This window comes from Lactuca sativa, chromosome 1 (genome assembly GCF_002870075.4).
Source record: "Lactuca sativa cultivar Salinas chromosome 1, Lsat_Salinas_v11, whole genome shotgun sequence".
NCBI classification, from domain to species: Eukaryota; Viridiplantae; Streptophyta; class Magnoliopsida; order Asterales; family Asteraceae; genus Lactuca; species Lactuca sativa.
In genome coordinates this window covers 44,252,703-44,396,881 of record NC_056623.2, presented here as the reverse complement: position 1 = coordinate 44,396,881, position 144,179 = coordinate 44,252,703, and the positions used below count along the sequence as shown (strand labels likewise).

Below are 144,179 nucleotides of genomic sequence, written 5' to 3'. Positions count from 1 at the left end.
TCGGGTTGAGTGCCAGCGGTAGAGGTTCCTTCATCAATCGACTCTTGAATCTCTTCAAGCTCGATCTGCCTCCCATTGTCTCCTTGGCTTATGAGTTCTCGCTCTCGGAAAACCCCTCTCCTCGCAACGAAGACAACATTGTCACTCGGTCTATAGAAGAGATATCCAAAGGATTTATGCGGTTAGCCGATGAAAATACATCTCTCACTACGAGGTTCGAGCTTGTCGTGAGTATCTCGTCTTACGAAAACCTCACAACCCCAAACCTTGATATGTGCTAACGAGGGAGCTTTCCCTGTCCACATCTCGTGAGGTGTTTTGGCAACCTTCTTAGTAGGGACTCGGTTAAAGATATGGGCAACAGTCTCTAAGGCATACCCCTAGAATGAGATAGGTAGTGAAGCACGACTCATCATAGAATGAACCATGTCCAACAAGGTTCGATTACGCCTTTCTGCCACACCATTCAACCGTGGTTTCCTAGGCGGCGTCAATTGCGGAACGATTTCACATTCTTTAAGATAGTCGTGGAATTCAAGACTTAGGTACTCTCCTCCTCGATCGGATCGAATCATCTTAATTTTCCTGCCCAATTGATTCTCCACTTCATTTTTGAATTCTTTGAACTTTTCAAACGTTTCTAACTTGTGCTTGATTAAGTAAATATACCCATATCTACTATAATCATCGGTAAAAGTCACATAGAAGCGGTTCCCATCCTTTGTGGTTGATCTAAAGGGTCTACATACATCGGTATGTATGAGGTCCAATAAACCGTCACCCCTTTCACATGTGCTAGTGAAGGGTGACTTGGTCATCTTTCCAAGTAAACAAGATTCGCATGTGTTATCTTCCCTAAGGTCGAATGACTCCAACACTCCATCCTTTTGGAGTTGGGCTATGCGCTTCTTGTTGACATGTCCAAGACGACAATGCCACAAGGATGCTCTATCCATACTATTGGAAGAATCCATGCATAAAACATCATTTCCTAGGTTATCTACAATCATAACAGTTTCATAAATTCCATTACATGGCATTGCTTCAAAATATAAGACACCATTTAGATAAGCATAAATTGAACCATTCTCATTATTAAAAGGAAATCTAAATCCTTGTCTAAACAAACCATGAAACGAAATGATGTTTCTTGCCATTTCTGGCGAGTAGCAACAATTATTCAAATCTAAACATAATCCATTACTAAGCACTAGAGAATACACTCCAATCTTGGTCACAGGCGACGATCTTCTATTCCCCCTGATTAGATTTATTCTTCCAAGCTCCACATCCCTATTTCTTCTTAGCCCCTGCAATTCAGAACAAATGTGGTAACCACACCCGGTATCGAGGACCCAAGAAATAGCATGAGATGAATCATTAGATTTAATTGTGTAAATACATGCGAAAGACGGCTTAATCTTTCCTTCCCTGATGGCTTGCAGGTATTCTGGGCAGCTTCTCTTCCAATGCCCTATTTTGTGGCAATGGTGGCACTCTGCCTCCTTTGGGTTAGGATTGGGTCTAGCAGGATCAACCTTGGTCCCACTAGAAGAGGAACCATCTCGGGACTTTCCCTTGCGGTGGTTCTTAGACGGAGCCTTCCTCTTCCTGCCCCTTCCTTGCCTAATTGCCAAAACAGGAGAAGCCGGTGGATTGGGAGTTGGTGCAACAGACTTGTCCTTGAGGTTGCTCTCAGCAACCCTTAGGAGAGCTTGGAGCTTACTTAGGGTGACCTCTTCCTTGTTCATGTGGTAGGTCATCCTAAATTGGTTGTAACACGGAGGCAAAGAATGAAGCACCATGTCGATAGCCAAATCTTCCCCAAAGTCGACATTCAACGTGCGAAGACGATCGACATACCTTTGCATCTTTTGCAAGTGTACGGTTAGAGATTCTCCATGTCCCATTTTAGCGGAGATCATGTTAGTGAAGATCTCGTAACGTTCCTGCCTCGCGTTTTGATGGTATCTCTCCAATAAGTCTTGATGCATTTCGTACGGATACATGTCCTCATAGGACTTTTGGAATTCGGCGTTTATTGTGGCTATCATGATGCAATGAACCTTCGTCGCATCACGTTCATGAGTCTCAACAGCAGTCATTTCAGTCGGAGTAGCGATTTCGGGATTGATCTTCTCGAGCTTCTTGTCGAGGACATACTCCTTGTCCTCGTAGCGAGCAATCGTGCGAATGTATCTTATCCATTCGCTAAAGTTCGTTCCATCGAAAGTCACCTTTTGGCAAAGGCTCATCAATGTGAATGAACTAGCAGCAACGTTGTTCGCGTTCAACATCTACAAATAGGAAGGAAAAAGATTGATTAGAATTTAAATCCCTAATAATTACCCAATAAGAAAAATTAGGTCTAGGATCCAACAACAATATTTACATATTAGAAAAGGGATGCCGTAATCCAACATGCAAACAATTTGAAGGTAAGTGAATGACGATTCACTAATTCTCAATCACAAAACATAACCTTAAGTTCTAAATGTATTGAGAATTCCTAGGTTTCGATGAGATTCATTGAACTTTTCAATGGCATGTTTAAATCTCGATATGCCCCTCTCGTTTGTGACTGGGATACCGAGGATCACAAAGTGGGTGTGAATAACCATGCAAATCTACACGGTGCCTTCATTGTAACAATCACCTATTCGATGTGCCGGTAAACCACACACGCTCCATCGAACTATGATAAACGATGAATCACCCTTTGCCACCCATGCTTAGAACCAATTAGTGTGCCGGTAAACCACACACGCTCCACTAACTTCTAGGCAAGGGTGCAAAGTGTAATTTCATGGGATTGCATCAATTCACTTTTCCTAAAGTAACTAGGATTGGGAATTTTAGAAAATAGTTTAGTTACTTTATGTGTTCATTATACTTATTAATGAGGAGAGAGAGGTTTCCCTATCCTACCCGTTCGGCTAACGACCCTCCACCGATCAAGCAAGCGGTGGGTATGAGTGTACACCCATTAAGCGCCATTTTATAGGCAGCAACCTTATACCCACCTTATAAACCGGCTTCATGAATGAGGCCTACGAACGGTAAGACTAGCATTTTAATTATACATATATATATATATATATATATATATATATATATATATATATATATATATATATATATTAAGCTTGTAATCATATAGAGTATAGGGTTGAATTTTAAACTTGTAAAATTCTAGGGTTTGAAATTTAAATTGTCTAAATTAAACTTTTAATCACAAACATAAATTTCAAAAACTTGAGGACAAGTTTTAAACTTTTCAAAACATAAGGGATCAAATAACAAATAATTCAAATTAACCATTTAATCTCATAATTATCTATATTTGATTTATTTAAATGTTTCTTGCAAAACAATTTACCAATTCAATTAATAATCAATCAATTATCACATAAGGAAAATATTATTCAATTAATTGATAAATATATTTAATTAGGTCAAGGATATACTCAAATATATGTTAAAATCGGATTTATATTGACCCATTAAGATAAAGGCAAGTTTCCATAAGATAAACAACAAGAAAACCCGAAAATAGCTCCTTCTGACGCTCGAACTCGCCGAGTACCACCATGGACTCGCCGAGTTGAGGCCTACTCGCCGAGTCCACTATGGTACTCGCCGAGTTCATCAGGCAGATGGACAAAAAACGAATTTTTCAATCAACAATCAAGCAACCAATGCATCCATTCAATAGAAACCAATCAAGGCTCTGATACCACTAATGGGTTTGAGCCATAAGAACATTCCTATGTGCACATGCAAACCCTAATGCTTGGATCTAGGTTTCTCTAATTGAACATGCAATATATCCAAGACTTTGATTGATAGATCTAATGAAGAACATTCAAATCATATATGAAAAACAGATCTAGAAGATTACCTTGAGTTGCTTGCTTGAATCTTCTTGTCCTTGGAGCTTAGAGTCACAATTGTCACTCCTCTAATGGATTACAAACACCAACTAGCAAGAGGATGATTAGAGAGAGAGAGAGGAGGAGGGTAAGAAAAGTCGGCCAGGGTTTCTTCAATCACAAGAATGCCGATTTTCTTAGCCTTAAGGATCTATTTATACTAGTGAGCCTCCTAGGGTTTCACCCTTAAACCCTAATTGGATAACTTAGGCCCTAAGCAATCCAATATCCTTATTGATAAGCCTTGGACGATTTCTAGGTCCTTCTAAACCCCAAAACCATCCACCCCTTATCTATAAGGGATCATAGCCCAAAGTACAACTATCATACAATTGACAGTTTATATCCCTTTATTCAATTAATCACTTTAAGTCACCAAATTAATTCCTAATTAATTTATAACTTATATTAATCAAATAACAATATAATTATTCCTTATATTATTCTCATAATATATTAATAATATTTCTTCTCTCATTATAAATCATCCTGTCAAGTTGTTATGGTGAAGGCAACCCAAAAGGACCATGCACAATCGGGTCAAATACTTGCCAAATATAGTTGCAGCCTTAGACACTATTCCAACAGCTCTATGGTCTCCATATAATGTAAGAAGGTGATACGTTTATCAGTGATCAAACATTGGTAAATTTGGACGAGCTAACTAACTACAAGGAAGCAATGGAAAGTCCTGAGGCAGCCAAATGGAAAGAGGCAATGGACAGCAAGATCAAGTCTATGTATGACAACCAAGTTCGGAATTTGGTTGATCAAGAACCTGGTCGAAAGACAGTTGGTTGCAAATGGATCGTCAAGAATAAGACCAACATGGATGGAAATGTACACACAGTCAATGAAAGACTGGTTGTGAAGGGATTTATTCAAACCTTAGGGATTGACTATGATGAGACCTTCTCACTAGTGGCTAAGATTAAATATGTTAGGATAATGCTCGTCATAGTTGCCTTTCATGATTATGAAATTTGGCAGATGGATGTCAGAACCACTTTCCTTATGTAACACCCTGTTATGAATTGATTCCTAGCATGAGGCTGTGGGATGAATATCGGTCATCATAAGGGTTAGGGCATTTGAAAAGGTAGGATATGGGCCCATTTGGGTGCGGGTGATGTATTAGAAGTGATTTGGGTGTTCGGTTCGTGTTTTGGAACCTAGGGGTATTTTGGTAAAGTGGCAGTTCAGGCTTTTGGTGGAAAATGGATTTTTGTTCGGAAGGTCTTAAGAAAGGTTTAATTTTTTAAAAGCATAGAGCTTCTCCTCACCTTTCCTTGGATATAAGGATCATCGGAATCGGACTTGTAACGAAGAAGTTATGGCATTCGGAAGTTTCGTGGTTTTCAGGCTTAGCTGAGTACGCGGGGCGTACACAAAGAGTGCGCGGGGCGTACTAGGGAAAAAGGGATTACGCTGGACGTACCTAGGATTACGTTGGGCGTAATGACCAGGAGTGGTCACGAAGGTTATCTGGAGTACGTTGGGCGTACCAGAATTACGCTGGACGTAATTCCGTCAGATCAAAACCCTATTTTAAGGTCTTGGACCCTATTTAAACTCCTTATATTATAACCAAACCCTAATATCTTCAGCCTCCACCCCTCTAAACACTAGAAATCATCATATAGCAACCATGGTGGCATTTTGGAGCTTATGGAGTCCATTTTTGGGATATTTTGCCCACTTTCAAGAAGATGGGACTTGTTGCAAGGAAGGGAATCAGAAGGAGTTTATGGATCTGGCTTTTAGGACTCATTTTCAGCTTGATGAAGGTATAAAGCTTTGAACTTGATCATTCATCTCTTAGATCTACCATTTTTTGGGTTTTGGTTTCTTTTTGGTCCCAAGGTTGAAGCTTTATGGTTCCAAATCCATTTTTAGGCTTGGGGTTGCCACCCTTGATGCTATTTGAGTCCCTAAGGCAGAAAGTTGCCATCTTGATGGTCTTAATGGGTTCATGCTTGAGTTTGGGTCACTTTTATGGAAGTAGAATGCCATTTTTTGGAGTTTGGGTTTGTTTGGGCCATGCAAAGTCACCAAGTCAGTGACTTTATGGGTTTAGACGTTAAGTATAGCTCAGATTTGTGATTTGGACTTATTGGATCAAGTATTAAGCACTTAATGGATGTTGTGCATGAGCTGTTTGTACGTTGGGCGTACTATGTATTACACAGCGCGTATAGTCCATTTGCTCAGTACGCTAAGAGTACAGAAGAGGTACGTTGGGAGTACGCTCTCAGGAGGACTTGGGCGTTTGTGGACTTTGAACCTCGAGGCCCTAATGGTTTTGGGCCTGGATTTGCTGATAGTTGGGCCTGAATGCATCTTTGGGCCAATAAATGGAATAGTTGGGCCTATTGGGCCTTATGGCCCAATATATAAATGAACTTCGCACAATGGGCCTCGGGTTGGGCCAATTCTTGGACTAGGTTGTTGTGGGCCTTCGTGGGCCAATTGGGTCAGGATTATTAACTAAGGAGAATATTGGGCTTTAGTATAAGGTCCATTAGAAAGGTCTGGGCCCAATTTGAAAATTGGGCCAATGATGGATTTATGGACATTATAGTGTTGGGCTTTTGGTTTGGGTTTGGGCCTTAGTTTTGAATCATACAGGGCCATGGGTAGAATGGTCATTTCACCCAACGCATGGATTAAGGATTATGTAATGGACCCAATTGCTAATTGGGTATATTGATTGGTAGTGACAGCTCGGGAAGCTGGCAAGGCAACAACTAATGAATTCATGCGGGAAGCTTCTGTAGTGCGAGGTGAGTCTCCTCACCATACCAATGGGTCTAAGGCACCAAGGCCGACCCATTATGTGTTACGATACATGTGTTGGCCATTATGTGAATTTATATGCTTTGTGATTGTGCTTGCATGAAAGACCTCAGGGGGTTCCCGAGGCACTTAGCTGTAAGACCTTGGAGAGTTTCCTTGACATCCTATATCAAAGACCTCAGGGGGGGGGGGGGGGGTTCCCGAGGCACTTAGGTATAAGACCTTGGAGGGTTTCCTTGGCATCCTTAGGTCGAAGACCTCGGGGGTTCCCGAGGCATTAGGCTAAGACCATGTGGGGGTTCCCATGGCACCCGGTGTAAGACCCTGGAGGGTTTCCAGGGCTTCCCTATGTGTTGGCTTGCATGGTTTATGCGTTCTATATAACTGATTAGCTAGTATGATATGTTATACATGATTGTGTGTGGGTATGCTCTGGGGAACTCACTAAGCTTTGTGCTTACAGTTTTGTTTATTGTTTCAGGAATCATCGATTTGGAAAAGAAGGGCTCGGATTGATCGCAGCGCACACACCCATGATTTCCGCAATGATAGATTTTGGGAGGAACTCTGATAAATGTTTTTAATTAACGATGTTTTGGAATGATTGAAATAAATGATATAAATGTTTGGCTATAATAAAAATGAAATTTTTACCTTTGATTTTTGGGTTGTTACAAGTTGGTATCAGAGCTTGAGTTTGAGGGATTCGGACATAATTTCGGGTGTGTCTGAACTCAAACCGAGGATCTGTCAAATTTTCAAAAGGAAAATGTTTTAACTAAAGAATTTCTAAGACAAGAACGGGTGTGGTGCATGCAATCAGTCGAGCTCAAGTAAGTTTCCCAGGATACTCACAATTGTTATCTGTTATGATTTGACTTATGAATCTGAGAATCGCATGCTAGTTAGGGCTAGGGGAGATGCTTGTATATGTTGTATGAATTGGTAGACTTGCATGCTAGTGCTGAGAAGTCAGCGATAGATTGGCCTGATATATGATGCTTGTAGCTTTGGAGATACTGGATGCCATGCTAGAATGAGAATGATTATTTATATTGGTAACTGCTAAGTGTATGTTTTAAAAATTGTATATGGTTAGGACTCGTTTCCTGTTCTGTGTACAATTTGCATGCATAAAGGCAACCGATAGTGAGGGTGGAAGTGGACATCATGGGTTGCGGTATGTGGGCCGAATGTTCTATGATATCTTGTGGGTCGGAGATTACCCTAGGGTGAGCCTAGGATGAGATTCATGATAGGAGTCACCCGATTGAGAGTTATATGTATAGCTAGAATTGTCTAATTGTAATATGTTGGTTATTTTTCCCATTGTACGAATGCTGCTTGCTTTGTGATTTGTGGGACTTTTAGCAATGTGAGCTAGCTACTAAGTGAATATGCTAGGTCACATGTGTACAGGCCGGATAATCTTAGAGTGATGGATTTGGCCCTATTGCGCAACTCTTGTTTGAGTCCAACCGTTATAGGGATGAGTCTTTTACTTGAAGGATTATATGATCTCTGCTACATGTGGCTATATTCATAAGGTAGCTAGTTGACATTACTGGGAATCTTTCAGCAGCTGAGGACTGGGTGGGTTGGGAACCTAGGGGAGCCTAGGAGGTGCTTCGGTGGATATTGTGTTGTTGTTTAGCAAACATTTAGTAAATCATTGGAGTATGTGACTTAGAGGATTCAGGATGATTATGGAGGAAAGTATGGATAGGTGTGGAAGGTAGTATTGGGCCCGTACTACTGAAAGCACAGGATCCATACTCGAATCGGGGAAAGTCTCAGAGAATCTAAGAAGCTTGGGAATGAGAATTCTTGGTTACGATTGGACCGTGGGGATATCTATTGTGCTAAATGCGGAGGCGCATGCAAGGGGAAGGACCAGGGTTTGGTCCCGGTTCCGGTGGTGAGCCAGTTAGGGGAAGGACTGCCAGGATTTGGAGTTCGCCTTGTATCTCTTGTATCAGAAGGCCAAGATTGATCGTGCGATCTATTGTGCTTTTGGGATTAGAGACTATGTTTTGGGGGTAGTTAATAGCCCGGTTTGGAACAGAGATTGCAAGCTATTGCAGTGTAGCCGTGACGATTGAGCTAGTAAGTGGGTCAGGGTGAGAGACCCTGAACATTGTGGATCCCAGAGCCCGAGGGCGGAAAATCGGTTGGAAGTATCTCGAGAGGATTGGTTCAGGCTATGTGCAGTTAGTGGGAGTCTCTGTAAGAGATCCAAGAGTTCAAATCAGCATTTGAGAGGCCAGTAGATTTGGGATTCAGTGTAATGATTGCGGAAACTGCACAAGGGAGTTTTGTTCCAAGGATTTGGATTGTCATTGGGATTGGAAAGAAATATTGCATCATGTTCCTAGAGTGGTCGAGGTAACTCAGGAGGAGGTGGTCAGGATTCCTCCAGATGTTAGCGGATATGCTATATTCGGCTATTTCCGGTGGGTATAAAAATTTATACTGCTTGGTGAGCATGATAAGTTGGATCTCGGGTTGGTTTTTCTGCTATCTTCTGGGCTAGCAAGGGTTGTCAGATGCCTTTCAGCATGTCGAGGAATCTTTGAGAGATCTTCAGACGGATGTATCTTGCGGAGCGGAGTCTGCGTGTACCGTGATTGCTCCGAGTCATTGTCGGAATCTGTTCAGTGATCTGGGTTGCTACGGGTGTAGCAGGTTTGGCCACGTATTTAGGGATTGCCCATAGGGAGCAAGCCCGTTATAATTTTGTTGGGTTAAGGTAGACGACAAGGAGGTCGACTACCTGAAGACCAGGGAGGAGCAGTGAGGGCACCGACTTCAGTTATCTCAGGGTCGGTCCAAGGGCTAGCACGAGGGTGTTGTGACTAGTCTTCAGTAGCCTGAATAAGTGTGTTTGGAAGAACAATCGAGATTACCGAGGGAAGAGAGAATTGTTGCTGAAGTTTTGGTTAGAACATCTGTTCTTTGGTCAGCGAGAACTGAGTATGTTATTATTTTAAGCATCTGAATCCATTGATATGGTTGGGATTCAGAGATGCTAGCGGATTTTCGGAAGTTGTGTTGTTTTGGGAAGGGTTATTCATGGTGTTCTAGCTTTGTTAGGCACCGCCCCTCAGCAGATTGATGATTGGAAAGAGAGAGGATTTGGGAATCCTTCAATTTTCATGTGCCAAGCGGACCTAGTCGAATCTAAGTGGGGGAGAATCATTCAGTTATCCAGGATAAAAGAGAGGGTGAGACGAGGATGCGTCTCACATTCTCCTTTTGGGGAGGAAAGGCAACCTTAGGGTCCGACTGAGTATCGGATGTCGTGGGATGGGAGTTCGGGAAACTCCCTAGCATTTGGATCACGTTGTTATGACATCATATTGCAAGCTTCGGGGGAGGGAACCAGGTAGTCTTCCAGTCAGTATTTGAGTTCGGTTTAGGAGGATAAACTGCATGGGTGCTCAACATTGAGATGTGTTTGGACGGTCAGGGTGAAAGTGTTGTAAGACTATGGGATAGTTGTAGCATTCACGAATTCTTTCGGGAGATTGAGGCTAGGGTAGGCTAGTTCGCAAGGTTGTGGGAAAGCCACACCTTAGGTATAATCAGGATCGGAGGGATTATTCGATCGATTATCCGTGGGCAAACACGGTTGGTTATGGGAATTCGGAATGGAAATGGTAGAGACCGTTGAGTCAAGGGTTTGGATCTCGAGTTGCAGGATCTTGTGGACAAGTGGTATGTGGCGCAGTATGGCTACGGCTGGGTAGTCCTGATTTTTGATCTCTTGCGAACCTGGTGATTGGACCGGGTGTGAGACCAGTTGTCTCGGGGATCGGCTAAGGGTAATTACTTATCTGTCAGAAAAGGGACATCGGGAGTTATGGTGTATTATGGATCTTGAGGTAGTAGCGGGGTATCGACTCATTTCAGAAAGGATTCTAAATCGGGTTTCGTGCAGGTTCAGTACTGGATTTTGTTTCAGTGAGATGAGATTTGGGAGCATAAGGATGCCAAGGGCATCAAATGCAACATACCAGGGTAACAAATGGGTTGGTTTGATGGTAGCTCAAGCCATCACGATGTGACTCGAGTCGATTCTATCAATAATGGGACCGCGACATGTTGAACTAGGAAAAGACAGGTCAAGGGAGGTCGGGTATGATGTAAGACCACAGTTGTTCTTGTGGCATTCATTTTTGTGTCGGATCCAGTGGCGACGGGTTGTCATCCTGTCGTGATTGAATGGATTAAAGGATGGAAAAGAGTCGAGAGAAGAGGTATCGCCAGGGCAATGATTGTCAGACGAGGTGACCTTCGGAGGTCATGTGGGATTGCGGTGTGACATCCCCATTTTCACGGTCAGAAAAGACCGATTTTGTTTATGCTTTATAAAAATCAAAGTACTTCTTTAATAAAAATGTTGTGGAATTTGTCCCCAGAAAAACATGATAAATACGTTATTAAAACATTTTCGAAGAAACGTATTTTATTCATTTTAAAACGTTTGGGATGTCATCGTCAATACAGGAACATAAGCATAAATGAAACTTACATTTATTTACACTAGTGATCTACATCTCTTTAATCTCTCAGTGTAATGTCACTTCATATCGACACCTGTGATATAAATAAACTGAGTGGGTCAGGTTGGGAAACCTGGTAAGTACATAGGGTTTTCAACCCATAATAATATAATTATTATGTTTAAACAAGCAAGCAATTAAACCCCATTACCCATCCCCATTATATTTTCTATTCTTAAGGACTTACCCTAAGAATCAGATATTCCTCATTCATTCATTCCTAAGGATCATCCTAAGGAATCGGCATGAAGTCCATCGTTGCCATGGTCTACACAACAGGCACTAAGTCTGCATAGTCGCCAGGGTTTAGGCACTAAGTCTGCATAGTTACCAGGGTTTTGGCATCAAGTCTGCATGATCACCAAGGTTTTGGCACCAAGTCTGCATGGTCACCAAGGTTTAGAGTACACAGGGTGAACACATCGTTCACAACACCTATAGGTTGCGAGCCTACTAGTGTTCCACTGGACTGTCTAGAATAGTCCGTGGTTGTCATCCATACTCTGCTGAATGACGGGGACATCGTTTGGGAAAAAGGCTTCTCACATCGTCCACCTCTTACCCTCACCTCGTGGTCTATAACACCTCTCAACTCATCATCCAACTCATATTCCATCTATTACATCTACCCAAGTTTTACCCCAACATTATCGTAGATATAAAATATATATACAGTTTAAATAATTTAAAACATGTATAAAATTGTTCATCCAACATAGACAACAAGTATTCAGATAATATGCACGCATAGCACGTAATTTATATAAAATACTTCATATCTATGTGTAAGATGAAAGTAACTATGCACTCACCTGGGAAGGTGGTGACTCGTCACTCGGACAACACTTCGTTACTCTTAAAACGGTTTCCTCGACAAACAACTGGTTTTCTCGAAAACCGGGCTTCGCTGAAGCAACGTTCCCGAGCCGAAAGGCTCTTTTTTTGGGACTCTGGGAGCCTCGGGGCTTCCTTCGGGTGCTAGGGGGTTTACCTAGGCTTTAGGGGGGTTAGGATAGGCTAGAGAGAGAGAGTATAGAGAGAGAAAGAAGTGGGGAAAGGTGTGAGAAATGAGAGAATCCGACACTTCTATTTATAGGGTGAAATCCTGACGGACTCGCCGAGTCAGTGCCACGTGTCATCACCTGATGGCTTTCCTTGGGGAGAAAGCCTTGGCCCATATTCAGCCACGTCACCCTTTTTGCAGCAGCACCCTGCTGACTTCTAAACCCTGTAACTTTCGCATACGAGCTCCGTTTTTGACGTTCTTTTTTTCCACGCCTAGGTAAAAACAAGATCTACAACTTTCATTTAGACCGCATCGGCTAATTCTCGACCGATCTCAAATTTAACAGTAGGAGGCGTTTAGACTGTTAAATGACCGCGAAGAATTCGTAACTCCTTTATACGGACTCCGTTTTCGTATATATTTTTACCTTTGAGTTCCTATTAATCAGATCTTCAACTCTCATTTAGGTCGCGTAAGCCAAAAACCGCTTTAACTAAAATTCGAGTTTCGGGTTGTGCACTGCTAAGCCGAATGTTAGAAAAATCATAACTTCCTCATACGAAGTCAGATTTGGGCGTTCTTTTTATGGATTTTCTCGGTTTAACATATTCTACAACTTTTGTTTAGATCACTAAGGCTAAATCGCGCTCTATCGTAAATTCACTTTTTACGCTTCCCGGTGTCGTGCTGGTTTTGCCGTAAAACTTCGACGGGCCATAACTTCTTCGTTATAACTCGGATTTCGGCGTTCTTTATATGTACGGAAAATCGATCAAAAATTGAAAAACGCAAAATATGGATTAGATCTAAAAAAATTGATTGGATCAACAATGGGTTTGAAACGGATTAGATCCAATGAGGAAAATCGATCAAAAATTGAAAAACGCAAAATACGAATCGAAATCATGGACGTTTTGGAATCCATTTGAGAATTTGAGTTACCTTTTTCACGAATCGAGATCCATTTTCAACGAACGAATCAAATTTGGAAGATCTTGGTTCTTTTGTCGAAATGAGAAAATCTCCAAATCGAACATTGTACCACCCACCATGCGAGATGTACAACTCGTTCTTCGTGTTCTTCAACGATCCAAGAACATCTTCAAAAGAACCACCAACACTTTTGGTTTTGACTTCAAATTCAATGCAACACTTGGAAATTGTTGCTTTGGAACCCAAATTTGTTTCACGGATTTCGGCTTCACAACATTTGACGATTTTTGTGAGTAAACCCGCTTGTTCTTCCGATTCATCTTCTTCTTCTTTTTATTTCTCATCTTTTTGCATCTTGAAGACTTGATTTCATGAACAAACCCACTTTCAACAACATGAACATTTTGAGTTTGAATCAAATCTTTTGGAGTTTGATACTTGTGATTTTCTTGGATCACCGGCTTCCGATAAAGAATCATTCCTTCAAACGAATCACAAGAGAACACAAAATATCATCGGTTTGAACTCCAATCAAGAAAAAAACTTTTTCATCATGAGAATCAACCTGAACTCCTTTTTCTTGAACATCAAGAACATCACATTGAACTCCATTGTCAAGAACTTCAAGAAATTTAAGAGCACGAAGATCATTTGGGTTTTCGATTAGAGAAATGTATTTCTTATTGAACAAATCTCTTTCTTCTCCTTCCTTTTGATTTCTACTATGGACTAATATGGACAAGGCAATTTTATTCAACCAAACAATCTTACAAAGTGGTTGAAATATCAATCTTCCATGATCATCCTTCAAATCTTCATAAGAAACCATATTACCCCATGAAATCAATTTGCTTAACACCAACCCATAAAATTGATCTTCATTGACTTTGTATTTCACATCTTTAACGATCACAATCCAAGAATCATATGGCAAATCCACCATGATCACAAAAACTTGAAGATTTCTAGAGAGACAGTGATTTTGAATGGGTTTTCTAGAGAGAGAAAGTGATACAAACAAGTATTCTAAAGAGAGAAAGTCGAATTATGGATCAAATCAAGGAAAAATCCGACTTCTAGAACACAAAAACACTCTCTAAACACAAAGATCAATGAACAATAAGAATCACCAAATCAAAATAGCCATCAAGGATCAATTCTTGATGAAAATCAAGAACACCCGCTCTGATACCAATTTTAGTTGTGTTGATTATGATGGCATGTGCGGAATTAGAAAGATCTAGTGAATCATCATGTAAAATCAATAACACAAGGAGTAAATAAATCTTTATAAGCTCTTATTAGATCTAGAAAGAATATACAAATGGGTTTGTACAAAGTTTCTCTCTCTAGTCTAACACTCCAAATAGATTCACTTACATAATGGGAGTCACTCACTTCCTATTTATAAGAAAGACTCAACCCATTTACACATACAAGAGGGTAAGCCTAAAACACTACATCCAAGAGTGACTTTTCACCCTAACATCGGGCTTTTGGTGGAAAATGGATTTTTGTTCGGAAGGTCTTAAGAAAAGTTTGATTTTTTAGAAGCGTAGAGCTTCTCGTCACCTTTCCGTGGATATAAGGATCATCGGAATCAGACTTGTAATGAAGAAGTTATGGCGTTCGGAAGTTTTTGGTGGTTTTCAGGCTTAGTCGAGTACGCGGGGCGTACACAAAGAGTACGCGGGGTGTACTAGGGGAAAAGGGATTATGCTGGGCGTAATGAACAGGAGTGGTCACGAAGGTTCTCTGGAGTACGCTGGGCGTACCATAATTACGTTGGGCATAATTCCGTCAGATCAAAACCCTATTTTAGGGTCTTGGACCCTATTTAAACTCCTTATATCATAACCAAACCCTAATATCTTCAGTCTCCACCCCTCTAAACACTAGAAATCATCATATAGCAACCATGGTGGCATTTTGGAGCTTATGGAGTCCATTTTTGGGATATTTGGCCCACTCTCAAAAAGATGGAACTTGTTGCAAGGAAGGGAATAAGAAGGAGCTTATAGATCTGGCTTTTAGGACTCATTTTCAGCTTGATGAAGGTATAAAGCTTTGAACTTGATCATTAATCTCTTAGGTCTACCATTTTTTGGGTTTTGGTTTCTTTTTGGTCCCAAGGTTGAAGCTTTATGGTTCCAAATCCATTTTTAGGCTTGGGGTTGCCACCCTTGATGCTATTTGAGTCCCTAAGGCAGAAAGTTGCCATCTTGATGGTCTTAATGGGTTCATGCTTGAGTTAGGGTCACTTTTATGGAAGTAGAATGCCATTTTTTGGAGTTTGGGTTTGTTTGGGCCATGCAAAGTCACCAAGTCAATGACTTTATGGGTTTAGACGTTAAGTATAGCTTAGATTTGTGATTTGGACTTATTGGATCAAGTATTAAGCACTTAATGGATGTTGTGCATGAGTTGTTTGTACGTTGGGCGTACTATGTAGTACACAGCACGTACAGTCTATTTGCTTAGTACGCTAAGCGTAAAGAAGAGGTACGTTGGGCGTACGCTCTCAGGAGGACTTGGGCCTTTGTGGACTTTGGACCTTTAGGCCCTAATGGTTTTGGGCCTGGATTTGCTGATAGTTGGGTCTGAATGCATCTTTTTGCCAATAATGGAATAGTTGGGCTTATTGGGCCTTATGGCCCAATATAGAAATAAACTTTGCATAATGGGCCTCGGGTTGGACCAATTCTTGGACTAGGTTGTTGTGGGCCTTCGTGGGCCAAATGGGTCGGGATTAATAACTAAGGAGAATATTGGGCTTTAGTATAAGGTCCATTAGAAAGGTCTGGGCCCAATTTGGAAAATTGGGCCAATGATAGATTTATGGACATTATAGTGTTGGGCTTTTGGTTTGCGTTTGGGCCTTAGTTTTGAATCACACAGGGCCATGGGTAGAATGGTCATTTCACCCAACGCATGGATTAAGGATTATGTAATGGACCTAATTGCTAATTGGGTATATTGATTGGTAGTGACAGCTCAGGAAGCTGGCGAGGCAACAACTAATGAATTCATGCGGGAAGCTTCTGTAGTGCGAGGTGAGTCTCCTCACCATACCAATGGGTCTAAGGCACCAAGGCCGGCCCATTATGTGTTACGATATATGTGTTGGCCATTATGTGAATTTATATGCTTTTTGATTGTGCTTGCATGAAAGACCTCGGGGGGTTCCCGAGGCACTTAGCTGTACGACCTTGGAGAGTTTCCTTGACATCCTATGTCAAAGACCTCGGGGGGGGGGGGGGGGGGTGTTTCCCGAGGCACTTAGGTTTAAGACCTTGGAGGGTTTCCTTGGCATCCTTAGGTCGAAGACCTCGGGGGGTTCCCAAGGCATTGGGCTAAGACCATGTGGGGGTTCCCATGGCACCCGGAGTAAGACCCTGGAGGGTTTCCAGGGCTTCCCTATGTGTTGGCTTGCATGGTTTATGCGTTATGTATAGCTGATCAGCTATTATGATATGTTATACATGATTGTGCGTGGGTATGCTCTGGGGAACACACTAAGCTTCGTGCTTACAGTTTTGTTTATTGTTTCAGGAATCATCGATTTGGAAAAGAAGGGATCAGATTGATCGCAGCGCACACACCCATGATTTCCGCAATGATAGATTTTGGGAGGAACTCTGATAAATGTTTTTAATTAACGATGTTTTGGAATGATTGAAATAAATGATATAAATGTTTGGCTATAATAAAAATGAAATTTTTACCTTTGATTTTTGGGTTGTTACACCTTAATGGGAAGTTGGCTGAATATGTTTACATGAGTCAACCTGAGGATTTTGTTGATGCAAAGTTTCCCAATAGAGTGTGTAAGCTTAAGAAATCCATTTATGGATTGAAACAGGTGTCTCGCATCTGGAATCTTTGCTTTCATGAAAGAGTCATAGGATTTGGTTTTTATAGAAGTAAGGATGAGTCATTTGTGTATGTCAAAGCTAGTTGGAATGTAATGAATTTTTTAGTATTGTATGTCGATGACATACTATTCATGGGAAACGACATTCCAACTTTGCAATAAGTGAAATCTTGTCTTGGAAAATGTTTCGCTATGAAGGATCTAGGAAAGGCAACCTATATTCTCGGGATAAGAATATTGAGAGATAGAAAGTACAGACTATTTGGACTTAGTCAAAGTACATACTTGGACAAGGTACTAAAACGGTTTAGTATGGAAAATTCCAAGAAATGAGAGCTACCTATTTAGAGCAATGTCAAATTGAGTAATACTTAAAGCCCTAGTAGAAATGAAGATATAGTTGATATGAATCAAGTCCCTTATGCTTCGGCTATAGGATTGATCATGTACACTATGACATGTATCTCGCCATGATGTGTCCTTTGCTTTAAGCATGGTCAGTCGCTATCAAAGAAATCCTGGCAGAGCTCATTGAACAACAGTTAAGAGCATTCTCAAGTATTTGCAGAGGATAAAAGATATGATGCTAGTCTTTGGAGGCAGTGGTACGTTGAGAGTAATTGGGTATAGTGACGCCAACTTTTAGCAAACAATGACAACTTTCGTTCACAGTCGGGGTTGGGTGTTTCTATTGAATGATGGAGCAATTACTTGGAAAAAGTTCCAAGCAAGACACAGTGGCTGATTCTACTTGTGAATCAGAGTACATAGAGGCAAGTGAAGCATCAAAGGAAGCAACTTGGTTAAAGAACTTCATCGGAGATCTTGGAGTAGTCCCAACCGTTCAGGAACCAATGGAACTTTTTTGCGATAATGGAGGTGCGGTCGCTTTTACTAAAGAACCGAGAGATCATGGCAAATCAAGACATATCGAAAAAAGTACCATTATATCAGACATAGAGTAGAATAAGGTCACCTCATTTTGAAGAGGGTATCATCAGAAGAGAATTATGCATATCCATTGACAAAGGCTCTGAGTAAAGTTAAGCACAATCAACATGCTAGGAGCATTAGATTAAGAGATGATATTAGTTTTAGTAGTAAGATGATTAGTTTGAAACTTGTATCAAAATAAATGTACTTGATTTTTGGTGATTAAATAATAGAGATTATTTAAGAGGTCTTTATTGCTTTTGTCGATTACTTATTCTTTTGTTTCGTTTTGCATGTTTTACTTCCTGAATAATTTTAATTATTCAAACTCCACAATCACTCATACTTTAGGAAGTAAGTAGTGAATTAAGACTGTCATAAATTGGATTTTAGATTGTTGAAGGGAGTTATATATAACAATTGTATTGCTACAACATTCATGAGTACTTAGAAATGGAGATTTACGTATTGGATAAGCCCACGCTCATAACATAACTTCATGGATTATATCACGAGTAATTTTTAGATGATAATATCCTATGATTATATTCTTAAAACAAATATATATATATATATATATATATATATATATATATATATATATATATATATATATATATATATATATACATGAGTTGTAATTTACAAGTCGTTTGTGCATTGGTACTGTGAAAATGCATCAGTAACATGATGTTATAAAACGCAGTGTCATGTATGATTTGGTGAGTAAATGATACAAGCATATAAGTCAAAGTTTTTTTGTTCCTTTTGCCCTAATAGGAAAAGCGATATCGTTGGTCCCCTCGATGATTTGGTGCTGACTTATAGTGTTGGGCCCAACCAGGACTCAATCGATGTGTTCAATTTGAAGGTCTTATGTCGTCATCACAAATCAAAAATCGAGAGAAAAAAAACTTGGACAATGAGATTGATTATAATCCAAGTCTCATGCGTGTATGATATCTAGCAGAACGGATGAATATTTGATCACTTATCTAAGGACCAAATTTTGTTTAGATTATAGTTCAGTGGTTGCTTCGGAAAGCACACTTTGCTGTTTAATTTGGAAGTTGTAGTTTAGTTAAGGGTATAAGCCAACAAACTTTGGATGGTTGGGTTGAGGTGTAACACTCCAAATAAGTTTTCCTTCGCGAGTGTGATTTTGGAGCATAGAAGGATGGTGCGACCTTGTTCCTGCTCTGAGTAGATTTCGGCAACAATTCTTGAGTTGCTCCTACAAGATCACAGAGAAAAGAGGTCGTCAGCTGTTTCCCGGGAGAGTGCTCCCAGAAAGACACTCTGACGGTCAAGTCATCAGGTTTTAGAGAGTGTGTATGAGTATATCTCGGAGAAGGCTACTTACTTGTCGGGGCCATGAGCCTTTCCTTTTATACCCAGCGATCCTGCTCGTCTGTACGAGATAAGATCTCCTGATCCGATAGGATTCGGGGCGCTAATTGGGGGATCGTGCTCCTCTATTTGTCAGAGCGCTGTCATTGGTCCTGTCGGTAATGCTCTGGAGCCTTGCTTTGTTGTCTAACCATATCTTTTGTCGTGGAGCTTTGGGGCGCCCTTGGCGGGCGCGAGCCTCTTGCGAGGGTGCCTTTGGCGGGTGCTTCCTTTTGCTAGAACGGCCTGCCCTCAAGGGCACTAGCGGGCGCTGAGCCCGTCGGGTCTGGTCTGCCGGGCGCACCAGCCTTCGAGCTGGGCGCGACCATTTCGTGTTGGCTAGGGCACGTTATCAAGTCCCCCAGTCCGGTAGACATAGCGTTGTTGCGCTAGCTACGGCGTTATGGACTTAATCACTCTCATACGACCCTTTCATGCTGCCTGGGGCACGTTATCAAGTCATCCAGTCCGGTAGACATAGCGTTGTTGCGCTAGCTATGATGTTCTAGACTTAATCGCTCTCATACATGCCTATTTTCTATTCGCCCGCCATTTCGGTTTTTAATGACGACGTGACCGCTCATCATGGCTAGCAGCTACGTCACGTGTTAGGGATTTTGAATATCTCGCTTTTCCTTTTCTCATATAAGAATACTTATAGTCATGTGTCAGGGATTTTGAATATCCTACTTTTCCTTTTCTCATATAAGAATACTAATGGACTCTACTGTTAGCCTCCATTTCATGAACCAAGAGTTTGCCAAACTTGAGCAATCTGATGGTCAAAACTATACCCGTTGGCTGAAAAGGTCAAGTTCATGCTTTAAGTTTTGAAGCTCCCCTTTGTGTGTGGACCCAGATTTGGCACCAATTCCTGCTAATCCAATTCCTGAGGAAGGGAAAATTATGGATCCAACGGTCATCACAGAACTCTAAAAGCAAAGGAATCTGTGTAGAGAGTCTGAGGAACTGTGTGTGGGTCACATCAAGAACTTTTTATCTGATTAGCTCTATGATATTTGTGCGCCAGTCAAAGATCCAAGAGAGCTATGGCTTGCGTTGGAACTTAAGTACAAGGAGCACGTGGAAGGTACTAACAAATACCTTGTGTCTAAGTACTTATAGTTTCAAATGGCTAATGATAAATCAATCATGGAGCAAGTGCATGAACTCCAAGTCATGGTCAACAAGTTGAACGCACTCTCCATCTCTATTCCAGAACTCTTTCAGGTTGGTGCGATCATCGCAAAACTGCCACCCTTGTGGAAAGATCTTTCTAAGAGAATGATGCATAAATATGAGGACTACTCCTTGGATGATCTGATGAAACACCTCCACATTGAGGAGGAAACTCGCATCAGGGACAAGCATGGTAAAGTCGGATCGAGTGTGCATCACGTGTCAGTTGGGGGTTCTAGTCACAAACGTAAGTCTGGGAGACATAACAAGAACTTTGGAACCAATAAACAAATCTTCAAAAAACCAAGTCATCATAATCCTAACTCAAATCCAAAGAGGACCGGACCTTGCCACGCCTACGTAGAGATTGGTCATTATGCGAGAGAATGAAAAGATCGCAAATCAGGACCGGTTGCACATGCAGTCGAGAAGGTTACTGACATGGTGGCAAGTGTGAACCTTGGAGAGATTTTCATGATCTCCTCCCTTACCCAAGCAAACTATGCTCGAGGATGGTTTGTGGACACTGGTGCCACTGTGCATGTACGTGGCAATGAGAGAGCTTCCACACTTACCCCCCAATGCCACATGGGACGGTCGTCATCTATGCTGATGGCCACAGAACTAAAGTTCAAGGAAGAGGTGATGTTCATTTGAAGTTCACACGTGGTGAATGGTAACCATTCGAGATGTTCTTCATGTTCCTACTATCTCAAAGGGGTTAGTTTCTGCGGACAAGTTTGACAAGGGTGGCTTCAAGATGGTGCTTGAGAAAGGCAAGATTGTAATCACTAAAGGCAGAAGATATGTTGGGAGGGTAGACAATTGTTCGGGGATGTATAGTTTGTGCCTTAGTGATGAGGGTAGTGTGAGTGGTCCTAGTGTTGAGAGTAATGGTGCTAATGTTGCAAGTGTGTCTAATGTTGCTAGTAATGATGTATTTGGTGGATTGGTTGCAAATGTGAATGAATTGAACTTTTCTGGTTATTTTGTTTGTTCAATTTCTTTATGGCATAAACGTTTAGCACACATTAATGTTAAAAATATTGAAAAAAATGCAAACTAAAGGAATGTTAAAATATGACACAAAAGATAATAAGGATAGATTATATGAATAATTTAATTGTTTTAAAATTTGATCTAGAAGTTTTAAATAGTTTCAAAACTTGCCCTTAAGTTTTGGAATTTAAAATTTGATTAAAAGTTTTAATGTTGAAATATTAAATTCTAAAACCCAAGTGTTTTAAAAAGTTTAAAATACAACCCTTATACTATTATAATATTAAAAATTTAATATATATGTATAAGATAAGTCAGTCTTACTGTTAGTAGGCCTCATTCACGAAGCTGATCTCTAAGGGGGTATAAGGAAACTGTCTATAATGACGATTGAATGGGTGTCCACTCTCGCCCACCGCTTCCTTAATTGGTGGAGGGTCGTTAGCCGAACAGGTAAGATAGGACATTAATTCCTCATTAATAAGTATAATGAATATTATAAAGTAACTAAATGTTTTATAAATTCTCAATCTTAGTTACTTTAGGAAAATGTGAAAATGATGATAGTCCATGAAATTACCCTTTGCACCTTGTCAAGTCGTTAGTGGAGCGTGTGTGGTTAACCAACACACTAACTTGGACTAACAAGGGTGACAAAGGGTAGCTCGAGAGTTATCATATATCAATGGAGCGTGTGTGGTTAACCGACACATTTATTAGGTGGTAAATGACTCGAGAGTGCCAAGTTAATTTGCATGGCTATTCACACCATGTTGTGATCCTCGGTATCCCAGTCACAAACTTGAAAGGCATAATCTAGATTCAACATGCCATTGAAAAGTTAAATGAATCTCAAAATAATCTAGGAATTTCATTTCATTTAAAACCTAATTGTTCGTTTTGTTTTTCGTGGTGGAATTGGTAAATCGCCATTTACCTACCTTCATATAATTTGCAATTGGATTACAACATCCTCTTCCGAATTGTGAATTATAGTGTGGGGTCCTAGCCTTAATATTTCATTTGGGTGTTATATTAAGGAATTCTTATCTAATCTAAACTTGGTTCCTTTTCTTTTTCAGATGTCTGGATCAAACAACGCTTATAGCTCGAACTCCTCAAGCTCCTTTTCTCTTATGAACATTCGTGGGAGGGTCACCTTCGATGGGTCCAATTTCAATGATTAGATCCACAACATTCTCATGGCCCTTCGATACGAGGAGAAAGAATACGTCCTCGACGAAAAGCTCAAAGAGATAGATGAAACCAAAGCTTCTGCTGAAGAGATAGCTGAGTATAGGGCTCACGAAAAACACGCGACAAAGGTGTCGTGTATAATGGTAGCCACTATGACTCCTGATCTCCAGCGACTCTACGAGGTCTACTGGCATTACGAGATGTGCCAAGATTTGATGGAAAAGTACCATCAAAGTGCGCATCAAGAAACGTACGAGATTGTCGCCTCGTTGATAACGTCTACAATGAAAGATGGAGAGTCTGTCACGATGCACTTGCAAATGATGCAAAGGTATGTGGATCGTCTGCTCAAGTTGAATGTCAACTTTGACGAAGAGTTGGCGATTGATATCATTATCCACTCTTTGCCTCCTTGTTATGATCAGTTCAAGACGACTTATCATATGAAAAAGGAGGAAGTCACCTTGAGCAGACTTCAAGGTCTGTTAAGAACTGCTAAAAGTGGACTGAAAGGCAAAGTCGTCGAGTCTACCCCTACTGCTGCTGCCCCCGTCCTCATTATAGGACATGGAATAGGGAAGAAGAGGAAAGCTCCCTCTAAGAGTCACAAGGGAAATTCCCATGATGGGTCCTTCGGATCCAAAGGTAAAGCCGGTTCTGCTACTCCTTCATCTAATCCTAAAGAAGAAACATGCTTCTACTGTCATGAGAATGGGCATTGGAAACGAAGTTGCCCAAAATACTTGCAGGACAACAAGGATGGGAAGATAAAGCCCTCGTTCACAAATATTTATACTATTCAATCTAATAACTCATCACATGCTAGTTCTTGGGTCCTTGATAATTGCCAAATAATCTTAAATAGTCCATATTTATCATATAAATAATCAATATTCAAAAGATTTGAAATTATCTATTGTTATGTCAAGGATAATCATTAAATTAGGTTAAAATTCGGATTTTAACATAATAAAACGATTTAGGTATCAATCCAAGACAAAACAACAACAAAATCCCGAATTATCCTTTGTCTGACGCTCGGAATCGCCGAGTCAAGCTTTGGACTCGCCGAGTAGGGCCAACTCGCCGAGTCCAAACACTGACTCGCCGAGTTAGGTCGGACAGAGGTGAAGAAAAACGATTTTCAGCAAGCAAAACAGTTAAGCATCACATTCAATTGAAACCAATCAAGGCTCTAATACCACTGATGGGTTTGAGCAATAAGAACTTTCCTATGTGCACATGAAAACCCTATAGCTTGGATCTAGGTTTCTCTAATTGAACATGCAATATATCCAAGACTTTCATGGCTAGATCTAATGTAACCTAACAATCAAAACATATGAAAACAGATCTAGAATAATACCTTTAGTTACTTGCTTGAAAACCTTCTTCTTATTGGAGCTTAGAGCCACAAATGTCACTCCTCTAATGGCTTACAAACACCAACTAGCAAGAAGATGATTTGAGAGAAGGAGAGGGGTGAGAAATCGGCTCCAGGGTTTCTTCAAACATATAGTAGCCGATTTCTCCAACCCTATGGGTCTATTTATAATGTGAGCTCCTAGGGTTTCACCTTAAACCCTAATGGGATAACTTAGCCTCAAAGCAATCCAAAGATCATTCTAGATAAGCCTTTGGATGATTTCTAGGTGATCCATATCCCTAAAATCGTCCACCCCATATCCATAAGGATTCTTAGCTCAAAATACAACTATCACACATTTGACAGTTTATGCCTCTTTATTCAATTAATCTCTTTAAGTCACCAAATTAATTCTTAATTAATTTATGAATTATATTAATCAAATAATAATATTATTACTTTAACATATTATTCTTATAATATATTAATAATATCTCTTCTCTCTATATATAAATCACCCTGTCAAGTTGCTATGGTGAAGGCAACCTAAAAGGACCATGCACAATCGAGTCAAGTACTTACCAAATATAGTCACAGCCTTAGACACTAATCCAATAGTCTCCCATTTGGATAAGTCTAGTAACTATAAATGCAAACACAATCTGATTATCAATCGTAGCTCTCAAAGACGCTATCAACTCTGATCTTATCAATATCCTGTCCTTTAGATAAGGGATCGTACAGTCCTCTGTTTTTGATATCGTGCAGACAATTTCATGAAACATTGTCATTCTTATTGTCCAGCAACTATTTTCTCGATCTCAGATTTATTTAACATAGAACTTAATTGAACACATCAATTTAATCTTGACCGATATAAGTCAAATCAAATCATCGAGCGGCCGTGATATCACTTTTACCCTCTTAGGATAAAATTAACAGATAAACTTCGACTTATATGCATTTACTTATCGATTAATCAATTATACACCACAATGCGTTTTATGACATCAATTTACTGATGCGGTTTCGCATTATCAATGTACAACTAATTAATAAATAATAAACCATATATCTAGGTTTTAAAACCATATGATATTATCGTCTTGCTATCACTTTAAAGTGATTCCAGCAAGCGCGGGTTTATTCCAATGCTCAAAACTTGTTCATAAGCACTCATGAACGTTGCAGCAAACCTTTGCTATGTATAATACCATTTAGACAATCTACACACCAATTCATGACAATCTTCATTCATATCTACTTCCAACATATGAACGATTGTGGACTGTTTGAATAATTCGATCCCATGAGTAGTATGTCATCGACATACAAAACGAGGAAGCTAACGAGGAAGTATGTCATCGACATACAAAACGAGGAAGCTAACTATACTCCCACTGGCTTTGACATATACACATGATTCATCTTCGCTTCGTACACATCCAAACTCTTTGACTTTCTCATCAAAGCAAAGATTCCATCTGCGAGATGCTTGCTTAAGTCCATAAATGGACTTCTCAAGCTTGCACACTCTATTAGGATGCTTGGCATCGACAAAACCCTCTGACTGAGCCATGTAAACATCCTCAACCAACTTCCCATTTAGGAAAGCGGTCTTGACATCCATTTGCCATATCTCATAATCATGAAATGCGGCAATAGCTAGCATCACCCTTATAGACTTTATTTTCGCAACTGGTGAGAAGGTCTCATCATAGTCAACTCCGGGAGTTTGGGTAAAGACCTTCGCAACCAATCGCGCCTTATAAGTGTGTACATTCCCATCCACGTCGGTATTCTTCTTGAAGATCCATTCGCACCCAACTGTCTTACGTCCGGGCACATTGTCAACCAGATTCCAAACTTGGTTGTCATACATGGACTGAATCTCGCTGTCCATCGCCTCTTTCCATTTCACAGACTCTGGGCCTGCCATAGCTTCCTTATAGCTATTAGGTTCATCTAGATTTATTAGTGTACCATCACTAATATACGTGTCCCCTTCAGTAGTAATATGAAAACCATAAAACTGGGGTTGAACTCTAACTCTTTCGGATCGTCTAAGAGATAATGACTCGTCAATTGGTTCAACCGGAGTTTCCTCCTCGGGTTGAGCGCCAGCGGTAGAGGTTCCTTCATCACTCGACTCTTGAATCTCTTCAAGATCGATTTGCCTCCCACTGTCTCCTTGGTTTATGAGTTCTCGCTCTCGGAAAACCCCTATTCTCGCAACGAAGACAACATTGTCACTCGGTCTATAAAAGAGATATCCAAAGGATTTCTGCCGGTAGCCGATGAAAATACATCGCTCACTATGAGTTTCGAGCTTGTCGTGAGTCTCTCGTCTTACGAAAACTTCACAACCCCAAACCTTGATATGTGCCAACGAGGGAGCTTTCCCTGTCCACATCTCGTGAGATGTTTTGGCAACCTTCTTTGTAGGGACTCATTTAAGGATATGGGCGGCAGTCTCTAAGGCATACCCCCAAAATGAGATAGGTAGTGAAGCACGACTCATCATAGAACGAACCATGTCTAACAAGGTTCGATTGCGCCTTTCTGCCACACCATTTAACTGCGGTGTCCTAGGTGGCGTCAATTGCGAAACTATTCCGCATTCCTTGAGATAGTCATGGAATTCAAGACTTATGTACTCCTCCTCGATCGGATCGAAGCATCTTGATTATCCTGCCCAATTGATTCTCCACTTCATTCTTGAACTCTTTGAACTTTTCAAATGTTTCAGACTTGTGCTTGATTAAGTAAATATACCCATATCTACTATAATCATTGGTAAAAGTCACGTAGAAGCGGTTTCCATCCTTTGTGGTGGATCTAAAGGGCCCACATACATCGGTATGTATGAGATCCAATAAACCCTCACCCCTCTCACATGTACCAGTGAAGGGTGACTTGGTCATCTTTCCAAGTAAACAAGATTCACACGTGTCATCTTCCCTAAGGTCGAATGACTCCAACACTCCATCCTTTTGGAGTTGGGCTATGTGTTTCTTGTTGACATGTCCAAGACGACAATGCCACAAACATGCTTTATCCATACTATTGGAAGAATCTATACACAACACATCATTTCCTAGGTTATCTACAACCATAACAATTTCATAAATTCCATCACAAGGTATTGCTTCAAAGTATAAAACACCATTTAGATAAGCATAAATAGAACCATTCATATTATTAAACGAATATCTAAATCCTTGTCTAAACAAACCATGAAATGAAATGATGTTTCTTGCCATATCTGGCGAGTAGCGACAATTGTTTAAATCTAAACCTAATCCATTACTAAGCACTAAAGAATAGACTCCATTCTTGGTGACATGTGACGATCTTCTGTTTCCCATGATTAGATTTATTCTTCCTTGCTCCACATCCCTATTTCTTCTTAGTCCCTGCAAATAAGAACAAATGTGGTAACCACATCCTGTATCAAGAACCCAAGAAATAACATGAGATGAATCATTAGATTTAATTGTGTATATACCTACAAAAGATGGCTTGATCTTTCCATCCTTGATGGCTTGCAGATATTCCGGGCAGCTTCTCTTCCAATGCCCTATCTTGTGGCAATGATGACACTCTGCCTCCTTCGGGTTAGGGTTGGGCTTAGCGGGATCAACCTTGGTCCCACTATAAGAGGAACCATCTTGGGACTTTCCTTTGCGGTGGCTCTTTGACGGAGCCTTCCTCTTCTTGCCCCTTCCCTGCCCTATAGCCAAAACAGTAATAGCGGACGGATTGGGAGTTGGTGCAACAGACTTGTCCTTTAGGTTGCTCTCAGTAGTCCTTAGGAGTCCTTGGAGTTTGCTTAGGGTGACCTCTTCCTTGTTCATGTGGTAGGTCATCCTAAATTGGTTGTAGCATGAAGGCAAGGAGTGAAGAGCAATGTCGATGAACAAATCCTCCCCAAAGTTAACATTTAACTTGCGAAGACGATCAACATATCTTTGCATCTTTTGCAATTGCACGGTTAATGATTCTCCATTTCCCATCTTAGCGGTGATCATGTTGGTGATGATCTCGTAGCGCTCTTGCCTCATGCTTTGGTGGTACCTCTCCATCAAGTCTTGATGCATTTCATAGGGATACATGTCCTCATACGACTTTTGGAATTCTTGGTTCATGGTGGCTATCATGATGCAATGGACTTTCGTTGCATCACGTTCGTGGGTCTCAAAGACAACCATCTCTTCGGGAGTAGTAATTTCCGGGTTGACCTTCTCGAGCTTTTCGTCGAGGACATACTCTTTGTCCTCGTAGCGTGCAATGGTGTGAATGTATCTTATCCATTCGCTAAAGTTCGTACCATCGAAGGTCACCTTTTGGCAAAGACTCATTAACGTGAATGAGTTAGCAGCAGCGTTGTTTGCGTTCGACATCTACAAATAGAAAGGACAAAGTTTGATTAGAATTGAATCCCTAATTAAACACCCAAAATGAAAAATTAGGGCTAAGATCCAACAACATTATTTACATATTAGAAAAGGGATGCCGTAATCCAATCATGCAAATAATTTGGAGGTAAGTGAATGACGATTCACTAATTCTTCACCTTGAAAACATAACTTTAAGTTTTAAACGCATTCAGAATTCCTAGATTTTCTTTGAGATTCATTGAACCTTTCAATGGCATGTTTAAATCTCGATATGCCCCTCTCTTTTGTGACTGGGATGCCGAGGATCACAAAGTGGGTGTGAATAACCATGCAAATCTACATGGTGCCTTCATTGTTACAATCACCCATTCGATGTGCCGGTAAACAACACACGCTCCATCGGACTATGATAAACAATGAATCACCCTTTGCCACCTTTGCTTAGAACCAATTAGTGTGCCGGTAAACCACACACACTCCACTAACTTCTTAGCAAGGGTGCAAAGTGCAATTTCATGGGATTGCATCAATTCACTTTTGCCTAAAGTAACTAGGATTGGGAATTTGTAAAAAGTTTAGTTACTTTATAAATTCATTATACTTATTAATGAGGAGAGGACTGCCTTATCCTACCCGTTCGGCTAACGACCCTCCACCAGTCAAGCAAACGGTGGGTGTGAGTGTACACCCATTAAGCGCCATTTTATAGGCAGCAACCTTATACCCACCTTATAGACCGGCTTCGTGAATGAGGCCTACTAACGGTAAGACTAGAAATTTAATTTTACTTATATATTTATTAAGCTTTTAATAATATAATAGTATAGGGTTGAATTTTAAACTTGTAAAACTCTAGGGGTTGAAATTTAAATACTTCTAAATTAAACTATTAATCACAAAATTCAAATTTCAAAACTTCGGGATAAATTTGAACTTTTTCAAAACAATAGGGATCAAATAACAAATAATTCAAATTAAACAATTAATTTCATAATTATCTATATTTGACCTAATCCAATTTTAGTCACTAGATAATTACCAAATAATCTTAAATAGTCCATATTTATCATAAAAATAATCAATATTCAAAAGATTTGAAATTATCTATTGTTATGTCAAGGATAATCATTAAATTAGGTTAAAATTCGGATTTTTACATAATAAAACGATTTAGGTATCAATCCAAGACAAAACAGCAACAAAATCCAGAATTATCCTCTGTCTGACGCTCGGACTCACCGAGTCAAGCTTTGGACTCGCCGAGTAGGGCCAACTCGCCGAGTCCAAACACTGACTTGCCGAGTTAGGTCGGACAGAGGTGAAGAAAAACGATTTTCAGCAAGCAAAACAGTTAAGCATCACATTCAATTGAAACCAATCAAGGATCTAATACCACTGATGGGTTTGAGCAATAAGAACTTTCCTATGTGCACATGAAAACCCTATAGCTTGGATCTAGGTTTCTCTAATTGAACATGCAATATATCCAAGACTTTCATGGCTAGATCTAATGTAACCTAACAATCAAAACATATGAAAACAGATCTAGAATAATACCTTGAGTTACTTGCTTGAAAACCTTCTTCTTCTTGGAGCTTAGAGTCACAAATGTCACTCCTCTAATGGCTTACAAACACCAACTAGCAAGAAGATGATTTGAGAGAAGGAGAGGGGTGAGAAATCGGCTCCAGGGTATCTTCAAACATACAATAGCCGATTTCTCCAACCCTATGGGTCTATTTATAGTGTGAGCTCCTAGGGTTTCACCTTAAACCCTAATTGGATAACTTAGCCTCAAAGCAATCCAAAGATCATTCTAGATAAGCCTTTGGACAATTTCTAGGTGATCTATATCCCTAAAATTGTCCACCCCATATCCATAAGGATTCTTAGCTCAAAATACAACTATCACACATTTGACAGTTTATGCCCCTTTATTCAATTAATCTCTTTAAGTCACCAAATTAATTTTTAATTAATTTATGACTTATATTAATCAAATAATATTATTATTCCTTTAACATATTATTCTTATAATATATTAATAATATCTCTTCTCTCTGTATAAATCACCATGTCAAGTTGCTATGGTGAAGGCAACCCAAAAGGACCATGCACAATCGGGTCAAGTACTTACCAGATATAGTTACAACCTTAGACACTAATCCAACAGAAAGTGCATATGTTCAAGGCACGATTGGTTGCGAAGGGCTTTACTCAAACCCCGGGGGTTGACTATGATGAGACTTTCTCACCAGTGGCCAAGATCAAGTCTATTAGGGTTATGTTAGCTATCGATGCATTTCATGATTATGAAATTTGGCAAATGGATGTCAAAACTGCTTTCCTTAACGGGAAGTTGGCTGAAGATGTTTACATATGTCAGCCAGAAGGTTTTGTAAATGCTAAATACCCCAATAGAGCATGCAAGCTTGAGAAATCCATTTATGGATTAAAACAAGCGTCTCGTAGATGGAATCTTTGTTTCGATGAGAAAGTCAAAGAGTTTGGATTTTCTAGAAGCGAAGATGAGTCTTGTGTGTATGTCAAGGCTAGTGAGAGTATAGTTAGCTTTCTAGTTTTGTATGTTGATGACATACTGCTCATAGGAAACGACATTCCGACCTTGCAGGAGGTTAAGTCTTGGCCTGGGAAGTGTTTCGCCTTGAAGGATCTTGGGGAAGTTGCTTATATTTTGGGGATAAGGATATTAAGTAACAAAAGTAGGAGACTAATAGGACTTAGTCAAAGTACTTACTTGGACAAGGTGCTGAAACGTTTTAGCATGGAGAATTCCAAGAAAGGGGAACTTCCAATCCAAAGCAATACCAAGTTGAGTAAGACTTAGAGTCCGAGTACTGATGTCGAGATAGAGGAAATGAGTCGAGTACCATATGCTTCCGCCGTTGGCTCGATCATGTACGCTATTATGTGTACTCGCCCTGATGTGGCTTTTGCTTGAGCATGGTTAGCCGATATCAAGGGAACCCGGGTAGGGCACATTGGACAACAGTTAAGAACATTCTTAAGTACCTGCAAAGGACTAAGGACTGGGTCCTTACACTTGGCGTGAGTGATGAATTGAGAGTTACATGGTACAGTGACGCCAACTTTCAGACCGATAGAGATAGCTTCCGCTCTCAGTCGGGCTGGGTATTTACCATAAATGGAGGAGCGATTACTTGGAAAAGTTCCAAGCAGGACCCCGTGGCTGATTCAACATGCGAATCAGAGTACATAGCAACGAGCGAAGCATCGAAGGAGGCAATATGGTTGAAGAACTTCATTGGAGACCTTAGAGTTGTACCAACCATAAAGGAGCCTATGGAGATTTTATGTGATAACGAAGTAGTGGTTGTCTTAACCAAGGAACCAAGGGATCATGGTAGATCCATACATATCGACAGAAAATACCACTTCATCAGACATCGGGTAGAAGAGGGACTCCTCGTAGTCATGAGGGTATCATCAGAGGAGAACGCAACAGATCCCCTCACAAAGGGTCTGAGCAGGGTTAAGCACTTACAACATGCGAGGACCATTGGTCTGAAGGACAATATTAGTTTTAGTGATTAGATTAGTGTTTAGAAACTTGCAATAGATAAATGTAATTGACATTTGATGATTAAGTAATGGAGATTTATTTATGAGTAAAGTTTACTATCTTGTGTCAATTGTTTACTATTGTTTCACTTTTGCATGTTTTACTTCCAGAAAAATTAGATTATTCAAATTATCTACAGTCAATTATACTTTGGGAGTAAGTTATGAGGTTAGACTGTCAAGAATTGGTTTGTACATTGTTTAAGTGTTTAGACATAGCAAAAGTTTGCTGCAACGTTCATGAGTGCTCTTGAAATAAGATTTGAGTATTGGATTAAACCCACGCTCATTTGAATCACATTATGGAATCTATCACGAGTGATTGTGAGACGATAATATCGTATAATCTTTAAACCGAGATATATGAGTTGTTTTGTACGAGTTGGTTGTGCATTGATAATGCGTAAACGCATCAGTAACTTGATGTTATAAAACGTGTTGTTGTGTGCAATTTAACGAGTAAATAGTACAAACATAAGTCAAAGTTTATCTGTTCCTTTTATCCTAAGAGGGTAAAAGCGATATCTTGGGCCCATCGATGACTTTTTGTTGACTTATGTGTCGGGCCCGGTCAGGACTGAATTGATGTGTTCAATTAAGTTCTATGTCAAACAAATCAGAAGTTGGGAAACAAACTGTTGGACATTGAGAATGATTATGTTCCATGTCTTTTTCCACATGATATCTTGCAGAAAGGAGGATTATATGATCCCTTATCTAAACGACGTGTCATTGACTAGGTCAGAGTTCGACAACGGTTTTTGAGAGCTATGATTGTTAATCGGATTTTGAAGTCGTACTTGCAGTTATAGTTATTAGACTTATCCAAGTGGGAGACTGTTGAATTAGGTGTCTAAGCCCATAAATATAATTGGTATATACTTGACTCGATAGTAACATGGTCCTTTTGGGCTGCCTTCACCATAGCAACTTGACAGGATGAATTATGAGAAAGAGGTTGATAAATGATTTATTAATATATTAACTAGAAATCATATTATTTAATTAGTATTGATCAGAAATTAATTTGGAATTAATTTAGTGATCAAAAGAGTCTGATTAAAAGAACGGGGACTGACATTGCAAATCACTGATAGTTACAGTTGGGCCGATGGATCACCTTGGAATAAGGTTGGACGAATTCTATGGGAAGCCCATAGAGAATTCGTCCAAGGAGTATTCTAGAAGGTGTCCATGGGTTGCTTAAGGCTTAAGCAGTCAAATTAGGATTTCCACCAAAAACCCTAGCAACCACAAGTATAAATAGACCCATGGCTTATAGAATTCGGCTCCCTATGCTTCTAAGAGATCCCTAGCCAATTTCAATAAGCCTTCATCCTCACTCTCGTGTTCATCCATTGCTTGTGGTGTTTGTGACTCCATTAGAGGTGCAACAATCGAGGCACTGAGCTCTTGAATGTCAAGATCAACCAATCAACAAAGAAAAGGTATTATTCTAACTTTGGTTTAGTTATTGATTTTGAAAATATGTATGCTAGATTAGGGTTTTGCTTTGGAAAATTATTATGCATGTATAACTTGAGAAAAACCTAGATCCAAATCAATTAGAGTTTTGCTCTTGAATGTCCGATCCTTGCAGTTATTTCAAGTTCAAGATCAGCCATCGACATGTCGGTTTTACTTTTCTGTCTTGCGTTTAATTTCATCCCACAACATGAGAGTCTTCTTCTACCTTTCTTATAATCAGATCTAATCGAGAAGGATAGACCTGGTTTATGGACGAAACTTGGTAAACATATTAATAATAATTGGATCTATTATTCGCAACTAATTGACATATAATTCTCAATATTATTTGTCGGTTTCCTTACGCGTTTATTAGTTTGATTTTCAACAGTTTGTCACTTGTAATTTGGTGATACTATATAATTTAGGGAGAATTTCATATATGCCCCTCTTAAACTTCAAAATATCATATTTGTCCGGTTTAATTTCTTAATATCATATTTACCCTTCATAAACCTTCAAAATATCATATTTGCCCAAAAAAAAAATTATAATGTTTTTAATATTTTATAATCATTTTTTATACCTTTGAATTAGTATAATAATTAAGAAATTAAACAATATTATCCTTACGTCTATGATAATTGAATGTGAACTTCCAAATTGTTGGAATGTCGGCCTCTTGATAGATAAAAAGATTCATCTTCAACCATTTCTATGGAATGTATGTTTTGATTGTTTAGTTTCTGTTGTTGTTGATTATTAACATGTTGTAGATATTAGATATTAACATTAATGTTTTGATGTTTAAAAAGTGCATATAAGATATTTTGATATTTAAGAAGGGCATATATGATATTTTGATGTTTAAAAAGGACATATATGATATTTTAAAATTATATGAAGGGTAAATATGATATTTAGAAATTTTATGATGGGTAAATATGATATTTAAAAATTAAGTTGGGTAAATATGATATTTTGATGTTTAAGAAGGGCATATATGAAATTCTCCCTATAATTTAATAATTGATTCATTCGCTTTTAGACTAGTACATAACAATTAGAGAGTGATTTCCATATATCTCATGGACTAGCTACATTATAAGTAGTAAATATCTTGTAGACTACCAATAGTTCTATACACCTGAATGAATAACTAACAGAGAGAAATGACACCTCCTTACCACAACCCTTTTGTCTAAATCACATTATTTGGTTGGAGTACTTAGTAATGACTCCAAAAACTTCACGTTCACGATGCATGTTTCAATCCATCAAAACCGTTGTACAAATTAAGCCGATTCCTTGCAAAGTGGCCAACAAAAAGGGAAGAGATACGCCTCAAAGTCCAATTTGACAGTAATCAATTCATCACTCCCAATCCCATGTCCCATCATCCTTTTCAAAAAGAACCATAACTTGTTGACTAACATTTCAAGCCCATGACATCAGGATGAGGTGATTACTCTTTGTATGGTGCTACTTTGTATAATGCTTTTATAAAACACTTCATTTAATTAACTATATAAATAGTGTTTCCTCCTTTTTAATCATGTAATTATTATTTAAAAAAAAAAAAAAAACTAAACTCTCGGAAGGTTTTCTACTTCTACACCTCCTCCTTGTTCTTGGAGCTTTCTACTGAAATTTGTAGACAAATTTCCATAAAGAATAACTAACCATAGCCCTTTTTGACTTTTGAAACCCAATCGGAACTACACTTTTAACAACAGAAAGAACAAAAATAAAGATTAAATCTTATCAAAGTAACTCTTTTGCCCATATCACATTACATTGTTTGGAGTACTCTTTACTGACACCAATTTACTTTAGATTCAATATGCATGCTTACGAAAGGTCCAGAACACGATACAAGGCCCATTCCTTCCAAAGTGGCCAACAAAAAGGGAAGAGACTTTTGTCCTTTTCAAAAACAACCATAACTTGTTCTGGTCGAGTGTTGACCAACTTTTCACAACCCATAAGCGGTGAATCTTTCATATTGTGTGCTAGTCATTTTGCTAAAACTTGTATAATGCTTTTATAAGGCTTGTAACTATTGCCATATGCATCCTTTTTTTCTCCTAAACTTTTGGGGCTTAATCAAAACAAAATCAAGTTTTCTGATCAAACAAAATACACGTGTTCATAAGAACATAAACATAAACATGTGTGCTTTGTGGTTTACTCAAATAATCTGGTTCTTTTTTAACCACACTTTGTCGCAAAAAGCCTAAAATTATTTTGTTTAGCATACACATACACATTTGTATATATGGTAAGTGAATCACATTGACTACAAAAACACTGCACTTGTAAAAGTCAACACATGTAGACATTGACCATTTTCCACTGTCTACAAAACAACCCATCTACATACAAATGCCACTATACTTTCTCCATATATCAAGAATGAATAAAAAAACCAGTAATTCCCCAAAAACAACAAATGATGAACAAAGAAACCCTACACATAATTATAAACATTTTCAAGAAACCTCACCCCAAAAACCCAAAAAAAAAAAAAAAGAAGATTGATTACTCCCTTGTAGCTGCCAAAGCAACCCGAGGACTCAACACAGACGATTTCTTCTGCAACATTTGTCTCAAATGTCTAATCTTTGCATCCACTCTAGCCGAAAACCCGATCTTTGTTTCTTGTCTAGCTTTGGATCTTTCCCTAGTCCACATATGTCGATCTTCAACGTCTTTTTTATAATATTTAATCTCTTGAATCACATGATGATCCATCGGATTAAACGATCTTTGAAACGAAATGTGAGCCAAATACGGAAGATTACACGCAACTGTCACCAACAATGTACTCAACCAAAATATCGGGGCGGGTGCAAGCGCTTCCACAAAGATCTTATACGCGTTTCCAGAAAGTTCCGGAGACATCATCCCGTATAGAATCAAGAACACATACCACGCGATGATACTGAAACCGATTAGGAAATGTTGTATCCAAGTGAAGTGTGACATTGTGAGGGCGATCTGGCAGTTGACCGCATAGATCACGCACGTGAACATGGCGGTCCCCACCACGGTCATGTCGGCTGTCTGCCCGCCTGCCCGGAAAGCTTGGTCATAGAAGATGATGATGTTGAGGAAGAAGACGATTAAGGAACAGTAAAGCCCATTTCCCATCCACCCGAAGATTCTGTACCAGTCGAAAAACAGGTTTCGTGGTCCTTGTTGATACAATGCTGGAAACTGCAATGCCAATGAGTTGTGTGTAAATGTAAATAAAAACGAAAAAGGGTATTTTAGTCATTTTGATGCGTTACCTGTAAGCAGATTTCGGAAGAAACGTCTTGTTCGAAAACACCGAGGGCGATTACGGGAAGTGATGTGAGGACGACATTGAAGAGTAGCATGTACCAATCATCATAAACCGATTGCCCTGAGAAACCGGTGAATGCCTCGAAGTAGAAAAGCGTGAGTCCAAACGCGATGTTTTTGTAGAAAAAATAGCAAATCTGTTTTTTAAAAAGAATTTTGTTAAAAATATGTCGTATTTATACGGGATTAAAAAAGTAGGTTACCATTTGTGCGATTCTTTTATAGCACCAGTGACCGTGTACTACTAGAAGCCTTTCAAGAAACCGAAACTGTGCAATGGAAAAGTCGCTAGCCATCACAGCCTGCATATACAAACAAAAAAAAGGTTTATAAAACTGTGATTCTCTTTCATAAGATTCATATTTAATTAAAAAGAAGCTTGTTTGTGTATTGCGGACCTGCATTCCCTCGACCCCACTGATTCCGACTCCGATGTCCGCTTCTTGAATCATTCCGACGTCATTTGCACCGTCTCCAATTGCTAACGTCGTTTTCCCGGTCCCTTCTTTGACCAATCTTGTAACCTGGTCAACATAAATGCAGTACAACCTGTTCTGTCATGTCATGTCTTTCTAGTACTATTTTTGATAATAAGGACAAAAAGGGAATTTTCGTCTTTTTGCATAGACAAAAGCAAGTACCTACCACACCTTATATCACCTTTTTGGGTTTGTCAAAATGTAAAACTTTTTTGTCCCATTACAAGTCAGATGCAGTACAACCTGTTCTGTCATGTCATGTCTTGTACTGTGTAACAAAGAGAGCGAAAAAAATTTACCATTGCTTTTTGCTTAGGGGAGACGCGACAACATATAACAGAAGCACAATCAACGGCTAAATTCAAAAACTGATGCTTTATATCATCCTCCAAAGCATAAGTTAGTGTCTTTCCATCGATAATCAACGCAAATGCAGCGTGTGGATCTATTTCAAGCTTGATCATTTGAGAAGCTTTTGTGATTTGTGTTGCAATGTTATCCTTCACAGCCTATGTAATTTTAAGTAAAAATGTTTCATTATTTGTCAAAATCAAAATGTCTAAAATACCCTTCAATATTATAACACGTACCTTCTTGGAATCTTGGCTAAACATGTCGACATTCATCGATATGCATATCTGCCTCATCCCCTGCCGAAGCAAACTGCATGCAAACCTGCAAGCATTTGAGAGATGTTAATATTTAACCAGTTGTTTGAAGTCAGGGACAGGTAAGTAATTTTACAAATTCTTATAACAAATTCTTACCCTATGTTGATTGCAGTTTCCATTTTATCGCCTGTTAGAACCCACAGCTTAAGTCCTGCTTGTGCCAATTTATCGATACATTGAGGCACCTACACAATAGAAAAGACAAAGTAAACTAAAAGAACAATAGAAAGATAGCGATAATAGAAGAAAGTAGTTTTCATGAAAAGACAATAATACCCCTGGCTGCAGTTTATCCTCCACAGCAGTTGCACCAACAAGAATTAAATCTTTTTCCATCATGTCAGACACAAGTTCAAGCATCGCATCCCTATCACCTCCAATTGAAGTTTTTGCTTTCATAAATTCATCATTCCATGCTAAATATTCAGATTTTTCAATTGTTTTGTAGGCAAGTGCTAGTGTTCTTAATCCCGCTTCTCCATAATCATTTAAATGCTTTGTGGTTGCCTCCTCAAATGTTCTTCCATTTTTCGATAATCGATCAAATATAATACTGCAAAAATCAACCTATAAGACACCACACACACATACATACATACATATACATATACATATACATATACATATACATAACGTACTGATTACTGACCTATCTGCGCCTTTACATAGTAAAAAAATCTCTCCAGTCTCATCCTGAACAATAACCGACATCCGTTTTCTTTTGCTTGTAAAATCCAAAAGATTCAAAAGTTTGAACTCTCTGTAAAAAATTACAATCAGGAAAGATGGTTAAACTAAATTACAAATACTATACTGTTAAAATAGTAATAATCTAATTCATATTTCATACCTTTCAATAGGTTCTTGAGAAGATTGATACCTCTCACGAACAAATATACTAGACTGAGTTCTTTTACAAAATTCAAATCCAAACTCTCTTGCAGCAACAAGAAAAGCCCCTTCATCCGGTGATTCCGCTTCATAGCTATAACTCCCAGTTTCCTCATTCAACTCCGGAATCGCAGTGTGACAAAGAGCAAGAATCCGGAAAAACAACAAAAGAACTTCGGAATTGGGTTCTCTCAACCAATTCCCATTCATGAGACGACTATCCTCAAAGCTAAACCCTTTTATACACATTTGAGAGCTTTGTTCTTTAGGTGTAGTAGTAGTTTCCATCTCGATTTCCGACCCGTTTTGACCTCCGGTTTGACCGTTTCCTTCAAGATCCATCGCCATCTGGCTAGCAGCCGCCAGCTCAACTTCACTAGACCTCATCCCATAACCGGTCCCACCAATCGAACACTTCAAAAAATCCATTTGATTACACGTCAGCGTCCCGGTTTTATCCGATAAAATCGTGTCCACCATTCCCAACTCCTCATTCAAATTCGATGTTCTTGCTTGAGCAGGGGTCCCGGTTTCTTCATCATACATGTGTATATCTTGATTGATAAACAAAGCTTGCAAAACCTTCACAAGCTCTATGGAAACATAAAGTGAAATTGGAATCAAATACCCGTATAGAATCAATGCTGTGACAAGATGATAGAAACCCGAAGCAGCTGCATGATTCGGATCGAATAACCCTTCTTCATCGGGTGCTTGTAAGTACCACCAGCTTGGCATTTGTGTTTTTGTTTTGATAGCAAAACCCGTTGAACTTATTAAAGAAATCAAAACAAGAAGGGTAAAAAGGACATATATAATCTTGTCCATTTGTTTTTCGATTGTGCTTCTTTTCGAGGGCGATTTCGTCGCGTTTTGCATAACTTTGCTATCGTGTCCTGAAAATATCACAACCCCGTATACATGACCCGTGTTACGAAGCTTTGAGTCACGGAGTAAAATCTGACTAGGATCGAGAGGGTAAATTTGTCTTTCGTATTCAAGATTCCCAACAAAAGTGTAAAGATTTGGATTTGGGTCTTCACATTTGATTGTCCCCCTGAAATCTTTGAAACTTGCATCATCATCTAGACTTAATGTCACTTCTAAAGATCTTTTAACTTTCAAATTCGTCTCCCCATCTAAATTCATAGTTTCAACGTAACAAATCCCATCCTCATAACTAGAAGATAGTAAAAGTAAATCCGAAGGAAAAAACTGATCTTTTTCAACTTTTACAACATCTCCAACACGAATGTTCATCCATGGTTTTAAAGCAAAGACACCCTCACCACTATGAACGTTGACTTTCCTCATATTGACCTTCATGTCCTGCATGAACCTATGCCAATTTTCAACAGCTTCTTTAGCCATACTTAGCCCGATTACAAATGCTAATGGTGCAATCATGCTGTAGGGTGAGAATGGTGACACGGGTGTGAGTGATAGAGCTGCAGCTAGAAGAAAGTATACGTTGGCTACACGACGAAATTGTTCAAATAGGGCTTTTGGTAAGAAGGTGATGACATTGTATTTTGTGGTTGAGATGTAATTTGAGCAGTATTTGAGGGGTTTCTTTTGGTGTATTTGAGGCTGGTTACAACATACTTGTCTAGAAAAACCGGGCCCACGAAACTGGTGAGGCTCATCTGGTGCTTCTTGAGGGGGGCGTAGGCATCCGAATGTGTATAGACTGCTTCTTTTTATCTTTGCGCGTATTCTACCATGAGCCATTTTGTAAGGTTTTTTACAACAGTTGGAGAAAGTACATCCAGAAAGAGCCTTGGGGTTTTAGATATGTGAACCAGAAGTATAATTCAAAGGACAGAGTTGTGAGTAAGTGTGTGTTAGAGTTAGAAGAACGCCAAGATCAAGAGACAAATCCTGCAAAAATAAGGTTCCATTGATCAAACTGAAAACGAACGATTGGTGATTTGAGTAATGGTAGTCGGAATAATAGAATATGAATTATACAAGAAGGGTTTTCTGGTTTTGGGTCTACATATGGATAAACAGGAAGCATTGATCGGAAACAAAGTTCTTTTGCATTACTACAGTTTGAATTTAACAAAAACATAGTAATTCAGTAGTGATAGAGAAATATGATAACATGAATTTGGGGGAAAGGATCGGGTTCAAAACCTCATCACATAACTGAATTAATAGTAACAATTAATGTAACTAAAAGCAAATTTCGAACTGGAAGATCATAGTCGGTAACATATAAAAAAATTGAAGAGAAAAAAAAAGTTTCAGCTAAAGAAAAGAAAGAATCAGGAAAGGAATATGCATTATTCATGTAATAATTAAACAAAACCCACTCATTAATTGAACATAATTTCCAATACCCATTTGCGTGAAAACGAATTAAAGAAGCCCCAAATCGTTAATCACAGGAACACGAGGTGGAAACCAAAAGCGTACCTTAAAATCACGAGATTTCTACACGAAATCAAAAATGGAAGCAAACCCAGATGCGAAATCGACGAGATCAAAGAATGCCAGCTAGTAATTCGAGTGAGATCTTAGCGATTATAACAAGGGTTCAAGCGAAGGAGAAAACAAACCCCTTTCCTTTTTTCTGTGTTGTTCTGAAATCAAATCAATCAAGAACACGCTTTAGACAGTATATTACGGAGCGACCCTTTTCTCTACTCTTCCCCTAAATTCTTGTTTCATAAAACTAATTAAACAAATAGGTCTTCCGAATTAACGCCAAATGGAGCACAATTTTAAATTTGAGAATTTTTGTATTGAAATTTATTATTTAATTTTATATTTAAACAGACATAATCTTTTTCTTTTACGTAAGTTTTGGGTAGGAATTGGGTCAGTCAAACTCACCTCCACCTTCATCTCCACATCCACCAGGCGCGAGGTGGGTTTAACAAGTCAACGTGGCAGTTTCAAATTCATTTCCATGTGCGTCTTGTTGGGTTTCAATTATATGAAGATTCATGTTAATCTTTGAATAAAAATAACGTTTTAAATTATATACTTTCTATAATAACCTACAAAATTAAAATTAGGTTTACGTTCATTTATTCTAAAATTGATCGAGACTTGACTTAATCATATCTTATTTTTATCATAAAGTTAAATGAAAAAATTAGGTAAAAAATTCAATTTTCTAAATATTTTTATATAAAGTTTTGATAAACCAATGTCTATAGTATTCAGAAGATTGGAATATGTCAATTTTGTCTCAACAAACGAAAAAAATATATAGTAATATAAATTTTATTTTGATTTTCCTTTATAAGTGTATCTCTTTACCAAGTATCCATTATCTTTTTTCTTTAGAGAGATATGATTTACTTCAAAGCAATGCATAAAAAGAACTTATTTTATACAATGATTCATATACAAGTACAGCAAATACAGTAATTTTTTTAATCTAATTTTAACCATATTTTTTCTTTTAAAACACTTTCTTCTCCGCATTAACTTTGTGAAGTCCAATATTTTTGTCCTAAATGGAAGGAATAATTCTATTTCCTTGCAAAAACTGAAAACGACAATCTATGGCATCGAATAGAAATAGAACCCACAATATTTAATTGGTGTAGTGTAGTAATTACTTTTCTGAAAACCAACTATTTTTTTTCACTTTAATTGAATCTTGGTGAAAGGGGAGAGGGTATGGGTCCCACAACGAGGCCTCCACTCTTCTTCAATAAGTAAATGAAGGTTCTTTGTAATATGATATTTGCCAACTGGTGATTGTTATTGGGTCACAAATACAATACATGGTCATGTTGTCCACATCCAACATTTGTTCCTTTTTTCCAAGTCAATGGAATACCGAATACCATTACTTGCTTGGAAATTAAGAGTTGCACAATATCATGTATCCAATCGAAAAAAATTGACTTAGTATACACAATAATAATACTGTATTTTTATCTATATTTTATTTTAATCAATATTGTTATTATGTAAAGTAGCATTGTTCTTTAAATTTTGCAAATTTAAATTATGTATTTTATTTCAAGCCAAAATATTCATTTCAATCTACGCGTGAGATAATACGTATTTGTTTATTACTATTAGATTAGATGCATTAGTCTCAATTTTTTCAATAATATTATTTCAAAAGATTATATTATAAAATGAGTTCTATATTTTTTTCAAGATTATTATTATAATTTTTATTCTAAATTGTATGCTGATTGGAGAATGTCATTTAATATTCTTTCAAAAATACTATTACAAGAATAGTATATACATGAATATCATGTCAAAAACATAAGAATCATTCCATAAATTAACTAGAAAAGGCGTCCCACGTTCAGAGGCGGACTCACGGTGGTGGAAATGGGGGCGGCTGGCCGGCTGCCCCCACAAAAAAATAATATTTTTTTATTAAAAACTAGTTTATAACCCGTGGGAACCACGGTTATAAAATTAATCAAATTTTTATATTAAAAACTCAAAATTATTAATAAGTTATTTTAAATAAATTATTAATTTAAGAGATATTTTTATTAGTTATGTGAAATTATAATCATTGATTCAAATAAATATATAAAATTAATTTTTAATATATATTAGATATTTTTATTTGTGAATTAATAAAAACAATAATTTAAAATTTAAAATAGAATTACATTAATGAGGAGGTCTAATAAATTTAAAATGGAAAACTAATAAATTGACAAGTGGGAACACATTAATTAAAATGTCTAATATGATGACACATGGTAAAATAGCTACTCTTTTATTAGTATAGGGATATATCTTTGAAATTAAAAAAAAAAAAAAGAAAAGAAAACATTGGAAATTAAGGAGGGTTAAATGTTTTAGTATTGGCGGCTTTATTCACACAGTCAAAAGATAAGAAAGGTAAATAAAAGGGAGCTGATCCGTACACAACAATTTTTCTCCATACACAACAATTGGTGCTTTAAATTGTTGTATTGTACAACTATATAATGCATGAATTGTTGTGTATGGCAAAAAACTGTTGTGTACGAATCACTTCCCTAAATAAAAACAAGAAAGCAGGCCTCCTTTAGTCTTCACGACAACAAATTGATTATGCTTCCTCCTTTCATTTACAGTTTTGAGTTTTGTGTTTGATTTGATTTTCCAATTTCCATTGATTCATCCTTCATGGCACGGACACATGACACATATTCATATACTTTCTTTTTTATTATTTTTCAAATAATCCTCCTTAATAAATGAAAGTTTTTTTTGCTACATGCCAATCTCTCATTAGTTTTTATATTTGTCTTTTTGTGGTATTTTTGAATAAATATTTTTTCCATTTGTCATTTTGTCATTTTTTTTATCTTTCTTAATTAACAGATCATATTTACACCTTAATAATAATTGTCTTAATTGAAAATAACCAATAAATTATAATATTACAACTCATATAGTATTTAATATATTTCCTTTTAAATTCAAACTTTAAATTTCAAATTTAAACAAATTTTTATTTAAACCTTCATATTTAATTTTTTTATTATTTTATTCAACCTGTATAACATACGGGTCTCACAATTAGTTGGGTATTATGTCCTAGAATCTTATTATGTTGAATTGTTAATTGATTTCACTTTCTATACCCAATACACACATCCACCTCCATAGTTTTTAAATAATTTACCTTTGATTGATCTTCTTTATATATATATATATATATATATATATATATATATATATATATATATATATATATATTCTGAATTTCTGATACAATTGTTATTCACTTATTTGGGTGTTATTTTTAATTAGGGTTTATACTTTGTAATTATAAATACAGGGGAAATGGATAAGTTTATTATTAGAACTTCCACAAACATTGGACAGAGCTCAAAAATAAGGCCAATTTCGGAACGAACTACAAAAATGGGGAAAAGTTCAAAAAGAAAGCCAAATTTGGAATAAACTACGAACATGGGACAAAGTTCAAAAAGAAATTGTGAAGAAATTAATTTGAATGAACTTCTTGCCGACCCTGGGACTCGAAGAAGAGTGTCTAAATATAATCCTAACGATCGTGAGAAAATCCGAAGAGCCTACTTACAAATAGGTCCTCATCAGCCACGTGGTCATAAGTTCCGTCAAACAGCTTTTGGTAAGATGAAAAGGAGATTTATTCGTGGTTGGTTCGATTTGGATTTATACAAACCTTGGTTAGAGTACAATGTGACAGAAGATGCTGCATTCTGCTTATATTGCTATTTATGTGATGATGATGTCAAAGCAAGTGATGTCAAAACTTTCATAACCAAAGGATTCAATAATTGGAAAAAGTCAGAAAGATTTAAAATTCATATGGGTGGTCCAGGGAATGCTCACAATCAAGCCCAACAAAAATGTGAAGACTTGATGAATCAAAATCAACACATTGCGCATTCGTTTGTTAAGCAATCTGATTAAATCAAAATTGAGTATAAGACTCGATTACTCTCTTCTGTTGATTGTGTTCGATACCTTCTACATCAAGGTTTAGCATTTCGGGGTCATGACGAGTCGGAACTTTCAAGTAATCAGGGGAACTTTAGAGAGTTGTTAAAGTTTTTGGCAGACCACAATGAAGAAACAAGAAAATTCATCTTGCAAAATGCTCCAAAAAACAACAAGTTGTACTCTCATAAAATCCAAATAGATATAGCATCGTCTTGTGCAATTGAAAATAGTAAGCTTATAACTGAAGATATTGGGTATGACTACTTTTCTATTTTGGTTGATGAATGTCGTGATGTCTCTACAAAAGAACAAATGGCACTTGCACTTCGATATGTAAACAAAAAAGGTTACGTAATTGAACGATTTCTTGGGATTGTATATGTACCAAATACTAACTCTTTGTCCTTGAAAGCAGCCATTGATTCATTACTTGCAACATACAAGCTTATTGTGTCGCGAATTCGTGGGCAAGGCTACGATGGAGCTAGCAATATGCGAGGTGAGTTTAATGGTCTCAAGAGTCTGATTTTGAGGGATAACAACTCTGCATTTTATGTACATTGTTTCACACATCAACTCCAACTGGTCCTTGTTGCTATAGTTAAGAATCATGTTGATATTGCTTTGCTTTTCACTATGATTAGTAAGTTAGTGAATGTTGTTGGAGCCTCTTGTAAGCGTAAATATATGCTTCATGAGAAACAAGTCGAGAAGATCCTGGAAGCAATATATGTTGGAGAAATTGAAACTGATAAAGGGTTAAATCAAGAATATACTCTTCAAAGGGCAACTGATACACAATGGGGATCTCATTACGTAACATTGTTGAACATCGGTATCTTATTTTCTTCTATAATTGAGGTACTTGAGTATGTTGTTGAGGATTGTGGGAGCTCTGAGCAAAAGGCAGAAGTGGTCATATTATTGGATTGGACACAATCTTTTGATTTTGTTTTTGCGTTGATCTTGATGAAAAGTATACTTGGAATTACAAATGAGTTATCATCGACATTACAGAGGAAATATCAAGATATAGTGAATGCTATGGAACTAGTTGGTATTTCAAAACAAAGGTTAATGACACTCGGAAACGAAGGGTGGGAATCATTGGTCAAAGAAGTTTATTTATTTTGTGAAAAGGTTAATGACACTCGGAAACAAAGGTTAATGACACTCGGAAACAAAGGTTAATGACACTCGAGGTAGGGCTCGTCGTGTAGCTCAGCAAGTGACGAACCTTCATCATTATGAAAATGATTTATTTAAAAATGTGATAGATTGGGTGCTTCAAGAACTTAGAAGTAGATTTAATGAAACCACTACTGAATTGCTACTTTGTATGGCTTGCTTGAACCTCGATGATTCTTTCTCATCTTTCAAGAAGGAGAAATTGGTTACCTCAGACTTTTCTGAAACAGACATACTTGTTCTTGAGAACCAGCTTGACATGTTTTTGACATGAAATCTAGTGTTCATTTTTCTGGATTAAAGGGAGTTGGGTACCTTGCAATGAAGTTAGTCGAGACAAAGAAAATTTTCATTTACCACTTGGTTTATCAACTGATCAAACTAGTTTTGGTTTTACCCATCTCAACGGCTTCAGTTGAAAGATCATTTTCAGCAATGAAGATTGTGAAAACTCGATTACGCAACAAAATTGGGACCAGTGGTTGAATGATTGTTTGGTTACATACATCAAGAAATAGATTTTTCAAACGATTCCAAATGACAGCATTTTGAAAAGATTTCAAACTATGAGATCCTGTCGTTCAATTACCGAGTACATGATAGGTTATTGTTTATTAGATGGTCATTGTTTAATGGAACTACTTTATTTGTATTTCCCTAGTTTATGTTTCTTTTGATCTCTTGGAAAAGACAAGTGGTTGTCCATTATCTAATTATAATATTAAAAAAATGCCTATGTTTTGTTTACTATAATAAATGTGGTTTAATTGTTGCTATAAGATACTTGTTTGCAAGATAATTTGATTTGTCTTATTTCAATCAATAAGTTGCAACCATAAATTCCATCAATTATCAAATTCTCATTTTTTTTTGTGTACATCTTCAAACCGCTTCAAGTTGAATTTTTTGCCCCCTATTTAAAAAAAATTTGGGTTCGCCTCTACCCGCGTTGCGGGGTTGGATGATATTCGTTTGTAATACGGAATCGAATACAGTCAGTGTAACGCCCTAATTTTCAGGTATTGATTTTATTATAAGATTTTTCTTGATTTCAAGGTCTACTCGACGAGTTGGTTGCCCTACTCGTCGAGTAGTACCGGGTTGGTCCACGTGTTTTAGTGACCTACTCGACGAGTAGGAGCTGGCAGATGAAACCCTAAATTCTGGGGTTTTACACCCTATTTAAAGGATCATTGGTCTCCCCCAGCCTCCCCTTTACAACCCATTGACACTCTAAAACCCTAATTTGTGTGTGTGTGCCTTATTGGTGTGTTTAAGCTTGGAAGAAGGATCTTGGTGAGGAAAAACTTGGGGAAACAAGTAAATTGAAGCAAGGAACTCGTGGGAATCAAAGATCTACTTCAGTTGATACCCTCTTGAAGGTAGTAGGCTGTCACTTTGGCTCATTTCATCGTAAATCTCTTTTGGTTGGGTTTTAGTAAAGTTTTCTTGTGTTTGAGCCAAGATCTGAAGTAGCAACTTCAGATCTGAGCTCTCTTTGGCCTCTAAATCCATAAAGTTGCTAGCTTTGACAAGCATGAACCTTCCCTCAAGTGTGAGATTTCTTTACAAGCTTAGTTTTGTCATTTTAAGACTTTAGGGCCTTGCATGCACGTAAAGTTTGCAACTATACATGATAAACATGCCTTGGGGAGTTGGATCTACAATTTGGAGCCTTAACATGGCTTAAAAAGCCTCTGTATGGATGAAGGACTGAAGGGACTCGGCGAGTCGCATGGTCGACTCGGCGAGTCCGATGAAGATTGTCGTGGGATCGGCGAGTCAGATGAGTGACTCGGCGAGTTGGCTAGGGTTTTCCCAACCTTTGGACACGTATGAACTCGACGAGTTGTAAGGGAAACTCGACGAACTGGCCAAGGAGTTTACGACCACTGACACTAGGAACTCGATGATTCACTCAAGTGACTCGGCGAGTTATGCAAGGAACTCGAAGAGTGGCTGGTTGTATTCGTCGAATTGAGGTCGACATGGACTGTTGACTTTGACAGTTGACTGTGACTTTGACTAAGGTTTTACTATTGGACTTCTGGGACATTTTGGGAAATTGGGAATTTACAAGCATGGTTCTATGGTGCATTAGGTGGTGGAGTTTGTACCAACAATCCGAGAGCTTGAGTTTATCTTCGAGTCGACAGTGTGAGGTGAGTTATCCTCACTATACTCAAGGGTCTACAGTACCAAGGTCGGCCCTTTGGATTGTTATCTGGTTATGTTATGCAAGTATGATCTGTTAGATCGGTATCCTAGAGGGTATGATGATATTATGTGATATGTGGTATGGCCTGTTAATTCGGTATCCTAGAGGGTAGGATAATATTATGCAGTATGTGGTATGATCTGTTAGTTTAATTGTTGTCTATAGACTGTTATGTGATTACTTGTTATATGTGCACATGTTTGTTGGGCGGTTGAGGCTTATCTGCTTTGTGCGAAAGCCAATAGACCTGGGCACCTGTTGGTTGGGGACCGTGAGTATTCCATCCCGAGGGGGGAGGATGACTGGACTCATAGTATGTGGGCATTCCAACCTGTTGATTGTGGGCATGGGGTATTCCATCCCGATGATGATTGGACTCATAGTATATTTGCATTCCAACCAGATGGTTGAGGGTCTGGGGTATTCCAACCCGATGGTTGACTGGACCCATAGTATGTTGTTTATGATTCTCTATGTATTGTTGTGGGAATGAGTATTTTGGGGGAACTCATTAAGCTTTCGGGCTTACAATTCAATTTATGTTTCAGGTACATCGGGGGATCGTGACAAGGCGAAGGCATGATCGTGCAACTCCTCATGTTTTGTTTATGTTTCTGGGAAAACTCTGATATTATACATTTTGAAAACAAAGTTGTAATGATTTTTAATGGTTTGAAATATTTTTAAAAGTTTAAATTTGGCATGATTTTTATGGGTGTTATAGTAAGTTGTAGAAAGTATATTAGTATGGGTAAAAGAGTAAAGTACATTGTTATTTTGTGCAATCTAGCCTATATTTAACCAAGTCCTTGGGGGCTTTATCTAGACAATCCTAGAAAAAAATAGTCCTTCGATGATGGGCTATAGAGGCATAATGATTTAGAAGTTTTTCCTAGGTTGATTTGATTTAAAACTTTAAACCCATAATATCAATGAACATAACATGGCATATAGAAAATGGCTACTCAAAATGCAACACCTCAAATACAATTAAGAAAAAAAAACTTTTTGTGTGTTTTTACTTAATTGAAATTTGTTGATAACTCCACAAATATTATATCTTGGGCACCTACTTATTTTGTAGCTATCTGAATTCTCAGGTCAGGGTAAAACATATGTGCGAATAAGCTTTTGATGCTCTCATACACGACTCATCCATCAATAGCAAGCACCTGCAACAAACCAACATATAATCCATCAACTCAATCATATGGTTACTTTTTAAGATATAGTATAAAACTGTACATTAAAGAAATGGAAGTATGTTGCTGTTATGGGTTAAAAATAAAGTATATTGCCCATTTTAGTAACAACTGGATGAAACTTTTTAAGAAAATATAGAATAAATAAATAGACCTTATAATGCTTTCCTAACAACCTAACAGGAGAAATAAGGAAATGTTGAGTAGTGTCATGTCTTGAAGGGAAGTAGTTGATCTGGAAGAGTAAAAGATCGTAAAATCAATAATTTTTAGGGGTTTACTGTTTTGATATGTTTCCAAGCTTATTTAATTTCTACTACAAGAGTCTATCAGACAGTAAATTGCTATTATTAGTAAAAAATAGATTGTTTATATTGATTAAAAGAGTAAAATTCACAATTTCACCAAAATATTTATTATTTTTGCCCCTGCTTTGGATGGAGTGTAGCAGAAACTTACCCGACATGCACTGAGGGATATGAAATCATCTTTAACTTGAATTTAAAAGTAACTTATATGATAGTAAAAGCCTACACATAATCATGTTATAACATAAATCTAAGATCATCAATATGATAAAGTTAATAATTGTGTTAATCTAATAAAAGGCTTGTAAAATTTGTTTGCATTTAACACCAAATCGACAGTTAATCGTAGAAAACACAAAATAATTTGTAATTCTGCAAATTAAAAACAAAATGGTCATTTATGTAATATTTACATTTTGCCAACTTAAGGACCATTTATGTGATATTAGGATTACACAAACCATTTCTGTAATTTTTTTTCTTTACAATATTACACAAGGGCTTTTTTGTATATTTATTTACTATTAAATAGAGAATATCTACTTAATTTTTACTTCCTACTATTACTTAGGGACTTTTTTAGTAATTCGGTATTACAGACGGACCATTTTTTTAAATAAAAAATGCAGTATTTTTGTTGAGGGGGTCTCAATTAAAACCAATTTAGCATTAGGAAAATGAAATTTTAAGTTGAGAGTGATTTTAAGAAAAAAATGATGTGACAATGACGATATCTAATATTGTTTAAAGAAAGCCTAAAATTATTTGAATACAGGGATATTTCCGTCATATCTAAAAATAACGAGTGATAAGCCTGGTCCATAACCTCAATTTTAAACTCTTCTAAACCTTGTCTAGAATGGTTTGACAACGTCTTTACTGAAATTTCTTAACCTTTGGGAAGGTTACACTGCTAAGATTCTCAAGTTACATCACCTATAGGTGAATTAACTCAACTTTGACTGAACTTAACATTAGCACCAAAAAGACAAAAACATCACATAAGCCAACTTTCCACATGAAAGGAAGTTTATAATGTTAAGTCAACACCAAATAAAAATTATAGCTTCATCTATAAAGAAAATTGAAATTTTACCATATATATTTCTTTCTTAAAAAAATAAACACAAAGTTGAAGGAAAATATGTATTTTGGAAGGTGTATTGCTATATTTATAAGAATGCTTTTGGGAGGCTGACAGTCTTGTGTTGGATTCACTGGAATGTAGATCTAACCATTTGACTGCATAGGAATTAGGATGATTATATTTAACAAATTACTTTGATAGCCTTTCCCAATTGTGACACAACCATGTGGTATAATCATTTACAAACAACCTGGAAAGAATAGAAAAACAAAAAACAAACTATAACCACAAAACACATGAGGCCACTTCTGAGATGTTGCAAGTGTCTTGTCTAATCTAATCCAAGAAACAAAAAGGGAAGGCCTTTCAAAACCATTTTCATAGATTCCCGAAAGAAGTTTTTTTTAGAAATTTAGTAATATTGTACCCGAGATACTTCTTGGCCAACATTTGGAGGGAGAGCATGTAAGTGCAAGTGATGTCCCTAACTAAACTGCCACTGTATTATGTAATATTGTAACATTACACTAAAATTTGGTCAAATTACTAAAATGCCCACAACCGTATTATGTAACATTAGACTAAAACATTACCTGATTAGTAAAATTGAACTGAAAATTTTCCAATTTACTAAATATCTGTAATCATATTTTGTGAATGTAGAATGCATTTTGAAGAAATAACAGTAATGCCCCTGACCGTTAAAATGATGAAGTTTGATTATTTCACCATATGCAGTGATGTACAAAACAATAGAAATGTTTAAAAAAAATGAGTAAGTTTGTTGCATTCAAAAAAATCAGTTCATATTTTAATATAAGGTAACCATTATAGACCTTGAAACAATTAAAAAACCACATAACTAATACACTGTAGATAGAAATTAGATCCATACATAAAAGTTGGAATCTCAAATGAAATGGAAATTAATGTGTTACTTCAATGCTTCACATCTCTAATATATAATATGATTGCTGAACAAAAGAACATGTTATGTAAATGTGAAATTCGAATCACCAGACAAAATTTTACATGAATGTAAAAAATGTAATTTCGGAGCAAAGCCAAATTTATTGGATATCAAACATTTCATAAAAACGAATTCAAATAAATTAAGAGATGGACCTAGATATGGAATCTAATTGTGTTTGTTGTTTAAGTTGAGCTTCACCAACCTTGTAGGAACATATGTAATGCATACAAAATGATTTTTTTAGTACTAAAATAATCGACATGACACAAAACAATATTGGTCATTTTTGTGATAATTCCAATTTTTAAATTGAAAATATGTAAAGGAAGTAGAACCCACTTACCAAAACAATCTGCAAAAACAAAATCGGACAGAAGTGTAACTCCCATGTTGTTAAAGAACAAAAAACCAATGACACTTTGTGGCCATTCCAAAAGCTATGAGGGAGGAGAAAAGGCGTTGGTTTCTTGGGTGAACAGATGTGTTAATCATAATAACCCTTCAATAAAGCCCCAAAATTTGTAGAGCCCGCCTATAATCCATCAGGAATAACGTGATTAAGTGATAATCAACCACTAAAACCGAAAAGAACCCATTAAAATCACTAAAACAAACCTATATTTTCATAAAACGTTTGTAAGTTTGTAGTGCTTGCCTCCTGTTTCTGCAATAGAGATAGATGGTTGGAGACCCGTTACCACCAAAACATCAGATAAATATGTGCATAGGGCTTAAAAAACTAAGAGATCACATTATATGTTCTATAATGTAAAGATAAAGAAAAAAAAGTTGATAACGTCACAATTATATTGCGGTCTTCGTAGCTGACTGGTTCACCTGGTCAAAATAAAATATAAAGGCGCAACATCCAGCTTGGTAAGTAACAACCAAAGTGCAAATAAGCAATTAAAATTGAAGACACAATCGATGAATGCATTTTCCTGTGTATGATAAGGAAAGGTAATAAAGAACCAAGTTCAAACCTTAAAATTTAATAAGAATCTATGGAGATTAAAAGGAAAGAGCATCTGACTAAATAAGAACACAAATCTTCTAACCATTACAGAAGAAACTAAGTACAAGAAAAACTAAAGATAAATTTTTTATCAAAAACATAATCGGAAAAATTCAAGAAAACATGTAACACCCATAAAATCATGCCAATTTAAAACTTTTTAAGTCATTCAAAAACCAATAATTATTACAAATTTATTTTAAAAATGGCTTTATGTTAGAGTATCCCATAATCAAATCATAAAATATAAGGAGGTGCACGATCACGCATTCGCCTTCCTACGATCATCAGAAGTACCTAAAACATAATCAACAACTGTAAGCCCGAAGCTTAATGAATTTCCCTAAAATACCAACGTCATACAAACCATATCAATATCATATAAACAAACAACATGCATAATGAGCCATCAGTCTGACTGGACCGCCTCGCAGGGCCATTAGTCTATCTGGATCGCTCTCCGAGCCATCGACACGTCTGGACCGCCTCTTAGGGCCTTTAGCATATCTGGACCGCTCGTCGAGCCTTCGACCTGACTAGTATGCCCTCCCGGGCCTGCAGTCTATTCGGTCCACCCTGGGTATGTTGGCCTTCAGCACAAAGCAGGTCTGCCTCAACCCAGTCTCCAAATCAAAAAAATCATGTGCACATAAATATCATACGCTAGCATGTATAACAGTCAAACCGATCTAACAGATCACTAATCATAGTATCATCCTATATACCAGAATACCGACCTAACCGGTCACTAACATAACATTATCCTATATACCAGGATACCGACCTACCAGGTCACTAAACATATCACCATCCTAACTACCATGATGCAAATCAATAAGCATATCATGCAATAAACCCGAATACAAATCCGAAAAGGGGTTGCATTGGTGCCTTCGACCCTGTTAGTATAATGAGGACAACTCACCTCACACTTCTGAAGTCCTGCGGATAAACTCTAGCTGCTGGATGACAGATTCCCGAACTGTCAAGATCAAAACGACACTGAATTAATAATTGGGTTCCAACACACAACCATAAGTCCATGCTTGGGGTAAAAGACTACTTTACCCCCAACCTAGCTTGATTCAAGCCCAAGGCCCAAGTTAACACTCCAAAGGCCCAAAAGTCAAACAATGGACAAAAGCCCAACATATGGCCTAATTTTCCAAATTGGGCCCAAACCCCTCACATGGTCTTACCTTAAGGCACAACCATTTATTATAGTCCAAACACTTGGCATTCCAATGGTCCAATATCTCATAATCATCAAGACCCAATTATGGCCTACCTATGGCCCAATTTTCCAAATTGGGCCCCAAACCTTCCTAATGGGCCTTATCCTAAAGTCCAATCCAAACATTCTAGTCCATATACTTGTTCTTGGATGGACCATCAATGGCCCAATCACCAAAGCCCAACCAAAAGGGCCAACTTAAGGCCCAAGCAAAATTAGGGTTTTCACATAAAATGACGATTAGGGTTAAGTGTTCTTACTTAACCCATTAAGGAATTAATCCATTAAGTCCATCATCTTACTAGGTAAATCATACGGTGTGATCGGATGTAATTCATAATTCAATTCCAATGGCCCAAAATGCGGGTCCCAATAAGTCCAAACCAAGAAATCCAAAATTAGGGTTTTCTAAACCCTAATTAGGGGTTCCAACCCAACCGCGTGCCCACTAGTCAAATGGTTAGTGTAACGCCCGGGTTTCAGGGCTAAGCATTTTTAACAATGTAATAGTCTAGGTCAACTATTGTAACTCTTTTTGAAGTAATATTTGAGTATTTTGTGAATTATGTGAATTTATATGCTTATTATTTAATTATAAAGATATAATTAATAAAGAATAAAAATAAGCGTCAAAATTAAATTGTGATATAAGTCTGATATATTTACATAAAGTTGTAGAGTACGTTCCTGCCTACGCGTGGATATAAAGAACGTCGAAAACGGAGTTCGTATGCAAAAGATACGACAGTTTTAAGAAAATCAGACAGTAAAACACTACTTTTCTTTAATCGCGTAAAACCGAAACGATCCTTTGAGGTACTTATACTTTGCCGACGGGATTTACGAGAGCGTTTTTGGACTAAGGATATGTTCTAGTATTTGATTTCATACTCGAAATATTTTTAACGAAAATATTTTGAAAAGTTGCGAAAACGGACACCGCGTGCTGTTTAGACGCAAAACTTTAAGTGCGATTTCCCGGAGTTCCGTAACTCCAAAAATTAATCCGTTCGGGTTTCTGGAATCGTTGAATTACCCTCTTTCATAAGAAATTTTTGAAAATGCAATCCAACGTCGGGATCTCGATTCATCAATTTATAAGTGTTTTAGACAAGTTAAAGGATTAAACTACCTTGTGGGACCCACTAATTATGAGCACCTATTTCCAGCTCATTCTTTGCCCACGTGACAGCAACCCTCTCCATTCCTTTCTTTTTTATCTTGAGTGCAAGCTTCCCCAATCAAGTACAAGCATGGTGATTGAAGCATGGGGTTTCTCTTCCATTAGTGTATCCCCTTACATTATAAATAGAGCTTCATATCATCTCCAAAAAAAAAATCACACCTCAATCTTTAGCTTCTCTCTCTCAATCTTGATCTCTATCTCCCTCTATATTACCTTGAAGATCATCACCATAAACCACCATTCCACCACCCCCTATTGTCGCTGCTTTGTGAGTACTCCACCATCACAATTTATTTATTTTTGTATGTTACATTCGTTAGCAAATGGCCAAGAATAGTTTATTTATTTATTTTGCTTTGTTGTGCTTAATCGAAGAAGAAATAGGAGGAAGTGATTACCTTTCATTCAAATATCTGTAACTCACGATGTATCAATGAAAGAGATGCACTGTGCAAACTTTGATTTGTTTTATTTAAATAAAACCCATGACCTTTTTTGAATTTACGAGATTGACCCCTCTTTTTTTAAATGGATTACAAATCATGCCTCCACTATTCAAACTTCATTACGAAATTAATTTTAAACCCCCTGTCATGGAAATTATTTACAAATTTAGTCCTAAACACCTAAACTAGGATGTATATGTTCCATATTGGTCCCTCATTTGGAAATTATATTTATAATTTAGTCCAACTAAATTATTTAATTAACATAACGGACACTATACCTTGGTTAATTACCAAACTACCCTCCAAATATTAATTATATTAATATTTCCTTAGGAAACTAAATTTTCTCGGAGATTCGTATTCACAGAAAACTACTCGACCTTTTCGCATCCATTCCAGAACGTTATTCGTCTATCGAACGTTAAAGTGAGTGCATAGTTACTTTCAGCTTACACATAGATATGAAGTATCTTTTATAAATTACGTGCTATGTGTGCATATTATCTGAATACTTGCTATCTATGCTGGATGAACGTTTTATACATGTTTTCAATGATTTAAACTGTATATGTATTTTATATCTACAAAATGTGTTGGGTAAAACATGGGTAGATGTAATAGTTGTCGTGTGACAAAATAAAATAATGAGAGGCCTCGTTATAGATGTTATTGATGATCCAGTCATTTAGCGGAGTATAGATGACGACCACAGACTATTCTAGACAGTCCAGTGGAACACTAGCAGGCTCGCAACTTGTAGGTGTTTATTCGAACTGTGTGTTTATTTGAACTGTGTGCTTACCAGATGTACTCCATCCCCCACATGGTTGCCTTAAGGACATTTGTTGCTGAGGAATCCCCTTAGCAGTAGTGTCCGTCCCGATGATAATCCTTAGGATATGTCCCCTATGATAGATGCTTAGGGACGTAATGTGAGGATAACGAGAACGGGTAATCGGGTTTGTTTAATTTAATGAAGTTAATAAACTTATTTATTGTGGGTTGAAAACCCTATGTGCTCACCAGACTCCCAAGCCTGACCCACTCAGTTTCTTGTATTACAGGTAGTGGCGCATGAGCATAGATGTGATGTTTTGGACGAGGGATTACGGATATAGGCCTGTCGATATGAAATAATGTAGTAAGGCTTATATTGTACTGTTTATGCTTTTGATCTGTACGAACATGACATCCCGAGTCTTTTAATGAAATACATTTCTATGGAAATGCTTTTGATAAATCTTTATCATATTTTGTTTTGGGACAAATTCCGCAATGCTTTTATTTAAAATGTTACTCTGATTTTTAAACAAAGCATAAACAAACCGGTCTTTTCTGGCCGTGATTTTGGGGATGTCACAGTTGGTATCAGAGCATTAGTTTAAGCGAACTAGGAATTTGTACGATTTCTAGACTTAAACTTAGAATGCTAAGTGATGATTGTGAGGTGTGAGCACTAGCTTATTTTAGGAATTATGCCTAAAATGCTTTTATGTGCTAAATGCTATTATTTGTTCGGATCTATGGTCTGTTGCCGATCGGATCTGGAAACCTTATGTGTTTAGGATTCTAAACGTACGACTACGATATTAGAACTAGCATGTAAACGTTTCAGAGTGATAAGGATGATTTAACTGTCTATCCTAAATAAAGATCTAAATTCACCTTATTCGGTGTATAGATCAAGATGGCAAGGACCCGTAGCGGAAACATGAATGCAAATGGAAACAGAAACCAACTCCCAGTGATTGAAAAAATACCGGTTGTGGAAGCCGCTGCTGAGCCAATAATGATGGCCGGAGTGCAAGCAATGATCCAGACGATGTTAGATCGTCAAATGGAGGAAACCAGACGTTTGATCCAACAAAATCGAGAGGAAGCGACTATTCAGATCGAACAGCCTGAGTTGAACGAAGGGCAAACTGAGGAAGGAGACTACAGTGGAACTGTTGGTCAAGTCAACCCACCAATAGTTCAACAAAACAACCAAGATGACGGAGTCGAGAGAAATGGATGCAAGTACAAGGACTTTCTGACTTGCAAGCCATCGACTTTCACGGGAAAGGACGATCCGATCGGAGTCATGGATTGGATCTCGGAGATGGAGTTAGCTTTCATGACGTGCGGTTGCAGAGGAAAGCTACAGACCACGTTTGCAGTGCGTCAGTTTCGAGGAGGCGCTATACGTTGGTGGAATACCTTGGGAAAGACTTTAAGCCCCAACAAGCCCCTGCAACTGACATGGGCAGAATTTCTGGTGCAATTCAAACGAAAGTACTGCTCAGCTCAAAACCTGCTCGAGTTAGAGAACTAGTTTCTAACCCTGAAGAAGGGAAACATGTCAATCGATGAATACACGAACAACTTTACAGAAAAGATGGAGTTTGCCTTGCGTCTTGTTCCGGATGAGCTGACGAAAATTGACAAGTACGCTAAGGGACTCCCATGGGAGTACGCGGTGCCAGTGCGTCAAGCACCTACTCTGGAGGCAACTATCTGGGCTGCCAAGTCTGTGGAGGACATGATTAAGGGAAGAGCTGCCAGCAAAGTCGAGGTTGGCGAGAAGAGGAAATTTGAAGGGTCTGCTAAAGCTAACAAAAAGAAGAGCAAGTTCGGTTCAAAGAAGTTCGGGGGAGGAAATGAATTTAAATGGTGCGAGAAGTGCAAGAAGAAGCACTCGGGAAAATGTGGCGAGGAAGTAACCTGCTACAAGTGTGGAAAAACGGGGCACTATGCCAATGAGTGCACCACCAACAAGAGGGTGTGCTACGAGTGCCATGAAGAAAGGCATATTGCTAAGGATTGCCCAAAGAAGAAAGATGCTTGAAGGCCGAACATTCCACCGAAGCCGAAGGCAAGAGCCTTCTAGATGACGCTCGAGGCTGCAAGGGAGGCAGCAGACGTCGCTTCAGGTACCTTTCTTGTAAATGATTTTCCTGCAAATATACTATTTGATTCCGGAGCCAACTACTCTTTTGTGTCGCATAAATTTAGTGGGAAATTAGCATTGCCTGTAGAAAAACTTGATAATGCCCTGATTGTAGAAGTTGCCAGTGGCAAGTTCATACCTGTTAGTAACCGTATTAAGAACGTAGTCATCGACCTAAACGGAAACGAATTCCATGAGGAGCTATTACCCATAGAGTTAAACGGTTTCGACATCGTTTTGGGTATGGATTGGCTTAGCGCCAACGATGCCGAGATATTATGCCGAAAGAAGATAGTTAGAATAAACCCACCCAGAAAGGAATCATTTATGGTGTATGGGGACAAACGCAGAGTGAATTCTGGAATCATCTCCCTGATGAAAGCCAGGAAATGTTTGTCCAAAGGATGTGCATCATACTTGGCATTCGTAATCAATGCTAAGAAGGAGAAGAAAGAGGTGCAAAATATACCGGTTGTGTGTGATTATCCGGAAGTCTTTCCCGAAGATCTTCCTGGATTACCACCTGATAGACAAGTGGAGTTTCGTATAGACTTGTTACCAGGAACAACACCGATAGCAAAGGCACCTTACCGATTAGCATCGACGGAGATGAAGGAGCTCATGACGCAACTTCAGGAGCTGTTGGACAGCGGTTTCATTCGACCTAGTTCATCACCCTGGGGAGCTCCGGTGTTATTCGTGAAGAAGAAGGACGGAAGCATGAGAATGTGTATAGACTACCGAGAGCTGAACAAGGCAACGGTGAAGAACAAGTATCCATTGTCGAGGATTGACGACCTATTCGATCAGCTGCAAGGTGCGAGCTACTTCTCAAAGATCAATCTTAGGTCGGGATATCATCAGCTGAAAGTGAGAGATCAAGATATCGAGAAGACTGCATTCAGAACGAGATATGGACATTATGAGTTCTTGGTTATGTCGTTTGGACTAACCAATGCTCCAGCAACATTCATGGATTTGATGAATAGGGTTTGTAAACCATTCCTCAATAAATCTGTGATAGTGTTCATCGACGACATTCTGATCTACTCGAAAAGCCAAGAGGAGCATGGCAAGCATCTACGGGAAGTGTTGGAAGTGTTAAAGAAAGAGAAGCTTTATGCCAAGTTCTCTAAGTGTGATTTTTGGATCCGAGAAGTCCAATTCTTGGGTCATGTGGTTAACCAAGAAGGGATAATGGTTGACCCAGCAAAAATCGAAGCTGTAATGAAGTGGGAACGTCCGAAAAGTCCCACGGAGATTCGGAGCTTTCTAAGATTAGTTGGATATTACCGACGATTTATCCAAGGCTTTTCTTCGATAGCTGCTCCGTTAACAGCTTTAACCCATAAATGAGCTACATATACGTGGAGTGAGAAGCACGATGAGGCATTCGAGAAGCTAAAGAAGAAGTTATGTGAAGCACCGATACTTTCTCTACCCGATGGAGTCGAAGATTTCGCGGTTTATAGTGACGCTTCTGGAGTCGGGTTGGGTTGTGTTCTGACCCAAAGAGAAAAGGTGATAGCATATGCATCTCGACAATTGAAAGAGCACGAAAAGAACTACCCCACTCACGACTAGGAGTTGGCAGCGGTAGTTTTCGCTCTAAAGATATGGAGGCATTATCTCTACGGCACGAAGTGCAAGTTGTTCACTGATCATAAGAGTCTCCAGTATCTCTTTAATCAAAAGGAGTTAAACATGAGGCAACGACGCTGGCTAGAACTACTCAAGGACTACGACTGTGAGATACTTTACCACCCAGGTAAAGCAAATGTTGTTGTTGATGATCTCAGTCGGAAAGTCAACCTTGAAAGGAAAAGGCCAAGAGCGTTGAGAATCGAAGTCGTCTCGACAATTGTGGAAAGTATCAGGAAAGCCCAAGAAAAAGCTTTAGAGAAGAATGACCGAAAGGAAGAACGTTTGGGCAAAACGTTAGTGTTCGGTGCAAACAGTCAAGGACTGAAGGTATTCCAAGATCGGATTTGGGTACCTAAGACGGGAGGAATAGAAGATCTTCTGATGGAAGAAGCACACAAGACCATGTACTCGAGTCATCCCGGTAGCACTAAAATGTATAGGGACCTAAAACCCTACTACTGGTGGCCGACAATGAAGCTCGATGTTGTGAAGTATGTGGCCGAGTGTGCGACATGTGCGAGAGTTAAGGCACAACATCTGAAACCGTATGGGAGTTTAGAACCTTTACATAAAGTTGTAGAGTACGTTCCCGCCTACGCGTGGATATAAAGAACGTCGAAAACGGAGTTCGTATGCAAAAGATACGACAGTTTTAAGAAAATCACACAGTAAAACACTACTTTTCTTAAATCGCGTAAAACCGAAACGATCCTTTGAGGTACTTATACTTTGCCGACGGGATTTACGAGAGCTTTTTGGACTAAGGATATGGTCTAGTATTTGATTTCATACTCGAAATATTTTTAACGAAAATATTTACAAAAGTTGCGAAAACGGACACCGCGTGCCGTTTAGACGCAAAACTTTAAGTGCGATTTCCCGGAGTTTCGTAACTCCAAAAATTAATCCGTTCAGGTTTCTGGAATCGTTGAATTACCCTCTTTCATAAGAAATTTTTGAAAATGCAATCCAACGCCGGGATCTCGATTCATCAATTTATAAGTGTTTTAGACAAGTTAAAGGATTAAACTACCTTGTGGGACCCACTAATTATGAGCACCTATTTCCAGCTCATTCTTTGCCCATGTGACAGCAACCCTCTCCATTCCTTTCTTTTTTATCTTGAGTGCAAGCTTCCCCAATCAAGTACAAGCATGGTGATTGAAGCATGGGGCTTCTCTTCCATTAGTGTATCCCCTTACATTATAAATAGAGCTTCATATCATCTCCAAAAAAAATCACACCTCAATCTTTAGCTTCTCTCTCTCTCAATCTTGATCTTTATCTCCCTCTATATTACCTTGAAGATCATCACCATAAACCACCATTCCACCACCCCCTGTTGTCGCTGCTTTGTGAGTACTCCACCATCACAATTTATTTATTTTTGTATGTTACATTCGTTAGCAAATGGCCAAGAATAGTTTATTTATTTATTTTGCTTTGTTGTGCTTAATCGAAGAAGAAATAGGAGGAAGTGATTACCTTTCATTCAAATATCTGTAACTCATGATCTATCAATGAAAGAGATGCACTGTGCAAACTTTGATTTGTTTTATTTAAATAAAACCCATGACCTTTTTTGAATTTACGAGATTGACCCCTCTTTTTTTAAATGGATTACAAATCATGCCTCCATTATTCAAACTTCATTACGAAATTAATTTTAAACCCCCTGCCATGGAAATTATTTACAAATTTAGTCCTAAACACCTAAACTAGGATGTATATGTTCCATATTGGTCCCTCATTTGGAAATTATATTTATAATTTAGTCCAACTAAATTATCTAATTAACATAACGGACACTATACCTTGGTTAATTACCAAACTACCCTCCAAATATTAATTATATTAATATTTCCTTAGGAAACTAAATTTTCTCGGAGATTCGTATTCACGAAAAACTACTCGACCTTCTCGCATCCATTCCAGAACGTTATTCGTCTATCGAACGTTAAAGTGAGTGCATAGTTACTTTCAGCTTACACATAGATATGAAGTATCTTATATAAATTACGTGCTATGTGTGCATATTATCTGAATACTTGCTATCTATGCTGGATGAACGTTTTATACATGTTTTCAATGATTTAAACTGTATATGTATTTTATATCTACAAAATGTGTTGGGTAAAACATGGGTAGATGTAATAGTTGCTGTGTGACAAAATAAAATAATGAGAGGCCTCGTTATAGATGTTATTGATGATCCAGTCATTTAGCGGAGTATAGATGACGACCACAGACTATTCTAGACAGTCCAGTGGAACACTAGCAGACTCGCAACTTGTAGGTGTTTATTCGAACTGTGTGTTTATTTGAACTGTGTGCTCACCAGATGTACTCCATCCCCCACATGGTTGCCTTAAGGACATTTGTTGCTGAGGAATCCCCTTAGCAGTAGTGTCCGTCCCGATGATAATCCTTAGGATAGGTCCCTTATGATAGATGCTTAGGGACGTAATGTGAGGATTACGGGAACGGGTAATCGGGTTTGTTTAATTTAATGAAGTTAATAAACTTATTTATTGTGGGTTGAAAACCCTATGTGCTCACCAAGCTCCCAAGCCCGACCCACTCAGTTTCTTGTATTACAGGTAGTGGCGCATGAGCATAGATGTGATGTTTTGGACGAGGGATTACGGATATAGGCCTATAGATATGAAATAATGTAGTAAGGCTTATATTGTACTATTTATGCGTTTGATCTGTACGAACATGACATCCTGAGTCTTTTAATGAAATACATTTCTATGGAAATTCTTTTGATACATCTTTATCATATTTTGTTTTGGGACAAATTCCGCAATGCTTTTATTTAAAATGTTACTCTGATTTTTAAACAAAGCATAAACAAACCGGTCTTTTCTGGCCGTGATTTTGGGGATGTCACAGTTAGGTTTCTAGGCCAATTAGGGATTCATTAGGTCAATTAGGGTTAAATAAGTCGGGCACCACCCACTACCACCTCGAGTAGTGCTGGTCAATGGCGGCACATGGCGGCGGCCACCACCTCGTGGTGGTGCTTATGATTTTTGGCTAAAAATGTCCAAGCATCCCAAAATAACAATCACACACGCAAAAGCATACAACCACCCAAAGTGGCGGCTAGTAGCGGCAAAATGGCAGCGTGAGGAGGCAACCACCACCTCACGGCGGCGACGGGTTGTTTTCCTTGAATAATTCGGCCATAAAATGTACATACAACAAAATGTCCAAAATAAATCACACACAATAAAACATACACACACTAAGCCACCATCGTGGCGGCAGGCGGTGGTAGAGGGTGACAGCCACCACCTCACGGTGGTGGTGGTGGCTTCATTTTTTACATTTCCGGTCAAACAAAACACACCCACACGCCTTTTTGCTCGTAAAATGAACCCAACCACCCAACTGGTGGCGTACGGAAACGACAACGACACGGAAAGCGGGCAGCAACGGTGTTGACGGCAGCAGCCACCATGGTTGGCCGCCATGGTGGTTCTTCAAGGGATTTTTCTGGCCAAACGAGCATCCATAACCGTACAACAACCACAACACGCACACACGCATGATCAGAACACAAACCGAGCTACTGCAATTGATTCGTGGAGGTAGGCGACGGCGGAGTAACGTCAAATGGCGGGCTGTAGCGGCGGCTATCGACGACAGAAGGCATTGGGACACAGCAACAGGAGAGACGGGGGAAGTGAACGAGCGGAAACCATGGCGAACAACAACGTCATTTGCAACCTTGAACCTCCGATCTTCTCGGCTGACTCACGTCGGTGGTACAACAACGTCAACAACCTTCGTCGGCAACAATGGTTCATCGTGGTTTGGTTGACCGGAACAGCAAGGGGGGGGGGGTCGGGTGGACGCTAGCTGGTCGGAAGACGAACTAAGCGAATGGTGGTGGCGGCCGGTGGTTAGGAGTTATAAGGTGGCAACTGGAGGTAGAGATTAGGTTTAGGGTTAGGGCGCATGGTGACGGGTTATATACATCCATCCCTTCTCAACATTTGGCCATATTGACACAATCGGTCCCTCCTTTCCATATATTTTTCAAACTAAGCCCCAAAATTTACCATTTAGCCCCTACCCCTAAAAATCCTTTCATAACAAGCCCAATATTTTACCAAATAGCCCCTCCTCTACAAATTATTTTCAATTGAAGTCCATATATTACCATTCAGCCCCTTAGCCTCCAAAATCTTTAAGTTTTGGTCCAATATATACCAAACACTCCCTGACCTCTGAAAATCTTTGCAAAATAAATCCAGGAATTGCACTTATAACCCCAACATCCAAATCAAATCATTTAACCCCCGAATAATCCAAATTATAACATTTGGCTCCCCAAAACCAACACCCTACTAAATATTATGGATTTTTGGGCTACTATATTTATTTATTTAATAAACAGGATGTTACAAAACAGTTGTAGACTGATTATAGTAATAGTAATACAATTTGTGCATTATAAACCCCACAAACCTTAATGTACGAAACAAAGAAACCCAATTGAGCAATGATCCCTCTATCTCTTCCTTTCAACAATCACCTGCCAAAAATCAACACCCAAACCATCTGATTTCACAAAAACCCAATAAATCTAAAGCAAATCCACAACATGAAAAAAAAAGATATTATACATACTTTAGAAGTGAGGAAGCTTCCTAGAATCAGAAACTTTTCTGAGTTTCTACAACAACTGTAAGTTGTCATTCTCAATTTGTTTGATGAGCTTCTTATAATCAGAAAGGAGACGTGAGGGATGAGTAACCAAAAAAAATTAGGAAGTACCTCATTACATGAGTTGAAATCACTTACCCTACCAAGAAACGTAATGAACAATTAGAGGTTTGTTGGACAAAAACGAAATTCCTAGAAGTATAAGTAATAAAAGAAAATCAATAATCGAGTTGAGAAGCGTCTATTTGAAAAAAAATCAAATATCGAATTGCTTGCTACTTGAAGGAGGAACCTCCGTTCTTGTTGTTTCTCTTTTCCGTCTGTCGGACGGAAGCAAAGACGTCGGTCGAGAGGGATAGAAAAAGCAGAATATCGACAGGTAAAACAAAGTCAAATCGAAGCTACCGAAATCGAGTATTCATAGGGTTTTCCAGAACACAGATTCCTTGATACCCACCTATACTTTCTAGGGTTCCAAAGTGAAGAATGGTTTGATCCGATGGAACTTCAATCGGTAGCCAACGGTGGCCGATTAAACCGACGGTAGAAGAAGGAGGTGGTAGAAGGAGAACGAAGAAAACGATGAGCTTCTCCGGTAGGAATCCTAATCTCATTCGCGGTGGAATCCAAGAATAAGCAGTTCGACTACTTTGATAGTAAGGCGGTGGACTTAACGTGACTATCCCAAAAGGAACAATCAAGATAATATGAGAGGGTGAAGAAGAATCGAGAATCTGGTCAAAGCGGTGGAGTTAGAAACCCCTGTGGTAACCTGAGGAACAGTACCCTGGTCAGCTAATGTTCCTAAGAGTAGTCTTTTTTCAATATATATATATATATATATATATATATATATATATATATATATATATATATGATTGTGGTTTTGCCCAAAATAAAAAAGGATTAATCTGGATATTGACTTGAATTGCCTAATTCGCCTAAATTAACAGAATCTTTAATATATATTAAAACAGAAACCTCATAATATCATCTTAAAAAATTTGGACCATTGATTGTATTTCATTCCTATCTTTTCCATCCTTTGATCAAATTGCTGACATCATCTTCCCCAAATGGAATTTATTTAATTCCAATGAAAGCTTTTCAATTGTGAAACAAAATTAAGTTACATCCGTTGAAATGAAATGTATTTAATTACAATAAAAGTTTCTCATGTTTTAAATCTTGAATTTCCGGTTATAAAGGTTTTAATATGGTCAACTTTAAAAACATATTATTAAAAATCATTTCAATTCCCAACGGTATCTGGTATTGCCCTCCCTCCTTGAGGTTGAGGGTTCAAGTCCCGTTGTGGACATAGGTGGATTTAAGGAGTAGTTTAGGAGTAGGTTAGATTTGTCGTTTCAAAAAAAAACTTAAGGCATTAAATATCAACCATTAATATAAATCTGCTGATATTTATAAATCATTAATATAGAATCCATTTTTATTAAGAAACCATTAATACCAAAACATAAGATTCAAATTATCACATACATATACAATTCATCCTTTGAATCCGCGGCTCACACTTATTTTCAATCGTTTCTTTTCTTCAAACCTTCTACAATAGCATTCTTATTGCTTATAACTTCCATCACCATGCTCTGCTTCAAACATGGACTTATGGTTATGTATTGGAACCCAATTATTAATTTGGTGTTGTTCTGATGTTGAAAGTTCGGGAATCTGACATCCAACAGCTAGAGTTTTATCCGCGGGACTTCAGCAGTGCGAGGTGAGTTACCTTCCTATATGAGTGGGTCGAAGGCACCAATGTCGGCCTACTACTAGTTGTGTATAGTAGAGATGATTGTCTTTGTGATAATTGTCTGGTATGCCACTATCTGTAGAGATTTATGTGCTTGTATGCTATGTTATTATATGGTAGTGGTAGGAGGGGTGAAGTAACCGGTTGAAATAAACCGGAGGGTAGGTCGAGGACCCAGATACGATTGACAGTATGTTTAAGATATGATATTATGTGGTAGTGGTAGGGGTGAAATAGACCCCGTAAACGGTTGAAATAAACCGAAGGGTAGGTCGGGCACCCAGATATGCCTAACATGGGTAGGTTGAGCACCCAGGTATGCTCAGCAAGGTAGGTCGGACACCCAAATATGCTTTACAGTATGTTTACTGTATGGTATGTGGTATGATGAGGGAACTTACTAAGCTTCGTGCTTACGGTTTGTAGTTTTGTTTTCAGGTACTTCTTCTTCAAAAGGAAAGGAGCCGGCATGAGCGCAACGCATCACACTATGATTTCCGCATTATGAGATCTTTGGGAGTTGTACTCTAATATTACTTTTCTATGACATGTTTTGGGTTATTTGAAATACCAGTTTTTGATTATGGAATGAGTTGACACTATTAATGTTTCATATTACTAGTTTTTACAATTACTTATTTAAAAATGAATTTTTTGGCTCTAAATTTTGGGATGTTACAAGTTGGTATCAGAGCCCTGGTTTGAGGGATTCAGACAAACTCTCGGGTATGTCTGGACTCAAATCGAGGGTTTGAGAGATTTTTACAAGAAAAATAATTTTTTTTCTAAAATTAAAATTAAGGGTTTTTAATAAAGAACAAGGAGTGTGATGCGTGCAATCGGCCGAGCTCAAGTAAGTTTTCCCCAAGATACTCATACATATTATAGTATTATATGAATTGTGAATATGTAAACTGCATGCTAGATTAGGGCTAAGGATCTAGGAAGGATGCCTTGTATGCCAACTATATGAGCTTGTAGAACTGTAGCACTTGGTTCCTGGTATGTAAATCTTATTGAGTATTTTTCCTTCTTTTTAGCCTTGGACTTGGCGAGTCATAGGTCCGACTCGCCGAGTAAGGACGGGACCCGGGACATGTTTAAGTTGGCGACTCGGCGAGTCCATATTCCGGACTCGACGAGTCACCGTTGTTGGATGAAACCCTAAGTTTTAGGGGTTGCACCCTATTTAAATGACGTTTTGTGCCTCATATCAGCCCCCATTGCGTCCAGAACACTCCCTCTCGAAGCTCTAACTCCTCTTTTGGTAATTTGGGTGATTTTGGTGCATTTCTTTGAAGTTTTGGAGAGAAGAAGAAGGTAGATCAAGAGGAGAGGAAGAAGATCCAGAATCTTTGTGCCATTTCAGAACTTCTAGAGGTATTGGACTCGAAACCCTCTCTGTCCCTTCATTATTATCTCGTTGAGAGCTTGTGATAGCCATTTCAAGGCTTCTTCTATTCTTGACCTTTGTGTAAGTAGCTTATAGTGTTGAGGGACTTCGGATCTAGGCATGTTTGGGCTCTAAGGGCTCGGATCTGTAGCCTTAATGGACCCTCATTGCTTGAAGACCTTGGATCTACCATTTTAAGTACATTTTGAACCCTAAAATCCGTATTGGTGAATATCTACACGTAAAGTTGGAAACTTTACGTGTGATTCGTGTTCTAGGAATCCAGATCTGTGAATGGCATGGACTGGAATCGAGCAAATCTGTGTATTTAGTGGGTGCATGGCAACGACTCGACGAGTCGTTCATGTGACTCGGCGAGTCTGTTCGCGAGTCTCCGAGTTTGTCCCCTTTTCGTAGTGTTGAGTGAGCAGTGAGTCACGAGGTGTGACTCAGTGATTCGGAAGCTGAACTCATCTATGGAAGAACTCGGCGAGTCAATGCCCTGACTCGGCGAGTTCAAGGCAATCTCCTTAGATCAAGAACAGACTCGACGAGTTGTTCATACAACTCGGCGAGTCGCAGCATAAGTGTTCTTCGGATGAAGATGAACTCGGCGAGTTGTTCATACAACTCAGCGAGTCTTAGCATAAGTGTTCATCGGATGAAGATGAACTCGACGAGTTGTTCATATAACTCGGCGAGTAGGATGAAGGACTTGAATATCAGTTTAGAAGGAGAACTCGTCGAGTTGTCGCCTAACTCGACGAGTAGAAACGGGATTCAGGACAATCGTTTGGGTAGGGACTCGGCGAGTTGGAAAGCCAACTCGGCGAGTCAGGTCAACTGAAAGTTGACTCTGACTTTGACTTAGGGCATGATCAGGGGTAAAATGGTCATTTTACCCAAAGGACAGTTAGCAGTGTTTGATTGAGTATGTTGTGGGAATTGCAGCCGGAGGATTCCCGGAGCAGCAGCAGCAGCAGTAGACAGTCAGTTCCCGATCAGATCGGCAACTACTTCGAGGTGAGTTACCTTCCAGTAGCGGTGGGCCTACGGCCACAATGCCGGCCCACCAGTAGGAGTTGTATGTAGATGATTGTCTCCGTGATATTCATCTAGGGATTACTACTACCTGTGTTATGTTTATGTGCTAGTATGATATGATGCTATGTGCTAGTGACAGTAGGGGGAGATAGTCCCCGAGGTATCCGGTCGGTAAGGCCGAAGGGGTAGTTATACCCATCCATGTTAGATAGATCTGATATTGTGATACATGTTATGTGGTAGTAGTGGAGGGGAGGAATAGTTCCCCAGTATCCGGTCGAGAGGACCGAAGGGGAGGCCAGCACCCAGATATGCTAGGCAATACCCGGTCGAGAGGGCCGAAGGGGTAGGTCGGGCACCCAGATATGCTTGACAATATATGTATGCTATGAGATTATATGGTATGTGGTACAGTGGGGGAACTCACTAAGCTTCGTGCTTACGGTTTTCAGTTTTGGTTTCAAGTACCTCCTCAGCTAGGGGAAAGGAGCTGGCGTGGTAGCAGCATGTCACACACACACACACACTCTCTTGTTTCCGCAATTACGAGTTTATTCTGGGATTGATACTCTGACATTTGATTGATCGAATGTTGTGGTTTTCAATTTGGTTTTCGATGTGAAATGGTTTAATCAAACAATGTTTTAACTATTAATGCTTTCATGTAATGTTTTATAACGAAATTTTTGGACGTGAAAATTGGGTCGTTACAAGAACTGCATGCTATTATGGTTTTCAGATCAGTGGATAGAATGACTTGATTAGTGTATGCTTTAAAATTGTACACGGTTAGGATCTTATAGCCCTAGAATGATTGATTTGGCCTTATTTCCTGTTCCTAGTTTGGTTGTGGTCCTAGGGTAGCGTCTTTTATTCGACAGTTTATTCGATCATGTATTGTGTATAATTTGCATGCATAAGGTAATCGGAAGTAAAAGTGGAAGTTCTAGCATGAGTTGTGGTATACGAGTTGAATATTCTTTGATTACGCTATGAATGGGAGTGATACTACATGAATGCTACTTGCTTTGGGCTTTGTGGAACTCCTAGGTGATAGGAGTCAGCTACCAAGTGAATATGTCAAGTCACATGTGATGAAGGTTGGATAATCTCAAAGTGACGGATTTGACTCTATTGCACAGCTCTTATTTGAGTCTAACTGTTGTAGGGATGACTCTGTTACTCAAAGGATTATCTAAGCTTTGTTGCATGTGATTATATTCATAAGGTGGGTGATTGGAATTATAAGGAGTTCTTCAGCAGCTGATGGCAGGGTGAGGTCGGGAACCTAGGAAAGCCTAGGAAATGCTTTAGTGGATCTGGTTGTGCTGTTAGCGAGCATTTAGAGTATCAGGTTGAGAGGGTGACTTGGAGGATTCACGATGATTTTCAAGAAAAGTATGGATAAGTGTCGAAGGTAGTATTGGGCCCGTACTATTGAAAGAATAAGATCCATAATCGAATCGGGGAGAGTCTTGGCAAATTTAAAAAGCCTGTAGAATGAGGATTCTTGGGTAAATTGGGATCCATTGATTGTCATTGCGGTATGGTGTTGAACACTCATGAATGGGATTCTAATTCTGGTTCCGGCTCAGGAGTAGGACCTGGGCCAATCGATATGTAATCGTCGGAGTTCATATCATCGAAGATTACTTGCAGAGTTTTGGAATGGACCTCGGTGGTCTTTCGTTTAGCCAAGGAAGGGATTTTGCAGCTCTCGATAGTTGTTACGAGGCCTTTCGGGCCGATATTGTAGAAGGGCAGTTGGGGGCTCATTTGGAGCCCAAAGCTTGTGGATCCCTATAATCCTTCAGGAAGGAGGATCCTATTGTTAGTTCCTGTCATCGGAATCGGAAAGGAGTTTTGCACCATGTCCTCAGGATGGTCGAGGTATCCCAGGAGGAGGTGATCAGGATTCCTTCAGATATTTGTGGGTATGTTATTTTCTATCACTTTAAGGTGGATATTGGGAAATTGTATCACTTAGGAATTTTGATTGAGTTTGAACAAGTTAGATCTCGGGTCGGTTCTCTGCTATTGTTTGGGTTATAAAAGATTGTTATATGCCATTATGCATGCCAATAAGTCATTTGATGAACCTATACAATATAGATGTATGTATCTTACAGAGTGGGTTCTGCATGTACCATTATCGTTACGGGTCTTTGTCGGGATCCGTTCAGGACTATTGCTTGGAGGATCTTTGGTCTGGAATTTGCGGGGTAGTTCTCCAGTGAAGCTAGTGTTCAGTGGTTCTATCATCTGTTCGGGTACGAACGACATTTTCCTATGGAAGAAATTTGGAGTTCCAGGCACTACCGTTGCTAGGAAAGGAATGACAACATGAAGATGGTGGTGTTAGTTGCGTGGGTTTTTGATCATTGGATGGGTCAAGGGAATTGTATCTCCGCATGGGCTAAAGTCGGTTAGAGTACAATGATTCCTTGAGGATATGAATTAGAGTAGAGGTTCGTCAGTGCATGGTAAGGGTTATGGTTCTTAGCCGCAATCATAAGAACTCAAGGAATTGGTATGGTATAATGGGAGGTGATATGGGTCATCAGACTAGTTAAGGCCTCAAGAGTATTCTTCCGGATTCAAGGAGTTGGGAAATTGTTGAGATTGGCTAGTAATGAAACACTAGTTTTGGTAAGCGTAGGGCATAGACAGTTCACGATATATGGGGTTTGATGGTTTGGGAATCCATCAGACTTATGGAATGAGAGAGAGAGTTTGTCAAATCCAAGTGGGGGAGAATCAATCAAAATTTCAGAGAGTTGTATCGGGTGTGGAATTAGGGCAAGTTTCACATCTTGGTCAGGAATAGAGGCAACCCAAATGGCCGTTTAGGTTGAGGTGGTGTAAGTGGGAGTTTAGGGAACTCCCAACAGCTGGTCGACATCTTCTTGTTCTGCATAGCATGTTTGTGGATGCATCCAGAACGATGAGCATGATAAAGCCTCACTTCCTCTTCTTGTTTGATGAGGGTTTCAGAGTTTGGAGTATGACTCGAACACCTATTGGATGTGGGTTTCGAATAAGGTGCGTGGGATTGTGATGGTTAAGGTGTGGTAAGGACATGAATGGTAGCTATGGTCGATTTGAAGTATTGTAACGCTGTGATGGGATTGTAGCATTCACCAGACTAAAATAGTCGAACGTAACGATGGATATAAGGGTATAAAGAAATCAGTTGTGCCTTTGGCACACCGTCTAGGTCTGCTAAGGAGTATTCCTCTGTTTAGGATTGAGGACCATTGGGGTTCGAGGTGAAGTCGGGCTTATGTAGCCCTAGTTGGGTGGGGCCCATGGGCGAGGCCAGTGTGATTTTGTCAGATATAAGTGAGACCTAGTCGAGACTGTTGGGTCAAGGGTTTGGATCTTAAATTGCTGAATATGGTGGGTGGTTAGTGTGTGTTGCAGATAAGTTTATATGATGCATAGCCTTGTTATTTGGACTATTGAGGACCTGGTGGTTGGGCCGGGTGCAAGACTAGTAGTCTCAGCATCGGTTTGGAAACCGTTATATCTCGGTCTAGCAAGGACTGTCATTTATCAGAAGGTATTGGGTGAGATGCAAGCGCAGATCTGTGAATCTCGGTTCATGAGTTGAGTATTAGTATGGTTTATGGGTAAGATCTCGAGTCGGGTATTGTGAGAGTTTAGTGTAGAATTTTCATTTTCGTGGGTTGAGGATTGGGGTATTTATATGCCAAAGGGCATCAATCGAAGGGTTCAATGGTAATGAATGAGTTCAGTTTTTATGATAGATCAAGCTCTTGTGATTGTGACTTGGATTGGTTCTATTTGTGGAAGGCATCAAGATAAGTCACGACAATACTTTTGATTTGGAACTTAACTGTGGGATAGCTTGTTATTCGGAGTAGACATCAGGTCTCTTGCAATTGGGTTTGGATAATATTAAGAACAGACGATTGGATCCTGTTGCGCAACTCTCTTCTGAGCCTAACCATTACAGGGACGAGACTCCTACTTGAATGATTATCTGAACCTTGGCCAAGTATAAGTGTTCTGCAGGGATATTTGGCTTGTGATTCTGTTTCTAGTAGGAACTACATGTATTAGAAGTTGAGTAATTAGTTGGGAAATAAGTGGGTGGGATTCAACAACAATAATTTAATATGGACTGTATGACAGGGAGTCAGACCATCTCAAGACTTCAGGGTTCAGACTGAATAAATGTGATTGTTGCAAGGAATTCGTTTATCTGCGGATTGTAGGGCCCTGCGAAGGTTGGTTTCGGTTGCCCTGGGAAGGCTGGGGTATGCTCGGGATTGTGGCCATGTCACTTGAGTGGTTTAGCGTGACAGGAATGGTAAGGAATGATTTCGAGGACGAAATCTAAATTAAGTGGGGGAGAATTGTAACACCCCGTTTATTAAATAAATAAATAGATAAAATTAATAAACGAATAGTAGCCTTAAAACCCCGAGATGTATTTTATATTTACTTTATTTTTTAGTCATGAATCCAAATTAATTGATCAATGTTAGCCAAGGGAGTTAAATGATAGAATTCTAGAAATTTTGGGTCTACATTGTAACATTAGGGTCTAGAATGTGAAACATTTTTTAAATGAGGGGTTGTTGGGTAATTATTGGATTTAATTTGAAAGGAAAAGAGAGGGAGGGGATGAAAGTGTTAATATGGCCAAACGTTTGAAATTAGACGAAACTTATAAACCGTCAACTTATCCTTCATAACTTTAACCCTACTTCTAATACATCAGCCACCACCCACATTTCTACGATTTCCAACACCGCCAACCCTTTTGTTGCTGTCACCGTCGGGCATCACATCTGCTACCTCCTCCAACGAGAGCAGGTTGACGTCGTGGGTGTTGGGTGTGCCTGCTTCCACCATTCTGCCACCTTTGTTTCCCTAACCTTCAACCGTCGCTGCCAGTCTGCTTGTCATTTCCTTGCACCATCGAACAACCACCGCTGCATTCACTTCCGTTGAAGACGAAGGTTGCCTTGGACGTTGGGGAAATGGATGATTAGAAGAATCAGAGTAGTGATCTGTCGCTTTTGTTGTTTTTAAGTCGGAGTCGCGACCTCCTCTTCTTCTACGTTCTTCGGTGCTACGTCTCAGCTACCACCGTCGCCGCCGCAACTCCGAGTGGCTGCCTTTGGTGCTCTGGTTGCCGTCTGCCACCCAAAGTGGCTGAGGTGGGTGTGTGATTCTCGATGAAATCGTATTTGTGTGGGTTTCCGCTTCACCGTGAAGTGTATGTGGGTGCTCGTTTGGCTAGAAAACCCGAGAAAAACCACCATGGTGCTGCCGCCACTTTTCTTTTCTGCCACCATCAGCCACCATGTGTGGATGGCTGTGTGTGTGTGTTTCTAGTGTAACTTGTGTGAGATTTGTGGTGTTATGTTGCATGTACATTGTATGGCTGGAAAATCCAAAGAAACCCACCACCACCACCGTGAGGTGGTGGCTGCCACCTTCTGCCGACACCAGCCGCCGTGTTGGGTGGCGGTGTGAATTTTTGTGTGATTTCTATTTGAGATGCTTGGACATGTTTTGGTCTAGAATCATAACCACCACCACGAGGTGGTGGTGCTGCCTCCGTGAGCCACCGTTGACCACCACTACCCAAGGTAGTAATGGGTGGTGCCCGACGTATTTAACATTAATTAACCTAAAAACTTAACTAATGGACTAATTGGCACGCGATTGGGTTGGAAACCCTAACGAATACGGTGAGATACGATTTAGAATCTCTTGTAGTTAGGCAAGTGGAGGACAGTGATCTTCCAAATGATCACTGGCCGAAACGATCTATGATAGCTATTAACTAGTCCCATGGAGTCAGTTAGTCTAAACTCTATAGCTCAACAGTCTAGTGCAACTAATGTACAAAGGAAGCAAGAAGTCAGGTAAAAGTATGAGAATATCCATTGTTCAATCAACAACAGGGAGGGATGCCCCCGAGGGCATCCCGATCGATTCAATCAACAAAGCAAGTGTTGTGAGCCCACCGACGAGTGAGGGCTAAACGGTATTTATAGATTGAAACTAGAAAACCTTATGTTAGTTTGGAATTGTCGGGACTCGCATTTTGGACCATTGGATTGGAATTATGAATTTAGCCCGACCACATTGTGTGATTGACCTAGTAGAAGGATGGACTTAATGGATTAAGTCCTTAATGGGTGAAGTATTTTTTAATTAGCCCTAATCGTCATTTTATGTGAAAACCCTAATTGTGTTGGGTTTTGAGTTGGGACTTTCTGTTGGCATTAGATGTTTGGATTCTTGTTGGGCCATCTAATAACACGTATATGGACTAGGAAATTTGGATGGGCTTTAGGGTAAGGCCCATGTGAGGGGTTTGGGCATATTTTGGAAGATTGGGCCATATGTTGGGCCATGGTTCATTGTTTGGCTTTTGGGCATTCGGAGTGTGAGTTTGGGCCTTGGTCTTGAATCAAGTTAGGTTGGGGGTAAAGTAGTCTTTTACCCCAAGCATGGACTTATGGTTATGTATTGGAACCCAATTATTATTTGGGTGTTGTTTTGATGTTGGTAGTTCGAGAATCTGTCATCCAACAACTAGAGTTTTATCTGCGGGACTTCACCAGTGCGATGTGAGACACCTTCCTTGTATGAGTGGGTCAAAGGCACTAATGTCGACCCACTACTAGTTGTTTATAGTAGAGATGATTGTCTTTGTGATAATTGTTTGGTATGCCACTATCTGTAGGGATTTATGTGCTTGTATGCTATGTTATTATGTGGTAGTGGTAGGAGGGGTAAAGTAGGCCCCGTAACCGGTTGAAATAAACCGGAGGGTAGGTCGGGCACCCAGATATGCCTGACAGTATGTTTATGATATGATATCATGTGGTAGTGGTAGGGGTGAAATAGACCTCGTAACCATTTGAAATAAACCAGAGGGTAGATCAGACACCTAGATATACCTGACATGGGTAGGTCGGGTACCTAGGTATGCCTGACAGGGGTAGGTCGGGCACCCTGGTATGATTGACATGGGTAGGTTGAGCACCCAGGTATGCTTAACAGGGTACGGGCACCCATATATGCCTGACAGTATGTTTATTGTATCGTATGTGATATGATGAGGGAACTCATTAAGTTTCGTGCTTACGGTTTGCAATTTTGGTTTCAAGTACTTCTTCTTCAAAAGGAAAGGAGTCAACATGATCACAACACATCACACTATGATTTCCGCATTATAAGATCTTTAGGAGTTGTACTATAATATTACTTTTTTATGACATGTTTTGGTTTTTGATTATGAAATGAGTTGACACTATTGATGTTTCATACTATTGGTTTTTATAATTACTTATTTAAAAATGAAATATTTGGCTTTAAATTTTGGGATGTTACATATTGTTTTTGATTGTATATAATATCTTAAATTGATGGATGATTTACAATGATTACAATCTTGATATAGAGCTTAAATAATCAAATAAGATAAATATATGGTAATTGATATAGAACTCAAATAATCGGTTAAGATAAATATATGGTAATAGTAAAATGGAGGATAAAGGTATAATAGGATTAAAAATATATTTTTTTAGTGTTTGAATGTAAATTAGTATCCTAATATGATGGTTGAATTACAAGAGTTATAACTTTAAATTCAATTCATAACTAAAGGGTATTGATATTATTTAATAGATTTTTTTTAAATGTTAAGTATGATTTTAAGGTTTAGAGGCAAAAATGTAAACATTGGTTATTGTTTCATACTACTGCTACCATTTATGTTTGTTTGATTATCTCAACTTGGTTACTGTTTCTGGCCTTATTGTTGATTATAATAACTTCATATTTATAACACCCACAGATTCAGACTGGTCAATTTAGAGATAATAAACGTTAAAAATGACTTTTTGATAGATAACTATTTAGGATAAATAATTTTAACCAAAGTTATACTATATGTCACAAGGATTCCGTACATATAAAGAACACTAAAATCCGACTTATAACTAAGAAGTTATGACCAGTCGAAGTTTCAAAATTAAACCGGTATGGCTCCGCGGATTGTAAAAAATAAAATTTTGATAAATTACTTTTTAGCCTTAGTGGTGTAAACGAAATTTGTATTATTCGTTAAACCAAGAGCGTGCATATAGAAAATGTCAAAATTTGACTTCATTAGAGGAAGTTATGATTTTTCTAAGATTCAACGTAATAGTGTGCAACTCGGAAATCGAATTTTAGATCGGTCAATTTTTAGCCGAAACAATCTTAATGACAATTGAATATCTCGTTAATAGGAGCTCAACGATATAAATACAATCGAAAATGAACGTCGGACGACAAAGTTATGAATTTTTAACAGACTTTAACTGTGGAAGAATGTTAAAATATAACTTTAAAAATAAATTCAAAATTAGGCAAAGGAGTCTAAAAGAAATTTGTAGATCTTGTCTATAGCTACGCATGATTATAAAGAACGTCAAAAACAGAACTCGTATGCGAAAGTTATGAATTTTACAAGATAATTAATTTTTGGATTAACAAGAGGGTGACACGTGTCGCGATCTGGCACCCACCTTTCTCCCTACGACTTGCCACCAGATGCTGACACGTGGCCCCTAGTACGCCCATTGTAATTTGCATACGCCCATCGTAAATTTGTGAACACCCAACGCTCGGGGCACTTGGCAGCTTATAAATAGAGGCCGAATTTTACTCTTTTCTTCACACATTTCCATTCTATTCTCTCCCAAACCCTCCCAAGGTCCCAAGTTTTCTCTAGAACTTCCTAAGTGTTAGTAGCGAAGCTCCGGAGCACCAGAAACCCCGAGAAATAAAGCTTCCGGTTTAGAAGTTATGCACGCGTAGAGTCCGATTTCTCGCTAAACCAACTGTAAGTTGAATTATGTTTACCGTGCTTTAAGTATAACTTATGTTTAAGTTCAATATCGTTATTATTAACCTATAAAAAAGATTTATCAGTGATTCCAAGTCGTTATACTGATTGATCTACTTACGGAGATGACGTTTACGTTTTGACGTAATTTTTTTTTCTTTTTTTAAACATTTTTGTGCGTAGTTTTATGTACATTCATGCATATCATTTGAATCATATATAAAAACTTTTATTAGTTGACTTAAAAAATTGTATTACAATTGAGATTGTCTACGTTTCACGAAACGTATTTTTTAATGTTTTCGTGTTTAATTTTATGTACGTTTCATATGTATGACTCGGGTCATATATAATACATTTTTGATTATTTAAGCTTTCATTCGTTAACTTAAAAAAAATCTTAATTATTTATTTTTATGCACATGTCGATATAAATTTGAGGGTTTTTTTTTAAATGTTTTCGTGTAATTTTTTTTGTATGTTTTGGTGCTTATTTTATGTATGTTCCTACGTATGGATTTGTTCACATATAATAGATAAAAACGTAATTATAGCCATTGAATTTTGTAAGTTAAATTTTGACGATTGTATTAATAAAAGTTACATTTTGACGTAAAAAAACATGTACATAAAAATAAGCACAAAACATAAAAAAATTACATTGAAATGTAGACAAACTTGAATCTCTACTGATACGTAAAATAACGTAAAAAAAAATCTACGTCGAAATGTTGACAAACTAAACTACAATACATTTTTTTTAAATAACGAACGAAAGTTATTATATGTGATCTGAATGATACATAGAATTGTACATAAAATTAAGCACTAAAATGTAAAAAGAAAACGTCGAAATGTAGATAAACTCAAATATAATATGTTTTTTAAAATTAACAAATGAAAGTTATTATATGTGACCCGCCTCATACGTAGGAAATGTACATAAAATTAAACACAAAAACGAAAATCTACGTTGAAATGTAGACAAACTCGAATTTAAATCAATAAGTTTATAAAAAAACCATATAACTTTTTTTAAAAAAAATTGACGAAAGAATGTTCTAAATTAAAGTCGAAACGTTGATCACTTTGAATTATACAGACAAATATATAAAAATAAACAAGTAAAAATAGTTTTTTTTCAGGTTAACGAACAGTAGTTATTAAAAAAAATCAAATTATATATAATACGTTAAACACGAAAATTTAAAAAGTAAAAGGGTGAAAGTAACATCTTTCAAAGTCAAAGTGATATTAAGGGGCGGAAAACAAACTCATAAACATAAAATATAGAAAAATTACATAAATGTTCTGTATGGTTTATTTATGGTTACAAATTCAGTCGCTGCTAGTTGAAAAGACCAAAATACCGTCACACTAACGACATGAGCAGAAAGAGACATTCATGCAAGTTTTGGAAACCATAAAGACCGTGTCCGTCAAAAAGAATTAACAGAAACTAAGTTTGTGACATTTGTTAAAGCACGGAAACTATATTATTTTGTCTATAATTAATATTATCGATGAAAATCAGATGTTTTTCTTAAATTAAATATTTATTATTTTTCAATTTGGGATAGGGATCGCATGATTTTAATCTGGTATATGAACAATAAAAACATGCAAGATCTAATTCTGATTCTTGAGATGATTCCGGCATAAACGCGTTGGCTGAGACGATGTCGTGATGCCAACAATGTATCGTCTATTTCCCAACAAACAAATTATCTTCTTTGTCCAACAACATTTCCCCTTTATTCATTTTTTAAAGGTATACCAACATAACCATATATATTTTGAAAGATTGACGTGTTCAGCAGCTAAGTATTTAAGAATTTTTTAAGAGCTTTTTATTTTTCACTTTTTTTAAACACAAATAAAAGAAAAGGCTTCGCTCATTGGCATGAGATTAAAGTTTTTATTTTAAACAAAATTTTTTAATTCAAAAATTATTTCAAGTAACCTTTAACAAAAATTGCATATCTATTATAACAAAATTACTATATCGCCCTTAAATAATATAACCTACGTCAGGTCAATTTCTTCTCACCCTAGTCACGTCATATATCTCTTTGTTTAAAACTCATGAATCATGTCTCTTTGCTATTCATTTTCTTTATTCTAATTAACTTTGTTCTTCTGTATTCCACAAGTATAAAGAACTACAAAGTCAATTGTCCTCAAATGTGTTTTGCATTGGTTTACTATACATACATGCTATTGGTGCATGACAATTCGATCCACATATATGGTCAATGTTTTTTTTTTCTACCTTAATGAATGGCTACTACTCATTCCTCATCATTTATTTTCCACGCTTATATATGGATTCCAACAACACAACATAAATGCAATGTACACTCCATACTACCCTTAATTGTAAACAAATATTAATTATTGGGGTCTATACCTCTGTCAACAAAGATTTGATATGCTTAAAATTTTACATCAATTTGCTGCTCTTTATGGTAAAACACTAAAACATGCATAGAGGAATGAGTTGTTTCGTCACATCTTGATGTCATGCTTCTAGTATAATACCATGTACGTTGGACACACAAAGTGCAACCTGCAACGTATTCCTCAAATTAGTTTTTCAATAAACTTTGTAATTCTAGACCTTTTATGTTGCCATTTTTGTATGGTATTTATCTTCAAATTCCATATTTTGTTCCAAACATGACTTGAACCTTAGACCTTTGATCCATTTTTTTTTTTTTTTTTTTTTTTTTTTTTTTTTTTTTTTTTTTTTTTAAAGAAACATAGTATCTAATTTGGAAAGTATAGTTTAGACAATGAATTTTTCATCATTATGTTCCAATTTTAGTTTTTACATAGATGCCTTTTATATAATTTTGAAAAATTCAAAAGTTTTCAACTATCTTTGTCAAAAACTCGAATAAAAACAAAAATTATAACTTCTAACTTCCACCTAAAAATGACCAACCACCGATTTCCAAGTATTTTTGTCAAACATGTCAGATACTTTTTGGTAGTTTCTTAAAACCAAATTGTTCAAACGATAATTTGGATTGGACAATATGTCAAGTATTTAAAATTTTGTATTATTTTTTTACAAAAATAAATAAAAATTATTGATCAAATTGATGTTGTTGTTGTTGATGATGATTCTATTATTGTTGTTGTTGTTGCAATTGTTGATGATGATACTAAGTTGTTGTTGTTCTATTATTATTACTTCATTTATAGAAAAATTCAAAAGAAACAAAAACTAGTATATTTTTAGAAAACACCAACTCTACTCTATTCCTGTTTCCTTCCAAAGTCCAAACCATAAAAATATATAGAAGTCGTTACTTGTTATTGTTAATTTTTCTTTTTTGGTTATTGTTAACTAACTTCATTGGACCATTCATTTTTCCTCATCTAATATCATTTTTTAATTCAACAGATTTTTCTAATTCTTAATTTATCAACCGTAAGTTTTTATCTTTTATAACTTAAAAGTTGAGGATCAATATCATAAAATTATAACCAAGTTCACCTAAATAGCTCAAAATTTTTAAAAAGGTTTAGCACCTAGATTTCATTTCGTTTTAATTAAAGTAGCTCAATCTTAAATATTGCTTTGCTTTTATGTAATAAAATTATATTTAACCCGACTTAGGCTAAATTTTGTAAAAACAATTGTTTTTTTTCTTTATGATGATCTTCATCTTCTTTTTCCCAACCCGCACATACATGCAATGATGCTATATTACTTTCTAGAAAATTACTTTAATTTGATATCATGTAAAACGCGTTTTTTATTAAGTAATTAATTTCTTTTCACCGGATGAGGTATTCCTATTAATCTATTATTACGTCACCACCATAAACCCGGATTAGTTTTTTAATTGTTTAATTTATTTTCTTCAATATTCAACCATCAAACTTTATCCACAAAAGTATGCACACGTAATACGCTTGTTAATTACATAATGGTTTATAATATATTAAAATTAAAATAAGACTAAAAACATATAAAATAAAACATATTTAATGTCAACTATATATATATATATATATATATATATATATATATATAGAGTTAGGTTATTTTGTTTTTACTATCTATTGTGTGCATGTATGACTGATTCTGGACTAATCATTTTAATTATTTTAAGAAAGCTTTTAATGCATATTACATGTTGAAGATATAATAGATATTAATTACATCTTCAGCATTTAATATGCATTAATTACTTTCTTAAAATAACTAAAATGATTGGTCCATAATTAATGATACATGCACACAATAGATAGTGAAAACATTTAAAACTAACTCTCTCTCTCCCTCTCTCTCTCTCTCTCTATATATATATATATATATATATATATATATATATATATATATATATTACTTTAGAAATTTTCAACATGAACTATTTTCGACAAAGTTTTAATCGTCTTAAAAACATATTTCAAGTCTTAGTTTCTTTTAAACAGTGAAAGAAACTATAAAACTTCATTGATTTATATGATTTTATAAATCAATAAATTTAAGTTTGTATTATTAATTTCAATAATTATATATAATTTCATTTTTGTTGATATCTGTAACCATTATAAAATTGTTAATTTTACTAGTTTAGTTGTTAAACTCAATAAAAAAGTGGAAGTTAGTTAAGCTGAAAAAACCAAAGTTGGTTAGTATTTAATATTATTAGTTTACATGTTAAATCAATAGTCAAGCAACTCAGCAAATTGCAACAAGTTAACATGTTGCTTTTATATTTTTTTAATATAAACGGAATAAAAAGAAAACTTGAATTTTAAAATCACTTAAAAAGTTTGAGGTATAAGTGATGCAAATTTGAAATTTGATTACTATCTAATGGTGTCAGCCCTAAATCTTATTATTTACAAGACATTTAGTTGTAAATATCAGAAATTTCATCCATCTATATAAAATTTTTAACACTGTACAAACTATAAACTTTTTTTCAGATATATCGTCATCAACAAAGAGTGCATAGTACATGATAATTGTTTATTTTTTCAAGAAAATAATACATCCATTTAGGGATGTTATTCAGGTCGGAACCGAACCGAACCGACCCGAACCCGAATAAACTGAAAACCGAATAAGGGTAATTGTATGAACCGAAAACCGAACCAAATAAGCAATACGGGTTCGGTTCGGTTCGGGTATTATTCGGTTCGGTTCGGTTCCGACCCGAATAACCCAAATAACATGTACAAGATGATTAAGAAGCCGAATAACCCGAATAACCCAAATAACATTTACAATGTGATTATAAATATTGTATTTTGTATGAATTTTGTAGCTTATGATAAACACGAATAACACGGATTAACTATTCTTGATATATAAAATGTAAAATCCAACCACCACAATCTTAAGATATAGTTATTAAGCAACATATTAAATACTAAACATTAAACATCCAAAACACCTAAAAAACTATCTATAAGTATATAAGTTAAACATTAAACATTACGTTGGTATTTTGGGTAATGATTGATAGAACACAAGACCGAATAAACAATCGTACAGGTAGAAAAAAAAATATATGACTTTTCATATTCGATTCGGTCCATTTGGACCGAATAAGCCCTTATTCGGGTAACCCGGACCGAATAACCCGAAAATCGAATAAGACTTATTTAATTACCCGAAAACCGAATCGAATTGCTTATTCGGGTCTAATTCGGTTCGGTTCGATTCGGTTTTCAGTTCGGTTCGGATTTTCGGGCCAAATTCTCATCCCTACATCCATTCATTTATGTTCGTTCTTTAATATTAAATTATACTAATTTATGTTTGTTTAACATCTCAACCAATGAACAAAATAGTTTTTTACACGAACAAACAAAAAATAATTTTTTATTTTCAATTCGTTTATGTTTTATGTGTTCATGTTCTTGTTCATTCGTTTGTTCGGTTAATTTTAAAAGAATGAACATGAACACGCCATTACTCATTTTCGTTTGATACGTTTCTAGTCCTAAGATAAACTATACAAATATAAATACAAAAGGTAACATTTTTTTACTTGTATCAAAACCTTATATTCTTGCAATATCCAATCTCTTTTTACGGTTTTGTAACATGAAGTTTCTTTGTAATAAAAAAAAATTATAGGTAGAAAACTTCGATCAGATTATTAAAAAAATAAAAATAAGATAATTTAGGTTTTGTATTAGACATTCAATCGGTTGAATGAGTAATAACAAATATAACACGGTTACGTTCAAATGAGTTAAAGGCCATTCAAAGTGTAATAATAAAAAAGCGATGTCGATGTCTCACAAAGAAGGGGCCAAACCTCATATTCTTATCATGTATAATACATATAATATACTGTTTTCTTTTATACTTTGTAATGTACTGTAACTGTTTATACTCAAAACCCGAATATTAAAAAATTATATTAATTTATATATAATTGGTCAAATGTGTAAGTTGTTATCAAAAGTAAGTGTATTTAACATTAACAACCACTTATTAAAAAATTAAATAAATATTTCAAAAAATATGATATCATTTAAAAAGTGAAGTAGACATGTCGACAAAGAAGGGGCCAATGTGTATGATGAAATTGGAGAATTTGAAGGAGTATTGTACTGGTGGCAGAAATGGATGGTTGAGCATCTTCAATAATACTAAATCATTTGTAGTAATCAGTTTAAAATTTAAACGTTACCTTCAATTTGGTTTTATTTGGATAACGACAATACAGCAGGCATTACACAATGCTATTATTTTAAACTTTTTTTTATTTATTTAAATTGAAGTTTCATTTTTTGCCCAAATGTTGCACGCTTGATGTTACCTGTACGATATTATTGTAAAAGATATATGAAACGTTTATGATTTGTGTGTGGGGTCTTTTTCTAATTTCTATATGGCATGTGTTGTGTTTTTACGTATTGAAATATACCTGTGGATAGAAAACGTATTAACTGAGAAGTGATCTTGCGAAATGTTCACGAGCGGCTACCAAGGCTTGAGTAATTGTCTGTAACCATTTGGAACAAACTTTTCATTAGGAGATCAAAAGGAATATATAATTTTTTTTAAAAAAAATTTATTTTCTTTTTTATGGATAGCAACAAAACTTGCTTTTAATTAAATATGAAATTTATTGATTCTATAAAATATTTCTTATTGAAAAATATGAAATATGTTAATTGTGGAGAATATTTAATATAATTAATATATTTAACTATGATAATGTTTTTCATATTTAATATAATTAATATATTTAATTATGATAATATTTTTCATATTTAATATTTCTTATACATATCCTTATGATACATATTAGAAAATCTCTTAATCAGGTTAATTATGATTTTTATAGCCGTGATAACTATTTTGGAAAACATACGTTCCAAACACCATAATTATGCAAACTATTAAAAAAATAGAAATATACACTAAAATCCTTAACTTCAAATAAATAAAAAAGCCGGTTCTACCGATATGACATTAACATTGGTAGCTGACCAATCTTAAAAAAGATAACGTATGAGCTTTAGTTTAAAAGTAAATTACATGGATGGTCCTTATAGTTTATGGTAATTTTCATATTTGGTCCTTAACTTATTTTTTAATTTAGAAAGTCTTTACAGTTTGTTTTTGTTGCACGTTTGGTCACTGTCTTATTAAAAAAACTATTTTGTCATTGATTTTTTAATTTATTTAAATAAAGTGGAGTATGTAAGGTAAGGTGAGGTGAAAATGGGATTGATGGTGTATTTAAATAAATTAAAAAATCAAAGACAAAATAGTCTTTTTAGGTAAGATAGAGACCAAACATGCAACAAAAACAAACTGTAAAGACTTTCTGAGTTAAAAAATAAGTTAAAGACCAAACATGCAAATTACCCCAAACCATAGAGACTATTCGCATAATTTACTTTTAGTTTTAAAGTAAATTACAACTTAGTCGTTATGCTTAAATGAAAATTATGATTAGGTCCATGAAAGAAATGGTTTTCATTTTTGATCCTCATAGTTTCAGTTTTTTTAATCAAGTTCTTCCCATTAACACCGTCAAAGTAAAACGATTAAATATGAGTAAAATTACCGTGTTGCCCGTTATTTTGATATTTTTTTAATAATCTTTATTTTTATTGGGCCACGTCATCCCTTCTCATCAAAGGATTTTGACAAAATTACATAAATGGTACCTATGTTTTTACAAATTTTCATATTTTGTCCCTAATATTTTTTTGTAAAGATGGATGGTCCGTGGTTTCAATTTTTGTGTTGTTATCTATAACCCAAATAAAAGGAATTTTATACACATTTTAATTTCTTTTATCTTTAACTTTTGTTAGTAAAGGCCAAAGGGAAAAATTAAGTCCCAACAATATAGAAATTTAATTAATTTTTATCTGATAATAATATAAAAAATCAATTGTGCTTGTGACAAATGCTCTTTGAGTTTGATATATGTTGTATATTATTTATTTTTAGTGAGATATGTAACAAAACTCTAATTTCTAGTTGTGTTTGATCCTTATTTCTTTGTGTTTGATATTTTGTGTAATATTTGTATGTTTTTTTGTCTTTTACGTGTTCAACTTTTTGATCCGAAAGATGAAAATTTTGGAAAACATATGATTAAAATGGAAGGTGGGCGGTAAAAATGATGTTGGTGGAAGGTGGAGGTGACGGTGAAGAGGACGGGAACTAAAGAGAAGAAAGGATGAGGTCGGTATAAGTGTAATGAAACTATAAAATAAAATAAAAAGGATGTAAAAGTCATTGTATATGGGTCATAGACCAACTACGCAAGAAAATAAAATCATAGGGTCATTTGTGTAACGAAAAAAAAAGTTAACGATGAAATTTGGGAATTTGGGAAACCGTAGGGACTATTTATGTAATTTTTGGCAAGGAACTTTTTGTCGAGAGCTGCCAAATAGAGACGACGAAAGGAAATTTAGAGCAACTTTCCAAGTGTTGTACCCATGTTCCACGATTATAAAGTGGAGATGAGATTGAAAAAAGAAAAAAAAACATATATGCATTTTAAGAGTAAACTTGTACCCATGTTCCAATTACAACCACATGGAGCCACCAAAGACTTATTGAGCTATGTAACTCAAGGAAAGGTATATAGGATGTGACCCAGAAAGCTGAAAAACTGCACAATCAACCAAAAGACCTTACCAAAGGCCTTAACTTGTGAGGGATCAAAAAAAAAAAAAAAAAAATCTTTCAAGGACCCAATCGATAATTTTCATATGAGCATAGAGACGATGTAGGTAATTTAACTCTTTAGTTTATAAAAGAGAAAAAGACAAATATGTAGTTACTTTGATTCAAGATTTACTGAATAACCCAAAATTTTCCTTATGCGTCCAAATAGCCACCAATTTGGTAATAACTGATTGTGAAATGCACTAGTAGTTGCGAGATCAGTCACCCTATTTAAAGCATTTTTTTAGACTTCTTACTTTTACACCATTTTTTTTTTTTGAAAATCTCTCTCAAAGTAAAACTTTATTTCGTATTATAAAGCTTCTTTTTGCAGTGAAAATGGCTTTTGAAGATCACTATAGCAAAAGAACTTCAAACAAAATGCTTTTTTTGATTAAAAAATTATGACTTTCGTAATAATATGAATGATTCGCATTACAAAGAACAATTTCCTAGTAAAGGATTTTTTACATTTTAAATTTTTGGTGTGAGCCATAAAAAGGCAATTTCACGGCAAAACATAAATTTTGCAACGGCTGATTGTGAAATTGGTGGGAATTTTGAGTTATAACTTATAAGACAATTTCTGGGATATTTTGTAACAAATCTTTATGTCAACGTGGCTAAATTTGTCTTTTTTCTCGTAACATAATTGATATATTTTGATTAGCATAATTAAAGATACAATATTGGAATTAATTTGTATGTACCTGTTCAGACAAGGGAGTCTCATCATCCATGATGTTTGTAACTACTTTTCTGGCAATTGTATTTCCATCCGTTTCAAGAATCATTCTGTCACACAGTTTTTAGCAAGTCATCAAACATTTCATTATTTTGATACATATAAACGCATACACACATGCGTGTGAAGTTATGAATGAAATTGAAGATAAGATTAACATGCACAAAACTATGATGATTATAAAGAATGCAAAAAACTATCATGACAACATATTTATTTCTATTTGTGCTTATTTAGTTTTATTGGGCATCATGAATATGCTGTATGCATGCTGTCATTGTCCGCTTATCACTATCCTAAGCCTGCCTTAGAAATAACAACATAAAAAGAGGAATTAAATATGCATAGTATAAGCCCATGCTACCCTAAAAAAGAAAAGAATTATGCCCATAATCTCATGCTACCCCAAACGATATGAGACTCCATAAATGGCTAAAATAGACAGCCGTACTCTTCAAAAGTTTAGTACAAAGTCCTAAATGGAAATTTTTTATGGATAATGAGAAATTATTTAATCATATACTCAAGTCAACAAGTGGTATTTAATTACCAATAATACATGCTTCAGCATTTTCGAATAATTCATTGTCAAAAGGTCTTGTTTTTTAAGGTTGTGTTTGTTATACAAGACAGAACTGGACACACTTTCTCTGGCCATTTACGATTTTAATGTTGAGAAGGGTATTAATGTCCCATCTTATTCTGCACACAGGCATGTAAAAACTAAGGCCTAAGCTAATTTGAGGGCACTCTTTTTCTTATTAAGAACCAGGGTTGACTAGAACATGAACAAAAAAGCAAGAAAATGAAACTAGAGTGACTGATTCAAATGCAAAATGTAGTTACCTACCCTCCATCAACAATCTCATCAAGGCATAAAAACATCATATCTAAGTTTTCAAATGCCTCCCTTTGGTCAATGTTACCCCTGCATCAAGAACTTAAGGAGATTACACCAGGAGATAGCAACCATTGATTATTGAATATCTGTAACAATGCAGAAACCTGAGTAGAAGAATAACTGCTTCAGAGAAACCCTGCAGGACAGTGGCCAAAGCCAATTCATTTTCATCATCACCACTAGTTACATAAAACTGCAAGTCTTGTATGAACTTATACACCACAACATTATTCTCAAACATCAATATCTCCGCTGCTTATAAACAGATAAAAAGGAGAAAAAGGTCATTTTGATTTAATGTCGCTGAAAGAAAGCATCTTAATAGACAAGAATTGTGAAAGATAAAAAGTTAAAAACCATACGTTCAGTTCGTGCATTAGTTTTCTGTGTTTTACTGAAGATGGACCTTTCAAAAGCTAACTTTTCACTGTTGGTTTCCCATTCATCTGTATAATACTTAACTGCTACACGCCTTCCTTCAGAGTCCAGAAGAAGGACACTCTTAATGATAGGACATGCATCCTATAATACAACTCGATCAGAAACATTACATATATATATATATATATATATATATATATATATATATATATATATATATATATATATATATATATATATATATATATATATATATATATATATATGTCAATCAGTAGATGAAAATATGAAATAGTTCCAAAAATATTACACTACAGAGACCAATAAGTCAATAACACCAATTTTAGTGGCATTGACAAGTATCAGGAGCTAATTTTCACCCCAAACTTCATTTCCTGAGGATCTAATTGGGATAAAAGCTGAGCCAGATTACTCTCACTGTGAACATTCAGACTAAAACTGATCAATGCAGCTAATTTTAGCCACATTTAACACTGTTACTACTATAAATTACAGCTTTAACTGTTACATTATGAATAAAAATTGTTTGAAAGCCAACGGATGACTATAGATGCTCTAGAAACATTACATAAATATGTCAAGCTAGGGATGCAATAATTTAGAGAATAATACAGCACAGAAACCAATATGTAGATGCCATTTCCACCTAAGCTTCGTATGAGTGAGGATGTAATAGGGATAAAAAGTGAGCTGAATCCGAATCACCTCTCACTTTGAACATTCAAACAGAAACAGATCAAACTTAAATAATTGGTGCGACATCAACTCTAAATTACAACTTCAATTGCTACATTGTGAATTATAATTGTTAAAAACCACCATACGACTATAGATGCTGTGTATTGAACCTCCTAACACTGAAAGAAAGTCTATACATGTTCTAAGAAACATTGCATAAATACGCTTAATACACGCAATCAAATAACAGAAGAAGTTGAGGACAGACAGAAGAAGTTGAGGACAGTTGATCTGTGCAATGTACGAGAAAAAAGGAGTGAGTAACTACATAATGCATATCGTAGACACGTAAAGAACCGATCTAATGCGAACAATCATATCTCTAAAAGACCACGAAACAATCTCGTGTATGATTACATAGGAATTACAAGGACAAACTAGTCGGAAATTCATAGTAAAGATCACATGTAACTTCAATAGATACAGAGAAAGAAATATACTCTACGTGAGAAGATCGCCATTGATGAATAGATTCGGTTAGCGGAGCACTGAAATGCAAAAGGCAAATGACGTTTTGCTACCAAGAAAAAAGACTTTATATAGGTTGGCTTTTGGGCTACCACGTTGTTTTTCGTCGTTTAGTATAAATGGGCCTGGGCTTACAAAAACAGCTTTGGATAGAGCTGCACATTAGCGGTTTCAGTTCGGTTTTGTAATGTCCTGGTCTTTTTGGGTCGGTCTCGGAACGATCTAGTTTTTTCGGACCGGTCCCGAACGGTCTCGAGCTGGTTGTTTCCGAGTCCGGTCTTTTTACGGATCGGTCTTTTTTGGGTTTTCCTTGCACATTTTTTGGTTGGATTTACAAGTTTTTTTTGTTCGGTTTCGAAGATTTTCAATTCTTTGGTATTGGTTTTGAGTTGTTTCCGTTAACAAATATGTGATTAACAACAAATAATAGATTAAAATTTATTAAAATTGATAATTTAAGTTTAATAAAAGAAAAAAACTGAAATAAATTACATAATATGAAATTAAAATTTATGTAATTAACACAAAAATGATATATTTATAAAGTTTGGCTACCGGTTTTTTTTTTGAGACCGCTCTTGGACGTCTTCAGTCGGTCTTGTCTTGTGTTGATCTCGGAACGATTTGTTTTTTTTTGGGACCGGTTTCGAAAATGTTCGGTCTTTTTCGGACCGGTCCTCGACGATCTCAGATTGGTCTTTTTTTGGTCCGGTCTTGTTAGACATGTCTGGTCTCGGTCTTTTTTTGGGTCCGATCTTTTTATGCAGGTCTACTTTCGGACAGAAAGTTACACTTCACATATATAAAACTCCTTAGTGGTGTGGTGCCTTATTGAGTCCTTGATTGTGGGCTCCATGACCTTGTTATTGATTTTATTTTTTGTTTTATGAAATAGAGGCAACATTTTTCAAGTCTGAAATGTTATAGAAATTTAGACTAAGATTGGAGCGGTGACTCGATCATTTATTTTCAGGTATCCATTGTTTTTTTTTATCGATCTTGGGTTGGTCCTGAATCGGTATCGAGTCATGCCTAAACCGATCTTGTGAAAACGAGTCTTGGTTCAAGTTTTGTCTAGTTCGAGTTTTGTCTTGGGTTTTCAACGACTAGTTTTGCTTCCAACGGCTAGTTAACGGTCTAAAATGCTCTTGCATCCATTCCAACGACTCTTTAACATTAAAAAAATCCCACAATCCCGCACCCTGTAAATACCTCACTCTTTCCAACTATCTTTCCACCCAAAATTTTATTTATTTCTTCTATTCTTCCATTTTAAGTTTAATCTACTTACATTGTCGGTAGAAGAAGGTAGTATCTATATCGGCCGGTCTGATTTAGATCCAAAGAGGAATGCAACAAAGGAAACTGTATCATAGCGATTTAAAATAATTTCAAGAAAAACAAGCAAAACAACAATTATTTGATAGATATGATTTGATGTACAAAGAATTGTGATTTTTTCTGCTAAAAGTTTTTATTCATCCACATAAAAAAATTGTTTATAGACATTTATACATCTCCATTTAGTTGAAAAAACGTATATCAACTGAATTTCCCAGTTTTATTGTAACGCATGTGTTTCTGACCTTGTCATTAAGGTTGATATAATAGTCTAGGTTAATCTTTGTAACCCGTTTTGAAATAATAGAAGTGTATTATTTGAATATTATGTGTTTTGTGCTTAATTGTGTGTCTTAATTTAATTAAGAATAAAAAATAAGCGTCAAAATGAAATGTTAGATAAAGCCGATATCTATGGATAATGTTGTAGTAGTTGAAACGAGGTTTCCGAATATATAAAGAATGCCGAAATCCGAGTTATAACGAAGAAGTTATGACTTGTCGAAGTTTCGCGACAGAACCGACACGACTGAATGACGTAAAATACAAAATTTAGATAGAGAGATATTTAGCCCTAGTAATCTAAACTAAATTCGTAGAGTTCGTTAAACTGAGAGCGTGCATGAAAAGAATGCCCAAATCTGACTTCGTATCAGGAAGTTATGATTTTTCCGAAGTTTCGACTTAGCAGTATGCAGCCTGAATCCTCGATTTGAGATCGATTGATTTTTAGCCGAAACAATCTAAACGAGAATCGAAGATCTCGTTAATAGTAGTGAAACGATAAAAAGATAGGCGAAAACGGACGTCAGATGAAGAAGTTATGAATTTATAACGGAGTTTTCCTGTCCCGGCCTACTAAAAATAATATAAAAGTAATATATTAATAATATATTAAATTTAAAGTCAAAATTAGCCAACGGAGTCTAAACGAGAGTTTTAGAGCATAGTCTCACCTACGCGTGCATATAAATAACGTCGAAAATGGAGTTCGTATATGAAAGTTATGAATTTCTGAAGTTCGGGGCGCGAAACCCCAAAACTATCAGCCACCACGACGTGGTAAAAGTGCCACGACGTGGCACGTGCTCTAGAGTCTGTCAGACCCACTTGCAATGACAAACGCAGTGACGACCATCCACCACGACGTGGTAAACCGTACCACGACGTGGCAAAGGCTAATTTTGCCCTATAAATAGATTTGAAAGGCTAGCCGAGTTAGGTTGCTCAAATTCTCTCCTCTCACTCATATTACCTCGATTTACGTGCAAAGAAGTACCCCCGAAGCCCCGATATCATCCCGAGACCCGAAGCAAGTCCCGAAGCTCGAAGATCCCGCGAAGAAAAGAGTTTCCGAGCCGAAGCTCTGCCCATAAGAAGCCCGGTGAGTAAAGTGAACCTAGTTTCACCGAAGAATACTACTTCTACAAGCCGTAGTGTTGTCCGATCATCTTCTGATCAAGTGAGTATGTAGTTACTTTCTTCTAACGCATAATTACGAAGTATTTTATACGAAATATGTGTTATGTGTATATTTTGTTGTTATATGTGTGAATGTATATTCACTTTCTTCTATCTCATAGATATGATTTATTCTCTATGAAATACGTGTTATGTGTATGTGTCTCATCTGTTGTTTGAAATATGTATTGAATGAGAATGCTATACAGGTTTTAAACTATGTATAAAAATATATATTTTTATTTACTAATATGTTGGGTAGAACATGGGTAGATAGTTGATGTGTGATAAATAGATGAGAGACCTCGATGTTGTTGTTGTTGATCTAGTTATTCAGCGGAGAATGGATAACGACCACATACTCTTTCTAGGCAGTCCTGTGGAACGCTAGCAGGTTCATAACATGTAAGTGTTGTGAACGATGTGTTCACCAGTGTACTCTATCCCCCTCATGGTTGCCTTTAGGACATCTACTGTTGAGGAAACCCCTTTGCAGTAATGTCCTTCCTGATGAAAATCCTAGATTAGGTCCCTTGAGATAGATGTTGTTTTAGGGACGTAAAGTGAGGATAGCGGGAATGGGTAATCGAGTTATTGTTGGTTGGTGAAATTAAATATAATTATTTATTGTGGGTTGAAAACCCTATATGCTCACCAGGCTCCCAAGCCTGACCCACTCAGTTTTGTTGTATTACAGGTAGTGGTGCGAGAGCATAAGTTGGATGACTTATCAAGATCTTTTGATATTAGACCAGTTGTTATATGTAACTATTGTATGGTCTATCTTTTGTTGTTTATGCTTTTGGTTTGTTTATAGGAACATGACATCCCGAGTATTGTTATATAATGAAAATGCATATCTTGATGAAATGATTTGATAAACTTTATTTTATCATATTTTGTTTTGGGAACAAATTCCGCAACTCTTTTAAATCAATGGATTTACTCTGAAATTATTTTAAAAGCATAAATTAAAACGGTCTTTTCTGGTCGTGATTTTTGGGGATGTCACATTTATAGACTTAATTTATTTTTCTTCTTCGTACCCTGGTTTGCGTCCCTCTCACTGCATATGTGATAATTGCAACAATCGTCACCGACCACCGATTGTAAAAGAACTCGGAAAATGATAAGTATCTAAGCACAAGACTTAGAGTCTCAATATATAAGAGAAAATCGTCCAAATTATGTGTAAATCGCATAATCCCGTGCGCTAAAAGTTGCGTTAATTAGTGTGAAAAAATAACATATTAGGAAAGTATGTTATAAGACGATTTCAAGGATGTAAATTTCGAAAAAATCTAACTTTGATTGAGATTTTTGTAGGAAATAAAATCAAGCGCGTACATAAATTTTTGTAGGAAATAAAATCAAGCGCGTACATAAATTTTTGTAGGAAATAAAATCATGCGCGTATGTTATAATGAGTTAAGATTTTTTTAGGAAATAAAATCAAGCGCGTACATAAATTTTACAACGTCAAAATAATACTAAGACATTGGTTAAATTTTGGCTAATGTCATCAAAAGGAAAGTCGTAATATTTCTCAAGTGGAGAACAATAGTACAACAAACGCTGAAAACGGAGAAGAATATAAGATTTTTACCTCGTTAGGCAAAAAGGTGAAAGTCAAAATTAGCTTAAACAACCCAAAGGTAAGTTGTAGTACTAATTGAGACCATTTTGTAGATATAAAGAATGTAAAGATTAGAACTTGTGTAACACCCCAATTCTGGTATGATATTTATATTTATTATTTTTCAAGCTTCTGAAGGGACCCGACAAGTCGGTAGCCAGACTCATCGAGTTGGGTCGGGATTTCGAGCACGTTTAAGTTGGCGACTCGACGAGTCCATATTCCGGAATCGGCGAGTCCGCCAGTCTGGATGAAACCCTAAATTCAAGGGTTTGCACCCTATTTAAACAACTTTTGGGGCCTCAAGTCAGCCCCCATCACCCCTCAGAGCACCATCCTCAAAACCCTAGAACCCTCTTAGCATTTTGTGTGATTTGGTGTGTTTCTTTGAAGATTTTGAGAGAAGAAGGAAGGTAGACCAAGAGGAAAAGAAGGAGATCCTAGATCCTTATGGAATTACAGAGTTTAGTAAGGTATATCTTGGCTCTTTTCTGTTTCCATGCTTAAATCCCCTTTTTAAAGACATTAAAGCTATTCTTGAACCATTTCTTGGTTTGGTAGTAGCATAGAGGACTCATTGAGATGTTTAGCCTTTGGATCTAGCTAGGTTTGAGTTCCAGAAGCTTAGATCTAGTACCTTTATGGAGCCATTTTGCATGAAAGCTCTAGATCTACTCTTATAGTGTGCTTTGAACCCTAAAACCTTAATTTGATGTTATTTACACGTAAAGTTGGAAACTTTACGTGTTAATCAAGGCCCTAGAACCCAGATCTATGAAGGGAACGGACTGGTTTCAAGCAGAATCGAGTATATAGTGTTTGCATGCATACGACTCGGCGAGTCGTTCTTCAGACTTGGCGAGTCGAGTCGTGAGTCCCCTGTTTTCCCCGTTTCGAGTTATGCCGAGTGGAACCAGTGAGTGAGAGAAGGACTCGGTGAGCTAGAGGGTTAAACTCATTCGTAGAAGAACTCGGCAAGTCAATGCCCTGACTTGGGGAGTCCAAGGCACTCTTCATGCCTCAAGAACTGACTCGACGAGTTGTTCATACAACTCGACGAGTCACAACTAGAGTGTTCATCTGTTGAAGGAGAACTCGACGAGTTGTTCATACAACTCGGCGAGTTGGATGCAGATTGTCTGAGTGTTAATATCAAAGAGGAACTCGTCGAGTTTGTGCCAAAACTCGGCGAGTAGTAGCGAGTAGAAGCAAGAAAGTGAGAGTAAGGACTCGACGAGTTGGTGACCCAACTCGACGAGTCAGGTCAACTGAAAGTTGACTTTGACCGATAGGTTGACTGTGGCCAGGGGTAAGATAGTCATTTTACCCTCAGTGTTATTATCAGTGTTTGATTGATGGTACTTATGCAAATTGTAGCCGGGGTGAAACCGGGGCAACAACAGACAGTTTCCGGAGCAGTTCTTTTAGCAGCTAGGCTACGAGGTGAGTTCCCTTTTCAGTAGGAACGGGTCTAAGGCCACAATGCCGACTCATTTAGCTAGCAATAGTTTCCGGACTTCGGTCCGATGCAGTAGATAGTATGTTTGATGCCTTCGTGGCACAGACATGATTTATGTGTTAGGTGTTCCGGGCTACGGTCCGATGCAGTATGCAGTTATGTGTTCATGCTAGATGATATGTTTATGCTATGCTATGTTATGCTCAGTCAGTTTCCGGACTTTGGTCCGATGCAGAGGGCAAGGCCCTGGTTAGTTCCAGACTTCGGTCCGATACAGGGGACGAGGTCCCAGTCAGTTCCGGACTTCGATCCGATGCAGTTTTTGGGCTTCGGTCCGATGCAGAGGGCAAGGCCCTGGATAGTTCCGGACTTCGGTCCGATGCAGTGGGCAAGGGCCCAGTATGTGTTATATGTTATTGTATGGTATGTGATAGTTTGGGGGAGCTCACTAAGCTTTGTGCTTACAGATTCATTTTGGTTTCAGGTACTTCCGCAAGTAAAGGGAAGAGCTCAGGATTATGGAATTGCACACACCACAACTTCAGTCTTATTCCTGGGAGTTTGTTGATTCATAGTTTGATTTGATACAACTTTGGTCCGATGCAGAGGGAAAGGCCCTGGTTAGTTCCGGACTTCGGTCCGATGCAGTTAGTTCCGGACTTCGGTCCGATGCAGGGGACGAGGTCCCAGTCAGTTCCGGACTTCGATCCGATGCAGTTTCTGGGCTTCGGTCCGATGCAGAGGGCAAGGCCCTGGATAGTTTCGAACTTCGGTCCGATGCAGTGGGCAAGGGCCCAGTATGTGTTATATGTTATTGTATGGTATGTGGTAGTTTGGGGGAGCTCACTAAGCTTTGTGCTTACAGATTCATTTTGGTTTCAGGTACTTCCGCAAGCAAAGGGAAGAGCTCGGGATTATGGCATTGCACACACCACAACTTCAGTCTTATTCCTGGGAGTTTGTTGATTCATAGTTTGATTTGATACAAATGTTCATGACATTTTATTATGAGTTGAGATATTTGACACATGGTTTTATGATGTGACAATCAGTACATGATTTTTATTATTATTAAAACGAAAATTTTTGGGTCATATTTTTGGTTGTTACAAGTTGGTATCAGAGCCTTGGTTTGAGATATTTAGGCACACTCTCGGGTGTGACTGGACTCAAACTGAGGAAATGGTAGAAGGATTTTCAAAAGTGTTTTTTTTAAAGAATTTTGAGAAAATAAAACAATTTCAGAAAAAGTATAAGGAAAGAGTTTTAGAAAAAGCGAAAAGAATTTCGAAAAGAGCAAAGGGTGTGGTGCATGCAATCAGCCGAGCTCAAGTAAGTACTCCCAAATTACCCATACAAGTTTATGATCATCAGTTACAGTTTCAGTTTTAGTTCCAGTTTCAGTTTTAGTTTCAGTAGAACAACATGCTAGTATAGGACTAAGGATCTAGGAGGATGCCTTATGTGCCTGCTTTATGTGTTTCAGCTTGATAAGAATTTAATGCTAGTATTGAGTGGACAGTAGTAGGATAGCATGTGTAGGCTATGCCTGATAGTATGAGCTTAGCATTGTATGCTAGTACAGTTTCTTGTTATGAGAATAGTTTTGCATGAGTATGTTTCCTTTATCCGAATGTTGCTTGCTTTGTGCTTTGTGGGACTCTGAGTGATGGGAGTTAACCATTAGGTGAATACGTCACCTCACATGTGATCAGGGTTGAATAATCTTAGAGTGTTGGATTTGGCCTTACTGCGCAACTCTCGTTTGAGTCTAACCGTTGTAGGGACGAGTCTTTTACTCGAAGGATTATCCGAGCCTCACTGCATGTGATGGTATTCAGGTGGTGGCTAATTGGCATTACAAGGAGGCCTTCAGTAGCTGAGGATTGGTTGGGGTGGAGTCAGAAGTTCCATAGGGCAAGCCTAGGATGAGAGTAGCAAAGATCAGTAGTAGTATAAGTGACTTGGTGGAGTTGAGGCAGTACTTGAGGAAAGTACGGATATATGTGGAAGGTAGTATGGGCCCGTACTACTGAAAGCAGAGGATCCGTACTCGAATTAAGGAAAACTGAGATGAGACCAGGAAACATGTGATAATAGTGATCCCTCGAAATATATTTATGATCCTGAAGTTTATTATGATGTGTTTTCAGAATGGTGGTATTGCGCCCTCGACCAGTAGTTGGCAGTTTAGGTGCCGAAGGGGGATCAGGACCAGACCCGGAGGCCGGGCAGATGGATGAGCAGACTAGGGAGTTTCTCTCTTCAGAGATTACTCGCACCATACTTGAGCAGACTCCTGTGATCTTCGGTTCGATCAAGGAGGGCATCTTAGAGTTGATGGACGAGAGGTTGAGCACTTTCCGTGCTGAGGTAGCGGCCATGATGGGGTCGCGCACACTTACTTTTAGGGAGTTCCGGGCATGTGGAGCTCCAGATTACCATGGGGCGCGGGACCCCATTGCGAGTACCAGATGGTTGGCGGATGTGGCCAACGCTTTCCGCACTAGTAGATGTCCCGAGGGGGACAAGGTCAGATTGGCGTCCTGTCTTCTAAAGAACAGGGCACGGGATTGGTGGGAGGAGGTTGGTCATGCCATTGGGGATGACGCAGCTTTGGATGCTATGACCTGGGCTGACTTTACTACCAGGTTCAGGGCAGAGTTTGAACCGGTCATTGAGGTGCAGCAGTTGGCCAGAGAGTTTCAGGATCTTACCCAGACTACAGAGACAGTGGCGGAAATTACCGCCAAGTTCAGGGAGAGGGCACTTCTCGTTCCTCAGTACGCGGCTGATGAGGAAATGAAGAATGCTCGTTATCATAAGATGCTGCAGAGTGATACACACCGGTTCGTGAGCCGATCCAGCTATAAGACGCTGGATGACATGATTTCTAGGGCTCAAGAGAGAGAGATTGACCTTGAGATGGAGAGGAAGAGGAAGCCAGAGGTGGCTCCAAGTTCAAGGAGTTCGGGCAAAAAGCCCAAGGGTTCAGATCACAGAGCTAGGAGTCAGCAGAGCCACGGTCGGTGTGGCAAGTGTGGGAGATTGCACGATGGGGCATGCAAGGCAGGGAGTGTCAGCTGCTACAAGTGCGGCCGGACTGGGCATATGAGCAGAGATTGTACAGCCACTACTACCACCGTTGCGCCATCAGATCTGATTTGCTTCCAGTGCAATCAGAGGGGACATAAAAAGTCCCAGTGCCCGAGTTTAGCTGCTGCGGGGAAGGTGTCAGCACCTGCTCCTGCTATTTTGAGGATTACAGATGGCCGTCAGGGCCGAGTCGAGACGTCGGTGGCGAAGAGTAGGGCTTTTCAGCTGACGGCAGAGGAGGCATGAGCGACTCCTGATGTGGTGACAGGTATGTATATTTCCTTTATCTCTACATTTATTATTGATTGTTTCTTATGGTTATATGTTTTTTATAGGGTCGTTCTCAGTGAACGACATTTCAACTACAATGTTGTTTGATTCGGGGGCTACCCGATCATTCGTCTCCCTTGCGCTTAGCAAGAGGTTTAACAGAGCTCCAGGGGAGCTAGATTGTCCACTTGAGGTTGAGATAGCAGCTGATAGGACCGTTAGGGTTGCAAGGGTACACAGAGGGTGTTCCCTACAGTTATTCGATGAGCAGTTTCCGGTGGACTTGGTCCCTATTCCCCTGCGAGGGAATAAGGTTATAGTAGGCATGGATTGGCTGAGCCCCAATGGGGCGGTGATAGATTGTGAGCTTCATTTGGTGAGGGTTCGCACTCCCAGTGGGGGAGAGTTAGTGATTCAGGGTGAGAAGCCACAGCGTGGACCAGTTCTGTGTTCAGCAGCGAGAGCGAGGCGCTATGTCCAGCAGGGTTGCGCTGGTTATATTGCCTATGTTTTAGATGCCCGGGAGAAGGGCAAGACAACAGTTGATGATGTTCCGGTGGTGCGAGACTACCCAGATGTATTTCTAGAGGATTTGCCGGGGATACCTCCTGAGAGACAGGTTGAGTTCGGGATTAATCTAACCTTTGGTGCGGCTCCGATAGCCAAGACACCGTATCGGTTGGCTCCCCCGGAGATGCAGGAGTTGTCTACACAGCTACAAGAGCTTCTAGACAAGGGATTTATCAGGCCGAGCAGTTCGCCCTGGGGTGCACCGATTTTATTCGTGAAGAAAAAGGACGGGTCGCACCGTATGTGTATAGATTACCGGGAGCTGAATAAGGTAACAGTGAAGAACCGTCACCCACTTCCGAGGATAAATGATTTGTTTGATCAGCTTCAGGGAGCGTCTTGGTTCTCCAAGATTGATTTACGCTCCGGATATCACCAGATGCGAGTCAGAGGCGAGGATGTGCAGAAGACTGCCTCCAGGACCCGGTATGGTCATTATGAGTTTGTGGTGATGCCGTTTGGGCTCACCAACGCTCCAGCCGCGTTCATGGACCTCATGAACCGCGTGTGTAGGCCGATGTTGGATTGGTCTGTGCTAGTATTCATAGACGATATCTTGGTGTATTCCAAGAATCAGGAGCAGCATTAGGAGCACCTGAGAGAGGTGCTAGAGGTCTTGAGGAGGGAGAGACTTTTCGCGAAGTTCTCCAAGTGCGAGTTCTGGTTGCGCGAGGTGCAGTTCCTTGGTCACCTCGTCAACCAGAAGGGTATTTTGGTAGATCCGGCCAAGATTGAGGCCATGATGCAGTGGGAGGTCCCGAAGTCTCCATCCGAGATTCGGAGTTTCCTAGGTTTGGCAGGGTATTACAGAAGATTCATTCAGGATTTCTCTAAGATAGCAGTACCACTCACCCGACTGACCAAGAAGTCGGTAGCGTTTCGTTGGGGGCCTGAGCAGCAGATAGCGTTTGAAACCCTCAAGTAGAGATTATGCGAGGCACCGATTCTCACCCTGCCAGAGGGAGTAGAGGATTTTGTAGTCTACTGTGATTCCTCGATCACAGGTATGGGAGCAGTGTTGATGCAGCGAGGCCGTGTGATAGCTTACGCCTCGATACAGTTGAAGCCTCACGAGGCCAATTATCCTACACATGATTTAGAGTTGGGGGCAGTGGTGTTTGCCCTCAAGATTTGGAGACATTACCTTTATGGGGTCCGTTGTACCATTTACACGGATCACAAGAGCTTGAGGTACCTCATGGATCATCCGAATCTGAACATGAGGCAGAGGCAGTGGTTAGATGTGTTGAAGGATTATGATTGTGAGATCCTTTATCATCCAGGGAAGGCCAACGTAGTGGCCGACGCTCTGAGCCGCAAGGCAGTAGCGGCCCCGATCAGAGACATTTGTTTGAGGATGACGGTGATTACTCCATTATTGGAGCAAATCAAGGAGGCACGGGTAGAGGGCCTCAAGGAGGAGAGACAGAAGTGTGAGAGGATCGTGGGCCGAGTAGCTTCATTTGATTATGATAGTAGAGGATTGTTGACCCTTCATGGGAGAGTTTGGGTGTCGTACTGGGGCGAAGTACGGCAGGTGTTGATGGATGAGGCTCATAAGTCTCGATTTTCCATTCATCCAGGGGCGACGAAGATGTATAGAGATCTTCGACCTTATTATTGGTGGCCCTGCATGAAGCGGGATGTCGCCTGGTATGTGGAGAGGTGCCTGACTTGCAGGAAGGTTAAGGCAGAACACCAAAGACCTCATGGCAAGATGCAGCCGTTAGACATTCCAATGTGGAAATGGGAAGACATCACCATGGATTTCATCACGAAGCTTCCCAGGACTACGCGTGGAGTGGATTCTATAAGGGTTATAGTGGATCGGTTGAAGAAGAATGCTCATTTTATGCCGATCCCGGAGAGTATATTAGCAGAGAAGTTAGCCGATATTTATGTGAGAGAGGTGGTGGCACGGCATGGAGTGCCTGTTTCAGTGGTGTCAGACCGAGATGTCCGTTTTACTTCCAGATTCTGGAAGCGGTTTCACGACGAGATGGGTACTCGTCTCCATTTTAGCACCGCTTTCCATCCTCAGACGGACGGGCAGAGCGAGAGAACGATTCAGACTCTCGAGGACATGCTGCGGGCATGTGTTCTAGACTTCGGTGGCAGTTGGGATACGTATCTTCCGTTAGCGGAATTTTCATATAACAACAGTTACCACGCGAGTATTGATCGACCTCCTTTCGAGATGCTCTATGGGAGGAAGTGTAGGACCCTGATTTGTTGGGGCAAGGTCGGTCAGCGAGTCCTTGGGAGCACCGAAGTGGTGCTCAAGACGACAGAGTTGATCCGACAGGTTCGTGGCAGACTTCAGACTGCGCAGAGTCGGCAAAAGAGTTACGCCGATAGGAGGCGTTCAAATTTGGAGTTTTAGGTGGGCGATATGGTCCTCCTGAAGGTATCACCCTGGAAGGGTGTTATCAGATTTCAGAAGAGGGGCAAGCTAGTCCCCAGGTTCATCGGTCCTTTTAGGGTTTTGGCCCGGGTGGGTTGGGTTGCTTATCGATTGGATCTTCCGTCAGAGCTTAGCCAGATCCACAACATTTTCCATGTCTTTCAGTTGAGGAAGTGTTTGGTGGACGAGTCGGTAGTAGTGCCTATTGAGGATATTCAGGTTGATAGCAGCCTGAATTATGTCGAGAGACCAGTTGCGATCTTAGATCGTAAGGTGAAGACCTTGAGGAACAAGGTGATTCAGTTAGTGAAGGTGCAGTGGCAACACCAGAAGGGTTCAGAGTGAACGTGGGAATCCGAGGAGGAGATGCGGGAACATTACCCGGAGTTGTTTCTAGATTCAGCGGCAGCAGACTTCGAGGACGAAGTCTGAGTCAAGTGGGGGAGAGTTGTAACACCCTAATTCTGGTATGATATTTATATTTATTATTTTTCAAGTTTCTGAAGAGACTCGACGAGTCGGTAGCCAGACTCGTCGAGTTGAGTCGAGATTTCGAGCACGTTTAAGTTGGCGACTCGACGAGTCCATATTCCGGACTCGGCGAGTCCGCCAGTCTAGATGAAACCCTAAATTCAAGGGTTTGCACCCTATTTAAACAACTTTTGGGGCCTCAAGTCAGCCCCCATCACCCCTCAGAGCACCATCCTCGAAACCCTAGAACCCTCTTAGCATTTTGTGTGATTTGGTGTGTTTCTTTGAATATTTTGAGAGAAGAAGGAAGGTAGATCAAGAGGAGAAGAAGGAGATCCTAGATCCTTGTGGAATTACAGATTTTAGTTAGGTATATCTTGGCTCTTTTTTGTTTCCATGCTTAAATCCCCTTTTTAAAGACATTAAAGCTATTCTTGAACCATTTCTTGGTTTGGTAGTAGCATAGAGGACTCTTTGAGATGTTTAGCCTTCGGATCTAGCTAGGCTTGAGTTCCAGAAGCTTAGATCTAGTAACTTTATGGAGCCATTTTGCATGAAAGCTCTAGATCTACTCTTATAGTGTGATTTGAACCCTAAAACCTTCATTTGATGCAGAGGGCAAGGCCCTGGTTAGTTCCGGACTTCGGTCCGATGCAGGGGACGAGGTCCCAGTCAGTTCCGGACTTCGATCCGATGCAGTTTCCGGGCTTCGATCCGATGCAGAGGGCAAGGCCCTGGATAGTTCCGGACTTCGGTCCGATGCAGTGGGCAAGGGCCCAATATGTGTTATATGTTATTGTATAGTATGTGGTAGTTTGGGGGAGCTCACTAAGCTTTGTGCTTACAGTTTCAGTTTGGTTTCAGGTACTTCCGCAAGCAAAGGGAAGAGCTCGGGATGATGACATTGCACACACCACAACTTAAGTCTTATTCCTGGGAGTTTGTTGATTCATAGTTTGATTTGATACAAATGTTCATGACATTTTATTATGAGTTGAGATATTTGACACATGGTTTTATGATGTGACAATCAGTACATGATTTTTATTATTATTAAAACGAAATTTTTTGGGTCGTGTTTTTGGTTGTTACAACTTGTACGCAAAAGATATGATTTTTACAAAATTAATTTTGTGCACGCGACGTGCACGTCTTGCTCAACGCGCACATCTGACACCCAGATTCGTTGAGATATGAGAGACGTGGAACACCAAGAAGGTGACACGTGGCAAGTTTTGGACGGGCTACGAGGAAGGTGCACGATGCACACATATTGTGCTGCGCGCACCAAACCTATAAATTGAATTCCTCACTTCGTCCAAATACACACCTCAAACAATTTTCCTTTCTCTTTGAATCAATTTGGAATCCTCTCCTCCTCCCGAGATGGCTGAAAGTTTCCGATGATAACCTAATTCTTTCAAATCACATTGTTATGGTGAGTTTCACGGCCCACTTTTATTATTTTCAAATGTTTTTTTTTTTTGGGGGGGGGGGGATAAAACTATTTCAACGATTTTATAAAAGTATTATTACTTATCAATAGTTTTGTGTCACAACTGGAAATTTTGTGCCATGTAATCTATACATTCAAGCTAATGTGAATCAAAAACTTCAATCGAATACATCATACAAGTACTACAAATAGTCACCAATCAAGTGGGAACACTAGAAGCCCTCATTTAAGTACATTTTGGACTAGAACTTCCTTATTGGGCCTAATGGACCCATAAGCTTCCAATTTGACTATCAAGGGCTTAGAACCCTAATTGGATCCAAATTGGACCCACATTTATTTAATTCAACATTTTAGGTCATGTTGGACCTAGAATGAAATGAACTAAAAGCCTTGATACATAAATAACCTAAACTAGTCCAATAAAAATATAAAAATCCTACCACATTCCTTTAGACTTAAAACATACTCAAGATTAACTCTAATAGTGGGCTTAGGGGCAAAGGCCCAATTTTTTTTTCTTTCCCTCCCAAAAATCTCGGCCCAAGGCCCAAATTCAAGAAGATAAGGAAGAGTTGACTTGTTGTGCCACATCATTATTGTCCATAGGATTTCCATGCAAGATATCCCATTCTTCCATGCAAGTATCACTTCAAAGATCACCTCACTTCTTCCTCTCTCTCACTCTCGGCCACTAGCACACACACACACACCACAAAAATCTCTCAAACTCTCTCAAGAACACTCAAGAACTCTCCTTCCTCCCCTCTCCAAAAATATCGAAAATTAGGAGCTTTCAAGAGGATCTTGCAAGTTAATCATCATCTAAGGTAAGATTATACTTGGATCTATGGTTTAGATTCTTTTGTTATCAAAATCCTTTCCTAATCTATGCAAAAATCGTGATCTTGCACCCTAGAACCATCTCAAACTCGAGATCTACCAAGGAAAGGTGCTAAGGCCAAAAATCATCAAGTTTTCCTCCATCTTTTCTTCCAAAAACCGAAACCACACCCAAGGTGAGCTTCATACCCCCTATTTTCTGTTTTTGTGAGTTTTATGGGGGGGGGATACAAGTGGAAGTGTAGATCTATATGTGTTTTGTATGCCTTGTATGATTTCCATGCTTATATGTATGCATTTGTGTGTTATAATGTTGGATCTAGCCATAAAACCCCTCAAAACCGAGATATATCTTGTGTTAAATGATTTTAGCTTCAAATATATGTAAATACAAAGTGTTTCAAGATGGCTAAGTGGTTTAGTAACAATTTTCTTTGGGTTAAAAACACAAATTTTGGGCCTAAAATGTGAAAAATACAAAATTAAGGGTCCAAATGGGCATATCACGAATTCTGATGGATGAAGTGTGCCAAAACAGTTTCCATAAACCAATTTCTGGAAATATACTCATTTAGGGGATTAAAAACATAAATTTCAAGCTTAATGGGCTAAAAATGACATTTTCGGCCCAATGAGGCCCATTATGCGAATTTTTCTGTTTTGGAGGGCCAAAACTGTGATTTTCTGTAAAACAGTGGACCATAAGTTATCCAAGTCCTTTTCAAAGGTTTAAAATGCTTTCTAAATTTAAAAAGGACCAAAGTTGCAAAAATTTTCCAATTTGGGCCAAAATTGTCAAAGTTGCGAAAAGAAGGGATTAAAACCGAGAAAACTGCATTTTCAGGGACTTAAACTGTTTTCTATGAAAAATATGCTGAAAAATATTAATTTCAATAATTTTTGGTGTTAAAATGTCAAGAAAATTAATTTAAGGACCAAACCGGGAAATATTCAATAAAAGGGTTGAAAATGTAAATTTTACAAATAATGAGGGGCTGAAACAGAAATATTTCAAGGCTAATTCAATATACACAATTTGATCAAATAATGGCACCGCGACTATCGACGAAATACAATACATTACAATACCAAAAGTCGTTGTTAAACGAATTGGCTCGGTCTCGAGCCAATAGAAATCTACAACTACTAACACTACGACACTACGATTCATACAAGTAACGTTTGGTAATACATTATACATGCGAGTGTGCACAGACGTCTACGCACCATCTTTGGGCCCCAAAAGTGTAAAATCTTGTTCGTTGAGCCTAGCTAGCCCAATGACCTGATCTTAAGGCCCGAAGACATTTTTTTACGGAGTGTTGGGTTTTACCGATCCGACACAACGTAAATGGACTTTCAATGGCTTGTATACTACTGGTCCCCAAGGGTCCTTTGGTATAGCTAGTAAAGTCTACATTTTATGCGAGGCGGGTCGGGGACCCCTCGTACATTTTTATCCCCAACCGGTTAATGGAGTCACCGGGGTCTTCGTGACCTCTTTCTCTTCGGATGTGGGACTACACCTAGCCAGGGCGATTGGATAACGTGATTAGTACGGACGACGCCTTCGGGATCGTTAGTATAGCTATAAACTGGGCGTTTGTGTAATGCGGGTTTGTAGTAAATAATCATGCTCAAAAACAATCCAACGTCGCCTGGGACTGACACTATACGCTATGCAATGGTTTCAATGTAACTTCATGTAATTCAAGGAACTAGGAGAACATCGGGTTTTCCTAGGGTTTTCAATACATACAGATTTGAATTGCATACAACTTCAATGAACATTTTTTTTTTACAAGTATAGAAACAAACAAGCATACCTATGGATCTTCACAAACGTTTTCTAAAGCTTTTTCTTTTCAGAAAATATCGGATTTTCTGGTGGTTTTTAAACAGTACAAACATTGGATTTCAAACACTACTTATGAACTCACCAACATTTCATATGTTGACGTTTTTCAAAATACTTGTATTCTCAGGGAACCAGTGAACCAAAGGAAATCATATTTAGTGACGGCTTGCAGTTTATTTATGTACGAACCGAACAATTTAATTTTTGGGAATGTAATGTTTAAACAATGTATGACATGTAAACGCTACTGGTTGTACTATATTAATGAATGGTGACGAATGTTGTTATGTTTCATATATATTCAATGTTATGGTATTCAATTGAGTCACGACAGCCCCCGGACGTTTCCGCCGTCTGGTTCGGGGGTGTGACAGGTTGGTATCAGAGCTTTGTTTATAGTGAACTAGCATGTCGAGCCACACATTGATATGCAACTATAAACCAAAAAGAAGGACTAACATAACTCTGAACAAAACAAGTAAATAAAACACGCTTGCTTGCATTAGGGATAAGAACCTAACGCCGAATCAAACACAATAATGCTGGTATCTCGGTTAATTCGAGACTGTTCTTAGTGATACCAAGGAGTGAATGTAGCCTGATCAACTACATTCTCTCCAAGGTAAAACTAACACACGTCTTGATGAGATCGGGATAGCCAGGGAACCTAAAACTATACCCTTTATCACCCAAAAAGAGAATGTTTGCTTAGTCTGTACAATAGTCATAGCATCCTAGGATAATGTTAGCATATTTACGTGCTCGCGCAGACAGCATGGTTGGTTTTCATCACCCTGGAGACCCCTACTTCCCTAATCAGGGAAACAACGGGTGGCTAGAGGAGGAGGAGGAGCCTGAGGAGGAGCAGCAGGGTATCCAGTTTCATCAGGCCTTAGTAGCTCACGGGATGCTTGTGGATGAGCCAGGAGAGAATCCAGGTGAAGCACACGATGTCGGACCCGACGAATACGTAGACACCGACTACGAATTTGGAGAAATCGACAGTGACGACGAGGAAGGTCAGGTCGGGGACCAGGACCCCATCCCGCCATGCGAGGACGAGGCACAACCAGATCACCCTGCTCCACCAGCGAACCCCCCAAGAGAGAACCGTTCCCTCGAAGCTGAGATCGCCGCACTGCGACAACAGCTGTATGCTATGGAGGCTCGGGCAGTGCAAGCAGAGCATGAGAGGGATGAGGTTATAGGAGACATGGCAGAGATGGCGCAACTACTGGCACAACATTTCGGCATATGACCTCGGCACCACCTCCTGATGCAGCTCATCGCGGTTAGGGATAGACTCATCGTAGTAGATCATTAGGAACTATGTTATGTACTCCGGCTCTATGTTTAAGTGACTACACTACTCATGGAGCCGTTATGCTGTCGGATTAGTGTTACTTATGTATGCTCTTACGAGCAAATTTTCTTGTACTAAACACGGATAATATTAATAAACTTTTGTGTGTTTTGCTATGATATTCTCAGTTGTTATGTGTTGAGACGTTATGATTGTATGCTCGATGGTAGTAATGTATAGGTTCGTATCATACACCTAGTTAGTAGGGTCGCAACCTCACAGAAACCACGTACACTCAACATTTTTCCGTTTCATGACAGAAAGATGCCTCGCCCAGCTACTCGCGGAAATCCCGAACCAACCCCGCCCGAAGTTGACTCCACTGCTTTCCAGGCAGCCGTGTCTGCTGCGGTCACAGCAGCTATGGCACAACTTCACCGAGGGAACAACGGAGGAGGTAACGGGCAAGGATCCGGAAGTTTGAACAACGGGACGAACCAAGGACCCACTAAAACTTGCACCTACAAGGACTTTGCGAACGCTAAACCCCGAACTTTCAACGGCACTGGAGGAGTGATCGCCCTAAAGCAATGGATCGAGAAGGTAGAGTCGGTATTCGAGATATGCGAGTGCCCCGAGCAGATGAAGGTGAAGTTCGCGGCCTGCACTTTTGTGGACCAAGCACTCACTTGGTGGAATGGACACGTAGAAGCTATGACGCTCCCTGTCGCCAACTCTATTCCATGGGCAGAAATGAAAGAGATGTTAAAGGCTGAGTACTGCCCCCGAGGCGAAATACAAAAGATGGAACAGGAACTATGGAATCTCACTGTGCAGAATGGGAACATCGATGCCTACATAACGAGATTTAGCGAACTATCTCTGTTGTGCTCGGGTATGATTACATCAGAAGGAAAGAAGATTGAACGATTCATCTGGGGACTGACATCCCCTATTCAAGGGAATGTGATAGCTGCGAACCCTGAAACGTTTGACAATGCAAAGAGATTGGCAAAGAGGCTATATGATCATAACCACAAAAAGGGCGAGAAGCCAGTGGAGACTGAGAAGAAAAAGGAGGATGATGGCAAGAAAGGGCGGAACAACAAGAGAAAGGGGCGTCAGGGCCCCGAGACCTCTAAAAAGCAGCAAACAGTGGCAGTCAACGCTGTCACTGCGCCGGTTCCAGCCACACCACATGCTCCAGCCTCAGCTGCTTCAAATGCTTCAAGACCCTATTCCGGTAATCTTCCCAAATGCAACAAGTGCGGTTTCCATCACCAAGGAGAATGTAGGGAGTTCCATTGCACCAGTTGCAACCAAAGGGGACACACTGCAAGGTTCTGCAGGACTTATCCTTCTCAGAACAAGAGTCAGGGAAACAACCAGAACAACAACAACCACCGCAATAACAACAACACCAATGCCGGTAGCAACAATGCAGGGCCTAGCCACACCTGTTTCGGGTGCGGAAGGACGGGACACTTCCGTCGGGATTGCCCTAACAACAACAACTCAGGAAACAGAGGAGCAGGAAGAATGCTGACTATGGGTCAGAATGATGCAGTTCAGGACCCCGCAGTTGTGACCGGTACGTTTCTCCTAAATCACACTTATGCATGCATCTTATTTGATACCGGAGCGGAGCGAAGTTTCGTAAGCGAGAAGTTTAAACATTTATTAAAACAACAACCCCAGAAACTAAATGAAACCTATACGGTGGAAATGGCCAATGGGAAAACCGAATCCACTAGGGAGATCTACATCGGATGTACCCTAACCCTCAACCAACACGTCTTACGAATAGATCTGATGCCAGTATCAATTAGGAGTTTCGATGTGATTATCGGCATTGATTGGTTAAGCCCCCACCATGCTGAGATTATGTGCCATGAGAAGGCCATTCGCCTTTGTCTCCCAAATCACGAAACCCTAGTAATTTACGGAGACAAACCCAGTACAAATCTTCGTCTCATCTCGTGCATCAAAGCACAAAAACACTTACGAAAGAACAATTTGGCATTCTTGGCTCACATAGTGGACAAGACCAAAGAAGAAACTAACATCCAAGACATTCCAGTAGCATGTGAATTTCCGGACGTGTTTCTCGAAGATCTTCCAGGAGTACCCCCAGAGAGACAGGTTGAGTTCCGAATCGACCTCGTTCCAGGAGCAACTCCTCTTGCTAAATCACCATATCGATTGGCTCCTGCCGAAATGCAGGAATTGTCCAGCCAACTCAGTGAGCTTCTGGACAAGGGATTTATCCGACCTAGCTACTCGCCATGGGGAGCTCCGGTACTCTTTGTCAAAAAGAAGGACGGATCTTTCAAAATGTGCATCGATTACAGAGAGTTAAATAAACTCACTGTCAAAAACCGCTATCCACTCCCACGAATCGATGATCTATTCGACCAGCTCCAAGGAGCTAGTTATTTTTCTAAAATAGATTTACGGCCCGGATACCATCAACTCAAAGTCCGAGAAGAGGATATTCCTAAAACCGCTTTCCGAACCCGCTACGGACATTATGAATTCGTCGTAATGCCCTTCGGTCTAACAAATGCACCCGCCGCATTTATGGACCTAATGAATCGAATCTGTCGACCGTTCTTGGACAACTTCGTCATTGTGTTTATCGACGACATCCTCGTCTATTCTCGAAACAAAGAGGAGCATGGCCAACATCTCCGACAGATCCTAGAAACTCTGCGAACGGAAAAGCTGTACGCCAAACTCTCCAAGTTCGAGTTCTGGCTCCGGAGTGTGAACTTCCTAGGCCACGTAGTAAGCCAAGACGGAATTCATGTGGATCCTTCTAAGGTCAAAGCTGTGGAAGGATGGGCAACTCCGACTACGCCCACCGAAATTCGTCAGTTCTTAGGCCTAGCAGGTTACTATAGGAGATTCATCCAAAACTTCTCTAAGATCGCCAAGCCGCTTACCTTGCTCACGCAAAAGGGCGTGCCATTCAAGTGGACAGACCGACAAGAGATTGCGTTTCGAACCTTGAAGCAAGCTCTCTGTAGCGCTCCTGTGCTATCTCTACCCGAAGGAACGGAAGATTTTGTAGTCTACTGTGACGCGTCAAATCAAGGCTTAGGTTGCGTTCTCATGCAACGTGGAAGAGTGATAGCATATGCGTCCCGCCAACTAAAGACGCACGAAGTAAATTACACGACCCATGACCTAGAACTGGGAGCCGTGGTCTTCGCCCTAAAAATTTGGAGGCACTACCTGTACGGTACAAAGTGCACCATCTTCACGGACCACAAGAGCCTCCAGCACATCTTGAATCAGAAGGAGCTGAACATGAGACAACGAAGATGGGTGGAATTGATGAACGACTACGAATGCGAGATCAAGTACCATCCAGGCAAGGCCAACGTGGTAGCTGATGCATTAAGTCGGAAGGAGTACTCTAATCGCCGTACGAAAACGCACTCGATAACCATTCAGTCTCATCTGGCCACTCAAATTGCATCAGTTCAGGCAGAGGCTATGAAAGCGGAAAATAGAACTAGCGAGGCATTACGCGGGATGGAGAAGAACCTAGAAGTCAAGGAGAATGGGGTATACTACTTCATGAACCGTATTTGGGTCCCAAAAATCGGAGGATTTAGAGAGACCGTTATGAAGGAAGCCCACAAGACACGATACTCCATTCACCCTGGTTCGGACAAGATGTATTTGGACATTAAACAACACTATTGGTGGCCTAACATAAAGGCAGAAATCGCGACCTATGTTAGTAAGTGCCTTACGTGCGCCAAAGTAAAAGTGGAGTACCAGAAACCTTCCGGATTGTTACAGCAACCGGCAATCCCTGAGTGGAAATGGGAGGGGATTTCTATGGACTTCGTGACCAAGCTGCCCAAGACGTCGGACGGATTGGACACCATATGGGTAATAATCGACCGACTGACGAAATCTGCCCATTTCCTGCCAATCAAAGAATCCTACAAGATGGAGAGACTGACGCGTTTGTACCTACGAGAAATCGTAAGACTCCATGGAGTGCCAAAATCTATCATTTCGGATAGGGACAGTAGATTCACATCGCGCTTTTGGCAATCACTCCACAAGGCAATGGGAACTCATCTCGATATGAGCACCGCGTATCACCCACAAACGGACGGTCAAAGTGAACGAACCATTCAGACGCTTGAAGACATGCTTCGTGCTTGTGTAATAGACTTTGGAAAGTCTTGGGATACCCACCTGCCGTTGATCGAATTCTCATATAACAATAGTTATCATTCGAGCATCAAGGTGGCCCCTTTCGAAGCACTGTACGGGCGTAAATGTAGATCACCGTTATGTTGGGCTGAAGTAGGTGACACCCAACTAGCAAGAACGCATACGTCGGACAGGGCACTAACAGGACCGGAGATTATTCGCGAAACCACAGAAAAGATCGTTCAGATCAGAGCTCGATTGCAAGCGTCGCGTGACAGACAAAAGAGCTACGCCGATAAACGGCGAAAACCCTTAGAATTCCAGGTCGGTGATCGAGTACTGTTGAAAGTCTCACCCTGGAAAGGGGTTATACGTTTCGGAAAACGGGGAAAGCTGAACCCGCGATACATTGGACCTTTCGAAATCGTCGCCCGAATAGGCCCAGTGGCATACAGACTACAACTACCCGCGGAGCTAAACGGTGTACACCCCGTGTTTCATGTCTCTAATCTGAAAAAGTGCCTATCAGATGAAACCCTTGTCATTCCTCTTGACGAAATCGAAATCAATGAGAATCTCCTGTTCGTCGAAGAACCAATCGAAATCATGGACAGGGAGGTGAAGCGTACTAAGCAGAGTCGCATCCCGATCGTGAAGGTACGGTGGAACGCAAAGCGTGGGCCAGAATTCACGTGGGAACACGAAGATCAAATGAAGCAGAAGTACCCTCACCTATTCTAGCATTCTCAAATCTAGCTTTCAAACAGAATTTCGGGACGAAATTCCCTCTAACGGGGGGATGATGTCACAACTGGAAATTTTGTGCCATGTAATCTATACATTCAAGCTAATGTGAATCAAAAACTTCAATCGAATACATCATACAAGTACTACAAATAGTCACCAATCAAGTGGGAACACTAGAAGCACTCATTTAGGTACATTTTGGACTAGAACTTCCTTATTGGGCCTAATGGACCCATAAGCTTCCAATTTGACTATCAAGGGCTTAGAACCCTAATTGGATCCAAATTGGACCCACATTTATTTAATTCAACATTTTAGGTCATGTTGGACCTAGAATGAAATGAACTAAAAGCCTTGATACATAAATAACCTAAACTAGTCCAATAAAAATATAAAAATCCTACCACATTCCTTTAGACTTAAAACATACTCAAGATTAACTCTAATAGTGGGCTTAGGGGCAAAGGCCCAATTTTTTTTTTCTTTCCCTCCCAAAAATCTCGGCCCAAGGCCCAAATTCAAGAAGATAAGGAAGAGTTGACTTGTTGTGCCACATCATTATTGTCCATAGGATTTCCATGCAAGATATCCCATTCTTCCATGCAAGTATCACTTCAAAGATCACCTCACTTCTTCCTATCTCTCACTCTCGGCCACTAGCACACACACACACACCACAAAAATCTCTCAAACTCTCTCAAGAACACTCAAGAACTCTCCTTCCTCCCCTCTCCAAAAATATCGAAAATTAGGAGCTTTCAAGAGGATCTTGCAAGTTAATCATCATCTAAGGTAAGATTATACTTGGATCTATGGTTTAGATTCTTTTGTTATCAAAATCCTTTCCTAATCTATGCAAAAATCGTGATCTTGCACCCTAGAACCATCTCAAACTCGAGATCTACCAAGGAAAGGTGCTAAGGCCAAAAATCATCAAGTTTTCCTCCATCTTTTCTTCCAAAAACCGAAACCACACCCAAGGTGAGCTTCATACCCCCTATTTTCTGTTTTTGTGAGTTTTATGGGGGGGGGGGGGGAATACAAGTGGAAGTGTAGATCTATATGTGTTTTGTATGCCTTGTATGATTTCCATGCTTATATGTATGCATTTGTGTGTTATAATGTTGGATCTAGCCATAAAACCCCTCAAAACCGAGATATATCTTGTGTTAAATGATTTTAGCTTCAAATATATGTAAATACAAAGTGTTTCAAGATGGCTAAGTGGTTTAGTAACAATTTTCTTTGGGTTAAAAACACAAATTTTGGGCCTAAAATGTGAAAAATACAAAATTAAGGGTCCAAATGGGCATATCACGAATTCTGATGGATGAAGTGTGCCAAAACAGTTTCCATAAACCAATTTCTGGAAATATACTCATTTAGGGGATTAAAAACATAAATTTCAAGCTTAATGGGCTAAAAATGACATTTTCGGCCCAATGAGGCCCATTATGCGAATTTTTCTGTTTTGGAGGGCCAAAACTGTGATTTTCTGTAAAACAGTGGACCATAAGTTATCCAAGTCCTTTTCAAAGGTTTAAAATGCTTTCTAAATTTAAAAAGGACCAAAGTTGCAAAAATTTTCCAATTTGGGCCAAAATTGTCAAAGTTGCGAAAAGAAGGGATTAAAACCGAGAAAACTGCATTTTCAGGGACTTAAACTGTTTTCTATGAAAAATATGCTGAAAAATATTAATTTCAATAATTTTTGGTGTTAAAATGTCAAGAAAATTAATTTAAGGACCAAACCGGGAAATATTCAATAAAAGGGTTGAAAATGTAAATTTTACAAATAATGAGGGGCTGAAACAGAAATATTTCAAGGCTAATTCAATATACACAATTTGATCAAATAATGGCACCGCGACTATCGACGAAATACAATACATTACAATACCAAAAGTCGTTGTTAAACGAATTGGCTCGGTCTCGAGCCAATAGAAATCTACAACTACTAACACTACGACACTACGATTCATACAAGTAACGTTTGGTAATACATTATACATGCGAGTGTGCACAGACGTCTACGCACCATCTTTGGGCCCCAAAAGTGTAAAATCTTGTTCGTTGAGCCTAGCTAGCCCAATGACCTGATCTTAAGGCCCGAAGACATTTTTTTACGGAGTGTTGGGTTTTACCGATCCGACACAACGTAAATGGACTTTCAATGGCTTGTATACTACTGGTCCCCAAGGGTCCTTTGGTATAGCTAGTAAAGTCTACATTTTATGCGAGGCGGGTCGGGGACCCCTCGTACATTTTTATCCCCAACCGGTTAATGGAGTCACCGGGGTCTTCGTGACCTCTTTCTCTTCGGATGTGGGACTACACCTAGCCAGGGCGATTGGATAACGTGATTAGTACGGACGACGCCTTCGGGATCGTTAGTATAGCTATAAACTGGGCGTTTGTGTAATGCGGGTTTGTAGTAAATAATCATGCTCAAAAACAATCCAACGTCGCCTGGGACTGACACTATACGCTATGCAATGGTTTCAATGTAACTTCATGTAATTCAAGGAACTAGGAGAACATCGGGTTTTCCTAGGGTTTTCAATACATACAGATTTGAATTGCATACAACTTCAATGAACATTTTTTTTTACAAGTATAGAAACAAACAAGCATACCTATGGATCTTCACAAACGTTTTCTAAAGCTTTTTCTTTTCAGAAAATATCGGATTTTCTGGTGGTTTTTAAACAGTACAAACATTGGATTTCAAACACTACTTATGAACTCACCAACATTTCATATGTTGACGTTTTTCAAAATACTTGTATTCTCAGGGAACCAGTGAACCAAAGGAAATCATATTTAGTGACGGCTTGCAGTTTATTTATGTACGAACCGAACAATTTAATTTTTGGGAATGTAATGTTTAAACAATGTATGACATGTAAACGCTACTGGTTGTACTATATTAATGAATGGTGACGAATGTTGTTATGTTTCATATATATTCAATGTTATGGTATTCAATTGAGTCACGACAGCCCCCGGACGTTTCCGCCGTCTGGTTCGGGGGTGTGACATTTTGAAACTGCATACAAACGTTAGGATAATATTATGTCCGCTTGTTACTCTGCCTAAGCGTTAAGAATGATATTATGACTAGTCGTTATAATGCCTAAGATTATACAAAAAATGAAACCTAGTTGTTATGTTGGCCTATAACCTAGAATAACCTAATTTCTAGACATTACGTTGCCAAAATTTCAAGATAAACATTATACTTAGTTGTTGCTCTGTCATAATATCCTAAAGTATCAAAATCTAATAATTATAGATATGGTATAATATATGTATGTGTATCAAAATAATTATGACATAAAACTATATCAAAATGAAACGTAAGGATAGACAATGGACTCAAATGTACCTTAACCTATCAAATATATCAAAACAAAAATAATTATATATATATATATATATATATATATATATATATATATATATATATATATATATATATATATATATATATATTAAAGTTATGAAAAATTTTAATAGGGAACTACCTTTTTTTTGTCAATTTTGGTCCTCCATTGTTTGAATTAATGTTACAAACTTTGACCCTTCACCTTTATGCATTTGTTCACAAACAACCCTTTCACTTTCGTTTGAATTTTTCATAACCCTCTCCTTTTATTACATATTATTAGTATTTAGTCATATTAATATTTTTTTTGGCAGAAATGGTCCCTCAACTATATTTTGGTCATTTTAAAGTTGCTTCCTTTTTGTCTTTTTTGGTCCCTCTACTTCCGTTGGTTTTCGTTTAATTGTCACTTTATTAGTTGATATTATTATTATTATTGTTGTTGTTGTTGTTGTTGTTGTTAGACAAAATTACACGATTGGTCCCTGTGGTTTACCAGATTTAACACATTGAGGACAACGATGGAAAACGAAATTACTCTTTTACTCCTAATCCAATTTTTTTTATTAATTTATATTTCTCTTTTTGATTTTAAATTAATGCTTTATTTATTAGAAAATGTTCACCCAATACCATAAAGCCACCCACCATCTTCCATCACCACCACCACCACCGCCAAAATTACATAAATGATCCATATGGTTTACCCGTGGTCACAAATTCAGTCCCTACTACCTAAAAAGACCAAATTACCCTCATATTAACGGACAAAAACCAACGGTGTATATTTTCCAAATTAGTTTCCGGCCGCTGCCATACATGACAATAAAGTTTAATTTGTGAGACCAATTATTTATTTTCCTCATTTATTGCAATAAATAATGATTTAGATTTCCTTACCTATGTAATTAGATGATATTGTTTCTCTTCTTTTATTAGATTATCTCAATGCAATTCAACATGCTACTTTACTTTACAAAACAATACATTCCGACCCCGGCAATGTCGGGGAATCCTTTCTAGTTATTATGTATATAAGGTTAAGTATGTATACGAGTAATTATGGAAAAGCTAAAGAAAGAATAAAAAAGATAATCATACATAAAAGGTTAAACAAAGTAAGTATTAAATGAGACGTCTTATTCATCCATAACTAATTTATATTCAGTTACCCTAAACCTATAATTGTTAATCTTAAGTTAGCATTAAATATATGTATAGATCTATACGACATTGACACTTTCACCTGTGGTTCCTTGCTATAACTCCGATAAGCATAACTTTATAGGCTTTTTCGCGACGTCCGATGAAACATTGTGGCATGGGAATTTCAAGTCATATAGCTCGGTTATAGGGAGTTACTCTAACATTAATCATTAACCTTTTTAAATTATACTACCTAGAGTAAAAGGCTTTGGAATAATCAAATATGATTAAATAAATTATATTACCTAGAGGAAAATGTCTAGTTGATAATTAAAAGTACAAAAAGACAAAATAAACTCATTCGAACAAAAGGAAAAATGTTATAGGATAAGTACGAAAGACATACCAAATTCTTTCTTGATAAATGGAAGAAGCGAATCAAATACTAGATGAGAATGTGAAAAGTTATACTGTCTAGTAATAGAAGAATCTCAGAAGCCTAAGTATTCATAAACAAACTAGGTGTAAGACCCATGTATTACATGGGTTCATTTTTTAAAAAAAAATATGAAATTCTAAACATTTGAGAAGTTTGAATTTATAAGAAAAAAAATAGAAAAACATTGAATTATTAAAATTAAATTGTTTGTTTTTCTTTTAAATTAAACAAATAATTTAGATAAATATCAAAGGAAACTAATTAAGTTTTAATTTAGAAAATTTTAAATTAGAAGGAAGACAATTAATAAAATTGAAATGTATTTATTATTACATTTATTGCAATTATTACATTTAAATATTATGTGGAAATTAATAAAATGAAAAATTCACAAAATGCCATATGGAAAAAAATTAATTGAAATTAATCACAAAATGACATGTGGCCAAATCAATGAGAGTGTGACATTTGACAAAAAAAAATTATTTATTAGGGAGGATATTTTAGGGATATATACAGTAAAGTCCTAATATTTTCATCGGTTTAACAAGAAAGTCCTAAACTTTTTTTTTTATATAAAGTCCAAATTACCGGCAATTTTTGACACTTTTATCCTTTTTTTCTGGTTAGCCGGTAATTAGGACTTTTTGTCAAAAAAATAAAGTTTAAGACTTTCTTGTCAAATCATAAATCAGGACTTTACTGTCAAAAAAAATAAAGTTTAGGACATTCTTGTCAAATCGTTGAAAATATTGGGACTTTAGTGTATTTCGTAACCCAAGAACTTTTGTTGTGACTTTTGTTGCAGCACCACTGTTTTTCTTATCATCATCATCTTTACCCTGATGCAATCACGATCACGAGAAACATATGCAAAAGAGAGAGCGAGAAAGGGTGAAAAAACTTGTAAAACTTTCTTCTTGCTTCGCCACAAAATCTTGAACTAAAAAGTGGGGACAAATTATACAAACACAAACAACACATGCCTAATAAAAAAAGTGTGAATGTGGAGAAGGGAAAGAAGGATAATTTCATTTTTTTTTTTCAGTTTCTTATTTCTTCATTTTTTGGACTACAAAAAGTCAACGCAACCCTGGTTCTTTCTTTCTTTCTTGATTATCTCTATTTTTTTCAATGTCGGTTTGTTGAGATTAAAAAAATGATTTAACAAAAAACAAACGTTAAAGATTTCAATAGGATCTAGTTGAGTAGAGAGGGTTAACTCTTATGCTTAAAGAATATCATACCATTAAATTTCAAACCAAAAAAGAGATATATACACTAAAGTCTCAATATTTTCAACGATTTGACAATAAATTCCTAAACTTTATTTTTTTATAGTAAAGTCCTAATTGACGATTTGATAAGAAAGTCTTAAACTTTATTTTTTTTAACAAGGGAAAATGACATAAAGGCCCTTAAGTTTACACAAAAATATCGGTTTTACCCTTGGACATGTTTTATGTCCAGTAAAGCCCGAAGTTTTGTTTAATTTGTTCATTTTTACCCTTGTAGTCGGTTTCCAGGTAACCTACCGGTTACCTAGGTTACCTAAAGCCAGTAAAGCCCTTGAATTTTCAAAAATGTTCGGATTTACCCTTAAGTTTTTCCAAAATGTTCGAATTTACCCTTACCTTGGTGGTTATTATTATTATTATTATTATTATTATTATTATTATTATTATTATTATTATTATTATTAATACATTTTTAATTGCATAAAAATATTTTATGCATACATTTTTAAATGTATAAAAATATTTCATACGTTTTTAATACATTTTTATACATATTATTATTATTATTATTATTATTATTATTATTATTACATTTTTAAATGTATAAAAATATTTTTACCAATATAAATATATTTTTTTAAATATATATACTTGTATTTAATATTTATATATACATTTGAATGCCCTTGTATTCCTATAGAAATATATTTATATATTAAAAATGTATTTATTTGTATTTAGTAGGTATAAGTCAAAATATATATTTATTTCATATAAAAATATATTATACACATATAAATATAAAAATATGTATTTATATGGTTTATATTATATAAAAGATATAATTATATGTATTTGTACATATTACCAAGTATAAATATGTATTTATTATCAAACATCATACTAAATAGATAAGCAAAATAAATATTCATTAATTAGAAACATAAAGTAACAATTATAAAACCCTCCTAATTAGAAAACCTCAATAAAAACACTCGATTACAGATAAAATTTACCATTTTTACACAAATAAAAATGCATTAATAATAATAATAATAATAATAATAATAATAATAATCAATGTAAGGGTAAATCCGAACATTTTTTAAAAGCTTAAGGGTAAATCCGAACATTTTTGAAAATTCAAGGGCTTTACTGGCATTAGTTAACAGGTAGGTTACCTGGAAACCGGCTACAAGGGTAAAAATGAACAAATTAAACAAAACTTCGGGCTTTACTGGACATAAAACACGTCCAAGGGTAAAACCGACATTTTTTTTTTTGAAAACTTAAGGGCTTTTATGTTATTTTTCCTTTTGACAAAAAGTCCTAATTACCAGCTAACCGGAAAAAAGGGTAAAATTGTCAAAAACTGCCTGTAATTTGGATTTTACTTACAAAAAAATAAAGTTTAGGATTTTCTTGTCAAATCGATGAAAATAATGGGACTTTAGAGTATATATATCCCAATATTTTATACCCTTAAAGCTTAAAACCTGTGAACTCATCAACATTATGTTGTCCGTTTTCAAAAATCATGTATTTCCTGGGAAGCCAAAGTGAAGAGAAGATCGTTGCGAAGGAGAATAAAAAAGCATGAATCTTTCTATGTAATGATAAATTATCTTGTTCATTTTATGATATATGATTTGGGATATCAAACATGCCACTATCACGGCTTGACGTTTCTGCCATCGGCCGAGGGTATGACAGTAGATGTACGCGTGGCTTGTTTCCCAGCTTGCTAAAGGGAGAAGTATGCATCTTCTACCGTCTTGTCTTTGATTCCTTGTATTTTTTCAAACATATATATTAGTTTTTTTTTCTGTATTTGTATTTTCTCAACCCCGCTAGGGGCGCTGCTCCTTTGGAAACCCCGGACCCCCGACTAGTCGTCGAACCGGCTTCTAATTCGATCTTATATATGCGTGCACTCTGCACAACTCTGTATATATATATATATATATATATATATATATATATATATATATATATATATATATATATATATATATTAGAGTACAAATTATGAAGTCTCTTAGCTCACATGTTAGTTCCAGTTACTTAAAATGACATGGCGACACTAAAATCACCAACAATAGTTTTTCCATACATCTTTTTGTTGGACCTAAGCATGTATATGATTTTCATGTGCACTTATAGTCACCACACATCTTAACGTATACGTTGGTACCCTCTTATAGATATATCGTAACCACTTTGATCTTCCTACCCTTAATGTTTAGGTGACTGACTCTACTCCCGTTGACTTTGGCTTACAACATTCATAATCATGTTCAACATTGTTATTCCACAAGTCCACGGTAACATCCTTCCTTCTCCATATTATGCGACTTTTTTAACGTCAGACTCAGATTCATACAACATAGGTGGCCTAATTTGTTGGTGATTTTAGTGTTATCAACATATTTTGGTGTAATTATTATTACAATTTATATAAGTTGAGTTATATTTTCACTCACCGAGGTTGGATGTGTAGGGTGTACACTCAGAGTGATAAATGTGAACTCGAAAATACTGGGGTTCGGAAGCAGTGCCCCTGGATGCAGGGTTCTAAGTGGTTGCAACCCCTTGACACGGTCGAGGGGACAGAGCCATGTATTTTCCCGCCAAAAACTTACTAGATGACATCATGATGATGTAGACATTAGTTATGTCCATTAACTAACATTTTTTACGCCAATTCTGCATGCAACCACCTATAACCATATTTCCCTCTAGTATAAGAATGTTTTTTGGTTTCAGGAAACGTGTTAGCACTTACATATACGAAAATCATAAGTTGATTTGTTTTATCACTCAAGAACACAAAAACAAGAGGGTATTTTGTGTTTCACAATCTGAACTAGACTTGTAATTCAGATTTGTTCATTCTTGAATTATTTTACTTCTGAATACATGTACCCAAGCAAAATGGATAAATTACAGATTTCGAAAAGTGTTTGATAAACATAATCCTTGAATCTATCAAAGTTTGTATTTTTTGTTAGTCTGCTTCCTTATTTTCTAACATAATTGGTATCCTATAGAATCTCCTTTCAGTGAGCCTTCTTGGCGCTAATATTTATATATTATATTATAGTTTAAGTTCGAAGCTTAATACTATAATACACAAAATAAATAGTTAAATTCGGTTTAAAATTTGGTTTTTCGTTTTGAACATACTTATAATTAATTTTCAATTTGGGTTATAACATTTTCAAACATAGAAAAAAACTTCGATCAAACGGATGAACATCTCTACTCTCGACACAAAATCTGTGTTACACAAGCATTACAAATAATGATCCACATAAATATACCTATTTCCATTACAAAATCACACATCTACTACTCGTGTTTAATAAACAATTAGGAATCCTAATTAAGCCCCTGTACGTGGTCCAAGAGCATGTAATCATGGGCTATAGAAAGTGGGCCCACACTTGCATTTCCAACCCTCTGGCTCATAGTTTGTATACTGGATTCCCACATGGCTCGTTGTGGGTACTTGGGTGGCTTCACATGGGCTACACCCATAGCACTTGTGCTCACAGCTTGGTGGTCTCGAGCCTATCCTGTTCTCTATCCCTCTTCCACCATATCTATCATCTTCTTCATTCTTCATCGTATCTTCATTCTACGTTAATAAACTCAAACCCAATATCAGTAAAACAGTCAAACACATAATTACTCAGTCTCTATAATACTAAAAACATCGTTATAACACATACCTTGCTCAAGGACCCTTGATCCGCCGTCGTTTTAGACCCCTTGTTGAATTGAAAAGACATAGTCTGTGTTGCTGTGCTCGCTGATAAGGATACTACAATGTGCATTAGAAATTTAGAATCAGTTAAACTTATTTATAAAAAGAAAAACAAGACAAGTAACTTTTTATTAATTTATAAGAAACCTCTTATAAAAACAAACCTTGTTGTGAAGGGAGAAGAGTGGGAGGAGGAGAGACATGATTTGGTTCCAAAGGCCTGCTAATTGCTCTCATTATATACAGCATTATCATCACAAACCTACAAAATCTCCCCTTCATTTCTTCCGAAAGTTATAATGATGATGATGGTGATGGTGATGGTTTGTTCTTGAGTGACACAAACAAAGAGGGTTTAGTTACAGTTTCAAAACATTGATCAACATGATTACATACATATATATATTGTATATATAAAGAAAGAGAGTGGATGTGAGGTGAGGTGGGATGCTGGTGTAAAGAACTTGCAGTACTAGCCTCAAAACAAAACAACACAAGCAAGAAAAATCCAAATATTTTCTTGGGATTATCACACAGTATGTTGCTTCGCAGACAAGTGATTCTACTAACAATTCAATCTTTTGACAACTCACTTGAGAGATAGAGAGAGAGAGAGAGAGTTAGAGAGAGAAGATATATAGTATTATATATTTATAAAGTAATTAGTTCTGCATAGAAGCAATCTTGTGCATAGACTGAAGAGCCATCTTTTAAATCAGAAACTTTCATTCCTCAAATGGAAGTGAAGAAATCAAGTGATCAGAAAGGCTATCATACTTTTTACCTCTTTTCTTTTGCTTCCACTGTTCGATATATATACAGCGCTAGCATATATCATCAATGAGTTGGTTAAAGGATAATTAATAGAGTACTAATTAAATAAAATAGTGTACCTGAGAGTCAACCCATGAAAACTTAATTGGTCACTCAATTATATATTTATTTTTCGAATTATATTGTTGATGTTGTTGTTTTTTTTTTTTTTTCATACATACCTTGTAATTCTATTTTTTAAAATTATCTAAGTAATTTAATTAGAAAAATGCATGGTATACCATTCTATGATTAGCTCATCGGCTTTTTAGTTTTAATATGACGAATCTATAGTTTTTTACTGCTATATTTTTCAAACAGTTTAGTATTTTTGTGTTAAGCCAACACGTTAATTGGTGATTGGTGAATGGCTAAAGACTTGAGTAGAATGCTTTATGAAAGTATAATAACTAGATATGTATGAAAAAAAACAACTTGCATAGAACATAATATGTTGTTATTTGATGAGGTTGTGAATTAATAATACATGTACATGTACATGTACATATTCTTTTTATGATATTATGGTAGTAGATTGTACCCTCTTCCAACTTTGAATCTGGGCCATTGATTGATGTTTGCATACCCCACTTAATTTAATAGTAGATGATGAGTATATTTATTGCTATATGGGTACCATCATCATCATCATACTTCCTTTGTACCAAATATTATTGACGATGTACTCCATTGCATGTAAACAAGTGTAAATTTGAAGTTTCAAATCAATTATACCAAAAGAAAATATGTTAACATAGAAACTGATGCAAATTATATTGGATAGAGTGCAAGTATTAAATAGTTGGCAAGATTTAGACTTGTGTTTTTGTGTGCAAAGTAGATAAACCTGATAAGAAAAAGGAAAGACCCTCCATACATACAGTAGTAGGGTTGGGGTAGGATGGGAGTAGGGTGGGGGTGGTAGGCATGGGTAGTAGGATGAGCAAAGTGAACTGCCGCTGAGGCTGAGATTGATTTGGAATGTTGAGTGAGAAAGCTCTTTCTTAAAAAAGGCAGTAGATTTTTTGATTGGATGTATGCAAGTTGTAAAAATAACAGATGGATTGTCATTGTAAGAAATAAGAATAGCCGTCACTATAATTAGAAAAACATAAAATAATGGAAAACACATATTCTAAAAGAATTCAATGGTAAATTTGACTCAGTGATTTTTTTTTCTCAGGTAATATTATATAAAAATCAAACATCATATGACAAAATAATGTACTCATCATAATGGTAACATGTGTCTTCCATTTCCTGTCATGCATTTTATCACCAGGATATAGACCTGAAATTTTCAGTTCAATTATTTTTTATATTTATGTCTCATTTGTAAACTATTAAATGAAATGAAATATAAATAATGATAAATGAGTTTGCTTCAACTTTTTTTTTCGTGTTTTATACACGTTTGAAAAAAAATATATAAATATTTGTAAAAATATTTAAATAACCCTTTTAACTAACTTATGGATCACAATTATATATATATATATATATATATATATATATATATATATATATATATATATATATATATATATACTTAATTAAATTCAAATAATATAAAATCCCTTAAGTTTTCAAAACAATGTCGGTTTACCTTTAGACGTGTTTTAGGTCCAGTAAAGTCGGATGTTTTGTTTATTTTAATTTTACCTTTCTGTCGGTTTTCAGTTCAATTATTTTTTTCAAAAATATTCAGATTACTTTTAAATTTTCAAAAATATATGGATTTACTCTTAAATTTTCAAAAATGTTCGGATTTACTATTACTTTGATTATTAATTTTATTATTATTATTATTATTATTATTATTATTATTATATTTAATATGTTTTTAAATGTATAAAAGTATTTTTATAGATATAAATACATTTCTAAAAGTATATGTACTTATATACATTTGAAAGCCTATGCATTCCTTTGAAAACATATTTATATACTTAAAATGTATTTATTTGTATTTAGTATATATATATATATATATATATATATATATATATATATATATATATATATATATTCATATAAAACATATTGTATGCATATAAATATAAAAATACCTATTTATAAGGTTTATATTATATAAGAGATATAATTATATGTATTTATACATATTACTAACTATAAGTATGTATTTATTTCATATTTATATGTATATGATATCTATTTATATATATTTATATGGTAAAACATATAAACAAAATAATTTTATTATTATTCTTTGGATGATTCATCAACCAAAACACAAAAAAAGGTTTCTGGTTTTTGCTTAATAACTATAAATATGTATCTATTTCATATTTATATGTATATCATAGTTTTTATACATAATAAGTACATATTTATATCTATTAAGTACAAATAAAAAAATTAAATGTATAAACGTGTTTAAAATGTATAAATATGTTTTTATTTGTATTTAATATTATTTGTATTTAATATATATAAATATGTGTTTATTTTGTATAAAAACTATTGTATACATATAAATATGAAATAAATACATATTTATACTCATTAGGCAAACACCATTTTTTATGTGTTTTGGTTGATGAATCACACAAAGAATTAAAAAAAATGTTTCGTTTATATGTATTTTACCGTATAATTTGTATAAATACATATTGTATACATATCAATATCAAATAAATATGTATTTATACTTAGGAATATGTATAAATATTAGTGTTCTAAAATGCGCGCCATGGCCCGCGCCATGGCGTGAGGCGTGACTCCGCCGTTACGAAAAGTCTCATAACGTTGCTGTTAGGTGTGACGCGTGGCAAGGCGTGATATGGCGCGCCATGGCGCGTTATGGCGTGTTATGGCGCATGTTTTTTCATTTGAGACACGGTTTTTTGCTCTTTGTTATGTCTTTTCTAATCGGAGATACATGTATTGTGGTTTTCGTTAAATTTTTGTTACTAGTTATTGATCTAACACTTATAAAAAGTAGTTATATTTAATATAAATTTATATTTATGTGGCAATATAATTTTAAATTAATACAAAATCGTCGCCTTACATCACGCCTTGAAAAACGTCATGGCTCGTCATGGCTCGTTAAGCTTGAGGCTTGACCATGCCGCCACGCTATGCCTCACGCCATTTAGAACCTTGATAAATACATATAGTTACATCTTTTATACAATATAAACCTTATATATATATATATATATATATATATATATATATATATATATATATATATATATATATATATATATACCTACTAGATACAAATAAATACCTTTTTAGTATATAAACATGTTTTTAGAGACATACATTGGCTTTCAAATGTATATAAATACTAAATAAAAATAAATACATTTTTAAATACTAAATACATGTAAATATATTTTAAAATATGTTTTTAAATCTATAAAAATATTTTTATACATTTAAAAACATATTTAAAATTGTATATATAGAATATTTTTATACATTTAAAAACATATTAGACATAATAATAATAATAATAATAATAATAATAATAATAATAATAATAATAATAATAATAATAATCAAACTAATAGTAAAACCGAACATTTTTGAAAACTTAAGGGCAAATCCAAACATTTTTTAAAACTTAAGGGCTTTACTGCTATCAGGTAACCGATAGGTGACCTGGAAACCGGCTATAAGGGTATAAATGAATAAATTAAACAAAACATCTGACGTTATTTAACCTAAAACTGTAACGCCTCGTTTTAAGAGTAATTATTTATGGACCCCCGAGATCATGAGTAAGGGCGTTTCGGTCTTTTATGGGCAATGGGTTTTCTTCAAGAAGGTTTCGGGATGGGGTGTGTTGCTAGAAGCGTAGGGCTTCTCGCCACCTTTTCGTGGATATAAAGTTCGTCGGAAACGGACTTAGAATAAAGGAGTTATGACACTTTGAAGATAGTGTCAATAATGGTCCCTAAAGAAAATATTTGGCAAAAGGGTCCTAGGCATGCATGGAGTGCATGCGTGTGATTGGGTGGGTACGCCCAGCGTAAGCCAGGTTACACCCAACGTAGATTGGTTAAGTGAACACGGGTGTTGGGGGCGTATGCCCATTGTACAGGATGTACGCCCAACATACGTCAAGTGTCCAGAAACCCTAATTTTAGGGCCAGCCACTATATAAGGAACATTGGTTCCAACCCTAACCTCCATATCTGCCCTCTTACCCTCAGAAACCCTAAGTAGTCGTTCTTCTTCCATTGTTGGGGATATTTGACCTTGGGGAGCTTGGTTTGGCAAAGGAGAGACTTGAAGAAGAAAGAAGAAGTTGTCAAGGAAGGAGTTGGGTGGCTGGAGCTCGTAGATCTGGGAAGACATCATCTTATAGAGCCCTTTTGAGGTATAAAGTCTCTTGCTTGACATCTATTTTGTGTAGATCTAGGTGTTATGAAGTTTTGACACCATTTCTTGTCCCAAAAACCCCAAAGTGATGCATGATGCGAGTTAGCTTAGATTAGCTGTCCTTTCAGACCTTAGGAGAGGTCTTGAGTGAGAAAAATGAGGTCCCAATGGCTTTGGTTGTCTCATGAGTGATGTAGGTAGGTCTTAATGGATTAAGACCTTGAGTTAAGAGCTTTATGGACGTCCCAGGTAATAAAGTTTAAGACTTTATGAATCCTAGGCATGTTTGGTCGATGGATCTGAAGTTTGTGCTTAAGAGCTTAAGCCATTAAGAACTTATAAGGAGTTTTAGAGCAGCGCGCGTATGCCCCGCGTAAATTGATGTACGCCCAACGTAGTGGGTCAGTGTCCCGTTTCCAGTCTGCGAGAATAAAAGTACGCCCAGCGTACCAAGAGGGGTACACCCAGCGTACTCCCTCTGTTGGGTTTTCGATTTCGGGCCTTAAGTGATTGGGCTGTTTATGGGCTAGTGGGGCTTGGGTTGTGACTAAATATTATGGATGGAGTAATTTGGACCCAATAATTATTATGGACCTTGGGTTTAGGCCCGTTCGGAAAGGTGGGCCCAATTTAGTAAATTGGGCCAATATTGGGCTTTGCAAGAGGATGTGGTTTTGGGTCTTGGCCCAATAAGAGGATAATGGACTTAAGGAGTGTTGTGGACACTTAGCCTAGAAGGTCATGATGGATTCTAATGTGATGATTTGTGCATGTGATAGTTGGGATTCCCGGTGAATCAGCAGTCGGAGATTTGCAGGATTTCGGCAGTTGCAAGGTGAGTTTTCCTCACTGTACTCAAGGGTCTAAGGCACCAAGGTCATCCCTTTGAATTGTTGTTAGAGCTTGTTATGTTATGTAATGATATGTTTGCTAGTATCCTGGTAGATAGGATAGTGATATGATGATATGCTTTGTTAGCTTAGTATCCTAGAGAAATGGATAGTTGTATGATGGCTAGTTCTGTTGGATCAGCGCCCTGGTAGTTGGGTAGTGATTAGTTATAGACCGGTAGTTGGTCTTGCCTTATGTACGCTGATAGGAGGTTACCTGCGGGTTATGTATGTTGAGCAGTAGCAGAGGGTATTCCATCCCGGTAGGATGATAGGGCCCTAGTGTGTTGGTTCTGTAGAGTATTATGTGGTTGTCTGTTATGTGTACATGTCTGCTAGTGTAGATTGACATTCCAACCCGATGGTTGTGGGCCAGGAGTATTCCATCCAGGTAGGATGATTGGACTCATAGTAGCTTGACATTCCAACCCAATGGTTGAGGGGCCTGGGGTATTCCATCCCAATGGATGATTGGACCCATAGTAGTAGTAGTTACAATATGTATAGGAAGTGGGGCATTCCAACCTAATGGTTGTGGGCCAGGAATATTCCATCCCGGTAGGATGACTGGACTCATAGTAGTTTGGCATTCCAACCCGATGGTTGAGGGGCCTGGGATATTCCATCATGAGGGATGATTGGACCCATAGTAGTTATTGTTGTACGTATAGGGGTTTGGGCATTCCAACCCGATGGTTGTGGGCCGAGAGTATCCCATCCCGGTAGGATGATTGGGCTCGTAGTATGTAGGCATTCCAATCCGATGGTTGAGGGCCAGGGGTATTCCAACCGGAAGGTTGATTGGACCCGTAGTATGTTGTTCGTTGCTGTATGCGTATGTTTTTGTGTGTATGGGTACTTTGGGGGAACTCACTAAGCTTTCGGGCTTACAATTGTGGTTTTTTGTTTCAGGTGCTTCAGGAGATCGTGGCAAGGCGAAGGCGTGATCGTACCGCTCCTCATGTTTTTATGATATATGTAAATATGGTTCTGGGGAAATACTCTGATGTTTAAACTATTTTGAAAACAAGATATATGATCGTAATGGTTTTTGAATGAAATAAAATGTTTTAATTTGGTTGAAATTTTTGGTCGTTACAAAAACACACCCAAAGGTAAAACCAATATTTTTTGAAAACTTAAGTGGTTTTATATCATTTGCCCTTAAATTAATTCACGAAATATTTAACTCTCTGTGAACCATAAACTACAAAGTTTAATAATAATTAAACTAGGCTTGTAAACCATGAACCATAAACTACAAAGTTTAATAATAATAATTAAACTAGACTGGTACCGAATAAGACATAAATAAAGAACCGAATATCGATATTCGTTTACAGTACATATGATTTGATTTTACTCTGTTTTAAAGATATTGTGGGTTTTTAATACCTCCCATAAAACAGAATTGAATTTCTATCCTTATATTATCCGATTATATTATATCTGGTGATTTTATACATTGAACTGAATTAAAAACAGTTAGTGGCAATTAGTTGTAGGAGAAGGAGAGTGGAATGGAAGTAATACACAAAAGACAATGTAAGGTTTGTGTGTGTGTGAGTTGTCTAGAGTAATTAATATGTGATATGGGGATCTGATGGATCAGTGAAAGACAGATGTCCAGCTTCAGCCTGCCCTCATTAATGCTATTCTTATGAGTTTGGGTTTTCTCCAACTATAAACAACAGCTTCAATTCCTCTCTAGTCAGCTGCTTATTATATGAATTAAATAACTTTCATATGTGCTGCCTTTTATATTATATTTATTTCAACCACTTCACAATAGATTTACCTTAATTCTGGAATTATGGCATTTCGTGCAAAACCAAAATCTTATGCATGCTTTAAGGTTGAGATGCTTACTTAGGTTTGATTTAAGAGAAATAAAAACTAAAATAATAATTTTTCTTATACATTTGGTACAAAATAACAAAAAACAATAATCCTCCGCATCTTAAGAGATTTTTTTTTACATCGCAAATTTCTCTCATTGATTTCGTTTTCAAGTTTTATTTGGTTGTAAAAATCGTTTTTGAAAATCCCAGCCACAACAAACAAAATTCCAAAAACTGTTTTCTTGATAAAAGATCATATGGACAATTTTGCAGTAAACGATGTAAATTTCACAGTAAGAAAAAAATATCATTTCACACCCATTTGTATTGCTTTATTTCAGAGGGCGATTTCATAGTTAATAGTGCATTTGAGAAATGTGTGGCTATTGTTGGAGTAGTGAAACTTTTAGTTGTTTCTTGGCAAATGGTTGATGAAAATGGTTAATTTTGTCTTTTTTTTTTTCTCTTGATCTAAATTGGTTAATTGGACTAAAATTATTCAACTAAACATCAAACTTATGATTACTACCAAATGTCAAAAGTGACTATCATAAAAAGTCCAAAGATAGCAGGAAATGATCAAGTAGTGATCCGTAGTACAAACATTTACAACAAGTGATTAGCATTAATTTATGGAATTTATTTTTTAGGGTGAATTGCTTCCACAACAGCTTCAATTTCTTCCTTGGCTCTTTCAAGAACACCCGGTCCTTTGACTTGCTCAATTGGGGTGTCTCGGCCAATGTCATTACTTGTTCCATGTGTTTCCTTGTCATGTGTCGGTGATTTCTCTTTATCTTTATCAATCATTTCTTTCTTTCCTTCTTTGCCTTTTTCAATCAAGATTCTGACTTTTGCATCTTCTTCCTCTTCAAAATTCACACAAGAAAAAAAAAACTAAAACTCAGTAAACAGCTATTTGAATCATTTAGTAACCAGGGTATCACATAAAATTGATTAACAATGTTAGTTTTGCGACCTAAGCCGCATTAAATACATGTATATATATTTATAGGTTGATGTATATTATATATGTTTTCAGTGTGTGTTTCGCATGTAAATACAAAAATCTGATATAATTTATGGAGTAAGGTGTTTGGCTTAGCTTTTCAAACCCCAAAAGTCGTTTTTGAAAAAGTTACAAAAAGTCAGGATTTCCTGACTTTTCAAAAAAGTTCTTTTTTCTTATGTAAAAACTTCAAAAGTAGCTTCTAAAAAGTAAGTTTGCCAAACATTTTTGCTTTTTTTTTATTTTTCAAAAAGGACTTTTGGCTTTTTTTTTTTTTTTTTTTTTTTCAAAAAGGCCTTTTGGCTTTCAAAAGCCAAGCCAAACACCCCTAAGATGAAGATGAAAGGAGATATGAATTGATGATAGTCCTCTCGGAGGATATTCCAGATACCACCAATAAGTTTGATGAGATATGATATATTTTCAGATAGAGCATCAATGAGATCCCTTCAAAGATCCCACAAAAATAATTTGGAAATCCAAAATTATTTTAAGTAATCATCGATATCTACAAACGTAAGGATGATGTCTTCTTGGTACTGTAAACCTGCACACCATATGTGCAAAATTGTTGCAGTTTTCATGATGAACAAATTAAACAAAGAGTTTAGAACCATTAACTTTACAGGTTGATTGGGGAAACAATGGCGAAAAAAATGATATATTAGTAAAATCTGCTTTGAACCGCCATCAAAATCAACACATATGCATAACATATGAACATCTGTAGGAAGATTTAAGCTAATATATTCTATGGAAATAGTTGATTGAATGAGTTAAGAAAACAATTAAACTTCTTTTACCGATCGTAGACGACAGTACATTAATTTAAAACCCTAATTCGAAGAAATTGCGAAGAAAAAAAAACATAATATGCACATCGATCGATTAAAGAAGCAAAAGAAGTTAAATTTCATAGGAGTACCTTTCGCAGAATCAGATCTTCCGTCCGCCATTGCAGTTCGATCGAGTCTCCTTCCTGGAACGACGACCCTTCGAACTTCGAAGACGGTTTTGGCAATTTGGGGCCCCTGACGTCAGCCCAATTAGACCCTCTTAGTTGGGCCAGCCTAGCAATCAATATATGGCCCATATAAAAACTTTCACAAAAATACATTCAATTCTCGTCGAACTTATGAACAGTGTCGGCTGGGTTGGAGCCGTTTTCTCTTATGGCTGGATTTGTTTGGTCGGCGGCTGGTATGAAGTCGGGTGGCTTTGTCTAAAATTGATCCTCACTGCCTCTGTCTTTGTAATCGCTTTTATCTTTCTATCACATGGTCACCGTCTTTCCATCTTCCAATCAAGATGAACACTGTCTTATTCGGCTTAGTCTTATTCAATATTAATCTCAGGAGAGAAGCATCAGGTCTATCACCAACTCCAAAAATCCTAATTGCTTTTCAATTTCATTCATATATCTCTGCTCTGTCTTGCCGATTGAAACGAAGTAGGTCTTCAATTTACATCGCTGACTTCCAATGACCACATAACGTTGCGTCCTACTGGAAATATCCATAACCCACCCATTTCAGGCGAAGGGAGAAGATAACAATACTTTTAATTAGGTAAGAGTGTCTTTTAGTTGTGTAGTTTTTTCGATTTCAAGAGCTTAATTTTAGATGAAATTAAATTTTTAATCAGGGTTCCAGACGTAATTTCTTTGGAAATACCCCTTCAACAGTTCAACTGACACAAATTGAAAGGGATGCTCGATTTCCGCTTCTGTGTGTTTATGGTGTTGAAGAAGAATGTCAAGTGTTCCATAGTTTGAGTAAAGTTATTGGGGCATTGAGGCGGAAGAGCAAGTGGCAAACACCATGTTGAAGGAAAAAAGGAGTAAGATACAAGGACGAAAAGGGAACGGCTTGGGCCTTGGAAGATATACTGTTCACAAACCAGAACGGGATTGGAGATGCCGAGATGGTATGTTATGGATTATAAGGATCTTATGTTCATAGTTCTATTAATTTTATTATTTTTAGAAGTGGGTAATATGTTTTAGGGGTGTTTGGATAGGAAAAAAAGAGCTGCTTATTGCTTATTCCCACAATAAGCTAATTTAAGTGTTTGGATAAAATCCAGCTTATTAGGCTAAATAAGCTAATTTTAATAAGCATTCATTCCCATGCTTATTGCTTATTGCTTATTCCCACCACAAATAAGCTATAAGCAATAAGTTAAAAATCTAATCCAAACACCCCTAAACAAATTTATAGATTCTATTACTTTGATTTAGCTCAAGGACATACTCTAATAATGGTTTGATTTAATTCAATTGACCCCGTCTTTAAAGTTGTTCATCTACATATATGTCATACCCCTGGATAGATTTGTCGTTTCCTTCTGCATATATGATGTCGTGGTAATCAATTGTAAACTTAAATTTACCTTATCTAGTCAACATGCTCAATATCTTCGTTAAGAACACAACCTTTATCTTGATCATATTAGTTTCGTCCATTTAGTTTTCTTCTCCTGCAATTAAGTGTAGACTTTAATTCTAGAATTCTTTTTTGTGGGTAATTGGTGAAATTTTTAATGTTTATATAGTTTAAACAGCCTGCGACTGTTACCTAGATTGTTATTGTTATTTGTATTCGATAACTATATAGGCAACAAGATGACAAGGATGTAATGTTAGCCAGAAAACAAAGGAATTACAAGTTATTCGGCTATAAATAGGAGGCCAAGCCTCATTCCTTCTCCTGTAACTTCCCAAACATCTCGATTTCTTTCAATTCTAGCCCATTTTCTCTTAGTTTTAGTCTTCGGCAAAGTCCTATGACCCCTGTAGTAGTAGTAGTAGTAGTAGTAGTAGTAGCTACCGAGTAGAAGCTCTGCATGTGCAATTTCCTAAGTTTTGTCAGAAAGAACCTCTGTAAGTTAAGCTACACTCTAGTCTTTTCGGTGTAACTTATATTTATAGTCATAATTCGTTATTATGAACATATAAGTAAGATTTATCAGTGATTCCAAGTCGTAATACTGATTGATCTACTTACGGGAGAGGTGTCTAAAATGGTCACTGTAACACCTGAATCTTGGTATGTTTCTAATTTTGCCCTTTGTTATTAAAAGTTTTTCATTTTGGTCATTGAGCAGTACGCGGAGCGTACCATTAGGTACGCTTAGTGTACTAATACGAGAGTGGGACGGGATTGGAGATGCCGAGATGGTATGTTATGGATTATAAGGATCTTATGTTCATAGTTCTATTAATTTTATTATTTTTAGAAGTGGGTAATATGTTTTAGGGGGTGTTTGGATAGGAAAAAAAGAGCTGCTTATTGCTTATTCCCACAATAAGCTAATTTAAGTGTTTGGATAAAATCCAGCTTATTAGGCTAAATAAGCTAATTTTAATAAGCATTCATTCCCATGCTTATTGCTTATTGCTTATTCCCACCACAAATAAGCTATAAGCAATAAGTTAAAAATCTAATCCAAACACCCCTAAACAAATTTATAGATTCTATTACTTTGATTTAGCTCAAGGACATACTCTAATAATGGTTTGATTTAATTCAATTGACCCCGTCTTTAAAGTTGTTCATCTACATATATGTCATACCCCTGGATAGATTTGTCGTTTCCTTCTGCATATATGATGTCGTGGTAATCAATTGTAAACTTAAATTTACCTTATCTAGTCAACATGCTCAATATCTTCGTTAAGAACACAACCTTTATCTTGATCATATTAGTTTCGTCCATTTAGTTTTCTTCTCCTGCAATTAAGTGTAGACTTTAATTCTAGAATTCTTTTTTGTGGGTAATTGGTGAAATTTTTAATGTTTATATAGTTTAAACAGCCTGCGACTGTTACCTAGATTGTTATTGTTATTTGTATTCGATAACTATATAGGCAACAAGATGACAAGGATGTAATGTTAGCCAGAAAACAAAGGAATTACAAGTTATTCGGCTATAAATAGGAGGCCAAGCCTCATTCCTTCTCCTGTAACTTCCCAAACATCTCGATTTCTTTCAATTCTAGCCCATTTTCTCTTAGTTTTAGTCTTCGGCAAAGTCCTATGACCCCTGTAGTAGTAGTAGTAGTAGTAGTAGTAGTAGCTACCGAGTAGAAGCTCTGCATGTGCAATTTCCTAAGTTTTGTCAGAAAGAACCTCTGTAAGTTAAGCTACACTCTAGTCTTTTCGGTGTAACTTATATTTATAGTCATAATTCGTTATTATGAACATATAAGTAAGATTTATCAGTGATTCCAAGTCGTAATACTGATTGATCTACTTACGGGAGAGGTGTCTAAAATGGTCACTGTAACACCTGAATCTTGGTATGTTTCTAATTTTGCCCTTTGTTATTAAAAGTTTTTCATTTTGGTCATTGAGCAGTACGCGGAGCGTACCATTAGGTACGCTTAGTGTACTAATACGAGAGTGGGACGGGATTGGAGATGCCGAGATGGTATGTTATGGATTATAAGGATCTTATGTTCATAGTTCTATTAATTTTATTATTTTTAGAAGTGGGTAATATGTTTTAGGGGGTGTTTGGATAGGAAAAAAAGAGCTGCTTATTGCTTATTCCCACAATAAGCTAATTTAAGTGTTTGGATAAAATCCAGCTTATTAGGCTAAATAAGCTAATTTTAATAAGCATTCATTCCCATGCTTATTGCTTATTGCTTATTCCCACCACAAATAAGCTATAAGCAATAAGTTAAAAATCTAATCCAAACACCCCTAAACAAATTTATAGATTCTATTACTTTGATTTAGCTCAAGGACATACTCTAATAATGGTTTGATTTAATTCAATTGACCCCGTCTTTAAAGTTGTTCATCTACATATATGTCATACCCCTGGATAGATTTGTCGTTTCCTTCTGCATATATGATGTCGTGGTAATCAATTGTAAACTTAAATTTACCTTATCTAGTCAACATGCTCAATATCTTCGTTAAGAACACAACCTTTATCTTGATCATATTAGTTTCGTCCATTTAGTTTTCTTCTCCTGCAATTAAGTGTAGACTTTAATTCTAGAATTCTTTTTTGTGGGTAATTGGTGAAATTTTTAATGTTTATATAGTTTAAACAGCCTGCGACTGTTACCTAGATTGTTATTGTTATTTGTATTCGATAACTATATAGGCAACAAGATGACAAGGATGTAATGTTAGCCAGAAAACAAAGGAATTACAAGTTATTCGGCTATAAATAGGAGGCCAAGCCTCATTCCTTCTCCTGTAACTTCCCAAACATCTCGATTTCTTTCAATTCTAGCCCATTTTCTCTTAGTTTTAGTCTTCGGCAAAGTCCTATGACCCCTGTAGTAGTAGTAGTAGTAGTAGTAGTAGTAGCTACCGAGTAGAAGCTCTGCATGTGCAATTTCCTAAGTTTTGTCAGAAAGAACCTCTGTAAGTTAAGCTACACTCTAGTCTTTTCGGTGTAACTTATATTTATAGTCATAATTCGTTATTATGAACATATAAGTAAGATTTATCAGTGATTCCAAGTCGTAATACTGATTGATCTACTTACGGGAGAGGTGTCTAAAATGGTCACTGTAACACCTGAATCTTGGTATGTTTCTAATTTTGCCCTTTGTTATTAAAAGTTTTTCATTTTGGTCATTGAGCAGTACGCGGAGCGTACCATTAGGTACGCTTAGTGTACTAATACGAGAGTGGGACGGGATTGGAGATGCCGAGATGGTATGTTATGGATTATAAGGATCTTATGTTCATAGTTCTATTAATTTTATTATTTTTAGAAGTGGGTAATATGTTTTAGGGGGTGTTTGGATAGGAAAAAAAGAGCTGCTTATTGCTTATTCCCACAATAAGCTAATTTAAGTGTTTGGATAAAATCCAGCTTATTAGGCTAAATAAGCTAATTTTAATAAGCATTCATTCCCATGCTTATTGCTTATTGCTTATTCCCACCACAAATAAGCTATAAGCAATAAGTTAAAAATCTAATCCAAACACCCCTAAACAAATTTATAGATTCTATTACTTTGATTTAGCTCAAGGACATACTCTAATAATGGTTTGATTTAATTCAATTGACCCCGTCTTTAAAGTTGTTCATCTACATATATGTCATACCCCTGGATAGATTTGTCGTTTCCTTCTGCATATATGATGTCGTGGTAATCAATTGTAAACTTAAATTTACCTTATCTAGTCAACATGCTCAATATCTTCGTTAAGAACACAACCTTTATCTTGATCATATTAGTTTCGTCCATTTAGTTTTCTTCTCCTGCAATTAAGTGTAGACTTTAATTCTAGAATTCTTTTTTGTGGGTAATTGGTGAAATTTTTAATGTTTATATAGTTTAAACAGCCTGCGACTGTTACCTAGATTGTTATTGTTATTTGTATTCGATAACTATATAGGCAACAAGATGACAAGGATGTAATGTTAGCCAGAAAACAAAGGAATTACAAGTTATTCGGCTATAAATAGGAGGCCAAGCCTCATTCCTTCTCCTGTAACTTCCCAAACATCTCGATTTCTTTCAATTCTAGCCCATTTTCTCTTAGTTTTAGTCTTCGGCAAAGTCCTATGACCCCTGTAGTAGTAGTAGTAGTAGTAGTAGTAGTAGCTACCGAGTAGAAGCTCTGCATGTGCAATTTCCTAAGTTTTGTCAGAAAGAACCTCTGTAAGTTAAGCTACACTCTAGTCTTTTCGGTGTAACTTATATTTATAGTCATAATTCGTTATTATGAACATATAAGTAAGATTTATCAGTGATTCCAAGTCGTAATACTGATTGATCTACTTACGGGAGAGGTGTCTAAAATGGTCACTGTAACACCTGAATCTTGGTATGTTTCTAATTTTGCCCTTTGTTATTAAAAGTTTTTCATTTTGGTCATTGAGCAGTACGCGGAGCGTACCATTAGGTACGCTTAGTGTACTAATACGAGAGTGGGACGGGATTGGAGATGCCGAGATGGTATGTTATGGATTATAAGGATCTTATGTTCATAGTTCTATTAATTTTATTATTTTTAGAAGTGGGTAATATGTTTTAGGGGGTGTTTGGATAGGAAAAAAAGAGCTGCTTATTGCTTATTCCCACAATAAGCTAATTTAAGTGTTTGGATAAAATCCAGCTTATTAGGCTAAATAAGCTAATTTTAATAAGCATTCATTCCCATGCTTATTGCTTATTGCTTATTCCCACCACAAATAAGCTATAAGCAATAAGTTAAAAATCTAATCCAAACACCCCTAAACAAATTTATAGATTCTATTACTTTGATTTAGCTCAAGGACATACTCTAATAATGGTTTGATTTAATTCAATTGACCCCGTCTTTAAAGTTGTTCATCTACATATATGTCATACCCCTGGATAGATTTGTCGTTTCCTTCTGCATATATGATGTCGTGGTAATCAATTGTAAACTTAAATTTACCTTATCTAGTCAACATGCTCAATATCTTCGTTAAGAACACAACCTTTATCTTGATCATATTAGTTTCGTCCATTTAGTTTTCTTCTCCTGCAATTAAGTGTAGACTTTAATTCTAGAATTCTTTTTTGTGGGTAATTGGTGAAATTTTTAATGTTTATATAGTTTAAACAGCCTGCGACTGTTACCTAGATTGTTATTGTTATTTGTATTCGATAACTATATAGGCAACAAGATGACAAGGATGTAATGTTAGCCAGAAAACAAAGGAATTACAAGTTATTCGGCTATAAATAGGAGGCCAAGCCTCATTCCTTCTCCTGTAACTTCCCAAACATCTCGATTTCTTTCAATTCTAGCCCATTTTCTCTTAGTTTTAGTCTTCGGCAAAGTCCTATGACCCCTGTAGTAGTAGTAGTAGTAGTAGTAGTAGCTACCGAGTAGAAGCTCTGCATGTGCAATTTCCTAAGTTTTGTCAGAAAGAACCTATGTAAGTTAAGCTACACTCTAGTCTTTTCGGTGTAACTTATATTTATAGTCATAATTCGTTATTATGAACATATAAGTAAGATTTATCAGTGATTCCAAGTCGTAATACTGATTGATCTACTTACGGGAGAGGTGTCTAAAATGGTCACTGTAACACCTGAATCTTGGTATATTTCTAATTTTGCCCTTTGTTATTAAAAGTTTTTCATTTTGGTCATTGAGCAGTACGCGGAGCGTACCATTAGGTACGCTTAGTGTACTAATACGAGAGTGGGACGGGACTCCGGGCAGGTACGTTGGGCGTACATCCTTGTACGCGGGGCGTACGTGCGAGATGTTGAAACCGTAATTTAGGGTGTTGTACCCTATATAAAGGCCTTAAGTCCTCAAGGATGGCCTCTATACCAGCCTTCATTGCCATAAAAACCCTAAATCGAACCTTGAGCCTCTTTGTGGTGTTCTTGAGCTATTAAGGAGTCTTTGGTGCCATTTTTGCCTTTGTGAAGGAAGTAGAGAAGTTTAAAGTTGCTTTGCTTGGTGAGAAGGCTTTGGATCCATAACCATCTTCCTAATATTTCTAAGGTTTCAAGTTTGAACCTTGACTTGTAGACGGTTAGATCTTCTTATAGCATGCTTTGTTATGATTTTGGTCCCTTTATGGGTTGATGGGAGAGCTAAGTCGTTTTTATGGCTTGTTATTCCAGATCTGAGTTTGTATTGGACTCCTTATGCATAAAGGTGCAAGCTTTAGAGGATTTTTGGTCACATGCATGCATCAATCCATTTATTAAGTTCTTTTAAGCTTAAGAGCTTCTTCTAGCCATGCATGAACGTAAATTTAGCAACTTTACATGATGATCCAGCTCAAGGGAATCAGATCTATGTTTTGGAACCATGACTTAAGAGATTAAGTGTTGAAATTGAGTTTTTGGTTGAATGGGTGAGTACGTTGGGCGTACAAGCAAGTACGCTTAGTGTACAAGCCCTCAAGCGAGTACGTTGCGCGTACGTGCTGAGTACGCCCCGCGTACTCAGTCTGATGGGAGCATGTGTGGGCTTTGGTTTTGGGCTGCCCTTTGGGCCTAGTGGTTTGGGGCCTTGTAGAGCCATCTGAATGTAAGAGTTTGGATTAGGGAAAATTTGTGGGCCTTAGGGTAAGACCCATGTAGGAATTGGGGCCAATTTGGAAAATTGGGCCATAAATGGACTCTGGATGATTACTTGTTTTATGGAGTTTGGGCCTTAGTCTTGGACCAAACTAGGAAAAAGGGTAAATGGTCTCTTTACCCCAAGTATGGATATGGTTTGAGACCCAAATGTTAATTGGGTGTTATTTTATATTGATAGCTCAGGGATTCGTTGGACCAGTAGCCAAGGATTTTTCAGCGGGATTCAGTAGTCGAGGTGAGTTTCCTCACCATATATAGCGGGTCGAAATCACTAATGTCGAACCATGATTTGTTATGTTAGAATACTCATTTTTCGTGTGACACTAGTATGTGTATGTGATTGTATGCTTGTTAGGCGGGGCCCGATGATTAACCTGAATGTTATTACTTGTTATGTCGTATGAACTATATGTGGGCGGGGCCCGTTATGCGGGTTAGGGTGGGGACCGTTATACTCATTGGGCGCAGCCCGTTATGCGAGTTAGGGCGGGGCTCGTTATATTCTTTGGGCGGGGCCCGTTATATGTTTTATGTTTGGTATGAGGTTTTTTGAGGAACTCCCTAAGCTTTATGCTTACGGTTTTTAGTTTATGTTTCAGGTACTCCTGGTTCCAAGGGCAAGAGCTCGGGTTGACTACATCGCACACACCACATGGATTGAGTTATCCCTCTGATTGTTACTATGTTGATATACTTATTTTGATTTGGGTTGTATGGATTATGTTTTGAAATACCGTTTTATTTAATTTAAAAATTAAATCTTTGGATAATATTTTTGGGACAAGACAGTCACGTTGGATTGGTTGTTGGATTTCAAAAAGGCTATATGTCGAAAGGGTCTTACCTCCCAACCGTCCTGTCTGACTGATCCTTACTTGATAGATCTTGATGTAGACATTGGAATTAGTGAGAAATATAGACTACTATTAGTCACCATGATCATTAGACTAAAACTATGTATAAATCATACTTAAGTCACGTTAAGGGAATATCTAAGGTGTTAGGCGAAACTCTACCCAGATCACCAGTTGCCCACCTAAGTCAGGTGAGTGCATAGTTACTTTCAACTTACACATGAATATAAAGTATCTATTAAATACTATATGTGCTTGCTAATTGTGTATTTGATATTTGTGCAATAATATAATTTTACTTATTTAAATTACCTTATTATATTTGTATTGGGTAGTAAAGGGTTTTAGGGAAAATGAAGTAATGGTGAGAGGTCACACATTGGATTACTAGGACCAGTCATATGATAGAGTATATATGACAACCCCGGAGTATTCTAGGTAGTCCGGTGGAAAGCCAGTTGGGGGTGTTAGCTATCCAGAGCTATGTTATTATCAGATTTCATGAGACATATGAGTCTTCTCAATATACTGTGTAGGATGCTAGCTGTCTTGGTGACTCTTGCATTATGTATATTGAGTTGCACCCATTCTTATGTATATTGGGATGGGCCCATTTTCATGTATGTTGGGTTAGGCCCATTTGTATATTGGGTTGGGCTCATTTTCACGTATGTTGGGTTGGGATCATTCACATATTAGACTGGGCCTATTCGTATGTATGTTGGGCTCGGTCCATTTGTATATTGTGTGGTATTTTGGGAACTCACTAAGCTTTATGCTTACGATTTTGTGGTTTGAGTATTTCAGGTACTTCTAGTTCTAACAGGAAAGGTCCGACTTGACTGCACAACATTATCCCCTGATGATTTTTCTGCATTGTTGACAGTTATTGTACTCTGATGATTATGACACATTTATTACTATGATGGGTTTTTGGACAAATACTATGTGATTTGATGAATCAAAAATAAAAAAGTTTATGTCTGTGTTGGGACGTTACACGTACTTTCTGATTATTTAATAAAAATACATGGATTTTGATCTTTGCTTTACTGTTTTTATTGGTAGTTGCGCCGCCAAGCCAAAACAAAGCCCATGTTTTGATTCCCCCTTGAAACACCCCAAAATTTTCAAAATTTTTAAACTTCAAAATACTATGGTTTAAACAAAATCATTACGGGTGTTAA

At 37.4% G+C, this 144,179-nt stretch overlaps 5 protein-coding genes and 1 long non-coding RNA gene across 6 annotated transcripts; 2 read left to right on the top strand and 4 right to left on the bottom strand.

Moving 5' to 3' along the window:
• Positions 1–35,955: 35,955 nt before the first annotated feature.
• On the bottom strand, positions 35,956–41,968 carry LOC111878809 (probable phospholipid-transporting ATPase 4). The gene is made up of 12 exons (XM_023875301.2): positions 41,870–41,968; positions 41,450–41,616; positions 38,988–40,909; positions 38,787–38,897; positions 38,414–38,690; positions 38,234–38,322; positions 38,057–38,141; positions 37,766–37,975; positions 37,386–37,511; positions 37,191–37,289; positions 36,933–37,124; positions 35,956–36,858 (listed from the first exon to the last, which is right to left on the bottom strand). The coding sequence occupies exons 3-12, from the start codon at positions 40,757–40,759 to the stop codon at positions 36,181–36,183; spliced, it is 3,639 nt and encodes a 1,212-aa protein (XP_023731069.1). The 5' UTR covers positions 40,760–40,909; positions 41,450–41,616; positions 41,870–41,968; the 3' UTR covers positions 35,956–36,180.
• Positions 41,969–44,932: 2,964 nt separating this feature from the next.
• On the top strand, positions 44,933–47,122 carry LOC111878813 (uncharacterized). Its single transcript, XM_023875306.2, has 4 exons — positions 44,933–45,356; positions 45,486–46,634; positions 46,726–46,841; positions 46,940–47,122. Exons 1-4 carry the CDS (start codon positions 44,933–44,935, stop codon positions 47,120–47,122), a joined length of 1,872 nt encoding a protein of 623 aa, XP_023731074.2.
• A 33,774-nt stretch (positions 47,123–80,896) lies between these two features.
• Positions 80,897–91,120, bottom strand: LOC111878820 (coatomer subunit zeta-2). Its single transcript, XM_023875310.3, has 7 exons — positions 91,067–91,120; positions 89,849–90,008; positions 89,591–89,738; positions 89,436–89,513; positions 88,551–88,635; positions 85,568–85,645; positions 80,897–81,228 (listed from the first exon to the last, which is right to left on the bottom strand). The coding sequence occupies exons 1-6, from the start codon at positions 91,085–91,087 to the stop codon at positions 85,586–85,588; spliced, it is 552 nt and encodes a 183-aa protein (XP_023731078.1). The 5' UTR covers positions 91,088–91,120; the 3' UTR covers positions 80,897–81,228; positions 85,568–85,585.
• A 32,517-nt stretch (positions 91,121–123,637) lies between these two features.
• LOC111878808 (EPIDERMAL PATTERNING FACTOR-like protein 5) lies at positions 123,638–124,961 on the bottom strand. Its single transcript, XM_023875299.3, has 3 exons — positions 124,333–124,961; positions 124,134–124,225; positions 123,638–124,039 (listed from the first exon to the last, which is right to left on the bottom strand). The coding sequence occupies exons 1-3, from the start codon at positions 124,448–124,450 to the stop codon at positions 123,818–123,820; spliced, it is 432 nt and encodes a 143-aa protein (XP_023731067.1). The 5' UTR covers positions 124,451–124,961; the 3' UTR covers positions 123,638–123,817.
• A 7,605-nt stretch (positions 124,962–132,566) lies between these two features.
• Positions 132,567–134,160, bottom strand: LOC111878824 (uncharacterized). Its single transcript, XM_023875317.3, has 2 exons — positions 134,006–134,160; positions 132,567–132,940 (listed from the first exon to the last, which is right to left on the bottom strand). The coding sequence occupies exons 1-2, from the start codon at positions 134,034–134,036 to the stop codon at positions 132,711–132,713; spliced, it is 261 nt and encodes an 86-aa protein (XP_023731085.1). The 5' UTR covers positions 134,037–134,160; the 3' UTR covers positions 132,567–132,710.
• A 53-nt stretch (positions 134,161–134,213) lies between these two features.
• Positions 134,214–143,149, top strand: LOC122196951 (uncharacterized). The gene is made up of 3 exons (XR_006189685.2): positions 134,214–134,648; positions 134,725–135,006; positions 142,738–143,149. It is a non-coding gene; the product is annotated as an uncharacterized LOC122196951 (long non-coding RNA).
• Positions 143,150–144,179: the final 1,030 nt, after the last annotated feature.

Excerpts from the sequence above, each read along its gene's own strand:
- LOC111878809 (XM_023875301.2), bottom strand. The coding sequence starts at position 40,759 with ATGGCTCATGGTAGAATACGCGCAAAGATAAAAAGAAGCAGTCTATAC. Across the intron at positions 38,691-38,786 it reads CTATGTAAAGGCGCAGATAG|TATTATATTTGATCGATTAT; the intron begins GTCAGTAATCAG and ends TGATTTTTGCAG. Across the intron at positions 37,976-38,056 it reads TTAGCCAAGATTCCAAGAAG|GCTGTGAAGGATAACATTGC; the intron begins GTACGTGTTATA and ends AAAATTACATAG.
- LOC111878813 (XM_023875306.2), top strand. The coding sequence starts at position 44,933 with ATGGGACAAAGTTCAAAAAGAAATTGTGAAGAAATTAATTTGAATGAA. Across the intron at positions 46,635-46,725 it reads AATGACACTCGGAAACAAAG|ATTGGGTGCTTCAAGAACTT; the intron begins GTTAATGACACT and ends AAAATGTGATAG. Across the intron at positions 46,842-46,939 it reads CTTTCAAGAAGGAGAAATTG|GGAGTTGGGTACCTTGCAAT; the intron begins GTTACCTCAGAC and ends TCTGGATTAAAG.
- LOC111878820 (XM_023875310.3), bottom strand. The coding sequence starts at position 91,087 with ATGGCGATCTTCTCACGTAGA. Across the intron at positions 90,009-91,066 it reads TGGCGATCTTCTCACGTAGA|GATGCATGTCCTATCATTAA; the intron begins GTATATTTCTTT and ends GTTGTATTATAG. Across the intron at positions 89,739-89,848 it reads AACTAATGCACGAACTGAAC|CGGAGATATTGATGTTTGAG; the intron begins GTATGGTTTTTA and ends GTTTATAAGCAG.
- LOC111878808 (XM_023875299.3), bottom strand. The coding sequence starts at position 124,450 with ATGAAGGGGAGATTTTGTAGGTTTGTGATGATAATGCTGTATATAATG. Across the intron at positions 124,226-124,332 it reads TCTTCTCCCTTCACAACAAG|TATCCTTATCAGCGAGCACA; the intron begins GTTTGTTTTTAT and ends TGCACATTGTAG. Across the intron at positions 124,040-124,133 it reads ATCAAGGGTCCTTGAGCAAG|AATGAAGATACGATGAAGAA; the intron begins GTATGTGTTATA and ends TTATTAACGTAG.
- LOC111878824 (XM_023875317.3), bottom strand. The coding sequence starts at position 134,036 with ATGGCGGACGGAAGATCTGATTCTGCGAAAG. Across the intron at positions 132,941-134,005 it reads AAGATCTGATTCTGCGAAAG|AGGAAGAAGATGCAAAAGTC; the intron begins GTACTCCTATGA and ends TGAATTTTGAAG.